The sequence below is a fragment of the Hyla sarda genome, chromosome 3, assembly GCF_029499605.1.
Source record: "Hyla sarda isolate aHylSar1 chromosome 3, aHylSar1.hap1, whole genome shotgun sequence".
Classification (NCBI taxonomy): domain Eukaryota; kingdom Metazoa; phylum Chordata; class Amphibia; order Anura; family Hylidae; genus Hyla; species Hyla sarda.
Genome location: NC_079191.1, coordinates 250,888,454 through 250,999,534, shown reverse-complemented (window position 1 = coordinate 250,999,534; position 111,081 = coordinate 250,888,454). Strand labels below are relative to the sequence as shown.

General features: G+C 47.1%; 33 non-coding genes across 33 annotated transcripts; all 33 read left to right on the top strand.

The window, feature by feature from the left end:
- Nucleotides 1-1,183: 1,183 nt before the first annotated feature.
- TRNAC-GCA (transfer RNA cysteine (anticodon GCA)) lies at nt 1,184-1,255 on the top strand. Its single transcript has one exon. It is a non-coding gene; the product is annotated as a tRNA-Cys (tRNA).
- A 3,696-nt stretch (nt 1,256-4,951) lies between these two features.
- TRNAC-GCA (transfer RNA cysteine (anticodon GCA)) lies at nt 4,952-5,023 on the top strand. The gene has a single exon. It is a non-coding gene; the product is annotated as a tRNA-Cys (tRNA).
- A 1,946-nt stretch (nt 5,024-6,969) lies between these two features.
- TRNAC-GCA (transfer RNA cysteine (anticodon GCA)) lies at nt 6,970-7,041 on the top strand. Its single transcript has one exon. It is a non-coding gene; the product is annotated as a tRNA-Cys (tRNA).
- Nucleotides 7,042-11,648: 4,607 nt separating this feature from the next.
- Nucleotides 11,649-11,720, top strand: TRNAC-GCA (transfer RNA cysteine (anticodon GCA)). Its single transcript has one exon. It is a non-coding gene; the product is annotated as a tRNA-Cys (tRNA).
- A 2,802-nt stretch (nt 11,721-14,522) lies between these two features.
- Nucleotides 14,523-14,594, top strand: TRNAC-GCA (transfer RNA cysteine (anticodon GCA)). Its single transcript has one exon. It is a non-coding gene; the product is annotated as a tRNA-Cys (tRNA).
- Nucleotides 14,595-18,318: 3,724 nt separating this feature from the next.
- On the top strand, nt 18,319-18,390 carry TRNAC-GCA (transfer RNA cysteine (anticodon GCA)). The gene has a single exon. It is a non-coding gene; the product is annotated as a tRNA-Cys (tRNA).
- Nucleotides 18,391-20,336: 1,946 nt separating this feature from the next.
- On the top strand, nt 20,337-20,408 carry TRNAC-GCA (transfer RNA cysteine (anticodon GCA)). Its single transcript has one exon. It is a non-coding gene; the product is annotated as a tRNA-Cys (tRNA).
- A 2,805-nt stretch (nt 20,409-23,213) lies between these two features.
- TRNAC-GCA (transfer RNA cysteine (anticodon GCA)) lies at nt 23,214-23,285 on the top strand. Its single transcript has one exon. It is a non-coding gene; the product is annotated as a tRNA-Cys (tRNA).
- A 2,817-nt stretch (nt 23,286-26,102) lies between these two features.
- Nucleotides 26,103-26,174, top strand: TRNAC-GCA (transfer RNA cysteine (anticodon GCA)). The gene has a single exon. It is a non-coding gene; the product is annotated as a tRNA-Cys (tRNA).
- A 1,946-nt stretch (nt 26,175-28,120) lies between these two features.
- Nucleotides 28,121-28,192, top strand: TRNAC-GCA (transfer RNA cysteine (anticodon GCA)). The gene has a single exon. It is a non-coding gene; the product is annotated as a tRNA-Cys (tRNA).
- A 4,606-nt stretch (nt 28,193-32,798) lies between these two features.
- On the top strand, nt 32,799-32,870 carry TRNAC-GCA (transfer RNA cysteine (anticodon GCA)). Its single transcript has one exon. It is a non-coding gene; the product is annotated as a tRNA-Cys (tRNA).
- A 2,802-nt stretch (nt 32,871-35,672) lies between these two features.
- On the top strand, nt 35,673-35,744 carry TRNAC-GCA (transfer RNA cysteine (anticodon GCA)). The gene has a single exon. It is a non-coding gene; the product is annotated as a tRNA-Cys (tRNA).
- A 3,728-nt stretch (nt 35,745-39,472) lies between these two features.
- TRNAC-GCA (transfer RNA cysteine (anticodon GCA)) lies at nt 39,473-39,544 on the top strand. The gene has a single exon. It is a non-coding gene; the product is annotated as a tRNA-Cys (tRNA).
- A 1,932-nt stretch (nt 39,545-41,476) lies between these two features.
- TRNAC-GCA (transfer RNA cysteine (anticodon GCA)) lies at nt 41,477-41,548 on the top strand. Its single transcript has one exon. It is a non-coding gene; the product is annotated as a tRNA-Cys (tRNA).
- A 4,584-nt stretch (nt 41,549-46,132) lies between these two features.
- Nucleotides 46,133-46,204, top strand: TRNAC-GCA (transfer RNA cysteine (anticodon GCA)). Its single transcript has one exon. It is a non-coding gene; the product is annotated as a tRNA-Cys (tRNA).
- Nucleotides 46,205-49,006: 2,802 nt separating this feature from the next.
- On the top strand, nt 49,007-49,078 carry TRNAC-GCA (transfer RNA cysteine (anticodon GCA)). The gene has a single exon. It is a non-coding gene; the product is annotated as a tRNA-Cys (tRNA).
- Nucleotides 49,079-51,889: 2,811 nt separating this feature from the next.
- On the top strand, nt 51,890-51,961 carry TRNAC-GCA (transfer RNA cysteine (anticodon GCA)). Its single transcript has one exon. It is a non-coding gene; the product is annotated as a tRNA-Cys (tRNA).
- Nucleotides 51,962-55,686: 3,725 nt separating this feature from the next.
- TRNAC-GCA (transfer RNA cysteine (anticodon GCA)) lies at nt 55,687-55,758 on the top strand. Its single transcript has one exon. It is a non-coding gene; the product is annotated as a tRNA-Cys (tRNA).
- Nucleotides 55,759-57,704: 1,946 nt separating this feature from the next.
- On the top strand, nt 57,705-57,776 carry TRNAC-GCA (transfer RNA cysteine (anticodon GCA)). Its single transcript has one exon. It is a non-coding gene; the product is annotated as a tRNA-Cys (tRNA).
- Nucleotides 57,777-62,366: 4,590 nt separating this feature from the next.
- TRNAC-GCA (transfer RNA cysteine (anticodon GCA)) lies at nt 62,367-62,438 on the top strand. The gene has a single exon. It is a non-coding gene; the product is annotated as a tRNA-Cys (tRNA).
- A 2,804-nt stretch (nt 62,439-65,242) lies between these two features.
- On the top strand, nt 65,243-65,314 carry TRNAC-GCA (transfer RNA cysteine (anticodon GCA)). Its single transcript has one exon. It is a non-coding gene; the product is annotated as a tRNA-Cys (tRNA).
- Nucleotides 65,315-68,115: 2,801 nt separating this feature from the next.
- TRNAC-GCA (transfer RNA cysteine (anticodon GCA)) lies at nt 68,116-68,187 on the top strand. The gene has a single exon. It is a non-coding gene; the product is annotated as a tRNA-Cys (tRNA).
- A 2,820-nt stretch (nt 68,188-71,007) lies between these two features.
- On the top strand, nt 71,008-71,079 carry TRNAC-GCA (transfer RNA cysteine (anticodon GCA)). Its single transcript has one exon. It is a non-coding gene; the product is annotated as a tRNA-Cys (tRNA).
- Nucleotides 71,080-73,888: 2,809 nt separating this feature from the next.
- TRNAC-GCA (transfer RNA cysteine (anticodon GCA)) lies at nt 73,889-73,960 on the top strand. Its single transcript has one exon. It is a non-coding gene; the product is annotated as a tRNA-Cys (tRNA).
- A 2,811-nt stretch (nt 73,961-76,771) lies between these two features.
- TRNAC-GCA (transfer RNA cysteine (anticodon GCA)) lies at nt 76,772-76,843 on the top strand. The gene has a single exon. It is a non-coding gene; the product is annotated as a tRNA-Cys (tRNA).
- Nucleotides 76,844-81,403: 4,560 nt separating this feature from the next.
- TRNAC-GCA (transfer RNA cysteine (anticodon GCA)) lies at nt 81,404-81,475 on the top strand. Its single transcript has one exon. It is a non-coding gene; the product is annotated as a tRNA-Cys (tRNA).
- A 2,790-nt stretch (nt 81,476-84,265) lies between these two features.
- On the top strand, nt 84,266-84,337 carry TRNAC-GCA (transfer RNA cysteine (anticodon GCA)). Its single transcript has one exon. It is a non-coding gene; the product is annotated as a tRNA-Cys (tRNA).
- A 2,799-nt stretch (nt 84,338-87,136) lies between these two features.
- Nucleotides 87,137-87,208, top strand: TRNAC-GCA (transfer RNA cysteine (anticodon GCA)). Its single transcript has one exon. It is a non-coding gene; the product is annotated as a tRNA-Cys (tRNA).
- A 4,468-nt stretch (nt 87,209-91,676) lies between these two features.
- On the top strand, nt 91,677-91,748 carry TRNAC-GCA (transfer RNA cysteine (anticodon GCA)). Its single transcript has one exon. It is a non-coding gene; the product is annotated as a tRNA-Cys (tRNA).
- Nucleotides 91,749-100,642: 8,894 nt separating this feature from the next.
- Nucleotides 100,643-100,714, top strand: TRNAC-GCA (transfer RNA cysteine (anticodon GCA)). The gene has a single exon. It is a non-coding gene; the product is annotated as a tRNA-Cys (tRNA).
- A 2,813-nt stretch (nt 100,715-103,527) lies between these two features.
- Nucleotides 103,528-103,599, top strand: TRNAC-GCA (transfer RNA cysteine (anticodon GCA)). The gene has a single exon. It is a non-coding gene; the product is annotated as a tRNA-Cys (tRNA).
- A 2,805-nt stretch (nt 103,600-106,404) lies between these two features.
- On the top strand, nt 106,405-106,476 carry TRNAC-GCA (transfer RNA cysteine (anticodon GCA)). Its single transcript has one exon. It is a non-coding gene; the product is annotated as a tRNA-Cys (tRNA).
- A 2,794-nt stretch (nt 106,477-109,270) lies between these two features.
- TRNAC-GCA (transfer RNA cysteine (anticodon GCA)) lies at nt 109,271-109,342 on the top strand. The gene has a single exon. It is a non-coding gene; the product is annotated as a tRNA-Cys (tRNA).
- The last annotated feature ends 1,739 nt before the right edge of the window (nt 109,343-111,081 follow it).

Sequence of the window (111,081 nt, the reverse complement as noted above, 5' to 3'; positions counted from 1 at the left end):
CCCCCCCCCCCTTCCTCTGTACAGTTACTCTGTGTGCCAAAACAACCTAGACCTCGGTCGCTGCGTTTGGTTGACAAGCAGCTCCCACGGCCTGGTGGTTAGAGCAGCAGCCTTGGAGTGCAGAGGTCGAGAGTTCGAATCCTGTGAAGATCGTGACGATGGAAGCTGTTAAAAGAGATGGATCGTGGATGATGTTGGTGGATAAATGGACTGAGGTGAGGTGGATGTCAAGGAGAGCAGATTGTGGAATAATGGATCGTGGACCTGGAGGATGTCGATAGGTGGACTGAGGTGAGGAGGATGTCAAGGAGAACAGATGTTGAGGTAAGTGGTCAGAGGGTGAAGTGGTGGGAGGTGGTCGACTACATCGAATGGAGGCTTCTAGGTTGTCGATCTGCCAAAAGTGGTGTTGTGTCTGTTGCAACATGTGGGATGTTGAAAATAAAAAAATGGGAGTGTTTATTTGCCTTTTTTTTTTTTATATTCAAGAAAAATGATCTCCCCCTCTAGTGCCTCCAGCCCATCACACACTTCCACATCACCAACCTTCTTCCTATCACACCTTCCTTCCCACCCACACCACTCACTTCCTTACCACCCACACCACCACCACAGCTATCCACACCTCCAACACCTTCTGGATGCCCAACCATCAACCACACACACACACACACACACTAACACTTACCTTAACATACTCCATTGCCATGCTCTGCTGCCACAATTTCTTCAAACCAGCTTCAGTGTCTTCACAGGACTTGAACTGCCAACCTCTGTGCTCCAAGGCAGAAGCTCTAACCACTAGACCGTGAGAGCTACTTGGAAAATGGCAAGGAGGACTGTGGTCTTGAACTGTCTTGACAAAAAAAGAGAAAACGAGCAGAGGGGGGCTCGAACCTAAGACCGAGCTACCTCTTAGGCTTGCAATATCTAAATTCGAGCCCCCCTCTCTTTATGGCACGCAGGACATGCAGATCATAAGTACTGGAACGATTGAGAGCTTTAAATGTAGGTAATGTACAAATCTGTATAACTTTTTGGCACCAGTTGATTTCCAAAAATACATTTTTTCCCACCGGTTCATATACATTTAACTGGGACAGTACAGGCTAGCCGAGAGCTAGGTAGGACTTAGGTTCGAGTCCCCCACTCTGTGCGCTTAATTTAGCCTTCCATGTCTTGTGGGGGTATAGCTCAGTGGTAGAGCATTTGACTGCAGATCAAGAGGTCCTTGGTTCAAATCCGAGTGCCCCCTAATCCCCCTTTTTTTTGCTTTCGAACTGAACCATATCCCACATATGTAGTTTATTGCTGAAAATTAGCAATGTCGAGGTACATGCGTGCCACATATTGCAGGGGTATAGCTCAGTGGTAGAGCCGGTTCAAGAGGTCCTTGGTTCAAATCCAAGTGCCCGCTAATGCACAATTTTTTCTTTACAGCTCAACCATATCTCATGTTTGTAGTTTATTGCAAAACATTTGCAATGTTGAGGTACAGACATTGTAAATTTTTTTGGGCCAAAAAAAAAAAAAGGACCATAGAACTTCCTCTTGTAGCATACAGCAGCTGATAAGTATTGGAAGAGTTAAGAGCTTTAAATACAAGTCATTTCCAAATCTGTATAACTTTTTGGCACCGGTTAATAAAAAAAAAAAATTGCCACACGAGTATCCCTTTAAGATCCACGAATGTAACTTTAATCTTTTTGTGGTCTGACAAAACTTACAACTAAAAAAATAAGGTACGAGAACATGCCACCAACTACTCCAAACCCCTTAGAACACCGACATCCACATGTTTTTATATATGGACAATAAAAGCAAGGCCATTTCCTCCATCTGCTACCAAGGGGGTTCAAACCCATGAAGTTGGATTCAACCAATACAGCAGGGGATTTGAACAAACAACCTTCATGCTGCTAGGCTGCAAGGCTAACCACTGAGCTGTGAGGGATCTTGACACAGCGAGCAGAGTGCTAGATCCGTTGTAGGTTCGAGTAACCGCCCCGTACCAAAACCCTCCCCCCCCCCCCCTTCCTCTGTACATTTAATCTGTGTGCCAAAACAACCTAGACCTTGGTCGCCGCATATGGTTGACAAGCAGCTCCCACAGCCTGGTGGTTAGAGCAGCAGCCTTGGAGTGCAGAGGTCGAGAGTTCGAATCCTGTGAAGATCGTGACGATGGAAGCTGTTAAAAGAGATGGATCGTGGACGATGTCGGTGCATAAATGGACTGAGGTGAGGTGGATGTCAAGGAGAGCAGATTGCGGAATAATGGATCGTGGACCTGGAGGATGTCGATGGGTGGACTGAGGTGAGGAGGATGTCAAGGAAAACAGATGTTGAGGTAAGTGGTCAGAGGGTGAAGTGGTGGGAGGTGGTTGACTACATCGAATGGAGGCTTCTAGATTGTCGATCTGCCAAAAGTGGTGTTGTGTCTGTTGCAACATGTGGGATGTTGAAAATAAAAAAAATGGGAGTGTTTATTTACCTTTTTCTTTTATATTCAAGAAAAATGATCTCCCCCTCTTGTGCCTCCAGCCCATCACACACTTCCACATCACCAACCTTCTTCCTATCACAACTTCCTTCCCACCCACACCACTCACTTCCTTACCACCCACACCACCACCACAGCTATCCACACCTCCTGGATGCCCAACCATCAACCACACACACACACACACACACTAACACTTACCTTAACATACTCCATTGCCATGCTCTGCTGCCACAATTTCTCCAAACCAGCTTCAGTGTCTTCACAGGACTTGAACTGCCAACCTCTGTGCTCCAAGGCAGAAGCTCTAACCACTAGACCGTGAGAGCTACTTGGAAAATGGCAAGGAGGACTGTGGTCTAGACCTGCCCTGCCCCGCCCCGCCCCAACCCCCCCCCCTTCCTCTGTACAGTTACTCTGTGTGCCAAAACAACCTAGACCTCGGTCGCTGCATTTGGTTGACAAGCAGCTCCCACGGCCTGGTGGTTAGAGCAGCAGCCTTGGAGTGCAGAGGTCGAGAGTTCGAACCCTGTGAAGATCGTGACGATGGAAGCTGTTAAAAGAGATGGATCGTGGATGATGTCGGTGGATAAATGGACTGAGGTGAGGTGGATGTCAAGGAGAGCAGATTGCGGAATAATGGATCGTTGACCTGGAGGATGTCGATAGGTGGACTGAGGTGAGGAGGATGTCAAGGAGAACAGATGTTGAGGTAAGTGGTCAGAGGGTGAAGTGGTGGGAGGTGGTCGACTACATCGAATGGAGGCTTCTAGGTTGTCGATCTGCCAAAAGTGGTGTTGTGTCTGTTGCAACATGTGGGATGTTGAAAATAAAAAAATGGGAGTGTTTATTTGCCTTTTTTTTTTTTTTATATTCAAGAAAAATGATCTCCCCCTCTAGTGCCTCCAGCCCATCACACACTTCCACATCACCAACCTTCTTCCTATCACACCTTCCTTCCCACCCACACCACTCACTTCCTTACCACCCACACCACCACCACAGCTATCCACACCTCCAACACCTTCTGGATGCCCAACCATCAACCACACACACACACACACACACACACACACACACACACACACACACACTCCATTGCCATGCTCTGCTGCCACAATTTCTCCAAACCAGCTTCAGTGTCTTCACAGGACTTGAACTGCCAACCTCTGTGCTCCAAGGCAGAAGCTCTAACCACTAGACCATGAGAGCTACTTGGAAAATGGCAAGGATGACTGTGGTCTAGACCTGCCCCGCCCCGCCCCAACCCCCCCCCCCCCCCCTTCCTCTGTACAGTTACTCTGTGTGCCAAAACAACCTAGACCTCGGTCGCTGCATTTGGTTGACAAGCAGCTCCCACGGCCTGGTGGTTAGAGCAGCAGCCTTGGAGTGCAGAGGTCGAGAGTTCGAATCCTGTGAAGATCGTGACGATGGAAGCTGTTAAAAGAGATGGATCGTGGATGATGTCGGTGGATAAATGGACTGAGGTGAGGTGGATGTCAAGGAGAGCAGATTGCGGAATAATGGATCGTCGACCTGGAGGATGTCGATAGGTGGACTGAGGTGAGGAGGATGTCAAGGAGAACAGATGTTGAGGTAAGTGGTCAGAGGGTGAAGTGGTGGGAGGTGGTCGACTACATCGAATGGAGGCTTCTAGGTTGTCGATCTGCCAAAAGTGGTGTTGTGTCTGTTGCAACATGTGGGATGTTGAAAATAAAAAAATGGGAGTGTTTATTTGCCTTTTTTTTTTTTTTATATTCAAGAAAAATGATCTCCCCCTCTAGTGCCTCCAGCCCATCACACACTTCCACATCACCAACCTTCTTCCTATCACACCTTCCTTCCCAACCACACCACTCACTTCCTTACCACCCACACCACCACCACAGCTATCCACACCTCCAACACCTTCTGGATGCCCAACCATCAACCACACACACACACACACACACACACCTTAACATACTCCATTGCCATGCTCTGCTGCCACAATTTCTCCAAACCAGCTTCAGTGTCTTCACAGGACTTGAACTGCCAACCTCTGTGCTCCAAGGCAGAATCTCTAACCACTAGACCGTGAGAGCTACTTGGAAAATGGCAAGGAGGACTGTGTTCTTGAACTGTCTTGACAAAAAAAGAGAAAACGAGCAGAGGGGGGCTCGAACCTAAGACCGAGCTACCTCTTAGGCTTGCAATATCTAAATTCGAGCCCCCCTCTCTTTATGGCACGCAGGACATGCAGATCATAAGTACTGGAACGATTGAGAGCTTTAAATGTAGGTAATGTACAAATCTGTATAACTTTTTGGCACCAGTTGATTTCCAAAAATACATTTTTTCCCACCGGTTCATATACATTTAACTGGGACAGTACAGGCTAGCCGAGAGCTAGGTAGGACTTAGGTTCGAGTCCCCCACTCTGTGCGCTTAATTTAGCCTTCCATGTCTTGTGGGGGTATAGCTCAGTGGTAGAGCATTTGACTGCAGATCAAGAGGTCCTTGGTTCAAATCCGAGTGCCCCCTAATCCCCCTTTTTTTTGCTTTCGAACTGAACCATATCCCACATATGTAGTTTATTGCTGAAAATTAGCAATGTCGAGGTACATGCGTGCCACATATTGCAGGGGTATAGCTCAGTGGTAGAGCCGGTTCAAGAGGTCCTTGGTTCAAATCCAAGTGCCTGCTAATGCACAATTTTTTCTTTACAGCTCAACCATATCTCATGTTTGTAGTTTATTGCAAAACATTTGCAATGTTGAGGTACAGACATTGTAAATTTTTTTGGGCCAAAAAAAAAAAAAAGGACCATAGAACTTCCTCTTGTAGCATACAGCAGCTGATAAGTATTGGAAGAGTTAAGAGCTTTAAATACAAGTCATTTCCAAATCTGTATAACTTTTTGGCACCGGTTAATAAAAAAAAAAAATTGCCACACGAGTATCCCTTTAAGATCCACGAATGTAACTTTAATCTTTTTGTGGTCTGACAAAACTTACATCTAAAAAAATAAGGTACGAGAACATGCCACCAACTACTCCAAACCCCTTAGAACACCGACATCCACATGTTTTTATATATGGACAATAAAAGCAAGGCCATTTCCTCCATCTGCTACCAAGGGGGTTCAAACCCATGAAGTTGAATTCAACCAATACAGCAGGGGATTTGAACAAACAACCTTCATGCTGCTAGGCTGCAAGGCTAACCACTGAGCTGTGAGGGATCTTGACACAGCGAGCAGAGTGCTAGATCCGTCTTAGGTTCGAGTAACCGCCCCGTACCAAAACCCTCCCCCCCCCTTCCTCTGTACATTTAATCTGTGTGCCAAAACAACCTAGACCTTGGTCGCCGCATTTGGTTGACAAGCAGCTCCCACGGCCTGGTGGTTAGAGCAGCAGCCTTGGAGTGCAGAGGTCGAGAGTTCGAATCCTGTGCAGATCGTGACGATGGAAGCTGTTAAAAGAGATGGATCGTGGACGATGTCGGTGGATAAATGGACTGAGGTGAGGTGGATGTCAAGGAGAGCAGATTGCGGAATAATGGATCGTGGACCTGGAGGATGTCGATGGGTGGACTGAGGTGAGGAGGATGTCAAGGAAAACAGATGTTGAGGTAAGTGGTCAGAGGGTGAAGTGGTGGGAGGTGGTTGACTACATCGAATGGAGGCTTCTAGATTGTCGATCTGCCAAAAGTGGTGTTGTGTCTGTTGCAACATGTGGGATGTTGAAAATAAAAAAATGGGAGTGTTTATTTGCCTTTTTTTTTTTTATATTCAAGAAAAATGATCTCCCCCTCTAGTGCCTCCAGCCCATCACACACTTCCACATCACCAACCTTCTTCCTATCACACCTTCCTTCCCACCCACACCACTCACTTCCTTACCACCCACACCACCACCACAGCTATCCACACCTCCAACACCTTCTGGATGCCCAACCATCAACCACACACACACACACACACTAACACTTACCTTAACATACTCCATTGCCATGCTCTGCTGCCACAATTTCTTCAAACCAGCTTCAGTGTCTTCACAGGACTTGAACTGCCAACCTCTGTGCTCCAAGGCAGAAGCTCTAACCACTAGACCGTGAGAGCTACTTGGAAAATGGCAAGGAGGACTGTGGTCTTGAACTGTCTTGACAAAAAAAGAGAAAACGAGCAGAGGGGGGCTCGAACCTAAGACCGAGCTACCTCTTAGGCTTGCAATATCTAAATTCGAGCCCCCCTCTCTTTATGGCACGCAGGACATGCAGATCATAAGTACTGGAACGATTGAGAGCTTTAAATGTAGGTAATGTACAAATCTGTATAACTTTTTGGCACCAGTTGATTTCCAAAAATACATTTTTTCCCACCGGTTCATATACATTTAACTGGGACAGTACAGGCTAGCCGAGAGCTAGGTAGGACTTAGGTTCGAGTCCCCCACTCTGTGCGCTTAATTTAGCCTTCCATGTCTTGTGGGGGTATAGCTCAGTGGTAGAGCATTTGACTGCAGATCAAGAGGTCCTTGGTTCAAATCCGAGTGCCCCCTAATCCCCCTTTTTTTTGCTTTCGAACTGAACCATATCCCACATATGTAGTTTATTGCTGAAAATTAGCAATGTCGAGGTACATGCGTGCCACATATTGCAGGGGTATAGCTCAGTGGTAGAGCCGGTTCAAGAGGTCCTTGGTTCAAATCCAAGTGCCCGCTAATGCACAATTTTTTCTTTACAGCTCAACCATATCTCATGTTTGTAGTTTATTGCAAAACATTTGCAATGTTGAGGTACAGACATTGTAAATTTTTTTGGGCCAAAAAAAAAAAAAAGGACCATAGAACTTCCTCTTGTAGCATACAGCAGCTGATAAGTATTGGAAGAGTTAAGAGCTTTAAATACAAGTCATTTCCAAATCTGTATAACTTTTTGGCACCGGTTAATAAAAAAAAAAAATTGCCACACGAGTATCCCTTTAAGATCCACGAATGTAACTTTAATCTTTTTGTGGTCTGACAAAACTTACATCTAAAAAAATAAGGTACGAGAACATGCCACCAACTACTCCAAACCCCTTAGAACACCGACATCCACATGTTTTTATATATGGACAATAAAAGCAAGGCCATTTCCTCCATCTGCTACCAAGGGGGTTCAAACCCATGAAGTTGAATTCAACCAATACAGCAGGGGATTTGAACAAACAACCTTCATGCTGCTAGGCTGCAAGGCTAACCACTGAGCTGTGAGGGATCTTGACACAGCGAGCAGAGTGCTAGATCCGTCTTAGGTTCGAGTAACCGCCCCGTACCAAAACCCTCCCCCCCCCTTCCTCTGTACATTTAATCTGTGTGCCAAAACAACCTAGACCTTGGTCGCCGCATTTGGTTGACAAGCAGCTCCCACGGCCTGGTGGTTAGAGCAGCAGCCTTGGAGTGCAGAGGTCGAGAGTTCGAATCCTGTGAAGATCGTGACGATGGAAGCTGTTAAAAGAGATGGATCGTGGACGATGTCGGTGGATAAATGGACTGAGGTGAGGTGGATGTCAAGGAGAGCAGATTGCGGAATAATGGATCGTGGACCTGGAGGATGTCGATGGGTGGACTGAGGTGAGGAGGATGTCAAGGAAAACAGATGTTGAGGTAAGTGGTCAGAGGGTGAAGTGGTGGGAGGTGGTTGACTACATTGAATGGAGGCTTCTAGATTGTCGATCTGCCAAAAGTGGTGTTGTGTCTGTTGCAACATGTGGGATGTTGAAAATAAAAAAAATGGGAGTGTTTATTTACCTTTTTCTTTTATATTCAAGAAAAATGATCTCCCCCTCTTGTGCCTCCAGCCCATCACACACTTCCACATCACCAACCTTCTTCCTATCACAACTTCCTTCCCACCCACACCACTCACTTCCTTACCACCCACACCACCACCACAGCTATCCACACCTCCTGGATGCCCAACCATCAACCACACACACACACACACACTAACACTTACCTTAACATACTCCATTGCCATGCTCTGCTGCCACAATTTCTCCAAACCAGCTTCAGTGTCTTCACAGGACTTGAACTGCCAACCTCTGTGCTCCAAGGCAGAAGCTCTAACCACTAGACCGTGAGAGCTACTTGGAAAATGGCAAGGATGACTGTGGTCTAGACCTGCCCCGCCCCGCCCCAACCCCCCCCCCCCCCCCTTCCTCTGTACAGTTACTCTGTGTGCCAAAACAACCTAGACCTCGGTCGCTGCATTTGGTTGACAAGCAGCTCCCACGGCCTGGTGGTTAGAGCAGCAGCCTTGGAGTGCAGAGTTCGAGAGTTCGAACCCTGTGAAGATCGTGACGATGGAAGCTGTTAAAAGAGATGGATCGTGGATGATGTTGGTGGATAAATGGACTGAGGTGAGGTGGATGTCAAGGAGAGCAGATTGCGGAATAATGGATCGTCGACCTGGAGGATGTCGATAGGTGGACTGAGGTGAGGAGGATGTCAAGGAGAACAGATGTTGAGGTAAGTGGTCAGAGGGTGAAGTGGTGGGAGGCGGTCGACTACATCGAATGGAGGCTTCTAGGTTGTCGATCTGCCAAAAGTGGTGTTGTGTCTGTTGCAACATGTGGGATGTTGAAAATAAAAAAATGGGAGTGTTTATTTGCCTTTTTTTTTTTTTATATTCAAGAAAAATGATCTCCCCCTCTAGTGCCTCCAGCCCATCACACACTTCCACATCACCAACCTTCTTCCTATCACAACTTCCTTCCCCACCACACCACTCACTTCCTTACCACCCACACCACCACCACAGCTATCCACACCTCCAACACCTTCTGGATGCCCAACCATCAACCACACACACACACACTAACACTTACCTTAACATACTCCATTGCCATGCTCTGCTGCCACAATTTCTCCAAACCAGCTTCAGTGTCTTCACAGGACTTGAACTGCCAACCTCTGTGCTCCAAGGCAGAAGCTCTAACCACTAGACCGTGAGAGCTACTTGGAAAATGGCAAGGAGGACTGTGGTCTAGACCTGCCCTGCCCCGCCCCGCCCCAACCCCCCCCCCTTCCTCTGTACAGTTACTCTGTGTGCCAAAACAACCTAGACCTCGGTCGCTGCATTTGGTTGACAAGCAGCTCCCACGGCCTGGTGGTTAGAGCAGCAGCCTTGGAGTGCAGAGGTCGAGAGTTCGAACCCTGTGAAGATCGTGACGATGGAAGCTGTTAAAAGAGATGGATCGTGGATGATGTCGGTGGATAAATGGACTGAGGTGAGGTGGATGTCAAGGAGAGCAGATTGCGGAATAATGGATCGTTGACCTGGAGGATGTCGATAGGTGGACTGAGGTGAGGAGGATGTCAAGGAGAACAGATGTTGAGGTAAGTGGTCAGAGGGTGAAGTGGTGGGAGGTGGTCGACTACATCGAATGGAGGCTTCTAGGTTGTCGATCTGCCAAAAGTGGTGTTGTGTCTGTTGCAACATGTGGGATGTTGAAAATAAAAAAATGGGAGTGTTTATTTGCCTTTTTTTTTTTTTTATATTCAAGAAAAATGATCTCCCCCTCTAGTGCCTCCAGCCCATCACACACTTCCACATCACCAACCTTCTTCCTATCACACCTTCCTTCCCACCCACACCACTCACTTCCTTACCACCCACACCACCACCACAGCTATCCACACCTCCAACACCTTCTGGATGCCCAACCATCAACACACACACACACACACACACACACACACACACACACACACACACACACACACACACTCCATTGCCATGCTCTGCTGCCACAATTTCTCCAAACCAGCTTCAGTGTCTTCACAGGACTTGAACTGCCAACCTCTGTGCTCCAAGGCAGAAGCTCTAACCACTAGACCATGAGAGCTACTTGGAAAATGGCAAGGATGACTGTGGTCTAGACCTGCCCCGCCCCGCCCCAACCCCCCCCCCCCCCCCCCCCCCCCCCTTCCTCTGTACAGTTACTCTGTGTGCCAAAACAACCTAGACCTCGGTCGCTGCATTTGGTTGACAAGCAGCTCCCACGGCCTGGTGGTTAGAGCAGCAGCCTTGGAGTGCAGAGGTCGAGAGTTCGAATCCTGTGAAGATCGTGACGATGGAAGCTGTTAAAAGAGATGGATCGTGGATGATGTCGGTGGATAAATGGACTGAGGTGAGGTGGATGTCAAGGAGAGCAGATTGCGGAATAATGGATCGTCGACCTGGAGGATGTCGATAGGTGGACTGAGGTGAGGAGGATGTCAAGGAGAACAGATGTTGAGGTAAGTGGTCAGAGGGTGAAGTGGTGGGAGGTGGTCGACTACATCGAATGGAGGCTTCTAGGTTGTCGATCTGCCAAAAGTGGTGTTGTGTCTGTTGCAACATGTGGGATGTTGAAAATAAAAAAATGGGAGTGTTTATTTGCCTTTTTTTTTTTTTTATATTCAAGAAAAATGATCTCCCCCTCTAGTGCCTCCAGCCCATCACACACTTCCACATCACCAACCTTCTTCCTATCACACCTTCCTTCCCAACCACACCACTCACTTCCTTACCACCCACACCACCACCACAGCTATCCACACCTCCAACACCTTCTGGATGCCCAACCATCAACCACACACACACACACACACACACACACACACACACACACACACACACACACCTTAACATACTCCATTGCCATGCTCTGCTGCCACAATTTCTCCAAACCAGCTTCAGTGTCTTCACAGGACTTGAACTGCCAACCTCTGTGCTCCAAGGCAGAATCTCTAACCACTAGACCGTGAGAGCTACTTGGAAAATGGCAAGGAGGACTGTGTTCTTGAACTGTCTTGACAAAAAAAGAGAAAACGAGCAGAGGGGGGCTCGAACCTAAGACCGAGCTACCTCTTAGGCTTGCAATATCTAAATTCGAGCCCCCCTCTCTTTATGGCACGCAGGACATGCAGATCATAAGTACTGGAACGATTGAGAGCTTTAAATGTAGGTAATGTACAAATCTGTATAACTTTTTGGCACCAGTTGATTTCCAAAAATACATTTTTTCCCACCGGTTCATATACATTTAACTGGGACAGTACAGGCTAGCCGAGAGCTAGGTAGGACTTAGGTTCGAGTCCCCCACTCTGTGCGCTTAATTTAGCCTTCCATGTCTTGTGGGGGTATAGCTCAGTGGTAGAGCATTTGACTGCAGATCAAGAGGTCCTTGGTTCAAATCCGAGTGCCCCCTAATCCCCCTTTTTTTTGCTTTCGAACTGAACCATATCCCACATATGTAGTTTATTGCTGAAAATTAGCAATGTCGAGGTACATGCGTGCCACATATTGCAGGGGTATAGCTCAGTGGTAGAGCCGGTTCAAGAGGTCCTTGGTTCAAATCCAAGTGCCCGCTAATGCACAATTTTTTCTTTACAGCTCAACCATATCTCATGTTTGTAGTTTATTGCAAAACATTTGCAATGTTGAGGTACAGACATTGTAAATTTTTTTGGGCCAAAAAAAAAAAAAAGGACCATAGAACTTCCTCTTGTAGCATACAGCAGCTGATAAGTATTGGAAGAGTTAAGAGCTTTAAATACAAGTCATTTCCAAATCTGTATAACTTTTTGGCACCGGTTAATAAAAAAAAAAAATTGCCACACGAGTATCCCTTTAAGATCCACGAATGTAACTTTAATCTTTTTGTGGTCTGACAAAACTTACATCTAAAAAAATAAGGTACGAGAACATGCCACCAACTACTCCAAACCCCTTAGAACACCGACATCCACATGTTTTTATATATGGACAATAAAAGCAAGGCCATTTCCTCCATCTGCTACCAAGGGGGTTCAAACCCATGAAGTTGAATTCAACCAATACAGCAGGGGATTTGAACAAACAACCTTCATGCTGCTAGGCTGCAAGGCTAACCACTGAGCTGTGAGGGATCTTGACACAGCGAGCAGAGTGCTAGATCCGTCTTAGGTTCGAGTAACCGCCCCGTACCAAAACCCTCCCCCCCCCTTCCTCTGTACATTTAATCTGTGTGCCAAAACAACCTAGACCTTGGTCGCCGCATTTGGTTGACAAGCAGCTCCCACGGCCTGGTGGTTAGAGCAGCAGCCTTGGAGTGCAGAGGTCGAGAGTTCGAATCCTGTGAAGATCGTGACGATGGAAGCTGTTAAAAGAGATGGATCGTGGACGATGTCGGTGGATAAATGGACTGAGGTGAGGTGGATGTCAAGGAGAGCAGATTGCGGGATAATGGATCGTGGACCTGGAGGATGTCGATGGGTGGACTGAGGTGAGGAGGATGTCAAGGAAAACAGATGTTGAGGTAAGTGGTGGGAGGTGGTTGACTACATCGAATGGAGGCTTCTAGATTGTCGATCTGCCAAAAGTGGTGTTGTGTCTGTTGCAACATGTGGGATGTTGAAAATAAAAAAAATGGGAGTGTTTATTTACCTTTTTCTTTTATATTCAAGAAAAATGATCTCCCCCTCTTGTGCCTCCAGCCCATCACACACTTCCACATCACCAACCTTCTTCCTATCACAACTTCCTTCCCACCCACACCACTCACTTCCTTACCACCCACACCACCACCACAGCTATCCACACCTCCTGGATGCCCAACCATCAACCACACACACACACACACACACACACACACTAACACTTACCTTAACATACTCCATTGCCATGCTCTGCTGCCACAAATTCTCCAAACCAGCTTCAGTGTCTTCACAGGACTTGAACTGCCAACCTCTGTGCTCCAAGGCAGAAGCTCTAACCACTAGACCGTGAGAGCTACTTGGAAAATGGCAAGGATGACTGTGGTCTAGACCTGCCCCGCCCCGCCCCAACCCCCCCCCCCCTTCCTCTGTACAGTTACTCTGTGTGCCAAAACAACCTAGACCTCGGTCGCTGCGTTTGGTTGACAAGCAGCTCCCACGGCCTGGTGGTTAGAGCAGCAGCCTTGGAGTGCAGAGGTCGAGAGTTCGAATCCTGTGAAGATCGTGACGATGGAAGCTGTTAAAAGAGATGGATCGTGGATGATGTTGGTGGATAAATGGACTGAGGTGAGGTGGATGTCAAGGAGAGCAGATTGTGGAATAATGGATCGTGGACCTGGAGGATGTCGATAGGTGGACTGAGGTGAGGAGGATGTCAAGGAGAACAGATGTTGAGGTAAGTGGTCAGAGGGTGAAGTGGTGGGAGGTGGTCGACTACATCGAATGGAGGCTTCTAGGTTGTCGATCTGCCAAAAGTGGTGTTGTGTCTGTTGCAACATGTGGGATGTTGAAAATAAAAAAATGGGAGTGTTTATTTGCCTTTTTTTTTTTTATATTCAAGAAAAATGATCTCCCCCTCTAGTGCCTCCAGCCCATCACACACTTCCACATCACCAACCTTCTTCCTATCACACCTTCCTTCCCACCCACACCACTCACTTCCTTACCACCCACACCACCACCACAGCTATCCACACCTCCAACACCTTCTGGATGCCCAACCATCAACCACACACACACACACACACACTAACACTTACCTTAACATACTCCATTGCCATGCTCTGCTGCCACAATTTCTTCAAACCAGCTTCAGTGTCTTCACAGGACTTGAACTGCCAACCTCTGTGCTCCAAGGCAGAAGCTCTAACCACTAGACCGTGAGAGCTACTTGGAAAATGGCAAGGAGGACTGTGGTCTTGAACTGTCTTGACAAAAAAAGAGAAAACGAGCAGAGGGGGGCTCGAACCTAAGACCGAGCTACCTCTTAGGCTTGCAATATCTAAATTCGAGCCCCCCTCTCTTTATGGCACGCAGGACATGCAGATCATAAGTACTGGAACGATTGAGAGCTTTAAATGTAGGTAATGTACAAATCTGTATAACTTTTTGGCACCAGTTGATTTCCAAAAATACATTTTTTCCCACCGGTTCATATACATTTAACTGGGACAGTACAGGCTAGCCGAGAGCTAGGTAGGACTTAGGTTCGAGTCCCCCACTCTGTGCGCTTAATTTAGCCTTCCATGTCTTGTGGGGGTATAGCTCAGTGGTAGAGCATTTGACTGCAGATCAAGAGGTCCTTGGTTCAAATCCGAGTGCCCCCTAATCCCCCTTTTTTTTGCTTTCGAACTGAACCATATCCCACATATGTAGTTTATTGCTGAAAATTAGCAATGTCGAGGTACATGCGTGCCACATATTGCAGGGGTATAGCTCAGTGGTAGAGCCGGTTCAAGAGGTCCTTGGTTCAAATCCAAGTGCCCGCTAATGCACAATTTTTTCTTTACAGCTCAACCATATCTCATGTTTGTAGTTTATTGCAAAACATTTGCAATGTTGAGGTACAGACATTGTAAATTTTTTTGGGCCAAAAAAAAAAAAAGGACCATAGAACTTCCTCTTGTAGCATACAGCAGCTGATAAGTATTGGAAGAGTTAAGAGCTTTAAATACAAGTCATTTCCAAATCTGTATAACTTTTTGGCACCGGTTAATAAAAAAAAAAAATTGCCACACGAGTATCCCTTTAAGATCCACGAATGTAACTTTAATCTTTTTGTGGTCTGACAAAACTTACAACTAAAAAAATAAGGTACGAGAACATGCCACCAACTACTCCAAACCCCTTAGAACACCGACATCCACATGTTTTTATATATGGACAATAAAAGCAAGGCCATTTCCTCCATCTGCTACCAAGGGGGTTCAAACCCATGAAGTTGGATTCAACCAATACAGCAGGGGATTTGAACAAACAACCTTCATGCTGCTAGGCTGCAAGGCTAACCACTGAGCTGTGAGGGATCTTGACACAGCGAGCAGAGTGCTAGATCCGTTGTAGGTTCGAGTAACCGCCCCGTACCAAAACCCTCCCCCCCCCCCCCTTCCTCTGTACATTTAATCTGTGTGCCAAAACAACCTAGACCTTGGTCGCCGCATATGGTTGACAAGCAGCTCCCACAGCCTGGTGGTTAGAGCAGCAGCCTTGGAGTGCAGAGGTCGAGAGTTCGAATCCTGTGAAGATCGTGACGATGGAAGCTGTTAAAAGAGATGGATCGTGGACGATGTCGGTGCATAAATGGACTGAGGTGAGGTGGATGTCAAGGAGAGCAGATTGCGGAATAATGGATCGTGGACCTGGAGGATGTCGATGGGTGGACTGAGGTGAGGAGGATGTCAAGGAAAACAGATGTTGAGGTAAGTGGTCAGAGGGTGAAGTGGTGGGAGGTGGTTGACTACATCGAATGGAGGCTTCTAGATTGTCGATCTGCCAAAAGTGGTGTTGTGTCTGTTGCAACATGTGGGATGTTGAAAATAAAAAAAATGGGAGTGTTTATTTACCTTTTTCTTTTATATTCAAGAAAAATGATCTCCCCCTCTTGTGCCTCCAGCCCATCACACACTTCCACATCACCAACCTTCTTCCTATCACAACTTCCTTCCCACCCACACCACTCACTTCCTTACCACCCACACCACCACCACAGCTATCCACACCTCCTGGATGCCCAACCATCAACCACACACACACACACACACACTAACACTTACCTTAACATACTCCATTGCCATGCTCTGCTGCCACAATTTCTCCAAACCAGCTTCAGTGTCTTCACAGGACTTGAACTGCCAACCTCTGTGCTCCAAGGCAGAAGCTCTAACCACTAGACCGTGAGAGCTACTTGGAAAATGGCAAGGAGGACTGTGGTCTAGACCTGCCCTGCCCCGCCCCGCCCCAACCCCCCCCCCTTCCTCTGTACAGTTACTCTGTGTGCCAAAACAACCTAGACCTCGGTCGCTGCATTTGGTTGACAAGCAGCTCCCACGGCCTGGTGGTTAGAGCAGCAGCCTTGGAGTGCAGAGGTCGAGAGTTCGAACCCTGTGAAGATCGTGACGATGGAAGCTGTTAAAAGAGATGGATCGTGGATGATGTCGGTGGATAAATGGACTGAGGTGAGGTGGATGTCAAGGAGAGCAGATTGCGGAATAATGGATCGTTGACCTGGAGGATGTCGATAGGTGGACTGAGGTGAGGAGGATGTCAAGGAGAACAGATGTTGAGGTAAGTGGTCAGAGGGTGAAGTGGTGGGAGGTGGTCGACTACATCGAATGGAGGCTTCTAGGTTGTCGATCTGCCAAAAGTGGTGTTGTGTCTGTTGCAACATGTGGGATGTTGAAAATAAAAAAATGGGAGTGTTTATTTGCCTTTTTTTTTTTTTTATATTCAAGAAAAATGATCTCCCCCTCTAGTGCCTCCAGCCCATCACACACTTCCACATCACCAACCTTCTTCCTATCACACCTTCCTTCCCACCCACACCACTCACTTCCTTACCACCCACACCACCACCACAGCTATCCACACCTCCAACACCTTCTGGATGCCCAACCATCAACCACACACACACACACACACACACACACACACACACACACACACACACTCCATTGCCATGCTCTGCTGCCACAATTTCTCCAAACCAGCTTCAGTGTCTTCACAGGACTTGAACTGCCAACCTCTGTGCTCCAAGGCAGAAGCTCTAACCACTAGACCATGAGAGCTACTTGGAAAATGGCAAGGATGACTGTGGTCTAGACCTGCCCCGCCCCGCCCCAACCCCCCCCCCCCCCCCTTCCTCTGTACAGTTACTCTGTGTGCCAAAACAACCTAGACCTCGGTCGCTGCATTTGGTTGACAAGCAGCTCCCACGGCCTGGTGGTTAGAGCAGCAGCCTTGGAGTGCAGAGGTCGAGAGTTCGAATCCTGTGAAGATCGTGACGATGGAAGCTGTTAAAAGAGATGGATCGTGGATGATGTCGGTGGATAAATGGACTGAGGTGAGGTGGATGTCAAGGAGAGCAGATTGCGGAATAATGGATCGTCGACCTGGAGGATGTCGATAGGTGGACTGAGGTGAGGAGGATGTCAAGGAGAACAGATGTTGAGGTAAGTGGTCAGAGGGTGAAGTGGTGGGAGGTGGTCGACTACATCGAATGGAGGCTTCTAGGTTGTCGATCTGCCAAAAGTGGTGTTGTGTCTGTTGCAACATGTGGGATGTTGAAAATAAAAAAATGGGAGTGTTTATTTGCCTTTTTTTTTTTTTTATATTCAAGAAAAATGATCTCCCCCTCTAGTGCCTCCAGCCCATCACACACTTCCACATCACCAACCTTCTTCCTATCACACCTTCCTTCCCAACCACACCACTCACTTCCTTACCACCCACACCACCACCACAGCTATCCACACCTCCAACACCTTCTGGATGCCCAACCATCAACCACACACACACACACACACACACACACACACACACACACACACACACACACACCTTAACATACTCCATTGCCATGCTCTGCTGCCACAATTTCTCCAAACCAGCTTCAGTGTCTTCACAGGACTTGAACTGCCAACCTCTGTGCTCCAAGGCAGAATCTCTAACCACTAGACCGTGAGAGCTACTTGGAAAATGGCAAGGAGGACTGTGTTCTTGAACTGTCTTGACAAAAAAAGAGAAAACGAGCAGAGGGGGGCTCGAACCTAAGACCGAGCTACCTCTTAGGCTTGCAATATCTAAATTCGAGCCCCCCTCTCTTTATGGCACGCAGGACATGCAGATCATAAGTACTGGAACGATTGAGAGCTTTAAATGTAGGTAATGTACAAATCTGTATAACTTTTTGGCACCAGTTGATTTCCAAAAATACATTTTTTCCCACCGGTTCATATACATTTAACTGGGACAGTACAGGCTAGCCGAGAGCTAGGTAGGACTTAGGTTCGAGTCCCCCACTCTGTGCGCTTAATTTAGCCTTCCATGTCTTGTGGGGGTATAGCTCAGTGGTAGAGCATTTGACTGCAGATCAAGAGGTCCTTGGTTCAAATCCGAGTGCCCCCTAATCCCCCTTTTTTTTGCTTTCGAACTGAACCATATCCCACATATGTAGTTTATTGCTGAAAATTAGCAATGTCGAGGTACATGCGTGCCACATATTGCAGGGGTATAGCTCAGTGGTAGAGCCGGTTCAAGAGGTCCTTGGTTCAAATCCAAGTGCCTGCTAATGCACAATTTTTTCTTTACAGCTCAACCATATCTCATGTTTGTAGTTTATTGCAAAACATTTGCAATGTTGAGGTACAGACATTGTAAATTTTTTTGGGCCAAAAAAAAAAAAAAGGACCATAGAACTTCCTCTTGTAGCATACAGCAGCTGATAAGTATTGGAAGAGTTAAGAGCTTTAAATACAAGTCATTTCCAAATCTGTATAACTTTTTGGCACCGGTTAATAAAAAAAAAAAATTGCCACACGAGTATCCCTTTAAGATCCACGAATGTAACTTTAATCTTTTTGTGGTCTGACAAAACTTACATCTAAAAAAATAAGGTACGAGAACATGCCACCAACTACTCCAAACCCCTTAGAACACCGACATCCACATGTTTTTATATATGGACAATAAAAGCAAGGCCATTTCCTCCATCTGCTACCAAGGGGGTTCAAACCCATGAAGTTGAATTCAACCAATACAGCAGGGGATTTGAACAAACAACCTTCATGCTGCTAGGCTGCAAGGCTAACCACTGAGCTGTGAGGGATCTTGACACAGCGAGCAGAGTGCTAGATCCGTCTTAGGTTCGAGTAACCGCCCCGTACCAAAACCCTCCCCCCCCCTTCCTCTGTACATTTAATCTGTGTGCCAAAACAACCTAGACCTTGGTCGCCGCATTTGGTTGACAAGCAGCTCCCACGGCCTGGTGGTTAGAGCAGCAGCCTTGGAGTGCAGAGGTCGAGAGTTCGAATCCTGTGAAGATCGTGACGATGGAAGCTGTTAAAAGAGATGGATCGTGGACGATGTCGGTGGATAAATGGACTGAGGTGAGGTGGATGTCAAGGAGAGCAGATTGCGGAATAATGGATCGTGGACCTGGAGGATGTCGATGGGTGGACTGAGGTGAGGAGGATGTCAAGGAAAACAGATGTTGAGGTAAGTGGTCAGAGGGTGAAGTGGTGGGAGGTGGTTGACTACATCGAATGGAGGCTTCTAGATTGTCGATCTGCCAAAAGTGGTGTTGTGTCTGTTGCAACATGTGGGATGTTGAAAATAAAAAAATGGGAGTGTTTATTTGCCTTTTTTTTTTTTATATTCAAGAAAAATGATCTCCCCCTCTAGTGCCTCCAGCCCATCACACACTTCCACATCACCAACCTTCTTCCTATCACACCTTCCTTCCCACCCACACCACTCACTTCCTTACCACCCACACCACCACCACAGCTATCCACACCTCCAACACCTTCTGGATGCCCAACCATCAACCACACACACACACACACACTAACACTTACCTTAACATACTCCATTGCCATGCTCTGCTGCCACAATTTCTTCAAACCAGCTTCAGTGTCTTCACAGGACTTGAACTGCCAACCTCTGTGCTCCAAGGCAGAAGCTCTAACCACTAGACCGTGAGAGCTACTTGGAAAATGGCAAGGAGGACTGTGGTCTTGAACTGTCTTGACAAAAAAAGAGAAAACGAGCAGAGGGGGGCTCGAACCTAAGACCGAGCTACCTCTTAGGCTTGCAATATCTAAATTCGAGCCCCCCTCTCTTTATGGCACGCAGGACATGCAGATCATAAGTACTGGAACGATTGAGAGCTTTAAATGTAGGTAATGTACAAATCTGTATAACTTTTTGGCACCAGTTGATTTCCAAAAATACATTTTTTCCCACCGGTTCATATACATTTAACTGGGACAGTACAGGCTAGCCGAGAGCTAGGTAGGACTTAGGTTCGAGTCCCCCACTCTGTGCGCTTAATTTAGCCTTCCATGTCTTGTGGGGGTATAGCTCAGTGGTAGAGCATTTGACTGCAGATCAAGAGGTCCTTGGTTCAAATCCGAGTGCCCCCTAATCCCCCTTTTTTTTGCTTTCGAACTGAACCATATCCCACATATGTAGTTTATTGCTGAAAATTAGCAATGTCGAGGTACATGCGTGCCACATATTGCAGGGGTATAGCTCAGTGGTAGAGCCGGTTCAAGAGGTCCTTGGTTCAAATCCAAGTGCCCGCTAATGCACAATTTTTTCTTTACAGCTCAACCATATCTCATGTTTGTAGTTTATTGCAAAACATTTGCAATGTTGAGGTACAGACATTGTAAATTTTTTTGGGCCAAAAAAAAAAAAAAGGACCATAGAACTTCCTCTTGTAGCATACAGCAGCTGATAAGTATTGGAAGAGTTAAGAGCTTTAAATACAAGTCATTTCCAAATCTGTATAACTTTTTGGCACCGGTTAATAAAAAAAAAAAATTGCCACACGAGTATCCCTTTAAGATCCACGAATGTAACTTTAATCTTTTTGTGGTCTGACAAAACTTACATCTAAAAAAATAAGGTACGAGAACATGCCACCAACTACTCCAAACCCCTTAGAACACCGACATCCACATGTTTTTATATATGGACAATAAAAGCAAGGCCATTTCCTCCATCTGCTACCAAGGGGGTTCAAACCCATGAAGTTGAATTCAACCAATACAGCAGGGGATTTGAACAAACAACCTTCATGCTGCTAGGCTGCAAGGCTAACCACTGAGCTGTGAGGGATCTTGACACAGCGAGCAGAGTGCTAGATCCGTCGTAGGTTAGAGTAACCGCCCCGTACCAAAACCCTCCCCCCCCCTTCCTCTGTACATTTAATCTGTGTGCCAAAACAACCTAGACCTTGGTCGCCGCATTTGGTTGACAAGCAGCTCCCACGGCCTGGTGGTTAGAGCAGCAGCCTTGGAGTGCAGAGGTCGAGAGTTCGAATCCTGTGAAGATCGTGACGATGGAAGCTGTTAAAAGAGATGGATCGTGGACGATGTCGGTGGATAAATGGACTGAGGTGAGGTGGATGTCAAGGAGAGCAGATTGCGGGATAATGGATCGTGGACCTGGAGGATGTCGATGGGTGGACTGAGGTGAGGAGGATGTCAAGGAAAACAGATGTTGAGGTAAGTGGTGGGAGGTGGTTGACTACATCGAATGGAGGCTTCTAGATTGTCGATCTGCCAAAAGTGGTGTTGTGTCTGTTGCAACATGTGGGATGTTGAAAATAAAAAAAATGGGAGTGTTTATTTACCTTTTTCTTTTATATTCAAGAAAAATGATCTCCCCCTCTTGTGCCTCCAGCCCATCACACACTTCCACATCACCAACCTTCTTCCTATCACAACTTCCTTCCCACCCACACCACTCACTTCCTTACCACCCACACCACCACCACAGCTATCCACACCTCCTGGATGCCCAACCATCAACCACACACACACACACACACACACACACACACTAACACTTACCTTAACATACTCCATTGCCATGCTCTGCTGCCACAAATTCTCCAAACCAGCTTCAGTGTCTTCACAGGACTTGAACTGCCAACCTCTGTGCTCCAAGGCAGAAGCTCTAACCACTAGACCGTGAGAGCTACTTGGAAAATGGCAAGGATGACTGTGGTCTAGACCTGCCCCGCCCCGCCCCAACCCCCCCCCCCCCTTCCTCTGTACAGTTACTCTGTGTGCCAAAACAACCTAGACCTCGGTCGCTGCGTTTGGTTGACAAGCAGCTCCCACGGCCTGGTGGTTAGAGCAGCAGCCTTGGAGTGCAGAGGTCGAGAGTTCGAATCCTGTGAAGATCGTGACGATGGAAGCTGTTAAAAGAGATGGATCGTGGATGATGTTGGTGGATAAATGGACTGAGGTGAGGTGGATGTCAAGGAGAGCAGATTGTGGAATAATGGATCGTGGACCTGGAGGATGTCGATAGGTGGACTGAGGTGAGGAGGATGTCAAGGAGAACAGATGTTGAGGTAAGTGGTCAGAGGGTGAAGTGGTGGGAGGTGGTCGACTACATCGAATGGAGGCTTCTAGGTTGTCGATCTGCCAAAAGTGGTGTTGTGTCTGTTGCAACATGTGGGATGTTGAAAATAAAAAAATGGGAGTGTTTATTTGCCTTTTTTTTTTTTATATTCAAGAAAAATGATCTCCCCCTCTAGTGCCTCCAGCCCATCACACACTTCCACATCACCAACCTTCTTCCTATCACACCTTCCTTCCCACCCACACCACTCACTTCCTTACCACCCACACCACCACCACAGCTATCCACACCTCCAACACCTTCTGGATGCCCAACCATCAACCACACACACACACACACACACTAACACTTACCTTAACATACTCCATTGCCATGCTCTGCTGCCACAATTTCTTCAAACCAGCTTCAGTGTCTTCACAGGACTTGAACTGCCAACCTCTGTGCTCCAAGGCAGAAGCTCTAACCACTAGACCGTGAGAGCTACTTGGAAAATGGCAAGGAGGACTGTGGTCTTGAACTGTCTTGACAAAAAAAGAGAAAACGAGCAGAGGGGGGCTCGAACCTAAGACCGAGCTACCTCTTAGGCTTGCAATATCTAAATTCGAGCCCCCCTCTCTTTATGGCACGCAGGACATGCAGATCATAAGTACTGGAACGATTGAGAGCTTTAAATGTAGGTAATGTACAAATCTGTATAACTTTTTGGCACCAGTTGATTTCCAAAAATACATTTTTTCCCACCGGTTCATATACATTTAACTGGGACAGTACAGGCTAGCCGAGAGCTAGGTAGGACTTAGGTTCGAGTCCCCCACTCTGTGCGCTTAATTTAGCCTTCCATGTCTTGTGGGGGTATAGCTCAGTGGTAGAGCATTTGACTGCAGATCAAGAGGTCCTTGGTTCAAATCCGAGTGCCCCCTAATCCCCCTTTTTTTTGCTTTCGAACTGAACCATATCCCACATATGTAGTTTATTGCTGAAAATTAGCAATGTCGAGGTACATGCGTGCCACATATTGCAGGGGTATAGCTCAGTGGTAGAGCCGGTTCAAGAGGTCCTTGGTTCAAATCCAAGTGCCCGCTAATGCACAATTTTTTCTTTACAGCTCAACCATATCTCATGTTTGTAGTTTATTGCAAAACATTTGCAATGTTGAGGTACAGACATTGTAAATTTTTTTGGGCCAAAAAAAAAAAAAGGACCATAGAACTTCCTCTTGTAGCATACAGCAGCTGATAAGTATTGGAAGAGTTAAGAGCTTTAAATACAAGTCATTTCCAAATCTGTATAACTTTTTGGCACCGGTTAATAAAAAAAAAAAATTGCCACACGAGTATCCCTTTAAGATCCACGAATGTAACTTTAATCTTTTTGTGGTCTGACAAAACTTACAACTAAAAAAATAAGGTACGAGAACATGCCACCAACTACTCCAAACCCCTTAGAACACCGACATCCACATGTTTTTATATATGGACAATAAAAGCAAGGCCATTTCCTCCATCTGCTACCAAGGGGGTTCAAACCCATGAAGTTGGATTCAACCAATACAGCAGGGGATTTGAACAAACAACCTTCATGCTGCTAGGCTGCAAGGCTAACCACTGAGCTGTGAGGGATCTTGACACAGCGAGCAGAGTGCTAGATCCGTTGTAGGTTCGAGTAACCGCCCCGTACCAAAACCCTCCCCCCCCCCCCCTTCCTCTGTACATTTAATCTGTGTGCCAAAACAACCTAGACCTTGGTCGCCGCATATGGTTGACAAGCAGCTCCCACAGCCTGGTGGTTAGAGCAGCAGCCTTGGAGTGCAGAGGTCGAGAGTTCGAATCCTGTGAAGATCGTGACGATGGAAGCTGTTAAAAGAGATGGATCGTGGACGATGTCGGTGCATAAATGGACTGAGGTGAGGTGGATGTCAAGGAGAGCAGATTGCGGAATAATGGATCGTGGACCTGGAGGATGTCGATGGGTGGACTGAGGTGAGGAGGATGTCAAGGAAAACAGATGTTGAGGTAAGTGGTCAGAGGGTGAAGTGGTGGGAGGTGGTTGACTACATCGAATGGAGGCTTCTAGATTGTCGATCTGCCAAAAGTGGTGTTGTGTCTGTTGCAACATGTGGGATGTTGAAAATAAAAAAAATGGGAGTGTTTATTTACCTTTTTCTTTTATATTCAAGAAAAATGATCTCCCCCTCTAGTGCCTCCAGCCCATCACACACTTCCACATCACCAACCTTCTTCCTATCACAACTTCCTTCCCACCCACACCACTCACTTCCTTACCACCCACACCACCACCACAGCTATCCACACCTCCTGGATGCCCAACCATCAACCACACACACACACACACACACTAACACTTACCTTAACATACTCCATTGCCATGCTCTGCTGCCACAATTTCTCCAAACCAGCTTCAGTGTCTTCACAGGACTTGAACTGCCAACCTCTGTGCTCCAAGGCAGAAGCTCTAACCACTAGACCGTGAGAGCTACTTGGAAAATGGCAAGGATGACTGTGGTCTAGACCTGCCCCGCCCCGCCCCAACCCCCCCCCCCCCCCCTTCCTCTGTACAGTTACTCTGTGTGCCAAAACAACCTAGACCTCGGTCGCTGCATTTGGTTGACAAGCAGCTCCCACGGCCTGGTGGTTAGAGCAGCAGCCTTGGAGTGCAGAGGTCGAGAGTTCGAATCCTGTGAAGATCGTGACGATGGAAGCTGTTAAAAGAGATGGATCGTGGATGATGTCGGTGGATAAATGGACTGAGGTGAGGTGGATGTCAAGGAGAGCAGATTGCGGAATAATGGATCGTCGACCTGGAGGATGTCGATAGGTGGACTGAGGTGAGGAGGATGTCAAGGAGAACAGATGTTGAGGTAAGTGGTCAGAGGGTGAAGTGGTGGGAGGTGGTCGACTACATCGAATGGAGGCTTCTAGGTTGTCGATCTGCCAAAAGTGGTGTTGTGTCTGTTGCAACATGTGGGATGTTGAAAATAAAAAAATGGGAGTGTTTATTTGCCTTTTTTTTTTTTTTATATTCAAGAAAAATGATCTCCCCCTCTAGTGCCTCCAGCCCATCACACACTTCCACATCACCAACCTTCTTCCTATCACACCTTCCTTCCCAACCACACCACTCACTTCCTTACCACCCACACCACCACCACAGCTATCCACACCTCCAACACCTTCTGGATGCCCAACCATCAACCACACACACACACACACACACACACACACCTTAACATACTCCATTGCCATGCTCTGCTGCCACAATTTCTCCAAACCAGCTTCAGTGTCTTCACAGGACTTGAACTGCCAACCTCTGTGCTCCAAGGCAGAATCTCTAACCACTAGACCGTGAGAGCTACTTGGAAAATGGCAAGGAGGACTGTGTTCTTGAACTGTCTTGACAAAAAAAGAGAAAACGAGCAGAGGGGGGCTCGAACCTAAGACCGAGCTACCTCTTAGGCTTGCAATATCTAAATTCGAGCCCCCCTCTCTTTATGGCACGCAGGACATGCAGATCATAAGTACTGGAACGATTGAGAGCTTTAAATGTAGGTAATGTACAAATCTGTATAACTTTTTGGCACCAGTTGATTTCCAAAAATACATTTTTTCCCACCGGTTCATATACATTTAACTGGGACAGTACAGGCTAGCCGAGAGCTAGGTAGGACTTAGGTTCGAGTCCCCCACTCTGTGCGCTTAATTTAGCCTTCCATGTCTTGTGGGGGTATAGCTCAGTGGTAGAGCATTTGACTGCAGATCAAGAGGTCCTTGGTTCAAATCCGAGTGCCCCCTAATCCCCCTTTTTTTTGCTTTCGAACTGAACCATATCCCACATATGTAGTTTATTGCTGAAAATTAGCAATGTCGAGGTACATGCGTGCCACATATTGCAGGGGTATAGCTCAGTGGTAGAGCCGGTTCAAGAGGTCCTTGGTTCAAATCCAAGTGCCTGCTAATGCACAATTTTTTCTTTACAGCTCAACCATATCTCATGTTTGTAGTTTATTGCAAAACATTTGCAATGTTGAGGTACAGACATTGTAAATTTTTTTGGGCCAAAAAAAAAAAAAAGGACCATAGAACTTCCTCTTGTAGCATACAGCAGCTGATAAGTATTGGAAGAGTTAAGAGCTTTAAATACAAGTCATTTCCAAATCTGTATAACTTTTTGGCACCGGTTAATAAAAAAAAAAAATTGCCACACGAGTATCCCTTTAAGATCCACGAATGTAACTTTAATCTTTTTGTGGTCTGACAAAACTTACATCTAAAAAAATAAGGTACGAGAACATGCCACCAACTACTCCAAACCCCTTAGAACACCGACATCCACATGTTTTTATATATGGACAATAAAAGCAAGGCCATTTCCTCCATCTGCTACCAAGGGGGTTCAAACCCATGAAGTTGAATTCAACCAATACAGCAGGGGATTTGAACAAACAACCTTCATGCTGCTAGGCTGCAAGGCTAACCACTGAGCTGTGAGGGATCTTGACACAGCGAGCAGAGTGCTAGATCCGTCTTAGGTTCGAGTAACCGCCCCGTACCAAAACCCTCCCCCCCCCTTCCTCTGTACATTTAATCTGTGTGCCAAAACAACCTAGACCTTGGTCGCCGCATTTGGTTGACAAGCAGCTCCCACGGCCTGGTGGTTAGAGCAGCAGCCTTGGAGTGCAGAGGTCGAGAGTTCGAATCCTGTGAAGATCGTGACGATGGAAGCTGTTAAAAGAGATGGATCGTGGACGATGTCGGTGGATAAATGGACTGAGGTGAGGTGGATGTCAAGGAGAGCAGATTGCGGAATAATGGATCGTGGACCTGGAGGATGTCGATGGGTGGACTGAGGTGAGGAGGATGTCAAGGAAAACAGATGTTGAGGTAAGTGGTCAGAGGGTGAAGTGGTGGGAGGTGGTTGACTACATCGAATGGAGGCTTCTAGATTGTCGATCTGCCAAAAGTGGTGTTGTGTCTGTTGCAACATGTGGGATGTTGAAAATAAAAAAATGGGAGTGTTTATTTGCCTTTTTTTTTTTTATATTCAAGAAAAATGATCTCCCCCTCTAGTGCCTCCAGCCCATCACACACTTCCACATCACCAACCTTCTTCCTATCACACCTTCCTTCCCACCCACACCACTCACTTCCTTACCACCCACACCACCACCACAGCTATCCACACCTCCAACACCTTCTGGATGCCCAACCATCAACCACACACACACACACACACTAACACTTACCTTAACATACTCCATTGCCATGCTCTGCTGCCACAATTTCTTCAAACCAGCTTCAGTGTCTTCACAGGACTTGAACTGCCAACCTCTGTGCTCCAAGGCAGAAGCTCTAACCACTAGACCGTGAGAGCTACTTGGAAAATGGCAAGGAGGACTGTGGTCTTGAACTGTCTTGACAAAAAAAGAGAAAACGAGCAGAGGGGGGCTCGAACCTAAGACCGAGCTACCTCTTAGGCTTGCAATATCTAAATTCGAGCCCCCCTCTCTTTATGGCACGCAGGACATGCAGATCATAAGTACTGGAACGATTGAGAGCTTTAAATGTAGGTAATGTACAAATCTGTATAACTTTTTGGCACCAGTTGATTTCCAAAAATACATTTTTTCCCACCGGTTCATATACATTTAACTGGGACAGTACAGGCTAGCCGAGAGCTAGGTAGGACTTAGGTTCGAGTCCCCCACTCTGTGCGCTTAATTTAGCCTTCCATGTCTTGTGGGGGTATAGCTCAGTGGTAGAGCATTTGACTGCAGATCAAGAGGTCCTTGGTTCAAATCCGAGTGCCCCCTAATCCCCCTTTTTTTTGCTTTCGAACTGAACCATATCCCACATATGTAGTTTATTGCTGAAAATTAGCAATGTCGAGGTACATGCGTGCCACATATTGCAGGGGTATAGCTCAGTGGTAGAGCCGGTTCAAGAGGTCCTTGGTTCAAATCCAAGTGCCCGCTAATGCACAATTTTTTCTTTACAGCTCAACCATATCTCATGTTTGTAGTTTATTGCAAAACATTTGCAATGTTGAGGTACAGACATTGTAAATTTTTTTGGGCCAAAAAAAAAAAAAAGGACCATAGAACTTCCTCTTGTAGCATACAGCAGCTGATAAGTATTGGAAGAGTTAAGAGCTTTAAATACAAGTCATTTCCAAATCTGTATAACTTTTTGGCACCGGTTAATAAAAAAAAAAAATTGCCACACGAGTATCCCTTTAAGATCCACGAATGTAACTTTAATCTTTTTGTGGTCTGACAAAACTTACATCTAAAAAAATAAGGTACGAGAACATGCCACCAACTACTCCAAACCCCTTAGAACACCGACATCCACATGTTTTTATATATGGACAATAAAAGCAAGGCCATTTCCTCCATCTGCTACCAAGGGGGTTCAAACCCATGAAGTTGAATTCAACCAATACAGCAGGGGATTTGAACAAACAACCTTCATGCTGCTAGGCTGCAAGGCTAACCACTGAGCTGTGAGGGATCTTGACACAGCGAGCAGAGTGCTAGATCCGTCTTAGGTTCGAGTAACCGCCCCGTACCAAAACCCTCCCCCCCCCTTCCTCTGTACATTTAATCTGTGTGCCAAAACAACCTAGACCTTGGTCGCCGCATTTGGTTGACAAGCAGCTCCCACGGCCTGGTGGTTAGAGCAGCAGCCTTGGAGTGCAGAGGTCGAGAGTTCGAATCCTGTGAAGATCGTGACGATGGAAGCTGTTAAAAGAGATGGATCGTGGACGATGTCGGTGGATAAATGGACTGAGGTGAGGTGGATGTCAAGGAGAGCAGATTGCGGAATAATGGATCGTGGACCTGGAGGATGTCGATGGGTGGACTGAGGTGAGGAGGATGTCAAGGAAAACAGATGTTGAGGTAAGTGGTCAGAGGGTGAAGTGGTGGGAGGTGGTTGACTACATTGAATGGAGGCTTCTAGATTGTCGATCTGCCAAAAGTGGTGTTGTGTCTGTTGCAACATGTGGGATGTTGAAAATAAAAAAAATGGGAGTGTTTATTTACCTTTTTCTTTTATATTCAAGAAAAATGATCTCCCCCTCTTGTGCCTCCAGCCCATCACACACTTCCACATCACCAACCTTCTTCCTATCACAACTTCCTTCCCACCCACACCACTCACTTCCTTACCACCCACACCACCACCACAGCTATCCACACCTCCTGGATGCCCAACCATCAACCACACACACACACACACACTAACACTTACCTTAACATACTCCATTGCCATGCTCTGCTGCCACAATTTCTCCAAACCAGCTTCAGTGTCTTCACAGGACTTGAACTGCCAACCTCTGTGCTCCAAGGCAGAAGCTCTAACCACTAGACCGTGAGAGCTACTTGGAAAATGGCAAGGATGACTGTGGTCTAGACCTGCCCCGCCCCGCCCCAACCCCCCCCCCCCCCCCTTCCTCTGTACAGTTACTCTGTGTGCCAAAACAACCTAGACCTCGGTCGCTGCATTTGGTTGACAAGCAGCTCCCACGGCCTGGTGGTTAGAGCAGCAGCCTTGGAGTGCAGAGTTCGAGAGTTCGAACCCTGTGAAGATCGTGACGATGGAAGCTGTTAAAAGAGATGGATCGTGGATGATGTTGGTGGATAAATGGACTGAGGTGAGGTGGATGTCAAGGAGAGCAGATTGCGGAATAATGGATCGTCGACCTGGAGGATGTCGATAGGTGGACTGAGGTGAGGAGGATGTCAAGGAGAACAGATGTTGAGGTAAGTGGTCAGAGGGTGAAGTGGTGGGAGGCGGTCGACTACATCGAATGGAGGCTTCTAGGTTGTCGATCTGCCAAAAGTGGTGTTGTGTCTGTTGCAACATGTGGGATGTTGAAAATAAAAAAATGGGAGTGTTTATTTGCCTTTTTTTTTTTTTATATTCAAGAAAAATGATCTCCCCCTCTAGTGCCTCCAGCCCATCACACACTTCCACATCACCAACCTTCTTCCTATCACAACTTCCTTCCCCACCACACCACTCACTTCCTTACCACCCACACCACCACCACAGCTATCCACACCTCCAACACCTTCTGGATGCCCAACCATCAACCACACACACACACACTAACACTTACCTTAACATACTCCATTGCCATGCTCTGCTGCCACAATTTCTCCAAACCAGCTTCAGTGTCTTCACAGGACTTGAACTGCCAACCTCTGTGCTCCAAGGCAGAAGCTCTAACCACTAGACCGTGAGAGCTACTTGGAAAATGGCAAGGAGGACTGTGGTCTAGACCTGCCCTGCCCCGCCCCGCCCCAACCCCCCCCCCTTCCTCTGTACAGTTACTCTGTGTGCCAAAACAACCTAGACCTCGGTCGCTGCATTTGGTTGACAAGCAGCTCCCACGGCCTGGTGGTTAGAGCAGCAGCCTTGGAGTGCAGAGGTCGAGAGTTCGAACCCTGTGAAGATCGTGACGATGGAAGCTGTTAAAAGAGATGGATCGTGGATGATGTCGGTGGATAAATGGACTGAGGTGAGGTGGATGTCAAGGAGAGCAGATTGCGGAATAATGGATCGTTGACCTGGAGGATGTCGATAGGTGGACTGAGGTGAGGAGGATGTCAAGGAGAACAGATGTTGAGGTAAGTGGTCAGAGGGTGAAGTGGTGGGAGGTGGTCGACTACATCGAATGGAGGCTTCTAGGTTGTCGATCTGCCAAAAGTGGTGTTGTGTCTGTTGCAACATGTGGGATGTTGAAAATAAAAAAATGGGAGTGTTTATTTGCCTTTTTTTTTTTTTTATATTCAAGAAAAATGATCTCCCCCTCTAGTGCCTCCAGCCCATCACACACTTCCACATCACCAACCTTCTTCCTATCACACCTTCCTTCCCACCCACACCACTCACTTCCTTACCACCCACACCACCACCACAGCTATCCACACCTCCAACACCTTCTGGATGCCCAACCATCAACCACACACACACACACACACACACACACACACACACACACACACACACACACACACTCCATTGCCATGCTCTGCTGCCACAATTTCTCCAAACCAGCTTCAGTGTCTTCACAGGACTTGAACTGCCAACCTCTGTGCTCCAAGGCAGAAGCTCTAACCACTAGACCATGAGAGCTACTTGGAAAATGGCAAGGATGACTGTGGTCTAGACCTGCCCCGCCCCGCCCCAACCCCCCCCCCCCCCCCCCCCCCCCCCTTCCTCTGTACAGTTACTCTGTGTGCCAAAACAACCTAGACCTCGGTCGCTGCATTTGGTTGACAAGCAGCTCCCACGGCCTGGTGGTTAGAGCAGCAGCCTTGGAGTGCAGAGGTCGAGAGTTCGAATCCTGTGAAGATCGTGACGATGGAAGCTGTTAAAAGAGATGGATCGTGGATGATGTCGGTGGATAAATGGACTGAGGTGAGGTGGATGTCAAGGAGAGCAGATTGCGGAATAATGGATCGTCGACCTGGAGGATGTCGATAGGTGGACTGAGGTGAGGAGGATGTCAAGGAGAACAGATGTTGAGGTAAGTGGTCAGAGGGTGAAGTGGTGGGAGGTGGTCGACTACATCGAATGGAGGCTTCTAGGTTGTCGATCTGCCAAAAGTGGTGTTGTGTCTGTTGCAACATGTGGGATGTTGAAAATAAAAAAATGGGAGTGTTTATTTGCCTTTTTTTTTTTTTTATATTCAAGAAAAATGATCTCCCCCTCTAGTGCCTCCAGCCCATCACACACTTCCACATCACCAACCTTCTTCCTATCACACCTTCCTTCCCAACCACACCACTCACTTCCTTACCACCCACACCACCACCACAGCTATCCACACCTCCAACACCTTCTGGATGCCCAACCATCAACCACACACACACACACACACACACACACACACACACACACACACACACACACCTTAACATACTCCATTGCCATGCTCTGCTGCCACAATTTCTCCAAACCAGCTTCAGTGTCTTCACAGGACTTGAACTGCCAACCTCTGTGCTCCAAGGCAGAATCTCTAACCACTAGACCGTGAGAGCTACTTGGAAAATGGCAAGGAGGACTGTGTTCTTGAACTGTCTTGACAAAAAAAGAGAAAACGAGCAGAGGGGGGCTCGAACCTAAGACCGAGCTACCTCTTAGGCTTGCAATATCTAAATTCGAGCCCCCCTCTCTTTATGGCACGCAGGACATGCAGATCATAAGTACTGGAACGATTGAGAGCTTTAAATGTAGGTAATGTACAAATCTGTATAACTTTTTGGCACCAGTTGATTTCCAAAAATACATTTTTTCCCACCGGTTCATATACATTTAACTGGGACAGTACAGGCTAGCCGAGAGCTAGGTAGGACTTAGGTTCGAGTCCCCCACTCTGTGCGCTTAATTTAGCCTTCCATGTCTTGTGGGGGTATAGCTCAGTGGTAGAGCATTTGACTGCAGATCAAGAGGTCCTTGGTTCAAATCCGAGTGCCCCCTAATCCCCCTTTTTTTTGCTTTCGAACTGAACCATATCCCACATATGTAGTTTATTGCTGAAAATTAGCAATGTCGAGGTACATGCGTGCCACATATTGCAGGGGTATAGCTCAGTGGTAGAGCCGGTTCAAGAGGTCCTTGGTTCAAATCCAAGTGCCCGCTAATGCACAATTTTTTCTTTACAGCTCAACCATATCTCATGTTTGTAGTTTATTGCAAAACATTTGCAATGTTGAGGTACAGACATTGTAAATTTTTTTGGGCCAAAAAAAAAAAAAAGGACCATAGAACTTCCTCTTGTAGCATACAGCAGCTGATAAGTATTGGAAGAGTTAAGAGCTTTAAATACAAGTCATTTCCAAATCTGTATAACTTTTTGGCACCGGTTAATAAAAAAAAAAAATTGCCACACGAGTATCCCTTTAAGATCCACGAATGTAACTTTAATCTTTTTGTGGTCTGACAAAACTTACATCTAAAAAAATAAGGTACGAGAACATGCCACCAACTACTCCAAACCCCTTAGAACACCGACATCCACATGTTTTTATATATGGACAATAAAAGCAAGGCCATTTCCTCCATCTGCTACCAAGGGGGTTCAAACCCATGAAGTTGAATTCAACCAATACAGCAGGGGATTTGAACAAACAACCTTCATGCTGCTAGGCTGCAAGGCTAACCACTGAGCTGTGAGGGATCTTGACACAGCGAGCAGAGTGCTAGATCCGTCTTAGGTTCGAGTAACCGCCCCGTACCAAAACCCTCCCCCCCCCTTCCTCTGTACATTTAATCTGTGTGCCAAAACAACCTAGACCTTGGTCGCCGCATTTGGTTGACAAGCAGCTCCCACGGCCTGGTGGTTAGAGCAGCAGCCTTGGAGTGCAGAGGTCGAGAGTTCGAATCCTGTGAAGATCGTGACGATGGAAGCTGTTAAAAGAGATGGATCGTGGACGATGTCGGTGGATAAATGGACTGAGGTGAGGTGGATGTCAAGGAGAGCAGATTGCGGGATAATGGATCGTGGACCTGGAGGATGTCGATGGGTGGACTGAGGTGAGGAGGATGTCAAGGAAAACAGATGTTGAGGTAAGTGGTGGGAGGTGGTTGACTACATCGAATGGAGGCTTCTAGATTGTCGATCTGCCAAAAGTGGTGTTGTGTCTGTTGCAACATGTGGGATGTTGAAAATAAAAAAAATGGGAGTGTTTATTTACCTTTTTCTTTTATATTCAAGAAAAATGATCTCCCCCTCTTGTGCCTCCAGCCCATCACACACTTCCACATCACCAACCTTCTTCCTATCACAACTTCCTTCCCACCCACACCACTCACTTCCTTACCACCCACACCACCACCACAGCTATCCACACCTCCTGGATGCCCAACCATCAACCACACACACACACACACACACACACACACTAACACTTACCTTAACATACTCCATTGCCATGCTCTGCTGCCACAAATTCTCCAAACCAGCTTCAGTGTCTTCACAGGACTTGAACTGCCAACCTCTGTGCTCCAAGGCAGAAGCTCTAACCACTAGACCGTGAGAGCTACTTGGAAAATGGCAAGGATGACTGTGGTCTAGACCTGCCCCGCCCCGCCCCAACCCCCCCCCCCCTTCCTCTGTACAGTTACTCTGTGTGCCAAAACAACCTAGACCTCGGTCGCTGCGTTTGGTTGACAAGCAGCTCCCACGGCCTGGTGGTTAGAGCAGCAGCCTTGGAGTGCAGAGGTCGAGAGTTCGAATCCTGTGAAGATCGTGACGATGGAAGCTGTTAAAAGAGATGGATCGTGGATGATGTTGGTGGATAAATGGACTGAGGTGAGGTGGATGTCAAGGAGAGCAGATTGTGGAATAATGGATCGTGGACCTGGAGGATGTCGATAGGTGGACTGAGGTGAGGAGGATGTCAAGGAGAACAGATGTTGAGGTAAGTGGTCAGAGGGTGAAGTGGTGGGAGGTGGTCGACTACATCGAATGGAGGCTTCTAGGTTGTCGATCTGCCAAAAGTGGTGTTGTGTCTGTTGCAACATGTGGGATGTTGAAAATAAAAAAATGGGAGTGTTTATTTGCCTTTTTTTTTTTTATATTCAAGAAAAATGATCTCCCCCTAGTGCCTCCAGCCCATCACACACTTCCACATCACCAACCTTCTTCCTATCACACCTTCCTTCCCACCCACACCACTCACTTCCTTACCACCCACACCACCACCACAGCTATCCACACCTCCAACACCTTCTGGATGCCCAACCATCAACCACACACACACACACACACACACTAACACTTACCTTAACATACTCCATTGCCATGCTCTGCTGCCACAATTTCTTCAAACCAGCTTCAGTGTCTTCACAGGACTTGAACTGCCAACCTCTGTGCTCCAAGGCAGAAGCTCTAACCACTAGACCGTGAGAGCTACTTGGAAAATGGCAAGGAGGACTGTGGTCTTGAACTGTCTTGACAAAAAAAGAGAAAACGAGCAGAGGGGGGCTCGAACCTAAGACCGAGCTACCTCTTAGGCTTGCAATATCTAAATTCGAGCCCCCCTCTCTTTATGGCACGCAGGACATGCAGATCATAAGTACTGGAACGATTGAGAGCTTTAAATGTAGGTAATGTACAAATCTGTATAACTTTTTGGCACCAGTTGATTTCCAAAAATACATTTTTTCCCACCGGTTCATATACATTTAACTGGGACAGTACAGGCTAGCCGAGAGCTAGGTAGGACTTAGGTTCGAGTCCCCCACTCTGTGCGCTTAATTTAGCCTTCCATGTCTTGTGGGGGTATAGCTCAGTGGTAGAGCATTTGACTGCAGATCAAGAGGTCCTTGGTTCAAATCCGAGTGCCCCCTAATCCCCCTTTTTTTTGCTTTCGAACTGAACCATATCCCACATATGTAGTTTATTGCTGAAAATTAGCAATGTCGAGGTACATGCGTGCCACATATTGCAGGGGTATAGCTCAGTGGTAGAGCCGGTTCAAGAGGTCCTTGGTTCAAATCCAAGTGCCCGCTAATGCACAATTTTTTCTTTACAGCTCAACCATATCTCATGTTTGTAGTTTATTGCAAAACATTTGCAATGTTGAGGTACAGACATTGTAAATTTTTTTGGGCCAAAAAAAAAAAAAGGACCATAGAACTTCCTCTTGTAGCATACAGCAGCTGATAAGTATTGGAAGAGTTAAGAGCTTTAAATACAAGTCATTTCCAAATCTGTATAACTTTTTGGCACCGGTTAATAAAAAAAAAAAATTGCCACACGAGTATCCCTTTAAGATCCACGAATGTAACTTTAATCTTTTTGTGGTCTGACAAAACTTACAACTAAAAAAATAAGGTACGAGAACATGCCACCAACTACTCCAAACCCCTTAGAACACCGACATCCACATGTTTTTATATATGGACAATAAAAGCAAGGCCATTTCCTCCATCTGCTACCAAGGGGGTTCAAACCCATGAAGTTGGATTCAACCAATACAGCAGGGGATTTGAACAAACAACCTTCATGCTGCTAGGCTGCAAGGCTAACCACTGAGCTGTGAGGGATCTTGACACAGCGAGCAGAGTGCTAGATCCGTTGTAGGTTCGAGTAACCGCCCCGTACCAAAACCCTCCCCCCCCCCCCCTTCCTCTGTACATTTAATCTGTGTGCCAAAACAACCTAGACCTTGGTCGCCGCATATGGTTGACAAGCAGCTCCCACAGCCTGGTGGTTAGAGCAGCAGCCTTGGAGTGCAGAGGTCGAGAGTTCGAATCCTGTGAAGATCGTGACGATGGAAGCTGTTAAAAGAGATGGATCGTGGACGATGTCGGTGCATAAATGGACTGAGGTGAGGTGGATGTCAAGGAGAGCAGATTGCGGAATAATGGATCGTGGACCTGGAGGATGTCGATGGGTGGACTGAGGTGAGGAGGATGTCAAGGAAAACAGATGTTGAGGTAAGTGGTCAGAGGGTGAAGTGGTGGGAGGTGGTTGACTACATCGAATGGAGGCTTCTAGATTGTCGATCTGCCAAAAGTGGTGTTGTGTCTGTTGCAACATGTGGGATGTTGAAAATAAAAAAAATGGGAGTGTTTATTTACCTTTTTCTTTTATATTCAAGAAAAATGATCTCCCCCTCTTGTGCCTCCAGCCCATCACACACTTCCACATCACCAACCTTCTTCCTATCACAACTTCCTTCCCACCCACACCACTCACTTCCTTACCACCCACACCACCACCACAGCTATCCACACCTCCTGGATGCCCAACCATCAACCACACACACACACACACACACTAACACTTACCTTAACATACTCCATTGCCATGCTCTGCTGCCACAATTTCTCCAAACCAGCTTCAGTGTCTTCACAGGACTTGAACTGCCAACCTCTGTGCTCCAAGGCAGAAGCTCTAACCACTAGACCGTGAGAGCTACTTGGAAAATGGCAAGGAGGACTGTGGTCTAGACCTGCCCTGCCCCGCCCCGCCCCAACCCCCCCCCCTTCCTCTGTACAGTTACTCTGTGTGCCAAAACAACCTAGACCTCGGTCGCTGCATTTGGTTGACAAGCAGCTCCCACGGCCTGGTGGTTAGAGCAGCAGCCTTGGAGTGCAGAGGTCGAGAGTTCGAACCCTGTGAAGATCGTGACGATGGAAGCTGTTAAAAGAGATGGATCGTGGATGATGTCGGTGGATAAATGGACTGAGGTGAGGTGGATGTCAAGGAGAGCAGATTGCGGAATAATGGATCGTTGACCTGGAGGATGTCGATAGGTGGACTGAGGTGAGGAGGATGTCAAGGAGAACAGATGTTGAGGTAAGTGGTCAGAGGGTGAAGTGGTGGGAGGTGGTCGACTACATCGAATGGAGGCTTCTAGGTTGTCGATCTGCCAAAAGTGGTGTTGTGTCTGTTGCAACATGTGGGATGTTGAAAATAAAAAAATGGGAGTGTTTATTTGCCTTTTTTTTTTTTTTATATTCAAGAAAAATGATCTCCCCCTCTAGTGCCTCCAGCCCATCACACACTTCCACATCACCAACCTTCTTCCTATCACACCTTCCTTCCCACCCACACCACTCACTTCCTTACCACCCACACCACCACCACAGCTATCCACACCTCCAACACCTTCTGGATGCCCAACCATCAACCACACACACACACACACACACACACACACACACACACACACACACACTCCATTGCCATGCTCTGCTGCCACAATTTCTCCAAACCAGCTTCAGTGTCTTCACAGGACTTGAACTGCCAACCTCTGTGCTCCAAGGCAGAAGCTCTAACCACTAGACCATGAGAGCTACTTGGAAAATGGCAAGGATGACTGTGGTCTAGACCTGCCCCGCCCCGCCCCAACCCCCCCCCCCCCCCCTTCCTCTGTACAGTTACTCTGTGTGCCAAAACAACCTAGACCTCGGTCGCTGCATTTGGTTGACAAGCAGCTCCCACGGCCTGGTGGTTAGAGCAGCAGCCTTGGAGTGCAGAGGTCGAGAGTTCGAATCCTGTGAAGATCGTGACGATGGAAGCTGTTAAAAGAGATGGATCGTGGATGATGTCGGTGGATAAATGGACTGAGGTGAGGTGGATGTCAAGGAGAGCAGATTGCGGAATAATGGATCGTCGACCTGGAGGATGTCGATAGGTGGACTGAGGTGAGGAGGATGTCAAGGAGAACAGATGTTGAGGTAAGTGGTCAGAGGGTGAAGTGGTGGGAGGTGGTCGACTACATCGAATGGAGGCTTCTAGGTTGTCGATCTGCCAAAAGTGGTGTTGTGTCTGTTGCAACATGTGGGATGTTGAAAATAAAAAAATGGGAGTGTTTATTTGCCTTTTTTTTTTTTTTATATTCAAGAAAAATGATCTCCCCCTCTAGTGCCTCCAGCCCATCACACACTTCCACATCACCAACCTTCTTCCTATCACACCTTCCTTCCCAACCACACCACTCACTTCCTTACCACCCACACCACCACCACAGCTATCCACACCTCCAACACCTTCTGGATGCCCAACCATCACACACACACACACACACACACACACACACACACACACACACACACACACACACACACACCTTAACATACTCCATTGCCATGCTCTGCTGCCACAATTTCTCCAAACCAGCTTCAGTGTCTTCACAGGACTTGAACTGCCAACCTCTGTGCTCCAAGGCAGAATCTCTAACCACTAGACCGTGAGAGCTACTTGGAAAATGGCAAGGAGGACTGTGTTCTTGAACTGTCTTGACAAAAAAAGAGAAAACGAGCAGAGGGGGGCTCGAACCTAAGACCGAGCTACCTCTTAGGCTTGCAATATCTAAATTCGAGCCCCCCTCTCTTTATGGCACGCAGGACATGCAGATCATAAGTACTGGAACGATTGAGAGCTTTAAATGTAGGTAATGTACAAATCTGTATAACTTTTTGGCACCAGTTGATTTCCAAAAATACATTTTTTCCCACCGGTTCATATACATTTAACTGGGACAGTACAGGCTAGCCGAGAGCTAGGTAGGACTTAGGTTCGAGTCCCCCACTCTGTGCGCTTAATTTAGCCTTCCATGTCTTGTGGGGGTATAGCTCAGTGGTAGAGCATTTGACTGCAGATCAAGAGGTCCTTGGTTCAAATCCGAGTGCCCCCTAATCCCCCTTTTTTTTGCTTTCGAACTGAACCATATCCCACATATGTAGTTTATTGCTGAAAATTAGCAATGTCGAGGTACATGCGTGCCACATATTGCAGGGGTATAGCTCAGTGGTAGAGCCGGTTCAAGAGGTCCTTGGTTCAAATCCAAGTGCCTGCTAATGCACAATTTTTTCTTTACAGCTCAACCATATCTCATGTTTGTAGTTTATTGCAAAACATTTGCAATGTTGAGGTACAGACATTGTAAATTTTTTTGGGCCAAAAAAAAAAAAAAGGACCATAGAACTTCCTCTTGTAGCATACAGCAGCTGATAAGTATTGGAAGAGTTAAGAGCTTTAAATACAAGTCATTTCCAAATCTGTATAACTTTTTGGCACCGGTTAATAAAAAAAAAAAATTGCCACACGAGTATCCCTTTAAGATCCACGAATGTAACTTTAATCTTTTTGTGGTCTGACAAAACTTACATCTAAAAAAATAAGGTACGAGAACATGCCACCAACTACTCCAAACCCCTTAGAACACCGACATCCACATGTTTTTATATATGGACAATAAAAGCAAGGCCATTTCCTCCATCTGCTACCAAGGGGGTTCAAACCCATGAAGTTGAATTCAACCAATACAGCAGGGGATTTGAACAAACAACCTTCATGCTGCTAGGCTGCAAGGCTAACCACTGAGCTGTGAGGGATCTTGACACAGCGAGCAGAGTGCTAGATCCGTCTTAGGTTCGAGTAACCGCCCCGTACCAAAACCCTCCCCCCCCCTTCCTCTGTACATTTAATCTGTGTGCCAAAACAACCTAGACCTTGGTCGCCGCATTTGGTTGACAAGCAGCTCCCACGGCCTGGTGGTTAGAGCAGCAGCCTTGGAGTGCAGAGGTCGAGAGTTCGAATCCTGTGAAGATCGTGACGATGGAAGCTGTTAAAAGAGATGGATCGTGGACGATGTCGGTGGATAAATGGACTGAGGTGAGGTGGATGTCAAGGAGAGCAGATTGCGGAATAATGGATCGTGGACCTGGAGGATGTCGATGGGTGGACTGAGGTGAGGAGGATGTCAAGGAAAACAGATGTTGAGGTAAGTGGTGGGAGGTGGTTGACTACATCGAATGGAGGCTTCTAGATTGTCGATCTGCCAAAAGTGGTGTTGTGTCTGTTGCAACATGTGGGATGTTGAAAATAAAAAAATGGGAGTGTTTATTTGCCTTTTTTTTTTTTATATTCAAGAAAAATGATCTCCCCCTCTAGTGCCTCCAGCCCATCACACACTTCCACATCACCAACCTTCTTCCTATCACACCTTCCTTCCCACCCACACCACTCACTTCCTTACCACCCACACCACCACCACAGCTATCCACACCTCCAACACCTTCTGGATGCCCAACCATCAACCACACACACACACACACACACTAACACTTACCTTAACATACTCCATTGCCATGCTCTGCTGCCACAATTTCTTCAAACCAGCTTCAGTGTCTTCACAGGACTTGAACTGCCAACCTCTGTGCTCCAAGGCAGAAGCTCTAACCACTAGACCGTGAGAGCTACTTGGAAAATGGCAAGGAGGACTGTGGTCTTGAACTGTCTTGACAAAAAAAGAGAAAACGAGCAGAGGGGGGCTCGAACCTAAGACCGAGCTACCTCTTAGGCTTGCAATATCTAAATTCGAGCCCCCCTCTCTTTATGGCACGCAGGACATGCAGATCATAAGTACTGGAACGATTGAGAGCTTTAAATGTAGGTAATGTACAAATCTGTATAACTTTTTGGCACCAGTTGATTTCCAAAAATACATTTTTTCCCACCGGTTCATATACATTTAACTGGGACAGTACAGGCTAGCCGAGAGCTAGGTAGGACTTAGGTTCGAGTCCCCCACTCTGTGCGCTTAATTTAGCCTTCCATGTCTTGTGGGGGTATAGCTCAGTGGTAGAGCATTTGACTGCAGATCAAGAGGTCCTTGGTTCAAATCCGAGTGCCCCCTAATCCCCCTTTTTTTTGCTTTCGAACTGAACCATATCCCACATATGTAGTTTATTGCTGAAAATTAGCAATGTCGAGGTACATGCGTGCCACATATTGCAGGGGTATAGCTCAGTGGTAGAGCCGGTTCAAGAGGTCCTTGGTTCAAATCCAAGTGCCCGCTAATGCACAATTTTTTCTTTACAGCTCAACCATATCTCATGTTTGTAGTTTATTGCAAAACATTTGCAATGTTGAGGTACAGACATTGTAAATTTTTTTGGGCCAAAAAAAAAAAAAGGACCATAGAACTTCCTCTTGTAGCATACAGCAGCTGATAAGTATTGGAAGAGTTAAGAGCTTTAAATACAAGTCATTTCCAAATCTGTATAACTTTTTGGCACCGGTTAATAAAAAAAAAAAATTGCCACACGAGTATCCCTTTAAGATCCACGAATGTAACTTTAATCTTTTTGTGGTCTGACAAAACTTACAACTAAAAAAATAAGGTACGAGAACATGCCACCAACTACTCCAAACCCCTTAGAACACCGACATCCACATGTTTTTATATATGGACAATAAAAGCAAGGCCATTTCCTCCATCTGCTACCAAGGGGGTTCAAACCCATGAAGTTGAATTCAACCAATACAGCAGGGGATTTGAACAAACAACCTTCATGCTGCTAGGCTGCAAGGCTAACCACTGAGCTGTGAGGGATCTTGACACAGCGAGCAGAGTGCTAGATCCGTCTTAGGTTCGAGTAACCGCCCCGTACCAAAACCCTCCCCCCCCCTTCCTCTGTACATTTAATCTGTGTGCCAAAACAACCTAGACCTTGGTCGCCGCATTTGGTTGACAAGCAGCTCCCACGGCCTGGTGGTTAGAGCAGCAGCCTTGGAGTGCAGAGGTCGAGAGTTCGAATCCTGTGAAGATCGTGACGATGGAAGCTGTTAAAAGAGATGGATCGTGGACGATGTCGGTGGATAAATGGACTGAGGTGAGGTGGATGTCAAGGAGAGCAGATTGCGGAATAATGGATCGTGGACCTGGAGGATGTCGATGGGTGGACTGAGGTGAGGAGGATGTCAAGGAAAACAGATGTTGAGGTAAGTGGTCAGAGGGTGAAGTGGTGGGAGGTGGTTGACTACATTGAATGGAGGCTTCTAGATTGTCGATCTGCCAAAAGTGGTGTTGTGTCTGTTGCAACATGTGGGATGTTGAAAATAAAAAAAATGGGAGTGTTTATTTACCTTTTTCTTTTATATTCAAGAAAAATGATCTCCCCCTCTTGTGCCTCCAGCCCATCACACACTTCCACATCACCAACCTTCTTCCTATCACAACTTCCTTCCCACCCACACCACTCACTTCCTTACCACCCACACCACCACCACAGCTATCCACACCTCCTGGATGCCCAACCATCAACCACACACACACACACACACTAACACTTACCTTAACATACTCCATTGCCATGCTCTGCTGCCACAATTTCTCCAAACCAGCTTCAGTGTCTTCACAGGACTTGAACTGCCAACCTCTGTGCTCCAAGGCAGAAGCTCTAACCACTAGACCGTGAGAGCTACTTGGAAAATGGCAAGGATGACTGTGGTCTAGACCTGCCCCGCCCCGCCCCAACCCCCCCCCCCCCCCCTTCCTCTGTACAGTTACTCTGTGTGCCAAAACAACCTAGACCTCGGTCGCTGCATTTGGTTGACAAGCAGCTCCCACGGCCTGGTGGTTAGAGCAGCAGCCTTGGAGTGCAGAGTTCGAGAGTTCGAACCCTGTGAAGATCGTGACGATGGAAGCTGTTAAAAGAGATGGATCGTGGATGATGTTGGTGGATAAATGGACTGAGGTGAGGTGGATGTCAAGGAGAGCAGATTGCGGAATAATGGATCGTCGACCTGGAGGATGTCGATAGGTGGACTGAGGTGAGGAGGATGTCAAGGAGAACAGATGTTGAGGTAAGTGGTCAGAGGGTGAAGTGGTGGGAGGCGGTCGACTACATCGAATGGAGGCTTCTAGGTTGTCGATCTGCCAAAAGTGGTGTTGTGTCTGTTGCAACATGTGGGATGTTGAAAATAAAAAAATGGGAGTGTTTATTTGCCTTTTTTTTTTTTTATATTCAAGAAAAATGATCTCCCCCTCTAGTGCCTCCAGCCCATCACACACTTCCACATCACCAACCTTCTTCCTATCACAACTTCCTTCCCCACCACACCACTCACTTCCTTACCACCCACACCACCACCACAGCTATCCACACCTCCAACACCTTCTGGATGCCCAACCATCAACCACACACACACACACTAACACTTACCTTAACATACTCCATTGCCATGCTCTGCTGCCACAATTTCTCCAAACCAGCTTCAGTGTCTTCACAGGACTTGAACTGCCAACCTCTGTGCTCCAAGGCAGAAGCTCTAACCACTAGACCGTGAGAGCTACTTGGAAAATGGCAAGGAGGACTGTGGTCTAGACCTGCCCTGCCCCGCCCCGCCCCAACCCCCCCCCCTTCCTCTGTACAGTTACTCTGTGTGCCAAAACAACCTAGACCTCGGTCGCTGCATTTGGTTGACAAGCAGCTCCCACGGCCTGGTGGTTAGAGCAGCAGCCTTGGAGTGCAGAGGTCGAGAGTTCGAACCCTGTGAAGATCGTGACGATGGAAGCTGTTAAAAGAGATGGATCGTGGATGATGTCGGTGGATAAATGGACTGAGGTGAGGTGGATGTCAAGGAGAGCAGATTGCGGAATAATGGATCGTTGACCTGGAGGATGTCGATAGGTGGACTGAGGTGAGGAGGATGTCAAGGAGAACAGATGTTGAGGTAAGTGGTCAGAGGGTGAAGTGGTGGGAGGTGGTCGACTACATCGAATGGAGGCTTCTAGGTTGTCGATCTGCCAAAAGTGGTGTTGTGTCTGTTGCAACATGTGGGATGTTGAAAATAAAAAAATGGGAGTGTTTATTTGCCTTTTTTTTTTTTTTATATTCAAGAAAAATGATCTCCCCCTCTACTGCCTCCAGCCCATCACACACTTCCACATCACCAACCTTCTTCCTATCACACCTTCCTTCCCACCCACACCACTCACTTCCTTACCACCCACACCACCACCACAGCTATCCACACCTCCAACACCTTCTGGATGCCCAACCATCAACACACACACACACACACACACACACACACACACACACACACACACACACACACTCCATTGCCATGCTCTGCTGCCACAATTTCTCCAAACCAGCTTCAGTGTCTTCACAGGACTTGAACTGCCAACCTCTGTGCTCCAAGGCAGAAGCTCTAACCACTAGACCATGAGAGCTACTTGGAAAATGGCAAGGATGACTGTGGTCTAGACCTGCCCCGCCCCGCCCCAACCCCCCCCCCCTTCCTCTGTACAGTTACTCTGTGTGCCAAAACAACCTAGACCTCGGTCGCTGCATTTGGTTGACAAGCAGCTCCCACGGCCTGGTGGTTAGAGCAGCAGCCTTGGAGTGCAGAGGTCGAGAGTTCGAATCCTGTGAAGATCGTGACGATGGAAGCTGTTAAAAGAGATGGATCGTGGATGATGTCGGTGGATAAATGGACTGAGGTGAGGTGGATGTCAAGGAGAGCATTGCGGAATAATGGATCGTCGACCTGGAGGATGTCGATAGGTGGACTGAGGTGAGGAGGATGTCAAGGAGAACAGATGTTGAGGTAAGTGGTCAGAGGGTGAAGTGGTGGGAGGTGGTCGACTACATCGAATGGAGGCTTCTAGGTTGTCGATCTGCCAAAAGTGGTGTTGTGTCTGTTGCAACATGTGGGATGTTGAAAATAAAAAAATGGGAGTGTTTATTTGCCTTTTTTTTTTTTTTATATTCAAGAAAAATGATCTCCCCCTCTAGTGCCTCCAGCCCATCACACACTTCCACATCACCAACCTTCTTCCTATCACACCTTCCTTCCCAACCACACCACTCACTTCCTTACCACCCACACCACCACCACAGCTATCCACACCTCCAACACCTTCTGGATGCCCAACCATCAACACACACACACACACACACACACACACACACACACACACACACACACACACCTTAACATACTCCATTGCCATGCTCTGCTGCCACAATTTCTCCAAACCAGCTTCAGTGTCTTCACAGGACTTGAACTGCCAACCTCTGTGCTCCAAGGCAGAATCTCTAACCACTAGACCGTGAGAGCTACTTGGAAAATGGCAAGGAGGACTGTGTTCTTGAACTGTCTTGACAAAAAAAGAGAAAACGAGCAGAGGGGGGCTCGAACCTAAGACCGAGCTACCTCTTAGGCTTGCAATATCTAAATTCGAGCCCCCCTCTCTTTATGGCACGCAGGACATGCAGATCATAAGTACTGGAACGATTGAGAGCTTTAAATGTAGGTAATGTACAAATCTGTATAACTTTTTGGCACCAGTTGATTTCCAAAAATACATTTTTTCCCACCGGTTCATATACATTTAACTGGGACAGTACAGGCTAGCCGAGAGCTAGGTAGGACTTAGGTTCGAGTCCCCCACTCTGTGCGCTTAATTTAGCCTTCCATGTCTTGTGGGGGTATAGCTCAGTGGTAGAGCATTTGACTGCAGATCAAGAGGTCCTTGGTTCAAATCCGAGTGCCCCCTAATCCCCCTTTTTTTTGCTTTCGAACTGAACCATATCCCACATATGTAGTTTATTGCTGAAAATTAGCAATGTCGAGGTACATGCGTGCCACATATTGCAGGGGTATAGCTCAGTGGTAGAGCCGGTTCAAGAGGTCCTTGGTTCAAATCCAAGTGCCCGCTAATGCACAATTTTTTCTTTACAGCTCAACCATATCTCATGTTTGTAGTTTATTGCAAAACATTTGCAATGTTGAGGTACAGACATTGTAAATTTTTTTGGGCCAAAAAAAAAAAAAAGGACCATAGAACTTCCTCTTGTAGCATACAGCAGCTGATAAGTATTGGAAGAGTTAAGAGCTTTAAATACAAGTCATTTCCAAATCTGTATAACTTTTTGGCACCGGTTAATAAAAAAAAAAAATTGCCACACGAGTATCCCTTTAAGATCCACGAATGTAACTTTAATCTTTTTGTGGTCTGACAAAACTTACATCTAAAAAAATAAGGTACGAGAACATGCCACCAACTACTCCAAACCCCTTAGAACACCGACATCCACATGTTTTTATATATGGACAATAAAAGCAAGGCCATTTCCTCCATCTGCTACCAAGGGGGTTCAAACCCATGAAGTTGAATTCAACCAATACAGCAGGGGATTTGAACAAACAACCTTCATGCTGCTAGGCTGCAAGGCTAACCACTGAGCTGTGAGGGATCTTGACACAGCGAGCAGAGTGCTAGATCCGTCTTAGGTTCGAGTAACCGCCCCGTACCAAAACCCTCCCCCCCCCTTCCTCTGTACATTTAATCTGTGTGCCAAAACAACCTAGACCTTGGTCGCCGCATTTGGTTGACAAGCAGCTCCCACGGCCTGGTGGTTAGAGCAGCAGCCTTGGAGTGCAGAGGTCGAGAGTTCGAATCCTGTGAAGATCGTGACGATGGAAGCTGTTAAAAGAGATGGATCGTGGACGATGTCGGTGGATAAATGGACTGAGGTGAGGTGGATGTCAAGGAGAGCAGATTGCGGGATAATGGATCGTGGACCTGGAGGATGTCGATGGGTGGACTGAGGTGAGGAGGATGTCAAGGAAAACAGATGTTGAGGTAAGTGGTGGGAGGTGGTTGACTACATCGAATGGAGGCTTCTAGATTGTCGATCTGCCAAAAGTGGTGTTGTGTCTGTTGCAACATGTGGGATGTTGAAAATAAAAAAAATGGGAGTGTTTATTTACCTTTTTCTTTTATATTCAAGAAAAATGATCTCCCCCTCTTGTGCCTCCAGCCCATCACACACTTCCACATCACCAACCTTCTTCCTATCACAACTTCCTTCCCACCCACACCACTCACTTCCTTACCACCCACACCACCACCACAGCTATCCACACCTCCTGGATGCCCAACCATCAACCACACACACACACACACACACACACACACTAACACTTACCTTAACATACTCCATTGCCATGCTCTGCTGCCACAAATTCTCCAAACCAGCTTCAGTGTCTTCACAGGACTTGAACTGCCAACCTCTGTGCTCCAAGGCAGAAGCTCTAACCACTAGACCGTGAGAGCTACTTGGAAAATGGCAAGGATGACTGTGGTCTAGACCTGCCCCGCCCCGCCCCAACCCCCCCCCCCCTTCCTCTGTACAGTTACTCTGTGTGCCAAAACAACCTAGACCTCGGTCGCTGCGTTTGGTTGACAAGCAGCTCCCACGGCCTGGTGGTTAGAGCAGCAGCCTTGGAGTGCAGAGGTCGAGAGTTCGAATCCTGTGAAGATCGTGACGATGGAAGCTGTTAAAAGAGATGGATCGTGGATGATGTTGGTGGATAAATGGACTGAGGTGAGGTGGATGTCAAGGAGAGCAGATTGTGGAATAATGGATCGTGGACCTGGAGGATGTCGATAGGTGGACTGAGGTGAGGAGGATGTCAAGGAGAACAGATGTTGAGGTAAGTGGTCAGAGGGTGAAGTGGTGGGAGGTGGTCGACTACATCGAATGGAGGCTTCTAGGTTGTCGATCTGCCAAAAGTGGTGTTGTGTCTGTTGCAACATGTGGGATGTTGAAAATAAAAAAATGGGAGTGTTTATTTGCCTTTTTTTTTTTTATATTCAAGAAAAATGATCTCCCCCTCTAGTGCCTCCAGCCCATCACACACTTCCACATCACCAACCTTCTTCCTATCACACCTTCCTTCCCACCCACACCACTCACTTCCTTACCACCCACACCACCACCACAGCTATCCACACCTCCAACACCTTCTGGATGCCCAACCATCAACCACACACACACACACACACACTAACACTTACCTTAACATACTCCATTGCCATGCTCTGCTGCCACAATTTCTTCAAACCAGCTTCAGTGTCTTCACAGGACTTGAACTGCCAACCTCTGTGCTCCAAGGCAGAAGCTCTAACCACTAGACCGTGAGAGCTACTTGGAAAATGGCAAGGAGGACTGTGGTCTTGAACTGTCTTGACAAAAAAAGAGAAAACGAGCAGAGGGGGGCTCGAACCTAAGACCGAGCTACCTCTTAGGCTTGCAATATCTAAATTCGAGCCCCCCTCTCTTTATGGCACGCAGGACATGCAGATCATAAGTACTGGAACGATTGAGAGCTTTAAATGTAGGTAATGTACAAATCTGTATAACTTTTTGGCACCAGTTGATTTCCAAAAATACATTTTTTCCCACCGGTTCATATACATTTAACTGGGACAGTACAGGCTAGCCGAGAGCTAGGTAGGACTTAGGTTCGAGTCCCCCACTCTGTGCGCTTAATTTAGCCTTCCATGTCTTGTGGGGGTATAGCTCAGTGGTAGAGCATTTGACTGCAGATCAAGAGGTCCTTGGTTCAAATCCGAGTGCCCCCTAATCCCCCTTTTTTTTGCTTTCGAACTGAACCATATCCCACATATGTAGTTTATTGCTGAAAATTAGCAATGTCGAGGTACATGCGTGCCACATATTGCAGGGGTATAGCTCAGTGGTAGAGCCGGTTCAAGAGGTCCTTGGTTCAAATCCAAGTGCCCGCTAATGCACAATTTTTTCTTTACAGCTCAACCATATCTCATGTTTGTAGTTTATTGCAAAACATTTGCAATGTTGAGGTACAGACATTGTAAATTTTTTTGGGCCAAAAAAAAAAAAAGGACCATAGAACTTCCTCTTGTAGCATACAGCAGCTGATAAGTATTGGAAGAGTTAAGAGCTTTAAATACAAGTCATTTCCAAATCTGTATAACTTTTTGGCACCGGTTAATAAAAAAAAAAAATTGCCACACGAGTATCCCTTTAAGATCCACGAATGTAACTTTAATCTTTTTGTGGTCTGACAAAACTTACAACTAAAAAAATAAGGTACGAGAACATGCCACCAACTACTCCAAACCCCTTAGAACACCGACATCCACATGTTTTTATATATGGACAATAAAAGCAAGGCCATTTCCTCCATCTGCTACCAAGGGGGTTCAAACCCATGAAGTTGGATTCAACCAATACAGCAGGGGATTTGAACAAACAACCTTCATGCTGCTAGGCTGCAAGGCTAACCACTGAGCTGTGAGGGATCTTGACACAGCGAGCAGAGTGCTAGATCCGTTGTAGGTTCGAGTAACCGCCCCGTACCAAAACCCTCCCCCCCCCCCCCTTCCTCTGTACATTTAATCTGTGTGCCAAAACAACCTAGACCTTGGTCGCCGCATATGGTTGACAAGCAGCTCCCACAGCCTGGTGGTTAGAGCAGCAGCCTTGGAGTGCAGAGGTCGAGAGTTCGAATCCTGTGAAGATCGTGACGATGGAAGCTGTTAAAAGAGATGGATCGTGGACGATGTCGGTGCATAAATGGACTGAGGTGAGGTGGATGTCAAGGAGAGCAGATTGCGGAATAATGGATCGTGGACCTGGAGGATGTCGATGGGTGGACTGAGGTGAGGAGGATGTCAAGGAAAACAGATGTTGAGGTAAGTGGTCAGAGGGTGAAGTGGTGGGAGGTGGTTGACTACATCGAATGGAGGCTTCTAGATTGTCGATCTGCCAAAAGTGGTGTTGTGTCTGTTGCAACATGTGGGATGTTGAAAATAAAAAAAATGGGAGTGTTTATTTACCTTTTTCTTTTATATTCAAGAAAAATGATCTCCCCCTCTTGTGCCTCCAGCCCATCACACACTTCCACATCACCAACCTTCTTCCTATCACAACTTCCTTCCCACCCACACCACTCACTTCCTTACCACCCACACCACCACCACAGCTATCCACACCTCCTGGATGCCCAACCATCAACCACACACACACACACACACACTAACACTTACCTTAACATACTCCATTGCCATGCTCTGCTGCCACAATTTCTCCAAACCAGCTTCAGTGTCTTCACAGGACTTGAACTGCCAACCTCTGTGCTCCAAGGCAGAAGCTCTAACCACTAGACCGTGAGAGCTACTTGGAAAATGGCAAGGATGACTGTGGTCTAGACCTGCCCCGCCCCGCCCCAACCCCCCCCCCCCCCCCCTTCCTCTGTACAGTTACTCTGTGTGCCAAAACAACCTAGACCTCGGTCGCTGCATTTGGTTGACAAGCAGCTCCCACGGCCTGGTGGTTAGAGCAGCAGCCTTGGAGTGCAGAGTTCGAGAGTTCGAACCCTGTGAAGATCGTGACGATGGAAGCTGTTAAAAGAGATGGATCGTGGATGATGTTGGTGGATAAATGGACTGAGGTGAGGTGGATGTCAAGGAGAGCAGATTGCGGAATAATGGATCGTCGACCTGGAGGATGTCGATAGGTGGACTGAGGTGAGGAGGATGTCAAGGAGAACAGATGTTGAGGTAAGTGGTCAGAGGGTGAAGTGGTGGGAGGCGGTCGACTACATCGAATGGAGGCTTCTAGGTTGTCGATCTGCCAAAAGTGGTGTTGTGTCTGTTGCAACATGTGGGATGTTGAAAATAAAAAAATGGGAGTGTTTATTTGCCTTTTTTTTTTTTTATATTCAAGAAAAATGATCTCCCCCTCTAGTGCCTCCAGCCCATCACACACTTCCACATCACCAACCTTCTTCCTATCACACCTTCCTTCCCACCCACACCACTCACTTCCTTACCACCCACACCACCACCACAGCTATCCACACCTCCAACACCTTCTGGATGCCCAACCATCAACCACACACACACACTAACACTTACCTTAACATACTCCATTGCCATGCTCTGCTGCCACAATTTCTCCAAACCAGCTTCAGTGTCTTCACAGGACTTGAACTGCCAACCTCTGTGCTCCAAGGCAGAAGCTCTAACCACTAGACCGTGAGAGCTACTTGGAAAATGGCAAGGAGGACTGTGGTCTTGAACTGTCTTGACAAAAAAAGAGAAAACGAGCAGAGGGGGGCTCGAACCTAAGACCGAGCTACCTCTTAGGCTTGCAATATCTAAATTCGAGCCCCCCTCTCTTTATGGCACGCAGGACATGCAGATCATAAGTACTGGAACGATTGAGAGCTTTAAATGTAGGTAATGTACAAATCTGTATAACTTTTTGGCACCAGTTGATTTCCAAAAATACATTTTTTCCCACCGGTTCATATACATTTAACTGGGACAGTACAGGCTAGCCGAGAGCTAGGTAGGACTTAGGTTCGAGTCCCCCACTCTGTGCGCTTAATTTAGCCTTCCATGTCTTGTGGGGGTATAGCTCAGTGGTAGAGCATTTGACTGCAGATCAAGAGGTCCTTGGTTCAAATCCGAGTGCCCCCTAATCCCCCTTTTTTTTGCTTTCGAACTGAACCATATCCCACATATGTAGTTTATTGCTGAAAATTAGCAATGTCGAGGTACATGCGTGCCACATATTGCAGGGGTATAGCTCAGTGGTAGAGCCGGTTCAAGAGGTCCTTGGTTCAAATCCAAGTGCCCGCTAATGCACAATTTTTTCTTTACAGCTCAACCATATCTCATGTTTGTAGTTTATTGCAAAACATTTGCAATGTTGAGGTACAGACATTGTAAATTTTTTTGGGCCAAAAAAAAAAAAAAGGACCATAGAACTTCCTCTTGTAGCATACAGCAGCTGATAAGTATTGGAAGAGTTAAGAGCTTTAAATACAAGTCATTTCCAAATCTGTATAACTTTTTGGCACCGGTTAATAAAAAAAAAAAATTGCCACACGAGTATCCCTTTAAGATCCACGAATGTAACTTTAATCTTTTTGTGGTCTGACAAAACTTACATCTAAAAAAATAAGGTACGAGAACATGCCACCAACTACTCCAAACCCCTTAGAACACCGACATCCACATGTTTTTATATATGGACAATAAAAGCAAGGCCATTTCCTCCATCTGCTACCAAGGGGGTTCAAACCCATGAAGTTGAATTCAACCAATACAGCAGGGGATTTGAACAAACAACCTTCATGCTGCTAGGCTGCAAGGCTAACCACTGAGCTGTGAGGGATCTTGACACAGCGAGCAGAGTGCTAGATCCGTCTTAGGTTCGAGTAACCGCCCCGTACCAAAACCCTCCCCCCCCCTTCCTCTGTACATTTAATCTGTGTGCCAAAACAACCTAGACCTCGGTCGCTGCATTTGGTTGACAAGCAGCTCCCACGGCCTGGTGGTTAGAGCAGCAGCCTTGGAGTGCAGAGTTCGAGAGTTCGAACCCTGTGAAGATCGTGACGATGGAAGCTGTTAAAAGAGATGGATCGTGGATGATGTTGGTGGATAAATGGACTGAGGTGAGGTGGATGTCAAGGAGAGCAGATTGCGGAATAATTGATCGTCGACCTGGAGGATGTCGATAGGTGGACTGAGGTGAGGAGGATGTCAAGGAGAACAGATGTTGAGGTAAGTGGTCAGAGGGTGAAGTGGTGGGAGGCGGTCGACTACATCGAATGGAGGCTTCTAGGTTGTCGATCTGCCAAAAGTGGTGTTGTGTCTGTTGCAACATGTGGGATGTTGAAAATAAAAAAATGGGAGTGTTTATTTGCCTTTTTTTTTTTTTATATTCAAGAAAAATGATCTCCCCCTCTAGTGCCTCCAGCCCATCACACACTTCCACATCACCAACCTTCTTCCTATCACAACTTCCTTCCCCACCACACCACTCACTTCCTTACCACCCACACCACCACCACAGCTATCCACACCTCCAACACCTTCTGGATGCCCAACCATCAACCACACACACACACACTAACACTTACCTTAACATACTCCATTGCCATGCTCTGCTGCCACAATTTCTCCAAACCAGCTTCAGTGTCTTCACAGGACTTGAACTGCCAACCTCTGTGCTCCAAGGCAGAAGCTCTAACCACTAGACCGTGAGAGCTACTTGGAAAATGGCAAGGAGGACTGTGGTCTAGACCTGCCCTGCCCCGCCCCGCCCCAACCCCCCCCCCTTCCTCTGTACAGTTACTCTGTGTGCCAAAACAACCTAGACCTCGGTCGCTGCATTTGGTTGACAAGCAGCTCCCACGGCCTGGTGGTTAGAGCAGCAGCCTTGGAGTGCAGAGGTCGAGAGTTCGAACCCTGTGAAGATCGTGACGATGGAAGCTGTTAAAAGAGATGGATCGTGGATGATGTCGGTGGATAAATGGACTGAGGTGAGGTGGATGTCAAGGAGAGCAGATTGCGGAATAATGGATCGTTGACCTGGAGGATGTCGATAGGTGGACTGAGGTGAGGAGGATGTCAAGGAGAACAGATGTTGAGGTAAGTGGTCAGAGGGTGAAGTGGTGGGAGGTGGTCGACTACATCGAATGGAGGCTTCTAGGTTGTCGATCTGCCAAAAGTGGTGTTGTGTCTGTTGCAACATGTGGGATGTTGAAAATAAAAAAATGGGAGTGTTTATTTGCCTTTTTTTTTTTTTTATATTCAAGAAAAATGATCTCCCCCTCTAGTGCCTCCAGCCCATCACACACTTCCACATCACCAACCTTCTTCCTATCACACCTTCCTTCCCACCCACACCACTCACTTCCTTACCACCCACACCACCACCACAGCTATCCACACCTCCAACACCTTCTGGATGCCCAACCATCAACCACACACACACACACACACACACACACACACACACACACACACACACACTCCATTGCCATGCTCTGCTGCCACAATTTCTCCAAACCAGCTTCAGTGTCTTCACAGGACTTGAACTGCCAACCTCTGTGCTCCAAGGCAGAAGCTCTAACCACTAGACCATGAGAGCTACTTGGAAAATGGCAAGGATGACTGTGGTCTAGACCTGCCCCGCCCCGCCCCAACCCCCCCCCCCCCCCCCCCCCCTTCCTCTGTACAGTTACTCTGTGTGCCAAAACAACCTAGACCTCGGTCGCTGCATTTGGTTGACAAGCAGCTCCCACGGCCTGGTGGTTAGAGCAGCAGCCTTGGAGTGCAGAGGTCGAGAGTTCGAATCCTGTGAAGATCGTGACGATGGAAGCTGTTAAAAGAGATGGATCGTGGATGATGTCGGTGGATAAATGGACTGAGGTGAGGTGGATGTCAAGGAGAGCAGATTGCGGAATAATGGATCGTCGACCTGGAGGATGTCGATAGGTGGACTGAGGTGAGGAGGATGTCAAGGAGAACAGATGTTGAGGTAAGTGGTCAGAGGGTGAAGTGGTGGGAGGTGGTCGACTACATCGAATGGAGGCTTCTAGGTTGTCGATCTGCCAAAAGTGGTGTTGTGTCTGTTGCAACATGTGGGATGTTGAAAATAAAAAAATGGGAGTGTTTATTTGCCTTTTTTTTTTTTTATATTCAAGAAAAATGATCTCCCCCTCTAGTGCCTCCAGCCCATCACACACTTCCACATCACCAACCTTCTTCCTATCACACCTTCCTTCCCAACCACACCACTCACTTCCTTACCACCCACACCACCACCACAGCTATCCACACCTCCAACACCTTCTGGATGCCCAACCATCAACCACACACACACACACACACACACACACACACACACACACACACACCTTAACATACTCCATTGCCATGCTCTGCTGCCACAATTTCTCCAAACCAGCTTCAGTGTCTTCACAGGACTTGAACTGCCAACCTCTGTGCTCCAAGGCAGAAGCTCTAACCACTAGACCGTGAGAGCTACTTGGAAAATGGCAAGGAGGACTGTGTTCTTGAACTGTCTTGACAAAAAAAGAGAAAACGAGCAGAGGGGGGCTCGAACCTAAGACCGAGCTACCTCTTAGGCTTGCAATATCTAAATTCGAGCCCCCCTCTCTTTATGGCACGCAGGACATGCAGATCATAAGTACTGGAACGATTGAGAGCTTTAAATGTAGGTAATGTACAAATCTGTATAACTTTTTGGCACCAGTTGATTTCCAAAAATACATTTTTTCCCACCGGTTCATATACATTTAACTGGGACAGTACAGGCTAGCCGAGAGCTAGGTAGGACTTAGGTTCGAGTCCCCCACTCTGTGCGCTTAATTTAGCCTTCCATGTCTTGTGGGGGTATAGCTCAGTGGTAGAGCATTTGACTGCAGATCAAGAGGTCCTTGGTTCAAATCCGAGTGCCCCCTAATCCCCCTTTTTTTTGCTTTCGAACTGAACCATATCCCACATATGTAGTTTATTGCTGAAAATTAGCAATGTCGAGGTACATGCGTGCCACATATTGCAGGGGTATAGCTCAGTGGTAGAGCCGGTTCAAGAGGTCCTTGGTTCAAATCCAAGTGCCCGCTAATGCACAATTTTTTCTTTACAGCTCAACCATATCTCATGTTTGTAGTTTATTGCAAAACATTTGCAATGTTGAGGTACAGACATTGTAAATTTTTTTGGGCCAAAAAAAAAAAAAAGGACCATAGAACTTCCTCTTGTAGCATACAGCAGCTGATAAGTATTGGAAGAGTTAAGAGCTTTAAATACAAGTCATTTCCAAATCTGTATAACTTTTTGGCACCGGTTAATAAAAAAAAAAAATTGCCACACGAGTATCCCTTTAAGATCCACGAATGTAACTTTAATCTTTTTGTGGTCTGACAAAACTTACATCTAAAAAAATAAGGTACGAGAACATGCCACCAACTACTCCAAACCCCTTAGAACACCGACATCCACATGTTTTTATATATGGACAATAAAAGCAAGGCCATTTCCTCCATCTGCTACCAAGGGGGTTCAAACCCATGAAGTTGAATTCAACCAATACAGCAGGGGATTTGAACAAACAACCTTCATGCTGCTAGGCTGCAAGGCTAACCACTGAGCTGTGAGGGATCTTGACACAGCGAGCAGAGTGCTAGATCCGTCTTAGGTTCGAGTAACCGCCCCGTACCAAAACCCTCCCCCCCCCTTCCTCTGTACATTTAATCTGTGTGCCAAAACAACCTAGACCTTGGTCGCCGCATTTGGTTGACAAGCAGCTCCCACGGCCTGGTGGTTAGAGCAGCAGCCTTGGAGTGCAGAGGTCGAGAGTTCGAATCCTGTGAAGATCGTGACGATGGAAGCTGTTAAAAGAGATGGATCGTGGACGATGTCGGTGGATAAATGGACTGAGGTGAGGTGGATGTCAAGGAGAGCAGATTGCGGAATAATGGATCGTGGACCTGGAGGATGTCGATGGGTGGACTGAGGTGAGGAGGATGTCAAGGAAAACAGATGTTGAGGTAAGTGGTCAGAGGGTGAAGTGGTGGGAGGTGGTTGACTACATCGAATGGAGGCTTCTAGATTGTCGATCTGCCAAAAGTGGTGTTGTGTCTGTTGCAACATGTGGGATGTTGAAAATAAAAAAATGGGAGTGTTTATTTGCCTTTTTTTTTTTTATATTCAAGAAAAATGATCTCCCCCTCTAGTGCCTCCAGCCCATCACACACTTCCACATCACCAACCTTCTTCCTATCACACCTTCCTTCCCACCCACACCACTCACTTCCTTACCACCCACACCACCACCACAGCTATCCACACCTCCAACACCTTCTGGATGCCCAACCATCAACCACACACACACACACACACTAACACTTACCTTAACATACTCCATTGCCATGCTCTGCTGCCACAATTTCTTCAAACCAGCTTCAGTGTCTTCACAGGACTTGAACTGCCAACCTCTGTGCTCCAAGGCAGAAGCTCTAACCACTAGACCGTGAGAGCTACTTGGAAAATGGCAAGGAGGACTGTGGTCTTGAACTGTCTTGACAAAAAAAGAGAAAACGAGCAGAGGGGGGCTCGAACCTAAGACCGAGCTACCTCTTAGGCTTGCAATATCTAAATTCGAGCCCCCCTCTCTTTATGGCACGCAGGACATGCAGATCATAAGTACTGGAACGATTGAGAGCTTTAAATGTAGGTAATGTACAAATCTGTATAACTTTTTGGCACCAGTTGATTTCCAAAAATACATTTTTTCCCACCGGTTCATATACATTTAACTGGGACAGTACAGGCTAGCCGAGAGCTAGGTAGGACTTAGGTTCGAGTCCCCCACTCTGTGCGCTTAATTTAGCCTTCCATGTCTTGTGGGGGTATAGCTCAGTGGTAGAGCATTTGACTGCAGATCAAGAGGTCCTTGGTTCAAATCCGAGTGCCCCCTAATCCCCCTTTTTTTTGCTTTCGAACTGAACCATATCCCACATATGTAGTTTATTGCTGAAAATTAGCAATGTCGAGGTACATGCGTGCCACATATTGCAGGGGTATAGCTCAGTGGTAGAGCCGGTTCAAGAGGTCCTTGGTTCAAATCCAAGTGCCCGCTAATGCACAATTTTTTCTTTACAGCTCAACCATATCTCATGTTTGTAGTTTATTGCAAAACATTTGCAATGTTGAGGTACAGACATTGTAAATTTTTTTGGGCCAAAAAAAAAAAAAAGGACCATAGAACTTCCTCTTGTAGCATACAGCAGCTGATAAGTATTGGAAGAGTTAAGAGCTTTAAATACAAGTCATTTCCAAATCTGTATAACTTTTTGGCACCGGTTAATAAAAAAAAAAAATTGCCACACGAGTATCCCTTTAAGATCCACGAATGTAACTTTAATCTTTTTGTGGTCTGACAAAACTTACATCTAAAAAAATAAGGTACGAGAACATGCCACCAACTACTCCAAACCCCTTAGAACACCGACATCCACATGTTTTTATATATGGACAATAAAAGCAAGGCCATTTCCTCCATCTGCTACCAAGGGGGTTCAAACCCATGAAGTTGAATTCAACCAATACAGCAGGGGATTTGAACAAACAACCTTCATGCTGCTAGGCTGCAAGGCTAACCACTGAGCTGTGAGGGATCTTGACACAGCGAGCAGAGTGCTAGATCCGTCTTAGGTTCGAGTAACCGCCCCGTACCAAAACCCTCCCCCCCCCTTCCTCTGTACATTTAATCTGTGTGCCAAAACAACCTAGACCTTGGTCGCCGCATTTGGTTGACAAGCAGCTCCCACGGCCTGGTGGTTAGAGCAGCAGCCTTGGAGTGCAGAGGTCGAGAGTTCGAATCCTGTGAAGATCGTGACGATGGAAGCTGTTAAAAGAGATGGATCGTGGACGATGTCGGTGGATAAATGGACTGAGGTGAGGTGGATGTCAAGGAGAGCAGATTGCGGAATAATGGATCGTGGACCTGGAGGATGTCGATGGGTGGACTGAGGTGAGGAGGATGTCAAGGAAAACAGATGTTGAGGTAAGTGGTCAGAGGGTGAAGTGGTGGGAGGTGGTTGACTACATTGAATGGAGGCTTCTAGATTGTCGATCTGCCAAAAGTGGTGTTGTGTCTTTTGCAACATGTGGGATGTTGAAAATAAAAAAAATGGGAGTGTTTATTTACCTTTTTCTTTTATATTCAAGAAAAATGATCTCCCCCTCTTGTGCCTCCAGCCCATCACACACTTCCACATCACCAACCTTCTTCCTATCACAACTTCCTTCCCACCCACACCACTCACTTCCTTACCACCCACACCACCACCACAGCTATCCACACCTCCTGGATGCCCAACCATCAACCACACACACACACACACACTAACACTTACCTTAACATACTCCATTGCCATGCTCTGCTGCCACAATTTCTCCAAACCAGCTTCAGTGTCTTCACAGGACTTGAACTGCCAACCTCTGTGCTCCAAGGCAGAAGCTCTAACCACTAGACCGTGAGAGCTACTTGGAAAATGGCAAGGATGACTGTGGTCTAGACCTGCCCCGCCCCGCCCCAACCCCCCCCCCCCTTCCTCTGTACAGTTACTCTGTGTGCCAAAACAACCTAGACCTCGGTCGCTGCATTTGGTTGACAAGCAGCTCCCACGGCCTGGTGGTTAGAGCAGCAGCCTTGGAGTGCAGAGTTCGAGAGTTCGAACCCTGTGAAGATCGTGACGATGGAAGCTGTTAAAAGAGATGGATCGTGGATGATGTTGGTGGATAAATGGACTGAGGTGAGGTGGATGTCAAGGAGAGCAGATTGCGGAATAATGGATCGTCGACCTGGAGGATGTCGATAGGTGGACTGAGGTGAGGAGGATGTCAAGGAGAACAGATGTTGAGGTAAGTGGTCAGAGGGTGAAGTGGTGGGAGGCGGTCGACTACATCGAATGGAGGCTTCTAGGTTGTCGATCTGCCAAAAGTGGTGTTGTGTCTGTTGCAACATGTGGGATGTTGAAAATAAAAAAATGGGAGTGTTTATTTGCCTTTTTTTTTTTTTATATTCAAGAAAAATGATCTCCCCCTCTAGTGCCTCCAGCCCATCACACACTTCCACATCACCAACCTTCTTCCTATCACAACTTCCTTCCCCACCACACCACTCACTTCCTTACCACCCACACCACCACCACAGCTATCCACACCTCCAACACCTTCTGGATGCCCAACCATCAACCACACACACACACACTAACACTTACCTTAACATACTCCATTGCCATGCTCTGCTGCCACAATTTCTCCAAACCAGCTTCAGTGTCTTCACAGGACTTGAACTGCCAACCTCTGTGCTCCAAGGCAGAAGCTCTAACCACTAGACCGTGAGAGCTACTTGGAAAATGGCAAGGAGGACTGTGGTCTAGACCTGCCCTGCCCCGCCCCGCCCCAACCCCCCCCCCTTCCTCTGTACAGTTACTCTGTGTGCCAAAACAACCTAGACCTCGGTCGCTGCATTTGGTTGACAAGCAGCTCCCACGGCCTGGTGGTTAGAGCAGCAGCCTTGGAGTGCAGAGGTCGAGAGTTCGAACCCTGTGAAGATCGTGACGATGGAAGCTGTTAAAAGAGATGGATCGTGGATGATGTCGGTGGATAAATGGACTGAGGTGAGGTGGATGTCAAGGAGAGCAGATTGCGGAATAATGGATCGTTGACCTGGAGGATGTCGATAGGTGGACTGAGGTGAGGAGGATGTCAAGGAGAACAGATGTTGAGGTAAGTGGTCAGAGGGTGAAGTGGTGGGAGGTGGTCGACTACATCGAATGGAGGCTTCTAGGTTGTCGATCTGCCAAAAGTGGTGTTGTGTCTGTTGCAACATGTGGGATGTTGAAAATAAAAAAATGGGAGTGTTTATTTGCCTTTTTTTTTTTTTTATATTCAAGAAAAATGATCTCCCCCTCTAGTGCCTCCAGCCCATCACACACTTCCACATCACCAACCTTCTTCCTATCACACCTTCCTTCCCACCCACACCACTCACTTCCTTACCACCCACACCACCACCACAGCTATCCACACCTCCAACACCTTCTGGATGCCCAACCATCACACACACACACACACACACACACACACACACACACACACACACACACTCCATTGCCATGCTCTGCTGCCACAATTTCTCCAAACCAGCTTCAGTGTCTTCACAGGACTTGAACTGCCAACCTCTGTGCTCCAAGGCAGAAGCTCTAACCACTAGACCATGAGAGCTACTTGGAAAATGGCAAGGATGACTGTGGTCTAGACCTGCCCCGCCCCGCCCCAACCCCCCCCCCCCCCCCCCCCCCCCTTCCTCTGTACAGTTACTCTGTGTGCCAAAACAACCTAGACCTCGGTCGCTGCATTTGGTTGACAAGCAGCTCCCACGGCCTGGTGGTTAGAGCAGCAGCCTTGGAGTGCAGAGGTCGAGAGTTCGAATCCTGTGAAGATCGTGACGATGGAAGCTGTTAAAAGAGATGGATCGTGGATGATGTCGGTGGATAAATGGACTGAGGTGAGGTGGATGTCAAGGAGAGCAGATTGCGGAATAATGGATCGTCGACCTGGAGGATGTCGATAGGTGGACTGAGGTGAGGAGGATGTCAAGGAGAACAGATGTTGAGGTAAGTGGTCAGAGGGTGAAGTGGTGGGAGGTGGTCGACTACATCGAATGGAGGCTTCTAGGTTGTCGATCTGCCAAAAGTGGTGTTGTGTCTGTTGCAACATGTGGGATGTTGAAAATAAAAAAATGGGAGTGTTTATTTGCCTTTTTTTTTTTTTTATATTCAAGAAAAATGATCTCCCCCTCTAGTGCCTCCAGCCCATCACACACTTCCACATCACCAACCTTCTTCCTATCACACCTTCCTTCCCAACCACACCACTCACTTCCTTACCACCCACACCACCACCACAGCTATCCACACCTCCAACACCTTCTGGATGCCCAACCATCAACCACACACACACACACACACACACACACACACACACACACACACACACACACCTTAACATACTCCATTGCCATGCTCTGCTGCCACAATTTCTCCAAACCAGCTTCAGTGTCTTCACAGGACTTGAACTGCCAACCTCTGTGCTCCAAGGCAGAATCTCTAACCACTAGACCGTGAGAGCTACTTGGAAAATGGCAAGGAGGACTGTGTTCTTGAACTGTCTTGACAAAAAAAGAGAAAACGAGCAGAGGGGGGCTCGAACCTAAGACCGAGCTACCTCTTAGGCTTGCAATATCTAAATTCGAGCCCCCCTCTCTTTATGGCACGCAGGACATGCAGATCATAAGTACTGGAACGATTGAGAGCTTTAAATGTAGGTAATGTACAAATCTGTATAACTTTTTGGCACCAGTTGATTTCCAAAAATACATTTTTTCCCACCGGTTCATATACATTTAACTGGGACAGTACAGGCTAGCCGAGAGCTAGGTAGGACTTAGGTTCGAGTCCCCCACTCTGTGCGCTTAATTTAGCCTTCCATGTCTTGTGGGGGTATAGCTCAGTGGTAGAGCATTTGACTGCAGATCAAGAGGTCCTTGGTTCAAATCCGAGTGCCCCCTAATCCCCCTTTTTTTTGCTTTCGAACTGAACCATATCCCACATATGTAGTTTATTGCTGAAAATTAGCAATGTCGAGGTACATGCGTGCCACATATTGCAGGGGTATAGCTCAGTGGTAGAGCCGGTTCAAGAGGTCCTTGGTTCAAATCCAAGTGCCCGCTAATGCACAATTTTTTCTTTACAGCTCAACCATATCTCATGTTTGTAGTTTATTGCAAAACATTTGCAATGTTGAGGTACAGACATTGTAAATTTTTTTGGGCCAAAAAAAAAAAAAAGGACCATAGAACTTCCTCTTGTAGCATACAGCAGCTGATAAGTATTGGAAGAGTTAAGAGCTTTAAATACAAGTCATTTCCAAATCTGTATAACTTTTTGGCACCGGTTAATAAAAAAAAAAAATTGCCACACGAGTATCCCTTTAAGATCCACGAATGTAACTTTAATCTTTTTGTGGTCTGACAAAACTTACATCTAAAAAAATAAGGTACGAGAACATGCCACCAACTACTCCAAACCCCTTAGAACACCGACATCCACATGTTTTTATATATGGACAATAAAAGCAAGGCCATTTCCTCCATCTGCTACCAAGGGGGTTCAAACCCATGAAGTTGAATTCAACCAATACAGCAGGGGATTTGAACAAACAACCTTCATGCTGCTAGGCTGCAAGGCTAACCACTGAGCTGTGAGGGATCTTGACACAGCGAGCAGAGTGCTAGATCCGTCTTAGGTTCGAGTAACCGCCCCGTACCAAAACCCTCCCCCCCCCTTCCTCTGTACATTTAATCTGTGTGCCAAAACAACCTAGACCTTGGTCGCCGCATTTGGTTGACAAGCAGCTCCCACGGCCTGGTGGTTAGAGCAGCAGCCTTGGAGTGCAGAGGTCGAGAGTTCGAATCCTGTGAAGATCGTGACGATGGAAGCTGTTAAAAGAGATGGATCGTGGACGATGTCGGTGGATAAATGGACTGAGGTGAGGTGGATGTCAAGGAGAGCAGATTGCGGGATAATGGATCGTGGACCTGGAGGATGTCGATGGGTGGACTGAGGTGAGGAGGATGTCAAGGAAAACAGATGTTGAGGTAAGTGGTGGGAGGTGGTTGACTACATCGAATGGAGGCTTCTAGATTGTCGATCTGCCAAAAGTGGTGTTGTGTCTGTTGCAACATGTGGGATGTTGAAAATAAAAAAAATGGGAGTGTTTATTTACCTTTTTCTTTTATATTCAAGAAAAATGATCTCCCCCTCTTGTGCCTCCAGCCCATCACACACTTCCACATCACCAACCTTCTTCCTATCACAACTTCCTTCCCACCCACACCACTCACTTCCTTACCACCCACACCACCACCACAGCTATCCACACCTCCTGGATGCCCAACCATCAACCACACACACACACACACACACACACACACACTAACACTTACCTTAACATACTCCATTGCCATGCTCTGCTGCCACAAATTCTCCAAACCAGCTTCAGTGTCTTCACAGGACTTGAACTGCCAACCTCTGTGCTCCAAGGCAGAAGCTCTAACCACTAGACCGTGAGAGCTACTTGGAAAATGGCAAGGATGACTGTGGTCTAGACCTGCCCCGCCCCGCCCCAACCCCCCCCCCCCTTCCTCTGTACAGTTACTCTGTGTGCCAAAACAACCTAGACCTCGGTCGCTGCGTTTGGTTGACAAGCAGCTCCCACGGCCTGGTGGTTAGAGCAGCAGCCTTGGAGTGCAGAGGTCGAGAGTTCGAATCCTGTGAAGATCGTGACGATGGAAGCTGTTAAAAGAGATGGATCGTGGATGATGTTGGTGGATAAATGGACTGAGGTGAGGTGGATGTCAAGGAGAGCAGATTGTGGAATAATGGATCGTGGACCTGGAGGATGTCGATAGGTGGACTGAGGTGAGGAGGATGTCAAGGAGAACAGATGTTGAGGTAAGTGGTCAGAGGGTGAAGTGGTGGGAGGTGGTCGACTACATCGAATGGAGGCTTCTAGGTTGTCGATCTGCCAAAAGTGGTGTTGTGTCTGTTGCAACATGTGGGATGTTGAAAATAAAAAAATGGGAGTGTTTATTTGCCTTTTTTTTTTTTATATTCAAGAAAAATGATCTCCCCCTCTAGTGCCTCCAGCCCATCACACACTTCCACATCACCAACCTTCTTCCTATCACACCTTCCTTCCCACCCACACCACTCACTTCCTTACCACCCACACCACCACCACAGCTATCCACACCTCCAACACCTTCTGGATGCCCAACCATCAACCACACACACACACACACACACTAACACTTACCTTAACATACTCCATTGCCATGCTCTGCTGCCACAATTTCTTCAAACCAGCTTCAGTGTCTTCACAGGACTTGAACTGCCAACCTCTGTGCTCCAAGGCAGAAGCTCTAACCACTAGACCGTGAGAGCTACTTGGAAAATGGCAAGGAGGACTGTGGTCTTGAACTGTCTTGACAAAAAAAGAGAAAACGAGCAGAGGGGGGCTCGAACCTAAGACCGAGCTACCTCTTAGGCTTGCAATATCTAAATTCGAGCCCCCCTCTCTTTATGGCACGCAGGACATGCAGATCATAAGTACTGGAACGATTGAGAGCTTTAAATGTAGGTAATGTACAAATCTGTATAACTTTTTGGCACCAGTTGATTTCCAAAAATACATTTTTTCCCACCGGTTCATATACATTTAACTGGGACAGTACAGGCTAGCCGAGAGCTAGGTAGGACTTAGGTTCGAGTCCCCCACTCTGTGCGCTTAATTTAGCCTTCCATGTCTTGTGGGGGTATAGCTCAGTGGTAGAGCATTTGACTGCAGATCAAGAGGTCCTTGGTTCAAATCCGAGTGCCCCCTAATCCCCCTTTTTTTTGCTTTCGAACTGAACCATATCCCACATATGTAGTTTATTGCTGAAAATTAGCAATGTCGAGGTACATGCGTGCCACATATTGCAGGGGTATAGCTCAGTGGTAGAGCCGGTTCAAGAGGTCCTTGGTTCAAATCCAAGTGCCCGCTAATGCACAATTTTTTCTTTACAGCTCAACCATATCTCATGTTTGTAGTTTATTGCAAAACATTTGCAATGTTGAGGTACAGACATTGTAAATTTTTTTGGGCCAAAAAAAAAAAAAGGACCATAGAACTTCCTCTTGTAGCATACAGCAGCTGATAAGTATTGGAAGAGTTAAGAGCTTTAAATACAAGTCATTTCCAAATCTGTATAACTTTTTGGCACCGGTTAATAAAAAAAAAAAATTGCCACACGAGTATCCCTTTAAGATCCACGAATGTAACTTTAATCTTTTTGTGGTCTGACAAAACTTACAACTAAAAAAATAAGGTACGAGAACATGCCACCAACTACTCCAAACCCCTTAGAACACCGACATCCACATGTTTTTATATATGGACAATAAAAGCAAGGCCATTTCCTCCATCTGCTACCAAGGGGGTTCAAACCCATGAAGTTGGATTCAACCAATACAGCAGGGGATTTGAACAAACAACCTTCATGCTGCTAGGCTGCAAGGCTAACCACTGAGCTGTGAGGGATCTTGACACAGCGAGCAGAGTGCTAGATCCGTTGTAGGTTCGAGTAACCGCCCCGTACCAAAACCCTCCCCCCCCCCCCCTTCCTCTGTACATTTAATCTGTGTGCCAAAACAACCTAGACCTTGGTCGCCGCATATGGTTGACAAGCAGCTCCCACAGCCTGGTGGTTAGAGCAGCAGCCTTGGAGTGCAGAGGTCGAGAGTTCGAATCCTGTGAAGATCGTGACGATGGAAGCTGTTAAAAGAGATGGATCGTGGACGATGTCGGTGCATAAATGGACTGAGGTGAGGTGGATGTCAAGGAGAGCAGATTGCGGAATAATGGATCGTGGACCTGGAGGATGTCGATGGGTGGACTGAGGTGAGGAGGATGTCAAGGAAAACAGATGTTGAGGTAAGTGGTCAGAGGGTGAAGTGGTGGGAGGTGGTTGACTACATCGAATGGAGGCTTCTAGATTGTCGATCTGCCAAAAGTGGTGTTGTGTCTGTTGCAACATGTGGGATGTTGAAAATAAAAAAAATGGGAGTGTTTATTTACCTTTTTCTTTTATATTCAAGAAAAATGATCTCCCCCTCTTGTGCCTCCAGCCCATCACACACTTCCACATCACCAACCTTCTTCCTATCACAACTTCCTTCCCACCCACACCACTCACTTCCTTACCACCCACACCACCACCACAGCTATCCACACCTCCTGGATGCCCAACCATCAACCACACACACACACACACACACTAACACTTACCTTAACATACTCCATTGCCATGCTCTGCTGCCACAATTTCTCCAAACCAGCTTCAGTGTCTTCACAGGACTTGAACTGCCAACCTCTGTGCTCCAAGGCAGAAGCTCTAACCACTAGACCGTGAGAGCTACTTGGAAAATGGCAAGGATGACTGTGGTCTAGACCTGCCCCGCCCCGCCCCAACCCCCCCCCCCCCCTTCCTCTGTACAGTTACTCTGTGTGCCAAAACAACCTAGACCTCGGTCGCTGCATTTGGTTGACAAGCAGCTCCCACGGCCTGGTGGTTAGAGCAGCAGCCTTGGAGTGCAGAGTTCGAGAGTTCGAACCCTGTGAAGATCGTGACGATGGAAGCTGTTAAAAGAGATGGATCGTGGATGATGTTGGTGGATAAATGGACTGAGGTGAGGTGGATGTCAAGGAGAGCAGATTGCGGAATAATGGATCGTCGACCTGGAGGATGTCGATAGGTGGACTGAGGTGAGGAGGATGTCAAGGAGAACAGATGTTGAGGTAAGTGGTCAGAGGGTGAAGTGGTGGGAGGCGGTCGACTACATCGAATGGAGGCTTCTAGGTTGTCGATCTGCCAAAAGTGGTGTTGTGTCTGTTGCAACATGTGGGATGTTGAAAATAAAAAAATGGGAGTGTTTATTTGCCTTTTTTTTTTTTTATATTCAAGAAAAATGATCTCCCCCTCTAGTGCCTCCAGCCCATCACACACTTCCACATCACCAACCTTCTTCCTATCACAACTTCCTTCCCCACCACACCACTCACTTCCTTACCACCCACACAGCTATCCACACCTCCAACACCTTCTGGATGCCCAACCATCAACCACACACACACACACTAACACTTACCTTAACATACTCCATTGCCATGCTCTGCTGCCACAATTTCTCCAAACCAGCTTCAGTGTCTTCACAGGACTTGAACTGCCAACCTCTGTGCTCCAAGGCAGAAGCTCTAACCACTAGACCGTGAGAGCTACTTGGAAAATGGCAAGGAGGACTGTGGTCTTGAACTGTCTTGACAAAAAAAGAGAAAACGAGCAGAGGGGGGCTCGAACCTAAGACCGAGCTACCTCTTAGGCTTGCAATATCTAAATTCGAGCCCCCCTCTCTTTATGGCACGCAGGACATGCAGATCATAAGTACTGGAACGATTGAGAGCTTTAAATGTAGGTAATGTACAAATCTGTATAACTTTTTGGCACCAGTTGATTTCCAAAAATACATTTTTTCCCACCGGTTCATATACATTTAACTGGGACAGTACAGGCTAGCCGAGAGCTAGGTAGGACTTAGGTTCGAGTCCCCCACTCTGTGCGCTTAATTTAGCCTTCCATGTCTTGTGGGGGTATAGCTCAGTGGTAGAGCATTTGACTGCAGATCAAGAGGTCCTTGGTTCAAATCCGAGTGCCCCCTAATCCCCCTTTTTTTTGCTTTCGAACTGAACCATATCCCACATATGTAGTTTATTGCTGAAAATTAGCAATGTCGAGGTACATGCGTGCCACATATTGCAGGGGTATAGCTCAGTGGTAGAGCCGGTTCAAGAGGTCCTTGGTTCAAATCCAAGTGCCCGCTAATGCACAATTTTTTCTTTACAGCTCAACCATATCTCATGTTTGTAGTTTATTGCAAAACATTTGCAATGTTGAGGTACAGACATTGTAAATTTTTTTGGGCCAAAAAAAAAAAAAAGGACCATAGAACTTCCTCTTGTAGCATACAGCAGCTGATAAGTATTGGAAGAGTTAAGAGCTTTAAATACAAGTCATTTCCAAATCTGTATAACTTTTTGGCACCGGTTAATAAAAAAAAAAAATTGCCACACGAGTATCCCTTTAAGATCCACGAATGTAACTTTAATCTTTTTGTGGTCTGACAAAACTTACATCTAAAAAAATAAGGTACGAGAACATGCCACCAACTACTCCAAACCCCTTAGAACACCGACATCCACATGTTTTTATATATGGACAATAAAAGCAAGGCCATTTCCTCCATCTGCTACCAAGGGGGTTCAAACCCATGAAGTTGAATTCAACCAATACAGCAGGGGATTTGAACAAACAACCTTCATGCTGCTAGGCTGCAAGGCTAACCACTGAGCTGTGAGGGATCTTGACACAGCGAGCAGAGTGCTAGATCCGTCTTAGGTTCGAGTAACCGCCCCGTACCAAAACCCTCCCCCCCCCTTCCTCTGTACATTTAATCTGTGTGCCAAAACAACCTAGACCTTGGTCGCCGCATTTGGTTGACAAGCAGCTCCCACGGCCTGGTGGTTAGAGCAGCAGCCTTGGAGTGCAGAGGTCGAGAGTTCGAATCCTGTGAAGATCGTGACGATGGAAGCTGTTAAAAGAGATGGATCGTGGACGATGTCGGTGGATAAATGGACTGAGGTGAGGTGGATGTCAAGGAGAGCAGATTGCGGAATAATGGATCGTGGACCTGGAGGATGTCGATGGGTGGACTGAGGTGAGGAGGATGTCAAGGAAAACAGATGTTGAGGTAAGTGGTCAGAGGGTGAAGTGGTGGGAGGTGGTTGACTACATTGAATGGAGGCTTCTAGATTGTCGATCTGCCAAAAGTGGTGTTGTGTCTGTTGCAACATGTGGGATGTTGAAAATAAAAAAAATGGGAGTGTTTATTTACCTTTTTCTTTTATATTCAAGAAAAATGATCTCCCCCTCTTGTGCCTCCAGCCCATCACACACTTCCACATCACCAACCTTCTTCCTATCACAACTTCCTTCCCACCCACACCACTCACTTCCTTACCACCCACACCACCACCACAGCTATCCACACCTCCTGGATGCCCAACCATCAACCACACACACACACACACACTAACACTTACCTTAACATACTCCATTGCCATGCTCTGCTGCCACAATTTCTCCAAACCAGCTTCAGTGTCTTCACAGGACTTGAACTGCCAACCTCTGTGCTCCAAGGCAGAAGCTCTAACCACTAGACCGTGAGAGCTACTTGGAAAATGGCAAGGATGACTGTGGTCTAGACCTGCCCCGCCCCGCCCCAACCCCCCCCCCCCCCCCCTTCCTCTGTACAGTTACTCTGTGTGCCAAAACAACCTAGACCTCGGTCGCTGCATTTGGTTGACAAGCAGCTCCCACGGCCTGGTGGTTAGAGCAGCAGCCTTGGAGTGCAGAGTTCGAGAGTTCGAACCCTGTGAAGATCGTGACGATGGAAGCTGTTAAAAGAGATGGATCGTGGATGATGTTGGTGGATAAATGGACTGAGGTGAGGTGGATGTCAAGGAGAGCAGATTGCGGAATAATGGATCGTCGACCTGGAGGATGTCGATAGGTGGACTGAGGTGAGGAGGATGTCAAGGAGAACAGATGTTGAGGTAAGTGGTCAGAGGGTGAAGTGGTGGGAGGCGGTCGACTACATCGAATGGAGGCTTCTAGGTTGTCGATCTGCCAAAAGTGGTGTTGTGTCTGTTGCAACATGTGGGATGTTGAAAATAAAAAAATGGGAGTGTTTATTTGCCTTTTTTTTTTTTTATATTCAAGAAAAATGATCTCCCCCTCTAGTGCCTCCAGCCCATCACACACTTCCACATCACCAACCTTCTTCCTATCACAACTTCCTTCCCCACCACACCACTCACTTCCTTACCACCCACACCACCACCACAGCTATCCACACCTCCAACACCTTCTGGATGCCCAACCATCAACCACACACACACACACACACACACACACACACACACACCTTAACATACTCCATTGCCATGCTCTGCTGCCACAATTTCTCCAAACCAGCTTCAGTGTCTTCACAGGACTTGAACTGCCAACCTCTGTGCTCCAAGGCAGAATCTCTAACCACTAGACCGTGAGAGCTACTTGGAAAATGGCAAGGAGGACTGTGTTCTTGAACTGTCTTGACAAAAAAAGAGAAAACGAGCAGAGGGGGGCTCGAACCTAAGACCGAGCTACCTCTTAGGCTTGCAATATCTAAATTCGAGCCCCCCTCTCTTTATGGCACGCAGGACATGCAGATCATAAGTACTGGAACGATTGAGAGCTTTAAATGTAGGTAATGTACAAATCTGTATAACTTTTTGGCACCAGTTGATTTCCAAAAATACATTTTTTCCCACCGGTTCATATACATTTAACTGGGACAGTACAGGCTAGCCGAGAGCTAGGTAGGACTTAGGTTCGAGTCCCCCACTCTGTGCGCTTAATTTAGCCTTCCATGTCTTGTGGGGGTATAGCTCAGTGGTAGAGCATTTGACTGCAGATCAAGAGGTCCTTGGTTCAAATCCGAGTGCCCCCTAATCCCCCTTTTTTTTGCTTTCGAACTGAACCATATCCCACATATGTAGTTTATTGCTGAAAATTAGCAATGTCGAGGTACATGCGTGCCACATATTGCAGGGGTATAGCTCAGTGGTAGAGCCGGTTCAAGAGGTCCTTGGTTCAAATCCAAGTGCCCGCTAATGCACAATTTTTTCTTTACAGCTCAACCATATCTCATGTTTGTAGTTTATTGCAAAACATTTGCAATGTTGAGGTACAGACATTGTAAATTTTTTTGGGCCAAAAAAAAAAAAAAGGACCATAGAACTTCCTCTTGTAGCATACAGCAGCTGATAAGTATTGGAAGAGTTAAGAGCTTTAAATACAAGTCATTTCCAAATCTGTATAACTTTTTGGCACCGGTTAATAAAAAAAAAAAATTGCCACACGAGTATCCCTTTAAGATCCACGAATGTAACTTTAATCTTTTTGTGGTCTGACAAAACTTACATCTAAAAAAATAAGGTACGAGAACATGCCACCAACTACTCCAAACCCCTTAGAACACCGACATCCACATGTTTTTATATATGGACAATAAAAGCAAGGCCATTTCCTCCATCTGCTACCAAGGGGGTTCAAACCCATGAAGTTGAATTCAACCAATACAGCAGGGGATTTGAACAAACAACCTTCATGCTGCTAGGCTGCAAGGCTAACCACTGAGCTGTGAGGGATCTTGACACAGCGAGCAGAGTGCTAGATCCGTCTTAGGTTCGAGTAACCGCCCCGTACCAAAACCCTCCCCCCCCCTTCCTCTGTACATTTAATCTGTGTGCCAAAACAACCTAGACCTTGGTCGCCGCATTTGGTTGACAAGCAGCTCCCACGGCCTGGTGGTTAGAGCAGCAGCCTTGGAGTGCAGAGGTCGAGAGTTCGAATCCTGTGAAGATCGTGACGATGGAAGCTGTTAAAAGAGATGGATCGTGGACGATGTCGGTGGATAAATGGACTGAGGTGAGGTGGATGTCAAGGAGAGCAGATTGCGGGATAATGGATCGTGGACCTGGAGGATGTCGATGGGTGGACTGAGGTGAGGAGGATGTCAAGGAAAACAGATGTTGAGGTAAGTGGTGGGAGGTGGTTGACTACATCGAATGGAGGCTTCTAGATTGTCGATCTGCCAAAAGTGGTGTTGTGTCTGTTGCAACATGTGGGATGTTGAAAATAAAAAAAATGGGAGTGTTTATTTACCTTTTTCTTTTATATTCAAGAAAAATGATCTCCCCCTCTTGTGCCTCCAGCCCATCACACACTTCCACATCACCAACCTTCTTCCTATCACAACTTCCTTCCCACCCACACCACTCACTTCCTTACCACCCACACCACCACCACAGCTATCCACACCTCCTGGATGCCCAACCATCAACCACACACACACACACACACACACACACACACACTAACACTTACCTTAACATACTCCATTGCCATGCTCTGCTGCCACAAATTCTCCAAACCAGCTTCAGTGTCTTCACAGGACTTGAACTGCCAACCTCTGTGCTCCAAGGCAGAAGCTCTAACCACTAGACCGTGAGAGCTACTTGGAAAATGGCAAGGATGACTGTGGTCTAGACCTGCCCCGCCCCGCCCCAACCCCCCCCCCCCCTTCCTCTGTACAGTTACTCTGTGTGCCAAAACAACCTAGACCTCGGTCGCTGCGTTTGGTTGACAAGCAGCTCCCACGGCCTGGTGGTTAGAGCAGCAGCCTTGGAGTGCAGAGGTCGAGAGTTCGAATCCTGTGAAGATCGTGACGATGGAAGCTGTTAAAAGAGATGGATCGTGGATGATGTTGGTGGATAAATGGACTGAGGTGAGGTGGATGTCAAGGAGAGCAGATTGTGGAATAATGGATCGTGGACCTGGAGGATGTCGATAGGTGGACTGAGGTGAGGAGGATGTCAAGGAGAACAGATGTTGAGGTAAGTGGTCAGAGGGTGAAGTGGTGGGAGGTGGTCGACTACATCGAATGGAGGCTTCTAGGTTGTCGATCTGCCAAAAGTGGTGTTGTGTCTGTTGCAACATGTGGGATGTTGAAAATAAAAAAATGGGAGTGTTTATTTGCCTTTTTTTTTTTTATATTCAAGAAAAATGATCTCCCCCTCTAGTGCCTCCAGCCCATCACACACTTCCACATCACCAACCTTCTTCCTATCACACCTTCCTTCCCACCCACACCACTCACTTCCTTACCACCCACACCACCACCACAGCTATCCACACCTCCAACACCTTCTGGATGCCCAACCATCAACCACACACACACACACACACACACTAACACTTACCTTAACATACTCCATTGCCATGCTCTGCTGCCACAATTTCTTCAAACCAGCTTCAGTGTCTTCACAGGACTTGAACTGCCAACCTCTGTGCTCCAAGGCAGAAGCTCTAACCACTAGACCGTGAGAGCTACTTGGAAAATGGCAAGGAGGACTGTGGTCTTGAACTGTCTTGACAAAAAAAGAGAAAACGAGCAGAGGGGGGCTCGAACCTAAGACCGAGCTACCTCTTAGGCTTGCAATATCTAAATTCGAGCCCCCCTCTCTTTATGGCACGCAGGACATGCAGATCATAAGTACTGGAACGATTGAGAGCTTTAAATGTAGGTAATGTACAAATCTGTATAACTTTTTGGCACCAGTTGATTTCCAAAAATACATTTTTTCCCACCGGTTCATATACATTTAACTGGGACAGTACAGGCTAGCCGAGAGCTAGGTAGGACTTAGGTTCGAGTCCCCCACTCTGTGCGCTTAATTTAGCCTTCCATGTCTTGTGGGGGTATAGCTCAGTGGTAGAGCATTTGACTGCAGATCAAGAGGTCCTTGGTTCAAATCCGAGTGCCCCCTAATCCCCCTTTTTTTTGCTTTCGAACTGAACCATATCCCACATATGTAGTTTATTGCTGAAAATTAGCAATGTCGAGGTACATGCGTGCCACATATTGCAGGGGTATAGCTCAGTGGTAGAGCCGGTTCAAGAGGTCCTTGGTTCAAATCCAAGTGCCCGCTAATGCACAATTTTTTCTTTACAGCTCAACCATATCTCATGTTTGTAGTTTATTGCAAAACATTTGCAATGTTGAGGTACAGACATTGTAAATTTTTTTGGGCCAAAAAAAAAAAAAGGACCATAGAACTTCCTCTTGTAGCATACAGCAGCTGATAAGTATTGGAAGAGTTAAGAGCTTTAAATACAAGTCATTTCCAAATCTGTATAACTTTTTGGCACCGGTTAATAAAAAAAAAAAATTGCCACACGAGTATCCCTTTAAGATCCACGAATGTAACTTTAATCTTTTTGTGGTCTGACAAAACTTACAACTAAAAAAATAAGGTACGAGAACATGCCACCAACTACTCCAAACCCCTTAGAACACCGACATCCACATGTTTTTATATATGGACAATAAAAGCAAGGCCATTTCCTCCATCTGCTACCAAGGGGGTTCAAACCCATGAAGTTGGATTCAACCAATACAGCAGGGGATTTGAACAAACAACCTTCATGCTGCTAGGCTGCAAGGCTAACCACTGAGCTGTGAGGGATCTTGACACAGCGAGCAGAGTGCTAGATCCGTTGTAGGTTCGAGTAACCGCCCCGTACCAAAACCCTCCCCCCCCCCCCCCTTCCTCTGTACATTTAATCTGTGTGCCAAAACAACCTAGACCTTGGTCGCCGCATATGGTTGACAAGCAGCTCCCACAGCCTGGTGGTTAGAGCAGCAGCCTTGGAGTGCAGAGGTCGAGAGTTCGAATCCTGTGAAGATCGTGACGATGGAAGCTGTTAAAAGAGATGGATCGTGGACGATGTCGGTGCATAAATGGACTGAGGTGAGGTGGATGTCAAGGAGAGCAGATTGCGGAATAATGGATCGTGGACCTGGAGGATGTCGATGGGTGGACTGAGGTGAGGAGGATGTCAAGGAAAACAGATGTTGAGGTAAGTGGTCAGAGGGTGAAGTGGTGGGAGGTGGTTGACTACATCGAATGGAGGCTTCTAGATTGTCGATCTGCCAAAAGTGGTGTTGTGTCTGTTGCAACATGTGGGATGTTGAAAATAAAAAAAATGGGAGTGTTTATTTACCTTTTTCTTTTATATTCAAGAAAAATGATCTCCCCCTCTTGTGCCTCCAGCCCATCACACACTTCCACATCACCAACCTTCTTCCTATCACAACTTCCTTCCCACCCACACCACTCACTTCCTTACCACCCACACCACCACCACAGCTATCCACACCTCCTGGATGCCCAACCATCAACCACACACACACACACACACACTAACACTTACCTTAACATACTCCATTGCCATGCTCTGCTGCCACAATTTCTCCAAACCAGCTTCAGTGTCTTCACAGGACTTGAACTGCCAACCTCTGTGCTCCAAGGCAGAAGCTCTAACCACTAGACCGTGAGAGCTACTTGGAAAATGGCAAGGATGACTGTGGTCTAGACCTGCCCCGCCCCGCCCCAACCCCCCCCCCCCCCCCTTCCTCTGTACAGTTACTCTGTGTGCCAAAACAACCTAGACCTCGGTCGCTGCATTTGGTTGACAAGCAGCTCCCACGGCCTGGTGGTTAGAGCAGCAGCCTTGGAGTGCAGAGTTCGAGAGTTCGAACCCTGTGAAGATCGTGACGATGGAAGCTGTTAAAAGAGATGGATCGTGGATGATGTTGGTGGATAAATGGACTGAGGTGAGGTGGATGTCAAGGAGAGCAGATTGCGGAATAATGGATCGTCGACCTGGAGGATGTCGATAGGTGGACTGAGGTGAGGAGGATGTCAAGGAGAACAGATGTTGAGGTAAGTGGTCAGAGGGTGAAGTGGTGGGAGGCGGTCGACTACATCGAATGGAGGCTTCTAGGTTGTCGATCTGCCAAAAGTGGTGTTGTGTCTGTTGCAACATGTGGGATGTTGAAAATAAAAAAATGGGAGTGTTTATTTGCCTTTTTTTTTTTTTATATTCAAGAAAAATGATCTCCCCCTCTAGTGCCTCCAGCCCATCACACACTTCCACATCACCAACCTTCTTCCTATCACACCTTCCTTCCCACCCACACCACTCACTTCCTTACCACCCACACCACCACCACAGCTATCCACACCTCCAACACCTTCTGGATGCCCAACCATCAACCACACACACACACTAACACTTACCTTAACATACTCCATTGCCATGCTCTGCTGCCACAATTTCTCCAAACCAGCTTCAGTGTCTTCACAGGACTTGAACTGCCAACCTCTGTGCTCCAAGGCAGAAGCTCTAACCACTAGACCGTGAGAGCTACTTGGAAAATGGCAAGGAGGACTGTGGTCTTGAACTGTCTTGACAAAAAAAGAGAAAACGAGCAGAGGGGGGCTCGAACCTAAGACCGAGCTACCTCTTAGGCTTGCAATATCTAAATTCGAGCCCCCCTCTCTTTATGGCACGCAGGACATGCAGATCATAAGTACTGGAACGATTGAGAGCTTTAAATGTAGGTAATGTACAAATCTGTATAACTTTTTGGCACCAGTTGATTTCCAAAAATACATTTTTTCCCACCGGTTCATATACATTTAACTGGGACAGTACAGGCTAGCCGAGAGCTAGGTAGGACTTAGGTTCGAGTCCCCCACTCTGTGCGCTTAATTTAGCCTTCCATGTCTTGTGGGGGTATAGCTCAGTGGTAGAGCATTTGACTGCAGATCAAGAGGTCCTTGGTTCAAATCCGAGTGCCCCCTAATCCCCCTTTTTTTTGCTTTCGAACTGAACCATATCCCACATATGTAGTTTATTGCTGAAAATTAGCAATGTCGAGGTACATGCGTGCCACATATTGCAGGGGTATAGCTCAGTGGTAGAGCCGGTTCAAGAGGTCCTTGGTTCAAATCCAAGTGCCCGCTAATGCACAATTTTTTCTTTACAGCTCAACCATATCTCATGTTTGTAGTTTATTGCAAAACATTTGCAATGTTGAGGTACAGACATTGTAAATTTTTTTGGGCCAAAAAAAAAAAAAAGGACCATAGAACTTCCTCTTGTAGCATACAGCAGCTGATAAGTATTGGAAGAGTTAAGAGCTTTAAATACAAGTCATTTCCAAATCTGTATAACTTTTTGGCACCGGTTAATAAAAAAAAAAAATTGCCACACGAGTATCCCTTTAAGATCCACGAATGTAACTTTAATCTTTTTGTGGTCTGACAAAACTTACATCTAAAAAAATAAGGTACGAGAACATGCCACCAACTACTCCAAACCCCTTAGAACACCGACATCCACATGTTTTTATATATGGACAATAAAAGCAAGGCCATTTCCTCCATCTGCTACCAAGGGGGTTCAAACCCATGAAGTTGAATTCAACCAATACAGCAGGGGATTTGAACAAACAACCTTCATGCTGCTAGGCTGCAAGGCTAACCACTGAGCTGTGAGGGATCTTGACACAGCGAGCAGAGTGCTAGATCCGTCTTAGGTTCGAGTAACCGCCCCGTACCAAAACCCTCCCCCCCCCTTCCTCTGTACATTTAATCTGTGTGCCAAAACAACCTAGACCTCGGTCGCTGCATTTGGTTGACAAGCAGCTCCCATGGCCTGGTGGTTAGAGCAGCAGCCTTGGAGTGCAGAGTTCGACAGTTCGAACCCTGTGAAGATCGTGACGATGGAAGCTGTTAAAAGAGATGGATCGTGGATGATGTTGGTGGATAAATGGACTGAGGTGAGGTGGATGTCAAGGAGAGCAGATTGCGGAATAATGGATCGTCGACCTGGAGGATGTCGATAGGTGGACTGAGGTGAGGAGGATGTCAAGGAGAACAGATGTTGAGGTAAGTGGTCAGAGGGTGAAGTGGTGGGAGGCGGTCGACTACATCGAATGGAGGCTTCTAGGTTGTCGATCTGCCAAAAGTGGTGTTGTGTCTGTTGCAACATGTGGGATGTTGAAAATAAAAAAATGGGAGTGTTTATTTGCCTTTTTTTTTTTTTATATTCAAGAAAAATGATCTCCCCCTCTAGTGCCTCCAGCCCATCACACACTTCCACATCACCAACCTTCTTCCTATCACAACTTCCTTCCCCACCACACCACTCACTTCCTTACCACCCACACCACCACCACAGCTATCCACACCTCCAACACCTTCTGGATGCCCAACCATCAACCACACACACACACACTAACACTTACCTTAACATACTCCATTGCCATGCTCTGCTGCCACAATTTCTCCAAACCAGCTTCAGTGTCTTCACAGGACTTGAACTGCCAACCTCTGTGCTCCAAGGCAGAAGCTCTAACCACTAGACCGTGAGAGCTACTTGGAAAATGGCAAGGAGGACTGTGGTCTAGACCTGCCCTGCCCCGCCCCGCCCCAACCCCCCCCCCCTTCCTCTGTACAGTTACTCTGTGTGCCAAAACAACCTAGACCTCGGTCGCTGCATTTGGTTGACAAGCAGCTCCCACGGCCTGGTGGTTAGAGCAGCAGCCTTGGAGTGCAGAGGTCGAGAGTTCGAACCCTGTGAAGATCGTGACGATGGAAGCTGTTAAAAGAGATGGATCGTGGATGATGTCGGTGGATAAATGGACTGAGGTGAGGTGGATGTCAAGGAGAGCAGATTGCGGAATAATGGATCGTTGACCTGGAGGATGTCGATAGGTGGACTGAGGTGAGGAGGATGTCAAGGAGAACAGATGTTGAGGTAAGTGGTCAGAGGGTGAAGTGGTGGGAGGTGGTCGACTACATCGAATGGAGGCTTCTAGGTTGTCGATCTGCCAAAAGTGGTGTTGTGTCTGTTGCAACATGTGGGATGTTGAAAATAAAAAAATGGGAGTGTTTATTTGCCTTTTTTTTTTTTTTATATTCAAGAAAAATGATCTCCCCCTCTAGTGCCTCCAGCCCATCACACACTTCCACATCACCAACCTTCTTCCTATCACACCTTCCTTCCCACCCACACCACTCACTTCCTTACCACCCACACCACCACCACAGCTATCCACACCTCCAACACCTTCTGGATGCCCAACCATCAACCACACACACACACACACACACACACACACACACACACACACACACACACACACACTCCATTGCCATGCTCTGCTGCCACAATTTCTCCAAACCAGCTTCAGTGTCTTCACAGGACTTGAACTGCCAACCTCTGTGCTCCAAGGCAGAAGCTCTAACCACTAGACCATGAGAGCTACTTGGAAAATGGCAAGGATGACTGTGGTCTAGACCTGCCCCGCCCCGCCCCAACCCCCCCCCCCCCCCTTCCTCTGTACAGTTACTCTGTGTGCCAAAACAACCTAGACCTCGGTCGCTGCATTTGGTTGACAAGCAGCTCCCACGGCCTGGTGGTTAGAGCAGCAGCCTTGGAGTGCAGAGGTCGAGAGTTCGAATCCTGTGAAGATCGTGACGATGGAAGCTGTTAAAAGAGATGGATCGTGGATGATGTCGGTGGATAAATGGACTGAGGTGAGGTGGATGTCAAGGAGAGCAGATTGCGGAATAATGGATCGTCGACCTGGAGGATGTCGATAGGTGGACTGAGGTGAGGAGGATGTCAAGGAGAACAGATGTTGAGGTAAGTGGTCAGAGGGTGAAGTGGTGGGAGGTGGTCGACTACATCGAATGGAGGCTTCTAGGTTGTCGATCTGCCAAAAGTGGTGTTGTGTCTGTTGCAACATGTGGGATGTTGAAAATAAAAAAATGGGAGTGTTTATTTGCCTTTTTTTTTTTTTTATATTCAAGAAAAATGATCTCCCCCTCTAGTGCCTCCAGCCCATCACACACTTCCACATCACCAACCTTCTTCCTATCACACCTTCCTTCCCAACCACACCACTCACTTCCTTACCACCCACACCACCACCACAGCTATCCACACCTCCAACACCTTCTGGATGCCCAACCATCAACCACACACACACACACACACACACACACACACACACACACACACCTTAACATACTCCATTGCCATGCTCTGCTGCCACAATTTCTCCAAACCAGCTTCAGTGTCTTCACAGGACTTGAACTGCCAACCTCTGTGCTCCAAGGCAGAAGCTCTAACCACTAGACCGTGAGAGCTACTTGGAAAATGGCAAGGATGACTGTGGTCTAGACCTGCCCCGCCCCGCCCCAACCCCCCCCCCCCCCCCCTTCCTCTGTACAGTTACTCTGTGTGCCAAAACAACCTAGACCTCGGTCGCTGCATTTGGTTGACAAGCAGCTCCCACGGCCTGGTGGTTAGAGCAGCAGCCTTGGAGTGCAGAGGTCGAGAGTTCGAATCCTGTGAAGATCGTGACGATGGAAGCTGTTAAAAGAGATGGATCATGGATGATGTCGGTGGATAAATGGACTGAGGTGAGGTGGATGTCAAGGAGAGCAGATTGTGGAATAATGGATCGTGGACCTGGAGGATGTCAAGGAGAACAGATGTTGAGGTAAGTGGTCAGAGGGTGAAGTGGTGGGAGGTGGTCGACTACATCGAATGGAGGCTTCTAGGTTGTCGATCTGCCAAAAGTGGTGTTGTGTCTGTTGCAACATGTGGGATGTTGAAAATAAAAAAATGGGAGTGTTTATTTGCCTTTTTTTTTTTTATATTCAAGAAAAATGATCTCCCCCTCTAGTGCCTCCAGCCCATCACACACTTCCACATCACCAACCTTCTTCCTATCACACCTTCCTTCCCACCCACACCACTCACTTCCTTACCACCCACACCACCACCACAGCTATCCACACCTCCAACACCTTCTGGATGCCCAACCATCAACCACACACACACACACACACCTTAACATACTCCATTGCCATGCTCTGCTGCCACAATTTCTCCAAACCAGCTTCAGTGTCTTCACAGGACTTGAACTGCCAACCTCTGTGCTCCAAGGCAGAAGCTCTAACCACTAGACCGTGAGAGCTACTTGGAAAATGGCAAGGAGGACTGTGGTCTTGAACTGTCTTGACAAAAAAAGAGAAAACGAGCAGAGGGGGGCTCGAACCTAAGACCGAGCTACCTCTTAGGCTTGCAATATCTAAATTCGAGCCCCCCTCTCTTTATGGCACGCAGGACATGCAGATCATAAGTACTGGAACGATTGAGAGCTTTAAATGTAGGTAATGTACAAATCTGTATAACTTTTTGGCACCAGTTGATTTCCAAAAATACATTTTTTCCCACCGGTTCATATACATTTAACTGGGACAGTACAGGCTAGCCGAGAGCTAGGTAGGACTTAGGTTCGAGTCCCCCACTCTGTGCGCTTAATTTAGCCTTCCATGTCTTGTGGGGGTATAGCTCAGTGGTAGAGCATTTGACTGCAGATCAAGAGGTCCTTGGTTCAAATCCGAGTGCCCCCTAATCCCCCTTTTTTTTGCTTTCGAACTGAACCATATCCCACATATGTAGTTTATTGCTGAAAATTAGCAATGTCGAGGTACATGCGTGCCACATATTGCAGGGGTATAGCTCAGTGGTAGAGCCGGTTCAAGAGGTCCTTGGTTCAAATCCAAGTACCCGCTAATGCACAATTTTTTCTTTACAGCTCAACCATATCTCATGTTTGTAGTTTATTGCAAAACATTTGCAATGTTGAGGTACAGACATTGTAAATTTTTTTGGGCCAAAAAAAAAAAAAGGACCATAGAACTTCCTCTTGTAGCATACAGCAGCTGATAAGTATTGGAAGAGTTAAGAGCTTTAAATACAAGTCATTTCCAAATCTGTATAACTTTTTGGCACCGGTTAATAAAAAAAAAAAATTGCCACACGAGTATCCCTTTAAGATCCACGAATGTAACTTTAATCTTTTTGTGGTCTGACAAAACTTACATCTAAAAAAATAAGGTACGAGAACATGCCACCAACTACTCCAAACCCCTTAGAACACCGACATCCACATGTTTTTATATATATGGACAATAAAAGCAAGGCCATTTCCTCCATCTGCTACCAAGGGGGTTCAAACCCATGAAGTTGAATTCAACCAATACAGCAGGGGATTTGAACAAACAACCTTCATGCTGCTAGGCTGCAAGGCTAACCACTGAGCTGTGAGGGATCTTGACACAGCGAGCAGAGTGCTAGATCCGTCTTAGGTTCGAGTAACCGCCCCGTACCAAAACCCTCCCCCCCCCCCCTTCCTCTGTACATTTAATCTGTGTGCCAAAACAACCTAGACCTTGGTCGCCGCATTTGGTTGACAAGCAGCTCCCACAGCCTGGTGGTTAGAGCAGCAGCCTTGGAGTGCAGAGGTCGAGAGTTCGAATCCTGTGAAGATCGTGACGATGGAAGCTGTTAAAAGAGATGGATCGTGGACGATGTCGGTGCATAAATGGACTGAGGTGAGGTGGATGTCAAGGAGAGCAGATTGCGGAATAATGGATCGTGGACCTGGAGGATGTCGATGGGTGGACTGAGGTGAGGAGGATGTCAAGGAAAACAGATGTTGAGGTAAGTGGTCAGAGGGTGAAGTGGTGGGAGGTGGTTGACTACATCGAATGGAGGCTTCTAGATTGTTGATCTGCCAAAAGTGGTGTTGTGTCTGTTGCAACATGTGGGATGTTGAAAATAAAAAAAATGGGAGGGTTTATTTACCTTTTTCTTTTTTATATTCAAGAAAAATGATCTCCCCCTCTTGTGCCTCCAGCCCATCACACACTTCCACATCACCAACCTTCTTCCTATCACAACTTCCTTCCCACCCACACCACTCACTTCCTTACCACCCACACCACCACCACAGCTATCCACACCTCCTGGATGCCCAACCATCAACCACACACACACACACTAACACTTACCTTAACATACTCCATTGCCATGCTCTGCTGCCACAATTTCTCCAAACCAGCTTCAGTGTCTTCACAGGACTTGAACTGCCAACCTCTGTGCTCCAAGGCAGAAGCTCTAACCACTAGACCGTGAGAGCTACTTGGAAAATGGCAAGGATGACTGTGGTCTAGACCTGCCCCGCCCCGCCCCAACCCCCCCCCCCCTTCCTCTGTACAGTTACTCTGTGTGCCAAAACAACCTAGACCTCGGTCGCTGCATTTGGTTGACAAGCAGCTCCCACGGCCTGGTGGTTAGAGCAGCAGCCTTGGAGTGCAGAGGTCGAGAGTTCGAATCCTGTGAAGATCGTGACGATGGAAGCTGTTAAAAGAGATGGATCATGGATGATGTCGGTGGATAAATGGACTGAGGTGAGGTGGATGTCAAGGAGAGCAGATTGCGGAATAATGGATCGTGGACCTGGAGGATGTCAAGGAGAACAGATGTTGAGGTAAGTGGTCAGAGGGTGAAGTGGTGGGAGGTGGTCGACTACATCGAATGGAGGCTTCTAGGTTGTCGATCTGCCAAAAGTGGTGTTGTGTCTGTTGCAACATGTGGGATGTTGAAAATAAAAAAATGGGAGTGTTTATTTGCCTTTTTTTTTTTTTTATATTCAAGAAAAATGATCTCCCCCTCTAGTGCCTCCAGCCCATCACACACTTCCACATCACCAACCTTCTTCCTATCACAACTTCCTTCCCACCCACACCACACCACTCACTTCCTTACCACCCACACCACCACCACAGCTATCCACACCTCCAACACCTTCTGGATGCCCAACCATCAACCACACACACACACACACACACACTAACACTTACCTTAACATACTCCATTGCCATGCTCTGCTGCCACAATTTCTCCAAACCAGCTTCAGTGTCTTCACAGGACTTGAACTGCCAACCTCTGTGCTCCAAGGCAGAAGCTCTAACCACTAGACCGTGAGAGCTACTTGGAAAATGGCAAGGAGGACTGTGGTCTTGAACTGTCTTGACAAAAAAAGAGAAAACGAGCAGAGGGGGGCTCGAACCTAAGACCGAGCTACCTCTTAGGCTTGCAATATCTAAATTCGAGCCCCCCTCTCTTTATGGCACGCAGGACATGCAGATCATAAGTACTGGAACGATTGAGAGCTTTAAATGTAGGTAATGTACAAATCTGTATAACTTTTTGGCACCAGTTGATTTCCAAAAATACATTTTTTCCCACCGGTTCATATACATTTAACTGGGACAGTACAGGCTAGCCGAGAGCTAGGTAGGACTTAGGTTCGAGTCCCCCACTCTGTGCGCTTAATTTAGCCTTCCATGTCTTGTGGGGGTATAGCTCAGTGGTAGAGCATTTGACTGCAGATCAAGAGGTCCTTGGTTCAAATCCGAGTGCCCCCTAATCCCCCTTTTTTTTGCTTTCGAACTGAACCATATCCCACATATGTAGTTTATTGCTGAAAATTAGCAATGTCGAGGTACATGCGTGCCACATATTGCAGGGGTATAGCTCAGTGGTAGAGCCGGTTCAAGAGGTCCTTGGTTCAAATCCAAGTGCCCGCTAATGCACAATTTTTTCTTTACAGCTCAACCATATCTCATGTTTGTAGTTTATTGCAAAACATTTGCAATGTTGAGGTACAGACATTGTAAATTTTTTTGGGCCAAAAAAAAAAAAAAGGACCATAGAACTTCCTCTTGTAGCATACAGCAGCTGATAAGTATTGGAAGAGTTAAGAGCTTTAAATACAAGTCATTTCCAAATCTGTATAACTTTTTGGCACCGGTTAATAAAAAAAAAAATTGCCACACGAGTATCCCTTTAAGATCCACGAATGTAACTTTAATCTTTTTGTGGTCTGACAAAACTTACATCTAAAAAAATAAGGTACGAGAACATGCCACCAACTACTCCAAACCCCTTAGAACACCGACATCCACATGTTTTTATATATGGACAATAAAAGCAAGGCCATTTCCTCCATCTGCTACCAAGGGGGTTCAAACCCATGAAGTTGAATTCAACCAATACAGCAGGGGATTTGAACAAACAACCTTCATGCTGCTAGGCTGCAAGGCTAACCACTGAGCTGTGAGGGATCTTGACACAGCGAGCAGAGTGCTAGATCAGTCTTAGGTTCGAGTAACCGCCCCGTACCAAAACCCTCCCCCCCCCTTCCTCTGTACATTTAATCTGTGTGCCAAAACAACCTAGACCTTGGTCGCCGCATTTGGTTGACAAGCAGCTCCCACGGCCTGGTGGTTAGAGCAGCAGCCTTGGAGTGCAGAGGTCGAGAGTTCGAATCCTGTGAAGATCGTGACGATGGAAGCTGTTAAAAGAGATGGATCGTGGACGATGTCGGTGGATAAATGGACTGAGGTGAGGTGGATGTCAAGGAGAGCAGATTGCGGAATAATGGATCGTGGACCTGGAGGATGTCGATGGGTGGACTGAGGTGAGGAGGATGTCAAGGAAAACAGATGTTGAGGTAAGTGGTCAGAGGGTGAAGTGGTGGGAGGTGGTTGACTACATCGAATGGAGGCTTCTAGATTGTCGATCTGCCAAAAGTGGTGTTGTGTCTGTTGCAACATGTGGGATGTTGAAAATAAAAAAAATGGGAGTGTTTATTTACCTTTTTCTTTTATATTCAAGAAAAATGATCTCCCCCTCTTGTGCCTCCAGCCCATCACACACTTCCACATCACCAACCTTCTTCCTATCACAACTTCCTTCCCACCCACACCACTCACTTCCTTACCACCCACACCACCACCACAGCTATCCACACCTCCTGGATGCCCAACCATCAACCACACACACACACACACACACACTAACACTTACCTTAACATACTCCATTGCCATGCTCTGCTGCCACAATTTCTCCAAACCAGCTTCAGTGTCTTCACAGGACTTGAACTGCCAACCTCTGTGCTCCACGGCAGAAGCTCTAACCACTAGACCGTGAGAGCTACTTGGAAAATGGCAAGGATGACTGTGGTCTAGACCTGCCCCGCCCCGCCCCAACCCCCCCCCCCCCTTCCTCTGTACAGTTACTCTGTGTGCCAAAACAACCTAGACCTCGGTCGCTGCATTTGGTTGACAAGCAGCTCCCACGGCCTGGTGGTTAGAGCAGCAGCCTTGGAGTGCAGAGGTCGAGAGTTCGAATCCTGTGAAGATCGTGACGATGGAAGCTGTTAAAAGAGATGGATCGTGGATGATGTCGGTGGATAAATGGACTGAGGTGAGGTGGATGTCAAGGAGAGCAGATTGCGGAATAATGGATCGTGGACCTGGAGGATGTCGATAGGTGGACTGAGGTGAGGAGGATGTCAAGGAGAACAGATGTTGAGGTAAGTGGTCAGAGGGTGAAGTGGTGGGAGGTGGTCGACTACATCGAATGGAGGCTTCTAGGTTGTCGATCTGCCAAAAGTGGTGTTGTGTCTGTTGCAACATGTGGGATGTTGAAAATAAAAAAATGGGAGTGTTTATTTGCCTTTTTTTTTTTATATTCAAGAAAAATGATCTCCCCCTCTAGTGCCTCCAGCCCATCACACACTTCCACATCACCAACCTTCTTCCTATCACACCTTCCTTCCCACCCACACCACTCACTTCCTTACCACCCACACCACCACCACAGCTATCCACACCTCCAACACCTTCTGGATGCCCAACCATCAACCACACACACTAACACTTACCTTAACATACTCCATTGCCATGCTCTGCTGCCACAATTTCTCCAAACCAGCTTCAGTGTCTTCACAGGACTTGAACTGCCAACCTCTGTGCTCCAAGGCAGAAGCTCTAACCACTAGACCGTGAGAGCTACTTGGAAAATGGCAAGGAGGACTGTGGTCTTGAACTGTCTTGACAAAAAAAGAGAAAACGAGCAGAGGGGGGCTCGAACCTAAGACCGAGCTACCTCTTAGGCTTGCAATATCTAAATTCGAGCCCCCCTCTCTTTATGGCACGCAGGACATGCAGATCATAAGTACTGGAACGATTGAGAGCTTTAAATGTAGGTAATGTACAAATCTGTATAACTTTTTGGCACCAGTTGATTTCCAAAAATACATTTTTTCCCACCGGTTCATATACATTTAACTGGGACAGTACAGGCTAGCCGAGAGCTAGGTAGGACTTAGGTTCGAGTCCCCCACTCTGTGCGCTTAATTTAGCCTTCCATGTCTTGTGGGGGTATAGCTCAGTGGTAGAGCATTTGACTGCAGATCAAGAGGTCCTTGGTTCAAATCCGAGTGCCCCCTAATCCCCCTTTTTTTTGCTTTCGAACTGAACCATATCCCACATATGTAGTTTATTGCTGAAAATTAGCAATGTCGAGGTACATGCGTGCCACATATTGCAGGGGTATAGCTCAGTGGTAGAGCCGGTTCAAGAGGTCCTTGGTTCAAATCCAAGTGCCCGCTAATGCACAATTTTTTCTTTACAGCTCAACCATATCTCATGTTTGTAGTTTATTGCAAAACATTTGCAATGTTGAGGTACAGACATTGTAAATTTTTTTGGGCCAAAAAAAAAAAAAGGACCATAGAACTTCCTCTTGTAGCATACAGCAGCTGATAAGTATTGGAAGAGTTAAGAGCTTTAAATACAAGTCATTTCCAAATCTGTATAACTTTTTGGCACCGGTTAATAAAAAAAAAAAATTGCCACACGAGTATCCCTTTAAGATCCACGAATGTAACTTTAATCTTTTTGTGGTCTGACAAAACTTACAACTAAAAAAATAAGGTACGAGAACATGCCACCAACTACTCCAAACCCCTTAGAACACCGACATCCACATGTTTTTATATATGGACAATAAAAGCAAGGCCATTTCCTCCATCTGCTACCAAGGGGGTTGAAACCCATGAAGTTGGATTCAACCAATACAGCAGGGGATTTGAACAAACAACCTTCATGCTGCTAGGCTGCAAGGCTAACCACTGAGCTGTGAGGGATCTTGACACAGCGAGCAGAGTGCTAGATCCGTCTTAGGTTCGAGTAACCGCCCCGTACCAAAACCCTCCCCCCCCCCCTTCCTCTGTACATTTAATCTGTGTGCCAAAACAACCTAGACCTTGGTCGCCGCATATGGTTGACAAGCAGCTCCCACAGCCTGGTGGTTAGAGCAGCAGCCTTGGAGTGCAGAGGTCGAGAGTTCGAATCCTGTGAAGATCGTGACGATGGAAGCTGTTAAAAGAGATGGATCGTGGACGATGTCGGTGCATAAATGGACTGAGGTGAGGTGGATGTCAAGGAGAGCAGATTGCGGAATAATGGATCGTGGACCTGGAGGATGTCGATGGGTGGACTGAGGTGAGGAGGATGTCAAGGAAAACAGATGTTGAGGTAAGTGGTCAGAGGGTGAAGTGGTGGGAGGTGGTTGACTACATCGAATGGAGGCTTCTAGATTGTCGATCTGCCAAAAGTGGTGTTGTGTCTGTTGCAACATGTGGGATGTTGAAAATAAAAAAAATGGGAGTGTTTATTTACCTTTTTCTTTTATATTCAAGAAAAATGATCTCCCCCTCTTGTGCCTCCAGCCCATCACACACTTCCACATCACCAACCTTCTTCCTATCACAACTTCCTTACCACCCACACCACCACCACAGCTATCCACACCTCCTGGATGCCCAACCATCAACCACACACACACACACACACTAACACTTACCTTAACATACTCCATTGCCATGCTCTGCTGCCACAATTTCTCCAAACCAGCTTCAGTGTCTTCACAGGACTTGAACTGCCAATCTCTGTGCTCCAAGGCAGAAGCTCTAACCACTAGACCGTGAGAGCTACTTGGAAAATGGCAAGGATGACTGTGGTCTAGACCTGCCCCGCCCCGCCCCAACCCCCCCCCCCCCCCTTCCTCTGTACAGTTACTCTGTGTGCCAAAACAACCTAGACCTCGGTCGCTGCATTTGGTTGACAAGCAGCTCCCACGGCCTGGTGGTTAGAGCAGCAGCCTTGGAGTGCAGAGGTCGAGAGTTCGAATCCTGTGAAGATTGTGACGATGGAAGCTGTTAAAAGAGATGGATCATGGATGATGTCGGTGGATAAATGGACTGAGGTGAGGTGGATGTCAAGGAGAGCAGATTGCGGAATAATGGATCGTGGACCTGGAGGATGTCAAGGAGAACAGATGTTGAGGTAAGTGGTCAGAGGGTGAAGTGGTGGGAGGTGGTCGACTACATCGAATGGAGGCTTCTAGGTTGTCGATCTGCCAAAAGTGGTGTTGTGTCTGTTGCAACATGTGGGATGTTGAAAATAAAAAAATGGGAGTGTTTATTTGCCTTTTTTTTTTTTTTATATTCAAGAAAAATGATCTCCCCCTCTAGTGCCTCCAGCCCATCACACACTTCCACATCACCAACCTTCTTCCTATCACACCTTCCTTCCCACCCACACCACTCACTTCCTTACCACCCACACCACCACCACAGCTATCCACACCTCCAACACCTTCTGGATGCCCAACCATCAACCACACACACACACACACACACTTACCTTAACATACTCCATTGCCATGCTCTGCTGCCACAATTTCTCCAAACCAGCTTCAGTGTCTTCACAGGACTTGAACTGCCAACCTCTGTGCTCCAAGGCAGAAGCTCTAACCACTAGACCGTGAGAGCTACTTGGAAAATGGCAAGGATGACTGTGGTCTAGACCTGCCCCGCCCCGCCCCAACCCCCCCCCCCCTTCCTCTGTACAGTTACTCTGTGTGCCAAAACAACCTAGACCTCGGTCGCTGCATTTGGTTGACAAGCAGCTCCCACGGCCTGGTGGTTAGAGCAGCAGCCTTGGAGTGCAGAGGTCGAGAGTTCAAATCCTGTGAAGATCGTGACGATGGAAGCTGTTAAAAGAGATGGATCGTGGATGATGTCGGTGGATAAATGGACTGAGGTGAGGTGGATGTCAAGGAGAGCAGATTGCGGAATAATGGATCGTGGACCTGGAGGATGTCGATGGGTGGACTGAGGTGAGGAGGATGTCAAGGAAAACAGATGTTGAGGTAAGTGGTCAGAGGGTGAAGTGGTGGGAGGTGGTTGACTACATCGAATGGAGGCTTCTAGATTGTCGATCTGCCAAAAGTGGTGTTGTGTCTGTTGCAACATGTGGGATGTTGAAAATAAAAAAAATGGGAGTGTTTATTTACCTTTTTCTTTTATATTCAAGAAAAATGATCTCCCCCTCTTGTGCCTCCAGCCCATCACACACTTCCACATCACCAACCTTCTTCCTATCACAACTTCCTTCCCACCCACACCACTCACTTCCTTACCACCCACACAGCTATCCACACCTCCTGGATGCCCAACCATCAACCACACACACACACACACTAACCCTTAACATACTCCATTGCCATGCTCTGCTGCCACAATTTCTCCAAACCAGCTTCAGTGTCTTCACAGGACTTGAACTGCCAACCTCTGTGCTCCAAGGCAGAAGCTCTAACCACTAGACCGTGAGAGCTACTTGGAAAATGGCAAGGATGACTGTGGTCTAGACCTGCCCCGCCCCGCCCCAACCCCCCCCCCCCCCTTCCTCTGTACAGTTACTCTGTGTGCCAAAACAACCTAGACCTCGGTCGCTGCATTTGGTTGACAAGCAGCTCCCACGGCCTGGTGGTTAGAGCAGCAGCCTTGGAGTGCAGAGGTCGAGAGTTCGAATCCTGTGAAGATCGTGACGATGGAAGCTGTTAAAAGAGATGGATCGTGGATGATGTCGGTGGATAAATGGACTGAGGTGAGGTGGATGTCAAGGAGAGCAGATTGCGGAATAATGGATCGTGGACCTGGAGGATGTCGATAGGTGGACTGAGGTGAGGAGGATGTCAAGGAGAACAGATGTTGAGGTAAGTGGTCAGAGGGTGAAGTGGTGGGAGGTGGTCGACTACATCGAATGGAGGCTTCTAGGTTGTCGATCTGCCAAAAGTGGTGTTGTGTCTGTTGCAACATGTGGGATGTTGAAAATAAAAAAATGGGAGTGTTTATTTGCCTTTTTTTTTTTTTATATTCAAGAAAAATGATCTCCCCCTCTAGTGCCTCCAGCCCATCACACACTTCCACATCACCAACCTTCTTCCTATCACACCTTCCTTCCCACCCACACCACTCACTTCCTTACCACCCACACCACCACCACAGCTATCCACACCTCCAACACCTTCTGGATGCCCAACCATCAACCACACACACACACACTAACACTTACCTTAACATACTCCATTGCCATGCTCTGCTGCCACAATTTCTCCAAACCAGCTTCAGTGTCTTCACAGGACTTGAACTGCCAACCTCTGTGCTCCAAGGCAGAAGCTCTAACCACTAGACCGTGAGAGCTACTTGGAAAATGGCAAGGAGGACTGTGGTCTTGAACTGTCTTGACAAAAAAAGAGAAAACGAGCAGAGGGGGGCTCGAACCTAAGACCGAGCTACCTCTTAGGCTTGCAATATCTAAATTCGAGCCCCCCTCTCTTTATGGCACGCAGGACATGCAGATCATAAGTACTGGAACGATTGAGAGCTTTAAATGTAGGTAATGTACAAATCTGTATAACTTTTTGGCACCAGTTGATTTCCAAAAATACATTTTTTCCCACCGGTTCATATACATTTAACTGGGACAGTACAGGCTAGCCGAGAGCTAGGTAGGACTTAGGTTCGAGTCCCCCACTCTGTGCGCTTAATTTAGCCTTCCATGTCTTGTGGGGGTATAGCTCAGTGGTAGAGCATTTGACTGCAGATCAAGAGGTCCTTGGTTCAAATCCGAGTGCCCCCTAATCCCCCTTTTTTTTGCTTTCGAACTGAACCATATCCCACATATGTAGTTTATTGCTGAAAATTAGCAACGTCGAGGTACATGCGTGCCACATATTGCAGGGGTATAGCTCAGTGGTAGAGCCGGTTCAAGAGGTCCTTGGTTCAAATCCAAGTGCCCGCTAATGCACAATTTTTTCTTTACAGCTCAACCATATCTCATGTTTGTAGTTTATTGCAAAACATTTGCAATGTTGAGGTACAGACATTGTAAATTTTTTTGGGCCAAAAAAAAAAAAAGGACCATAGAACTTCCTCTTGTAGCATACAGCAGCTGATAAGTATTGGAAGAGTTAAGAGCTTTAAATACAAGTCATTTCCAAATCTGTATAACTTTTTGGCACCGGTTAATAAAAAAAAAAAATTGCCACACGAGTATCCCTTTAAGATCCACGAATGTAACTTTAATCTTTTTGTGGTCTGACAAAACTTACATCTAAAAAAATAAGGTACGAGAACATGCCACCAACTACTCCAAACCCCTTAGAACACCGACATCCACATGTTTTTATATATGGACAATAAAAGCAAGGCCATTTCCTCCATCTGCTACCAAGGGGGTTCAAACCCATGAAGTTGAATTCAACCAATACAGCAGGGGATTTGAACAAACAACCTTCATGCTGCTAGGCTGCAAGGCTAACCACTGAGCTGTGAGGGATCTTGACACAGCGAGCAGAGTGCTAGATCCGTCTTAGGTTCGAGTAACCGCCCCGTACCAAAACCCTCCCCCCCCCCTCCTTCCTCTGTACATTTAATCTGTGTGCCAAAACAACCTAGACCTTGGTCGCCGCATTTGGTTGACAAGCAGCTCCCACAGCCTGGTGGTTAGAGCAGCAGCCTTGGAGTGCAGAGGTCGAGAGTTCGAATCCTGTGAAGATCGTGACGATGGAAGCTGTTAAAAGAGATGGATCGTGGACGATGTCGGTGCATAAATGGACTGAGGTGAGGTGGATGTCAAGGAGAGCAGATTGTGGAATAATGGATCGTGGACCTGGAGGATGTCGATGGGTGGACTGAGGTGAGGAGGATGTCAAGGAAAACAGATGTTGAGGTAAGTGGTCAGAGGGTGAAGTGGTGGGAGGTGGTTGACTACATCGAATGGAGGCTTCTAGATTGTCGATCTGCCAAAAGTGGTGTTGTGTCTGTTGCAACATGTGGGATGTTGAAAATAAAAAAAATGGGAGTGTTTATTTACCTTTTTCTTTTATATTCAAGAAAAATGATCTCCCCCTCTTGTGCCTCCAGCCCATCACACACTTCCACATCACCAACCTTCTTCCTATCACAACTTCCTTCCCACCCACACCACTCACTTCCTTACCACCCACACCACCACCACAGCTATCCACACCTCCTGGATGCCCAACCATCAACCACACACACACACACACACACACTAACACTTACCTTAACATACTCCATTGCCATGCTCTGCTGCCACAATTTCTCCAAACCAGCTTCAGTGTCTTCACAGGACTTGAACTGCCAACCTCTGTGCTCCAAGGCAGAAGCTCTAACCACTAGACCGTGAGAGCTACTTGGAAAATGGCAAGGATGACTGTGGTCTAGACCTGCCCCGCCCCGCCCCCAACCCCCCCCCCCCTTCCTCTGTACAGTTACTCTGTGTGCCAAAACAACCTAGACCTCGGTCGCTGCATTTGGTTGACAAGCAGCTCCCACGGCCTGGTGGTTAGAGCAGCAGCCTTGGAGTGCAGAGGTCGAGAGTTCGAACCCTGTGAAGATCGTGACGATGGAAGCTGTTAAAAGAGATGGATCGTGGATGATGTTGGTGGATAAATGGACTGAGGTGAGGTGGATGTCAAGAAGAGCAGATTGTGGAATAATGGATCGTCGACCTGGAGGATGTCGATAGGTGGACTGAGGTGAGGAGGATGTCAAGGAGAACAGATGTTGAGGTAAGTGGTCAGAGGGTGAAGTGGTGGGAGGTGGTCGACTACATCGAATGGAGGCTTCTAGGTTGTCGATCTGCCAAAAGTGGTGTTGTGTCTGTTGCAACATGTGGGATGTTGAAAATAAAAAAATTGGAGTGTTTATTTGCCTTTTTTTTTTTTTATATTCAAGAAAAATGATCTCCCCCTCTAGTGCCTCCAGCCCATCACACACTTCCACATCACCAACCTTCTTCCTATCACAACTTCCTTCCCCACCACACCACTCACTTCCTTACCACCCACACCACCACCACAGCTATCCACACCTCCAACACCTCCAACACCTTCTGGATGCCCAACCATCAACCACACACACACACACTAACACTTACCTTAACATACTCCATTGCCATGCTCTGCTGCCACAATTTCTCCAAACCAGCTTCAGTGTCTTCACAGGACTTGAACTGCCAACCTCTGTGCTCCAAGGCAGAAGCTCTAACCACTAGACCGTGAGAGCTACTTGGAAAATGGCAAGGATGACTGTGGTCTAGACCTGCCCCGCCCCGACCCAACCCCCCCCCCCCCTTCCTCTGTACAGTTACTCTGTGTGCCAAAACAACCTAGACCTCGGTCGCTGCATTTGGTTGACAAGCAGCTCCCACGGCCTGGTGGTTAGAGCAGCAGCCTTGGAGTGCAGAGGTCGAGAGTTCGAATCCTGTGAAGATCGTGACGATGGAAGCTGTTAAAAGAGATGGATCGTGGATGATGTCGGTGGATAAATGGACTGAGGTGAGGTGGATGTCAAGGAGAGCAGATTGCGGAATAATGGATCATGGACCTGGAGGATGTCGATAGGTGGACTGAGGTGAGGAGGATGTCAAGGAGAACAGATGTTGAGGTAATGGTCAGAGGGTGAAGTGGTGGGAGGTGGTCGACTACATCGAATGGAGGCTTCTAGGTTGTCGATCTGCCAAAAGTGGTGTTGTGTCTGTTGCAACATGTGGGATGTTGAAAATAAAAAAATGGGAGTGTTTATTTGCCTTTTTTTTTTATTTTTATATTCAAGAAAAATGATCTCCCCCTCTAGTGCCTCCAGCCCATCACACACTTCCACATCACCAACCTTCTTCCCATCACACCTTCTTTCCCACCCACACCACTCACTTCCTTACCACCCACACCACCACCACAGCTATCCACACCTCCAACACCTTCTGGATGCCCAACCATCAACCACACACACACACACACACACTAACACTTACCTTAACATACTCCATTGCCATGCTCTGCTGCCACAATTTCTCCAAACCAGCTTCAGTGTCTTCACAGGACTTGAACTGCCAACCTCTGTGCTCCAAGGCAGAAGCTCTAACCACTAGACCGTGAGAGCTACTTGGAAAATGGCAAGGAGGACTGTGGTCTTGAACTGTCTTGACAAAAAAAGAGAAAACGAGCAGAGGGGGGCTCGAACCTAAGACCGAGCTACCTCTTAGGCTTGCAGAGGTCGAGAGTTAGAGCAGCAGCCTTGGAGTGCAGAGGTCGAGAGTTCGAACCCTGTGAAGATCGTGACGATGGAAGCTGTTAAAAGAGATGGATCGTGGATGATGTCGGTGGATAAATGGACTGAGGTGAGGTGGATGTCAAGGAGAGCAGATTGCGGAATAATGGATCGTCGACCTGGAGGATGTCGATAGGTGGACTGAGGTGAGGAGGATGTCAAGGAGAACAGATGTTGAGGTAAGTGGTCAGAGGGTGAAGTGGTGGGAGGTGGTCGACTACATCGAATGGAGGCTTCTAGGTTGTCGATCTGCCAAAAGTGGTGTTGTGTCTGTTGCAACATGTGGGATGTTGAAAATAAAAAAATGGGAGTGTTTATTTGCCTTTTTTTTTTTATATTCAAGAAAAATGATCTCCCCCTCTAGTGCCTCCAGCCCATCACACACTTCCACATCACCAACCTTCTTCCTATCACAACTTCCTTCCCCACCACACCACTCACTTCCTTACCACCCACACCACCACAGCTATCCACACCTCCAACACCTTCTGGATGCCCAACCATCAACCACACACACACACACTAACACTTACCTTAACATACTCCATTGCCATGCTCTGCTGCCACAATTTCTCCAAACCAGCTTCAGTGTCTTCACAGGACTTGAACTGCCAACCTCTGTGCTCCAAGGCAGAAGCTCTAACCACTAGACCGTGAGAGCTACTTGGAAAATGGCAAGGATGACTGTGGTCTAGACCTGCCCCGCCCCGCCCCAACCCCCCCCCCCCCTTCCTCTGTACAGTTACTCTGTGTGCCAAAACAACCTAGACCTCGGTCGCTGCATTTGGTTGACAAGCAGCTCCCACGGCCTGGTGGTTAGAGCAGCAGCCTTGGAGTGCAGAGGTCGAGAGTTCGAATCCTGTGAAGATCGTGACGATGGAAGCTGTTAAAAGAGATGGATTGTGGATGATGTCGGTGGATAAATGGACTGAGGTGAGGTGGATGTCAAGGAGAGCAGATTGCGGAATAATGGATCGTCGACCTGGAGGATGTCGATAGGTGGACTGAGGTGAGGAGGATGTCAAGGAGAACAGATGTTGAGGTAAGTGGTCAGAGGGTGAAGTGGTGGGAGGTGGTCGACTACATCGAATGGAGGCTTCTAGGTTGTCGATCTGCCAAAAGTGGTGTTGTGTCTGTTGCAACATGTGGGATGTTGAAAATAAAAAAATGGGAGTGTTTATTTGCCTTTTTTTTTTTTTTATATTCAAGAAAAATGATCTCCCCCTCTAGTGCCTCCAGCCCATCACACACTTCCACATCACCAACCTTCTTCCTATCACAACTTCCTTCCCCACCACACCATTCACTTCCTTACCACCCACACCACCACCACAGCTATCCACACCTCCAACACCTTCTGGATGCCCAACCATCAACCACACACACACACACACTAACACTTACCTTAACATACTCCATTGCCATGCTCTGCTGCCACAATTTCTCCAAACCAGCTTCAGTGTCTTCACAGGACTTGAACTGCCAACCTCTGTGCTCCAAGGCAGAAGCTCTAACCACTAGACCGTGAGAGCTACTTGGAAAATGGCAAGGATGACTGTGGTCTAGACCTGCCCCGCCCCGCCCCAACCCCCCCCCCCCCCCTTCCTCTGTACAGTTACTCTGTGTGCCAAAACAACCTAGACCTCGGTCGCTGCATTTGGTTGACAAGCAGCTCCCACGGCCTGGTGGTTAGAGCAGCAGCCTTGGAGTGCAGAGGTCGAGAGTTCGAATCCTGTGAAGATCGTGACGATGGAAGCTGTTAAAAGAGATGGATCGTGGATGATGTCGGTGGATAAATGGACTGAGGTGAGGTGGATGTCAAGGAGAGCAGATTGCGGAATAATGGATCATGGACCTGGAGGATGTCGATAGGTGGACTGAGGTGAGGAGGATGTCAAGGAGAACAGATGTTGAGGTAAGTGGTCAGAGGGTGAAGTGGTGGGAGGTGGTCGACTACATCGAATGGAGGCTTCTAGGTTGTCGATCTGCCAAAAGTGGTGTTGTGTCTGTTGCAACATGTGGGATGTTGAAAATAAAAAAATGGGAGTGTTTATTTGCCTTTTTTTTTTTTTTTATATTCAAGAAAAATGATCTCCCCCTCTAGTGCCTCCAGCCCATCACACACTTCCACATCACCAACCTTCTTCCTATCACACCTTCCTTCCCACCCACACCACTCACTTCCTTACCACCCACACCACCACCACAGCTATCCACACCTCCAACACACCCAACCATCAACCACACACACACACACTAACACTTACCTTAACATACTCCATTGCCATGCTCTGCTGCCACAATTTCTCCAAACCAGCTTCAGTGTCTTCACAGGACTTGAACTGCCAACCTCTGTGCTCCAAGGCAGAAGCTCTAACCACTAGACCGTGAGAGCTACTTGAAAAATGGCAAGGATGACTGTGGTCTAGACCTGCCCCGCCCCGCCCCAACCCCCCCCCCCCTTCCTCTGTACAGTTACTCTGTGTGCCAAAACAACCTAGACCTCGGTCGCTGCATTTGGTTGACAAGCAGCTCCCACGGCCTGGTGGTTAGAGCAGCAGCCTTGGAGTGCAGAGGTCGAGAGTTCGAATCCTGTGAAGATCGTGACGATGGAAGCTGTTAAAAGAGATGGATCGTGGATGATGTCGGTGGATAAATGGACTGAGGTGAGGTGGATGTCAAGGAGAGCAGATTGCGGAATAATGGATCGTCGACCTGGAGGATGTCGATAGGTGGACTGAGGTGAGGAGGATGTCAAGGAGAACAGATGTTGAGGTAAGTGGTCAGAGGGTGAAGTGGTGGGAGGTGGTCGACTACATCGAATGGAGGCTTCTAGGTTGTCGATCTGCCAAAAGTGGTGTTGTGTCTGTTGCAACATGTGGGATGTTGAAAATAAAAAAAATGGGAGTGTTTATTTACCTTTTTCTTTTATATTCAAGAAAAATGATCTCCCCCTCTTGTGCCTCCAGCCCATCACACACTTCCACTTCACCAACCTTCTTATTATCACAACTTCCTTCCCACCCACACCACTCACTTCCTTACCACCCACACCACCACCACAGCTATCCACACCTCCTGGATGCCCAACCATCAACCACACACACACACACACACACACACACACACACACACACACACACACACACACACACTAACACTTACCTTAACATACTCCATTGCCATGCTCTGCTGCCACAATTTCTCCAAACCAGCTTCAGTGTCTTCACAGGACTTGAACTGCCAACCTCTGTGCTCCAAGGCAGAAGCTCTAACCACTAGACCGTGAGAGCTACTTGGAAAATGGCAAGGATGACTGTGGTCTAGACCTGCCCCGCCCCGCCCCAACCCCCCCCCCCTTCCTCTGTACAGTTACTCTGTGTGCCAAAACAACCTAGACCTCGGTCGCTGCATTTGGTTGACAAGCAGCTCCCACGGCCTGGTGGTTAGAGCAGCAGCCTTGGAGTGCAGAGGTCGAGAGTTCGAACCCTGTGAAGATCGTGATGATGGAAGCTGTTAAAAGAGATGGATCGTGGATGATGTCGGTGGATAAATGGACTGAGGTGAGGTGGATGTCAAGGAGAGCAGATTGCGGAATAATGGATCGTCGACCTGGAGGATGTCGATAGGTGGACTGAGGTGAGGAGGATGTCAAGGAGAACAGATGTTGAGGTAAGTGGTCAGAGGGTGAAGTGGTGGGAGGTGGTCGACTACATCGAATGGAGGCTTCTAGGTTGTCGATCTGCCAAAAGTGGTGTTGTGTCTGTTGCAACATGTGGGATGTTGAAAATAAAAAAATGGGAGTGTTTATTTGCCTTTTTTTTTTTTATATTCAAGAAAAATGATCTCCCCCTCTAGTGCCTCCAGCCCATCACACACTTCCACATCACCAACCTTCTTCCTATCACAACTTCCTTCCCCACCACACCACTCACTTCCTTACCACCCACACCACCACCACAGCTATCCACACCTCCAACACCTTCTGGATGCCCAACCATCAACCACACACACACACACACTAACACTTACCTTAACATACTCCATTGCCATGCTCTGCTGCCACAATTTCTCCAAACCAGCTTCAGTGTCTTCACAGGACTTGAACTGCCAACCTCTGTGCTCCAAGGCAGAAGCTCTAACCACTAGACCGTGAGAGCTACTTGGAAAATGGCAAGGATGACTGTGGTCTAGACCTGCCCCGCCCCGCCCCAACCACCCCCCCCCCCTTCCTCTGTACAGTTACTCTGTGTGCCAAAACAACCTAGACCTCGGTCGCTGCATTTGGTTGACAAGCAGCTCCCACGGCCTGGTGGTTAGAGCAGCAGCCTTGGAGTGCAGAGGTCGAGAGTTCGAATCCTGTGAAGATCGTGACGATGGAAGCTGTTAAAAGAGATGGATCGTGGATGATGTCGGTGGATAAATGGACTGAGGTGAGGTGGATGTCAAGGAGAGCAGATTGCGGAATAATGGATCATGGAACTGGAGGATGTCGATAGGTGGACTGAGGTGAGGAGGATGTCAAGGAGAACAGATGTTGAGGTAAGTGGTCAGAGGGTGAAGTGGTGGGAGGTGGTCGACTACATCGAATGGAGGCTTCTAGGTTGTCGATCTGCCAAAAGTGGTGTTGTGTCTGTTGCAACATGTGGGATGTTGAAAATAAAAAAATGGGAGTGTTTATTTGCCTTTTTTTTTTTTTTTATATTCAAGAAAAATGATCTCCCCCTCTAGTGCCTCCAGCCCATCACACACTTCCACATCACCAACCTTCTTCCTATCACACCTTCCTTCCCACCCACACCACTCACTTCCTTACCACCCACACCACCACCACAGCTATCCACACCTCCAACACACCCAACCATCAACCACACACACACACACACACACACTAACACTTACCTTAACATACTCCATTGCCATGCTCTGCTGCCACAATTTCTCCAAACCAGCTTCAGTGTCTTCACAGGACTTGAACTGCCAACCTCTGTGCTCCAAGGCAGAAGCTCTAACCACTAGACCGTGAGAGCTACTTGGAAAATGGCAAGGAGGACTGTGGTCTTGAACTGTCTTGACAAAAAAAGAGAAAACGAGCAGAGGGGGGCTCGAACCTAAGACCGAGCTACCTCTTAGGCTTGCAATATCTAAATTCGAGCCCCCCTCTCTTTATGGCACGCAGGACATGCAGATCATAAGTACTGGAACGATTGAGAGCTTTAAATGTAGGTAATGTACAAATCTGTATAACTTTTTGGCACCAGTTGATTTCCAAAAATACATTTTTTCCCACCGGTTCATATACATTTAACTGGGACAGTACAGGCTAGCCGAGAGCTAGGTAGGACTTAGGTTCGAGTCCCCCACTCTGTGCGCTTAATTTAGCCTTCCATGTCTTGTGGGGGTATAGCTCAGTGGTAGAGCATTTGACTGCAGATCAAGAGGTCCTTGGTTCAAATCCGAGTGCCCCCTAATCCCCCTTTTTTTTGCTTTCGAACTGAACCATATCCCACATATGTAGTTTATTGCTGAAAATTAGCAATGTCGAGGTACATGCGTGCCACATATTGCAGGGGTATAGCTCAGTGGTAGAGCCGGTTCAAGAGGTCCTTGGTTCAAATCCAAGTGCCCGCTAATGCACAATTTTTTCTTTACAGCTCAACCATATCTCATGTTTGTAGTTTATTGCAAAACATTTGCAATGTTGAGGTACAGACATTGTAAATTTTTTTGGGCCAAAAAAAAAAAAAGGACCATAGAACTTCCTCTTGTAGCATACAGCAGCTGATAAGTATTGGAAGAGTTAAGAGCTTTAAATACAAGTCATTTCCAAATCTGTATAACTTTTTGGCACCGGTTAATAAAAAAAAAAAATTGCCACACGAGTATCCCTTTAAGATCCACGAATGTAACTTTAATCTTTTTGTGGTCTGACAAAACTTACATCTAAAAAAATAAGGTACGAGAACATGCCACCAACTACTCCAAACCCCTTAGAACACCGACATCCACATGTTTTTATATATGGACAATAAAAGCAAGGCCATTTCCTCCATCTGCTACCAAGGGGGTTCAAACCCATGAAGTTGAATTCAACCAATACAGCAGGGGATTTGAACAAACAACCTTCATGCTGCTAGGCTGCAAGGCTAACCACTGAGCTGTGAGGGATCTTGACACAGCGAGAAGAGTGCTAGATCCGTCTTAGGTTCGAGTAACCGCCCCGCCCCGCCCCCAACCCCCCCCCTTCCTCTGTACAGTTACTCTGTGTGCCAAAACAACCTAGACCTCGGTCGCTGCATTTGGTTGACAAGCAGCTCCCACGGCCTGGTGGTTAGAGCAGCAGCCTTGGAGTGCAGAGGTCGAGAGTTCGAATCCTGTGAAGATCGTGACGATGGAAGCTGTTAAAAGAGATGGATCGTGGATGATGTTGGTGGATAAATGGACTGAGGTGAGGTGGATGTCAAGGAGAGCAGATTGCGGAATAATGGATCGTCGACCTGGAGGATGTCGATAGGTGGACTGAGGTGAGGAGGATGTCAAGGAGAACAGATGTTGAGGTAAGTGGTCAGAGGGTGAAGTGGTGGGAGGTGGTCGACTACATCGAATGGAGGCTTCTAGGTTGTCGATCTGCCAAAAGTGGTGTTGTGTCTGTTGCAACATGTGGGATGTTGAAAATAAAAAAATGGGAGTGTTTATTTGCCTTTTTTTTTTTTTTATATTCAAGAAAAATGATCTCCCCCTCTAGTGCCTCCAGCCCATCACACACTTCCACATCACCAACCTTCTTCCTATCACAACTTCCTTCCCCACCACACCACTCACTTCCTTACCACCCACACCACCACCACAGCTATCCACACCTCCAACACCTTCTGGATGCCCAACCATCAACCACACACACACACACACTAACACTTACCTTAACATACTCCATTGCCATGCTCTGCTGCCACAATTTCTCCAAACCAGCTTCAGTGTCTTCACAGGACTTGAACTGCCAACCTCTGTGCTCCAAGGCAGAAGCTCTAACCACTAGACCGTGAGAGCTACTTGGAAAATGGCAAGGATGACTGTGGTCTAGACCTGCCCCGCCCCGCCCCAACCCCCCCCCCCCTTCCTCTGTACAGTTACTCTGTGTGCCAAAACAACCTAGACCTCGGTCGCTGCATTTGGTTGACAAGCAGCTCCCACGGCCTGGTGGTTAGAGCAGCAGCCTTGGAGTGCAGAGGTCGAGAGTTCGAATCCTGTGAAGATCGTGACGATGGAAACTGTTAAAAGAGATGGATCGTGGATGATGTCGGTGGATAAATGGACTGAGGTGAGGTGGATGTCAAGGAGAGCAGATTGCGGAATAATGGATCATGGAACTGGAGGATGTCGATAGGTGGACTGAGGTGAGGAGGATGTCAAGGAGAACAGATGTTGAGGTAAGTGGTCAGAGGGTGAAGTGGTGGGAGGTGGTCGACTACATCGAATGGAGGCTTCTAGGTTGTCGATCTGCCAAAAGTGGTGTTGTGTCTGTTGCAACATGTGGGATGTTGAAAATAAAAAAATGGGAGTGTTTATTTGCCTTTTTTTTTTTTTTTATATTCAAGAAAAATGATCTCCCCCTCTAGTGCCTCCAGCCCATCACACACTTCCACATCACCAACCTTCTTCCTATCACACCTTCCTTCCCACCCACACCACTCACTTCCTTACCACCCACACCACCACCACAGCTATCCACACCTCCAACACACCCAACCATCAACCACACACACACACACACACACACTAACACTTACCTTAACATACTCCATTGCCATGCTCTGCTGCCACAATTTCTCCAAACCAGCTTCAGTGTCTTCACAGGACTTGAACTGCCAACCTCTGTGCTCCAAGGCAGAAGCTCTAACCACTAGACCGTGAGAGCTACTTGGAAAATGGCAAGGAGGACTGTGGTCTTGAACTGTCTTGACAAAAAAAGAGAAAACGAGCAGAGGGGGGCTCGAACCTAAGACCGAGCTACCTCTTAGGCTTGCAATATCTAAATTCGAGCCCCCCTCTCTTTATGGCACGCAGGACATGCAGATCATAAGTACTGGAACGATTGAGAGCTTTAAATGTAGGTAATGTACAAATCTGTATAACTTTTTGGCACCAGTTGATTTCCAAAAATACATTTTTTCCCACCGGTTCATATACATTTAACTGGGACAGTACAGGCTAGCCGAGAGCTAGGTAGGACTTAGGTTCGAGTCCCCCACTCTGTGCGCTTAATTTAGCCTTCCATGTCTTGTGGGGGTATAGCTCAGTGGTAGAGCATTTGACTGCAGATCAAGAGGTCCTTGGTTCAAATCCGAGTGCCCCCTAATCCCCCTTTTTTTTGCTTTCGAACTGAACCATATCCCACATATGTAGTTTATTGCTGAAAATTAGCAATGTCGAGGTACATGCGTGCCACATATTGCAGGGGTATAGCTCAGTGGTAGAGCCGGTTCAAGAGGTCCTTGGTTCAAATCCAAGTGCCCGCTAATGCACAATTTTTTCTTTACAGCTCAACCATATCTCATGTTTGTAGTTTATTGCAAAACATTTGCAATGTTGAGGTACAGACATTGTAAATTTTTTTGGGCCAAAAAAAAAAAAAGGACCATAGAACTTCCTCTTGTAGCATACAGCAGCTGATAAGTATTGGAAGAGTTAAGAGCTTTAAATACAAGTCATTTCCAAATCTGTATAACTTTTTGGCACCGGTTAATAAAAAAAAAAAATTGCCACACGAGTATCCCTTTAAGATCCACGAATGTAACTTTAATCTTTTTGTGGTCTGACAAAACTTACATCTAAAAAAATAAGGTACGAGAACATGCCACCAACTACTCCAAACCCCTTAGAACACCGACATCCACATGTTTTTATATATGGACAATAAAAGCAAGGCCATTTCCTCCATCTGCTACCAAGGGGGTTCAAACCCATGAAGTTGAATTCAACCAATACAGCAGGGGATTTGAACAAACAACCTTCATGCTGCTAGGCTGCAAGGCTAACCACTGAGCTGTGAGGGATCTTGACACAGCGAGAAGAGTGCTAGATCCGTCTTAGGTTCGAGTAACCGCCCCGCCCCGCCCCCAACCCCCCCCCCTTCCTCTGTACAGTTACTCTGTGTGCCAAAACAACCTAGACCTCGGTCGCTGCATTTGGTTGACAAGCAGCTCCCACAGCCTGGTGGTTAGAGCAGCAGCCTTGGAGTGCAGAGGTCGAGAGTTCGAATCCTGTGAAGATCGTGACGATGGAAGCTGTTAAAAGAGATGGATCGTGGATGATGTTGGTGGATAAATGGACTGAGGTGAGGTGGATGTCAAGGAGAGCAGATTGCGGAATAATGGATCGTCGACCTGGAGGATGTCGATAGGTGGACTGAGGTGAGGAGGATGTCAAGGAGAACAGATGTTGAGGTAAGTGGTCAGAGGGTGAAGTGGTGGGAGGTGGTCGACTACATCGAATGGAGGCTTCTAGGTTGTCGATCTGCCAAAAGTGGTGTTGTGTCTGTTGCAACATGTGGGATGTTGAAAATAAAAAAATGGGAGTGTTTATTTGCCTTTTTTTTTTTTTTATATTCAAGAAAAATGATCTCCCCCTCTAGTGCCTCCAGCCCATCACACACTTCCACATCACCAACCTTCTTCCTATCACAACTTCCTTCCCCACCACACCACTCACTTCCTTACCACCCACACCACCACCACAGCTATCCACACCTCCAACACCTTCTGGATGCCCAACCATCAACCACACACACACACACTAACACTTACCTTAACATACTCCATTGCCATGCTCTGCTGCCACAATTTCTCCAAACCAGCTTCAGTGTCTTCACAGGACTTGAACTGCCAACCTCTGTGCTCCAAGGCAGAAGCTCTAACCACTAGACCGTGAGAGCTACTTGGAAAATGGCAAGGATGACTGTGGTCTAGACCTGCCCCGCCCCGCCCCAACCCCCCCCCCCCCCTTCCTCTGTACAGTTACTCTGTGTGCCAAAACAACCTAGACCTCGGTCGCTGCATTTGGTTGACAAGCAGCTCCCACGGCCTGGTGGTTAGAGCAGCAGCCTTGGAGTGCAGAGGTCGAGAGTTCGAATCCTGTGAAGATCGTGACGATGGAAGCTGTTAAAAGAGATGGATCGTGGATGATGTCGGTGGATAAATGGACTGAGGTGAGGTGGATGTCAAGGAGAGCAGATTGCGGGATCATGGACCTGGAGGATGTCGATAGGTGGACTGAGGTGAGGAGGATGTCAAGGAGAACAGATGTTGAGGTAAGTGGTCAGAGGGTGAAGTGGTGGGAGGTGGTCGACTACATCGAATGGAGGCTTCTAGGTTGTCGATCTGCCAAAAGTGGTGTTGTGTCTGTTGCAACATGTGGGATGTTGAAAATAAAAAAATGGGAGTGTTTATTTGCCTTTTTTTTTTTTTTATATTCAAGAAAAATGATCTCCCCCTCTAGTGCCTCCAGCCCATCACACACTTCCACATCACCAACCTTCTTCCCATCACACCTTCCTTCCCACCCACACCACTCACTTCCTTACCACCCACACCACCACCACAGCTATCCACACCTCCAACACCTTCTGGATGCCCAACCATCAACCACACACACACACTAACACTTACCTTAACATACTCCATTGCCATGCTCTGCTGCCACAATTTCTCCAAACCAGCTTCAGTGTCTTCACAGGACTTGAACTGCCAACCTCTGTGCTCCAAGGCAGAAGCTCTAACCACTAGACCGTGAGAGCTACTTGGAAAATGGCAAGGAGGACTGTGGTCTTGAACTGTCTTGACAAAAAAAGAGAAATTGAGCAGAGGGGGGCTCGAACCTAAGACCGAGCTACCTCTTAGGCTTGCCATATCTAAATTCGAGCCCCCCTCTCTTTATGGCACGCAGGACATGCAGATCATAAGTACTGGAACGATTGAGAGCTTTAAATGTAGGTAATGTACAAATCTGTATAACTTTTTGGCACCAGTTGATTTCCAAAAATACATTTTTTCCCACCGGTTCATATACATTTAACTGGGACAGTACAGGCTAGCCGAGAGCTAGGTAGGACTTAGGTTCGAGTCCCCCACTCTGTGCGCTTCATTTAGCCTTCCATGTCTTGTGGGGGTATAGCTCAGTGGTAGAGCATTTGACTGCAGATCAAGAGGTCCTTGGTTCAAATCCGAGTGCCCCCTAATCCCCCTTTTTTTTTGCTTTCGAACTGAACCATATCCCACATATGTAGTTTATTGCTGAAAATTAGCAATGTCGAGGTACATGCGTGCCACATATTGCAGAGGTATAGCTCAGTGGTAGAGCCGGTTCAAGAGGTCCTTGGTTCAAATCCAAGTGCCCGCTAATGCACAATTTTTTCTTTACAGCTCAACCATATCTCATGTTTGTAGTTTATTGCAAAACATTTGCAATGTTGAGGTACAGACATTGTAAATTTTTTTGGGCCAAAAAAAAAAAAAAAGGACCATAGAACTTCCTCTTGTAGCATACAGCAGCTGATAAGTATTGGAAGAGTTAAGAGCTTTAAATACAAGTCATTTCCAAATCTGTATAACTTTTTGGCACCGGTTAATAAAAAAAAAAAATTGCCACACGAGTATCCCTTTAAGATCCACGAATGTAACTTTAATCTTTTTGTGGTCTGACAAAACTTACATCTAAAAAAATAAGGTACGAGAACATGCCACCAACTACTCCAAACCCCTTAGAACACCGACATCCACATGTTTTTATATATGGACAATAAAAGCAAGGCCATTTCCTCCATCTGCTACCAAGGGGGTTCAAACCCATGAAGTTGAATTCAACCAATACAGCAGGGGATTTGAACAAACAACCTTCATGCTGCTAGGCTGCAAGGCTAACCACTGAGCTGTGAGGGATCTTGACACAGCGAGCAGAGTGCTAGATCCTTCTTAGGTTCGAGTAACCGCCCCGTACCAAAACCCTCCCCCCCCCTTCCTCTGTACATTTAATCTGTGTGCCAAAACAACCTAGACCTTGGTCGCCGCATTTGGTTGACAAGCAGCTCCCACGGCCTGGTGGTTAGAGCAGCAGCCTTGGAGTGCAGAGGTCGAGAGTTCGAATCCTGTGAAGATCGTGACGATGGAAGCTGTTAAAAGAGATGGATCGTGGACGATGTCGGTGGATAAATGGACTGAGGTGAGGTGGATGTCAAGGAGAGCAGATTGCGGAATAATGGATCGTGGACCTGGAGGATGTCGATGGGTGGACTGAGGTGAGGAGGATGTCAAGGAAAACAGATGTTGAGGTAAGTGGTCAGAGGGTGAAGTGGTGGGAGGTGGTTGACTACATCGAATGGAGGCTTCTAGATTGTCGATCTGCCAAAAGTGGTGTTGTGTCTGTTGCGACATGTGGGATGTTGAAAATAAAAAAAATGGGAGTGTTTATTTACCTTTTTCTTTTATATTCAAGAAAAATGATCTCCCCCTCTTGTGCCTCCAGCCCATCACACACTTCCACATCACCAACCTTCTTCCTATCACAACTTCCTTCCCACCCACACCACTCACTTCCTTACCACCCACACCACCACCACAGCTATCCACACCTCCTGGATGCCCAACCATCAACCACACACACTAACACTTACCTTAACATACTCCATTGCCATGCTCTGCTGCCACAATTTCTCCAAACCAGCTTCAGTGTCTTCACAGGACTTGAACTGCCAACCTCTGTGCTCCAAGGCAGAAGCTCTAACCACTAGACCGTGAGAGCTACTTGGAAAATGGCAAGGATGACTGTGGTCTAGACCTGCCCCGCCCCGCCCCAACCCCCCCCCCCTTCCTCTGTACAGTTACTCTGTGTGCCAAAACAACCTAGACCTCGGTCGCTGCATTTGGTTGACAAGCAGCTCCCACGGCCTGGTGGTTAGAGCAGCAGCCTTGGAGTGCAGAGGTTGAGAGTTCGAATCCTGTGAAGATCGTGACGATGGAAGCTGTTAAAAGAGATGGATCGTGGATGATGTCGGTGGATAAATGGACTGAGGTGAGGTGGATGTCAAGGAGAGCAGATTGTGGAATAATGGATCGTGGACCTGGAGGATGTCGATAGGTGGACTGAGGTGAGGAGGATGTCAAGGAGAACAGATGTTGAGGTAAGTGGTCAGAGGGTGAAGTGGTGGGAGGTGGTCGACTACATCGAATGGAGGCTTCTAGGTTGTCGATCTGCCAAAAGTGGTGTTGTGTCTGTTGCAACATGTGGGATGTTGAAAATAAAAAAATGGGAGTGTTTATTTGCCTTTTTTTTTTTTATATTCAAGAAAAATGATCTCCCCCTCTAGTGCCTCCAGCCCATCACACACTTCCACATCACCAACCTTCTTCCTATCACAACTTCCTTCCCACCCACACCACTCCACTCACTTCCTTACCACCCACACCACCACCACAGCTATCCACACCTCCAACACCTTCTGGATGCCCAACCATCAACCACACACACACTAACACTTACCTTAACATACTCCATTGCCATGCTCTGCTGCCACAATTTCTCCAAACCAGCTTCAGTGTCTTCACAGGACTTGAACTGCCAACCTCTGTGCTCCAAGGTAGAAGCTCTAACCACTAGACAGTGAGAGCTACTTGGAAAATGGCAAGGAGGACTGTGGTCTTGAACTGTCTTGACAAAAAAAGAGAAAACGAGCAGAGGGGGGCTCGAACCTAAGACCGAGCTACCTCTTAGGCTTGCAATATCTAAATTCGAGCCCCCCTCTCTTTATGGCACGCAGGACATGCAGATCATAAGTACTGGAACGATTGAGAGCTTTAAATGTAGGTAATGTACAAATCTGTATAACTTTTTGGCACCAGTTGATTTCCAAAAATACATTTTTTCCCACCGGTTCATATACATTTAACTGGGACAGTACAGGCTAGCCGAGAGCTAGGTAGGACTTAGGTTCGAGTCCCCCACTCTGTGCGCTTAATTTAGCCTTCCATGTCTTGTGGGGGTATAGCTCAGTGGTAGAGCATTTGACTGCAGATCAAGAGGTCCTTGGTTCAAATCCGAGTGCCCCCTAATCCCCCTTTTTTTTGCTTTCGAACTGAACCATATCCCACATATGTAGTTTATTGCTGAAAATTAGCAATGTCGAGGTACATGCGTGCCACATATTGCAGGGGTATAGCTCAGTGGTAGAGCCGGTTCAAGAGGTCCTTGGTTCAAATCCAAGTGCCCGCTAATGCACAATTTTTTCTTTACAGCTCAACCATATCTCATGTTTGTAGTTTATTGCAAAACATTTGCAATGTTGAGGTACAGACATTGTAAATTTTTTTGGGCCAAAAAAAAAAAAAAGGACCATAGAACTTCCTCTTGTAGCATACAGCAGCTGATAAGTATTGGAAGAGTTAAGAGCTTTAAATACAAGTCATTTCCAAATCTGTATAACTTTTTGGCACCGGTTAATAAAAAAAAAAAATTGCCACACGAGTATCCCTTTAAGATCCACGAATGTAACTTTAATCTTTTTGTGGTCTGACAAAACTTACATCTAAAAAAATAAGGTACGAGAACATGCCACCAACTACTCCAAACCCCTTAGAACACCGACATCCACATGTTTTTATATATGGACAATAAAAGCAAGGCCATTTCCTCCATCTGCTACCAAGGGGGTTCAAACCCATGAAGTTGAATTCAACCAATACAGCAGGGGATTTGAACAAACAACCTTCATGCTGCTAGGCTGCAAGGCTAACCACTGAGCTGTGAGGGATCTTGACACAGCGAGCAGAGTGCTAGATCCGTCTTAGGTTCGAGTAACCGCCCCGTACCAAAACCCTCCCCCCCCTTCACTCTGTACATTTAATCTGTGTGCCAAAACAACCTAGACCTTGGTCGCCGCATTTGGTTGACAAGCAGCTCCCACGGCCTGGTGGTTAGAGCAGCAGCCTTGGAGTGCAGAGGTCGAGAGTTCGAATCCTGTGAAGATCGTGACGATGGAAGCTGTTAAAAGAGATGGATCGTGGACGATGTCGGTGGATAAATGGACTGAGGTGAGGTGGATGTCAAGGAGAGCAGATTGCGGAATAATGGATCGTGGACCTGGAGGATGTCGATGGGTGGACTGAGGTGAGGAGGATGTCAAGGAAAACAGATGTTGAGGTAAGTGGTCAGAGGGTGAAGTGGTGGGAGGTGGTTGACTGCATCGAATGGAGGCTTCTAGATTGTCGATCTGCCAAAAGTGGTGTTGTGTCTGTTGCAACATGTGGGATGTTGAAAATAAAAAAAATGGGAGTGTTTATTTACCTTTTTCTTTTATATTCAAGAAAAATGATCTCCCCCTCTTGTGCCTCCAGCCCATCACACACTTCCACATCACCAACCTTCTTCCTATCACAACTTCCTTCCCACCCACACCACTCACTTCCTTACCACCCACACCACCACCACAGCTATCCACACCTCCTGGATGCCCAACCATCAACCTCACACACACACACACACACACACACTAACACTTACCTTAACATACTCCATTGCCATGCTCTGCTGCCAAAATTTCTCCAAAACAGCTTCAGTGTCTTCACAGGACTTGAACTGCCAACCTCTGTGCTCCAAGGCAGAAGCTCTAACCACTAGACCGTGAGAGCTACTTGGAAAATGGCAAGGATGACTGTGGTCTAGACCTGCCCCGCCCCGCCCCCAACCCCCCCCCCCCCCTTCCTCTGTACAGTTACTCTGTGTGCCAAAACAACCTAGACCTCGGTCGCTGCATTTGGTTGACAAGCAGCTCCCACGGCCTGGTGGTTAGA